This window comes from Dysidea avara, chromosome 1 (assembly GCF_963678975.1).
Source record: "Dysidea avara chromosome 1, odDysAvar1.4, whole genome shotgun sequence".
In the NCBI taxonomy this organism is placed as follows: Eukaryota; Metazoa; Porifera; class Demospongiae; order Dictyoceratida; family Dysideidae; genus Dysidea; species Dysidea avara.
Window position 1 is genome coordinate 44,319,862 of NC_089272.1, and position 144,179 is coordinate 44,464,040.

Below are 144,179 nucleotides of genomic sequence, written 5' to 3' on the forward strand. Positions count from 1 at the left end.
CACCATACCCTTACAACTGTCAACTTCAGATGATATTGTAAGTAAGCAACTGCATCTCTTTATTTGTTTGCTTAGGGGTCCTGTTTTTCTATAGTACATTTCTCAACAGGAGTATACATAAGTACAGGTATAGATCACATCACCAAAGCTTGATCACAGCTACAAATAGTAATGTATTGGACTGATTTGTAGATTGTGTATATAGGACACATATAAGGGGACTGGCCTAAAAGGTAACACACATGCGTACGTGTTCCCTCACTGCTGCTAACATACCAGTATCTAGCAATTGATCATGATGATAACTATTAAGGTCCTGTTATTGAATAAAATACAGTATTAGTGTTCTCACTCTTATTGCACTTTAAAAGTAATGGAAAGGGGTTAAGAGCCTTTCCAAGCTTCTGAGTTTGACTAATCATATCTCCTCATATTTTTTAACTGATCACTTTGAAATTGCAACAAGCAATAGTGGTATGCTAGCAGCATAAGGTGATGACATTTCAAGCTGGTACCTAATTTGCTAGTCAAGTTATAATTATGGGTTGTCAAGTACTTACAATTGGAAAGGCTATAACACCCCCTTTTAACAAATCTAGATTACCACACTATGAAGGTCACATAACAAGATATTATAATATGTGACTGTTCTATTAGAGTATCTTAACCGGATAAAACTTTCTGAATTGCAGAAAAGTAAAACACCAGTGTTCTATAATATACGGAGGGAAATGATAGACTTAAATTTGTGATCTGATCTTCCTTTTTTGTCATCTTCACTTATTATTTCAACTTCTTTGGACATTGCACAAAATTAAAGTTAATACATATGTTTGGAATATAGTACAGGTGGATTTATGTTTCAGTACAACAGCAGTGTAGAAGCATAACCCAAAAGCAACACTAAATTAACCAGTTACAGGGGTGTAGGGTGCAGCCCCCAAATGTAAGAAGAGACTATGAATTATTTTGATAAAACTCACTATTTTTATGCATGACGTTGTACATTAAATGTAATTTATTGTTCACAATAAATTTAAGTTAACATGCAGGGATCAGTGTCAAGGGATTTATTTCGCTACAGCTAGTATAAGTCACATGCGCTAAAATACCAGATCGCGCACTACAATAAACCGGTTACAAAAACCAGTCAAGCAGGTTTCCAGCCACGTTTTGCTCACCTGTCAATAGTGTGAAGAAACAGCAGCGGGATACTAGCAATACAATTATAGAAACAGCAGCAGAATACTGGGAATACACTTATCAGGATCCGAAACTCCCGGTTACTCGTCATGCCAAAACGAAGAAAAAGTGGTACTACCCAACCACCCACCAAGCGCCGTTCACCTCGCGCCTCAAACTCCAATACAGAACAAGCCTCACCAGAGCAAATAGCCTCGGGACGAAGTTCACCTGAGACCCAATCCCAGGCGTCAGGCACAACTCAGCAACAGACCGAGGAGCAAGCGGCGAACGGCAGGGGGTCGCAACGCCAGCAGACCGACGAAGAAGCAACGACCAGCACTGGGACGCAACAGCAGGCACCCCTCACGCAAATTGCGTCTAAGCTAGATGACATGATAAAACTCTTGACCACCTCACTCACAGCCATCAGGCCAGCAACCCACCAACCAATGTTTCAACCACCGCTCCTATGCCAATTGACACCACCCAACTTCAAGTGACGAGTCAGGGGAAGCACTATCTGTTGTCTCTGAACACCCACCTGTTCATTCCCCACCAGCGGCAAGAATCATGGCAACTGGTAACTCCCATAGGAGCACCTTTGACACATCACTCACTAGAACTCAGACCCCAGCAGTGTCATTACCACCAGTGACAGCAAAACTAAGGGAAAAGATAATTAGTGGTGAGTTCGTTGATTTTAATCTATTACTGCCCAAAGCCATGTTCTCGGGTAGCCAACCCCCAGAACCACAAAAATCATTTACTGTGCAGTTAACTTCTGGGAATGACGACTTTGTAGTTAGGCCCACACAAACTTCAAAAAAAGATTTCTTCATTCCAATCATGGATGGAGGCATGGAACATCAATTTAGCCATCATAGTTGACTATGCCCCTTCCCGTGCACCATCCCTGATTGCATACCAACGTATCATCACATCAGTTAGTAATCATCACCCACCCTCGGCTTGGCTAAATTATGATGTGCGGTTCCGCACCCTAGCAGCATCAGACCCCCTCCTGCGGTGGGATGTGCGTGAAAATGAATTGTGGCTGGAATTATTTTCAGGGACCTCTTCCTCAACTAAGTGGCCTTGTGGTTATTGCGGTGTAACAACTCATTACCCAGAAAATTGTCTTTTTCGTCCCCAACCTGTTTCAGCACCAAATAGAGACCAACACCCAACAACCAACCCTGTTATTAGCTTCCACGGAAGGGAGCACCCCAGTGAGGGCGGATCAAACAAACAGTCAAGCCGCCAACAGCCAAGGCGAACCTGTCACGCCTTCAATCGTTCAACCTGCCGACGTATCCCATGTAACTTCCTACACATCTGCGAAATATATGGTGCCAGCCACAGTGCACGGTCCTGCCCCAACAAGGGTGGCGCCGCTTATTAAACCAAAACCTTGGACTCCTTAACGACCATTTGTTCTCAAACGGGAATTAAGTAATCATCCCAACAAAGCTTTCGTTGAGCAGCTTATTAATGACCTATGCCATGGCTGTTCTATTGGCTACAAAGGACCTCAATTTTCTTATCATGCAAATAATTTAGTCTCCGCATATCAACAGCCCACTGTTATTGACGCCACCCTCAGAAAGGAGTGCCAGTTAGGACGAATTTTAGGACCTTTTCAAACTCCTCCCCTACCAAATTTTCGGACATCGGGACTGGGCTTAGCCCCTAAGCATGACGGTGGATGTAGAATAATTTATCATTTATCTGCACCACCATATATAAGCGTTAACCATTTTATTGATCCCGATGATTACTCCCTATCGTACTGTACTATAGATGATGCATACGATTTTATTAACCAGATGGGTCCCGGTACATTGCTAAGTAAAATAGACCTAAAGGACGTTTTCAGGCTTATCCCAGTACACCCATCCCAATGGAACCTTCTGGGAATATGCTGGAAAACACGCTTCTACATTGACACCTGTTTACCCTTTGAGTTGAAGTCTGCACCATATCTATTTAACCGTTTATCTGAGGCAATACATTGGATTCTGATGAATAACTATGGTGTCCATCACTTATTACATTATCTCGATGATTTTTTTAACTGCGGGCCCACCCCAGTCTCCGATTTGTAATCGTAATCTTAATTCCATGTTGCAACTCTGCGAACAGATTCAGGCCCCTATAAAACCTTCCAAGATTGAAGGTCCATCCACTTCCATTACTTTCCTTGGAATACATCTTGACACTGTAGCTATGGTAGCTAGCATCACACAAGAACGCAAGGATTCTTTACTAGCAGAGCTTAACCAGCTTTACTGGCGCCGTCGGTGCACTAAACGTGAACTTTTATCTTTAATAGGTAAACTCTCCTTTGCCTGTAAGGTCATTCCATCGGGTAGGATCTTCTTACGAAGGCTAATTGACATTAGCACAACTGTTGAAAAACTACACTATCACCTTCCTCTGTCTCAGGAGGCTAAACTAGATTTGAAGTGGTGGCTAGAAGTCTTTCCACAATGGTCAGGCAGGAGTTTAATACTTGAGTCTCACTGGACATCAAGCAGCACAATGGAACTATTCACAGATGCCTCTGGTAATGAGGGATGGGGTGCACACGGGGCAGGGAGATGGATCTCAGCCCATTGGTCCACACCACAAACCGCAATGAGTATTGCATGGAAAGAACTTTATGCCATTGTGTTGTCAGCCCATTCATGGGGCTCACTATGGCAGCGCAGAAAAATCGTGTTCACTGTGATAACCAGACTGTAGTTGACATATGGGAGTCTGGTACCAGCAAGTCTCCCGAGATCATGGCTCTGGTACGCATGCTGTTTTTCTGTGCTGCCCACAATAACTTTAATATGTGTGTCCAACACATACCTGGTGTTAATAATGTAATCGCGGATGCTCTTTCTCGTTTCCAGCAAGATCGCTTCAGGAAACTAGCTCCAAATGCCAATCTGCACCCAGACAACATCCCTGCTTGGCCTCAGCAAGCCTTCACTGCCGCCTCCTGCAGTGCAGATATAATGGTGTTGCTCAGTCACCCCGATGCACCTCAGTCAGGCTTGAATGCATATTTCTCATTCTGCTCCCGTTTTAATATTACGCCTACACCAGCTTCATCTCTCACCTTACAATATTTTTGTGTAGACAAAAGTCAATCAGTGTCATATAAAACAATAAAAGTGTACTTAGCCGCCATTCACCTACTGCATATTGAAACTGGCTTCCCTGACCCCACTACTGATGAATCATTACATTTAGTCTGTAGAGGCATTCGCCGTCAACAGAGTTGTGTGGAACGGGCAAGGCTGCCTATCACCATCAATTTGGTAAGAACACTGAAATCTCAGCTACGTTCCTCCCAAAAGTCACTTTTAGACCAACGTTTACTATGGGCAGCATTTACTTTGTCATTTTATGGTTTTCTAAGAGCTAGCGAATGTTTAAGTCTAACGTGGTCAGACATGCTTATCCATGATGATCATCTTACCATTACACTACGGCAATCAAAAACGGACCCCTTCAGGAGAGGGCAATCAATTCAGGTCTATGCCTCTTTGACAACCACCTGTCCAGTATAAGCTCTAAACAAGTACGCTAATTTGATCACTGCAAAGCAACCACACCACTTAGTATTCTGGGTGGGCACCTACTCACCCCTGTCCCATCTTCAGCTTACCGCTGAGGTGCGTCAGCTATTATCCTGCACTGGTATGAGCCCATCTGATTACGCATCACACAGCTTCAGGATTGGGGCAGCAACTACAGCAGCAGCAGTGGGGCTACCTCCATACTTGATAAAAACACTTGGAAGATGGAATAGCAATGCCTATATGTGCTACACTCGCTGCCCACAAAGTGTCATTGCCGCAACTTCACAACAACTATCAGCAGCTTCAGTACCAGTTAACAATACCTGGAACCCTGATTTACATTAGCACTAACTGGGATCAATGATGTACACTTGCACATACATAGTAACTCACATATCATGGTACAATAGATTTTATAGTAGAAACTCATTTAACATCATGTGTACAGAAACCTATTTCATGTATACACTTTATATTATGTATATTCAAATGCAGCAATGCTTTTCAAAGGTTGTAAAACGGAGTAAGTTTCTTCTTGACATGTCACTGCACTTCTGTTCACATCTGGCACAATGGGCAGCTGGGGAGAGGCACTGGGCCAGTGACTAAAAAACAAATAGATAACAAAATAAAGAAATGTCATTACGAAAATACACCAAACATCTCACAAAAAAATTAATTTGGCGGTAAATTGGGCGCTGAAGCTTGCAAATTCATTATTAAAATATAAAGTAGATAAACTCCATCTAGTACGTGTGTACTGATGTGTCCTTACCAGCACGTGTGTGTGCTGATATGTTCCTTCCTGGCACGTGTATGTGCTTATATGTCCCTTCCCAGCACGTGTGTGTGCTGATAAGTCCCTTCCTGGCACGTGTGTGTGCTGAGATTTCCCTTCCCAGCACGTGTGTGTGCTGATATTCCCTTCCTGGCACGTGTGTGTGCTGATATGTCCCTTGCCGGCACGTGTGTGCTGACATGTCCTACCCGGCACGTTTGTGTGCTAATATGTCCTATCCGGCACGTGTGTGTGCTGAGGTGTCCTGTTCGGCACGTGTGTGTGCTGATGTGTCCTTTTTTTCCGGCACGTGTGTGTGCTGATGTAATGTTTCCTACCCGGCACATGTGTGTGCTGTGTTCTTTCCGGCACGTGTGTGTGCTGATGTGTCCTACCTGGCACATGTGTGTGCTGATGTGTTAGATCCGTCAAAGTGCCCATATTGCCCTCCTCGGTTGGCCCATTGGTAACCCAAAAAAAACTTACATGCGGTATCTTCTGAGTCATGGTGTGGTGGTTGGGTGGTTGAGGCCTCACATAGTGAGGACACGATACGCAAGTGCATATAATCTGCAGGGAGAAGACCCAGATACAATATGTGATGTTGGTGTAGGGTTTGCTGTTTGTCTACAGGGTATAAGTGGAAGTATGCCATGTTAACATGATAGCAAATCTGTTATATTAGCATAACCACTGGGAAACAACTACCTTTGTAAACTGATAGAGTGGTAGGGTTACAGGCCTGAATCCACTCACAAAAATAGAATGACTTACCATATGTATAAGCAATCAAAACATTATTTTGGTTTCTTATTCTATGTGTATTGAGGATACATCTTGTGTATTACCTACATTATAATACATTGTAATGTCTGGTCTAGTTTATATACTTTCCCAATCAAAATGAACAACCCTACAACTCAACACTCATAAATTCTTTTTGAAGGATTAAGATACTCCAATAGACCAGTCTGAATATTCTAATAGAGCATTCACATAAATAATAGGATTTATTGAGATAAAAGGGCTCAAGTCCCTGAGAGACAAATGCAAATTTTGTTACTATAAAAACCATTGTGCTGTGCTGCTGCTATTACTCACTCGCTTTTGTGCTGCCAAACTATGTGGTGGGTTAGGTTCCTGCTGTGTTAACTGCTGAGATATGCACACTTCCCACCAAATGGTTGCAAAGTTATTAGATCATCTGAAATGTCACATAGGCACACAACACTGGTTTCGACCAATACAGTTACACTGTGTGGTCTGCTGAAACTGAATGTGAACTGTACTTGAGTGCTAAAGGAATACCAGAAAAACTACTGCCTTGTCCAGTAGGATTTTCATTACATAATCATTTACAGAGATGTCATTGTGATGCAGTGCTGGATTTGGATTGTGATTTTATTTCTGTCACCATTAAACTATTATTATAATAATACAGTTGGATATCAGCTGATACTGTCAATGGGCTCACACATGTATCATGTCTCCTCTCAATGTCCATTTAACTACTGTATACCCTACTCATCATACCTCAACCTGTCAACTCCTGAGTGCATCAAATAAAAATAATATGCCAGCATAATAGGCTGGAGCACTATGCCAGCATAATGCTAGCATATTAGGTGGATATTTCAAACTATGGAGTTTAATTCCATAAAAAATAGATTGATACTCCCTAATAGAGCAGGCAGTGGAAACTACAACTCAAGTACATAGCTCCTTACATCAATACTCTCTAATAGAACAGTCACTTTGTAGTGAAATACTCTAATAGAGTATTTACTGATCAAAATATTCCAAGATAATTGTAAGAAATGCTGCTAACCTGGGAGTATAATGTAAGCATAATGCAAACACTGAAGAACATAATGGATGAAAGTTTGGAAAATTCCTGAAAGCACTGTGGGCAAATTTTGTAGCATATTTGACTCAGGCCTGACATGCAGGCAGTGTCTGTGTTATGTGGACATCGTCAACAAAGTCTCATTACTGTGTTTGGTTCATCACAGTGTTAAAAGTATTCCAACATTTTTCTGGTTATCATAATACCAAGAGTTAATAATTAATAATAGTGGAGAATAGCACAATTATTAACTCTTGATAATACCTATAGCAATAGCAAGTATTGTGTTGGTTAATGATGTTGTTTGTGTTGCCAATGGAACTATTAATACATTCATTTTTAATGTGAACATTATCAACACAAATTATTCAACATAATTACCAAACTGCTATTCACCTATTTGTATAACACTTTCAGTTTTCAATTTCGATATAGGAATTGAAACTTTCGATAATATTATACATGACCAATAACATTACTCAAAGACATGTTTACAATTAGCATTTCAATTTTACCTTATACGATAGCTTTTACTCTAGTAAAGTACAGAGGCTTACAGCACAAAGAGGTTTACATGTTCTTGCCACACTCTTCTTATTGAGTTATACTAAAGTCTTATCAATGGTCTATCATGTCTTGTTCTTTTATACTCAAATTACTCATCTTCCCAGTAGACACACAGTTATTCTGGTCAGTAGACACAAGTGTTGAATTGTTTGGAGTGGAATTCACTATACTGTTTGTAATCTGTTTACTAATCCTGTTAACATTGATATTTTTCAATATTCTTCTATTCACAAGGTCATTGTTAAAAGATTTCAAGTCATAAATATATTTAAGCCACTACATGATGATCCATGTTTTGGTCCATACATGGATAGATACATTTACTGGACTGGATTGCAACTTTTGTTGAGAGGCACCTTCTTTAGTTTCTCAGCATTTGAAAACAATATTAGTCTTATCACTGGCACCATTGCAGGTGTTCTACTTTGGGTACAAGACATTCTATATATGTTCCCTTAAGAGCTTGTTCAATAATATACACCTTCCTACCTTGCTATTAGTGTATATGTATATTTGCATCATAATATATATAATGGATGTAAAGAAGCCAGTAGTGCTTTAGTGGAGTACCTTATCTTTGTGGTGCTTGTGTACTTTATTCTCTTCCTAGTACGATGCATAGTAACACACTACAAAAACTAAGGTCACTGCATGATCAATGAGAAAGTGTGGAAAATATGGAAGAAAAATTAAAGAATCATGTGTAAATCACATGAGTATGTATAGTGAAATCCCAGATGTTACATTTAATTACAAAGAATTCTGAGAACCTCATGTTACTGTGATTGGTTAGCCACATGATAGCTAGCTACTTTTATTGTGATTTGATTTCTATACTTCACAGTTTACAATTATATATGTTATTATTGTTTGGTTTCCCTGCTAGACCATTACATGTCTGTAGCTTAATACATGTCTATGAGTTTAAAGATATAATAGAGTAAAAATCAAGGGTGTAGGAAGCATGGGTGTCATGGGTGCTTGGGCATCAATAAATATTTCTAACCAGAATCAAAATCACTAAGGCAGTATCATCCTTCCTTTTCTAACTTGCCAGTGATTTCATCTGCCTTCAACCATAGTACATAGGCTTAAACAAAGGTGTGGTAAAAGTGCATTAAAATATTAGAATAAGATAGAGATACCCTAAAAGAGTAGTCATATCCTAATAAAAGAGTCAAGTGTAGCTTTATTGTAAGCAGTGATTAAACTATTAATATCCATATGTTAAACAAAGTTGATTCTACCCTTCAGTACTAATGTGACCAGAAATTATTTGGAGATGAAAATCAAGCTATCATTTTATTGGTAGGGCACCCATAAGTTAATTATCTTCCTACTCCCCTGAAAATGATTGCTTTGTTTATAAATGGATCAAAGATTTAATCCAGAGCAGGTTGGTCACGTGTCATCAGACATCTATTGATCTCAAAGTAAAGTTGAAACCATTCAACACCGACACCTCAGTATCAATGTAAAGTATTCTAACGTGCAAATTGACATTGATAAATTATGGTTCCCAGAGCCCTTATTTCAGCAGCCCAACATTTTGCATGACTTTTATAATCAAGAACAAATGCACATTATGCATACTTCTTATGAACGTGACAAAGGACTCAGGGGCGGATTTAGGGGCTGGCAAGGGGAGGGACACAAACAGGCTAAATTGTAGGTGGTTGGGGAGAGCAGATTCTCTTGAAGCAACAAAATACTCTTGAATTTTTGAAGCTTAGTATTTCAATCAAAACAAGTGTGGCTCCTTCACAAGATGGGAGGGTTGGGCATTTGCCTCAAATGCCTCATTCTGAATCCACCATTGGGACTTCATAATAACATCAGGCGCCATGTAATCATACATAGTAGTATGGCATAGGGCTATGACGTGTGACCAACCTCTTCTGGATTTAATCATAGATAATAATATAATTGTATTATCTATGATTTAATAGATACAACACAGGATATACAGTATGCACATATGCATGATTCCAAGAGATTTCCATCTTAGAAATCAAAGGGGATTTTCTTTAAACCTTTGAAACCCCCTCCCTATGTTGTTTAAATATGTTATCTCTACCAATATAAGCTAGGTAATTTTGTTAGTAGAAGCAGTATGGTAGTATCATACAGTATGGTGGATAAGAGATCATGAAGGTTTGGGCCAGAAATATCACCATAAAACCAGCCTCACAATACCTTCATGGCACTTTGGCAGTATCTGTTAGGTATAATCAAACCCGAAATTGTCTTCAGTATGACCTGAAACGCTTCAAAAAAGTTGCTATGAAATTTAAATTTTTTTTTATTTAGTGAAATTTTATACTGACTGATACCTTCAGACAAGCGTAACTCGATAATGGCTAGGGCTACAGACTTGATTTTATCACTGTTCGATGTCTTTTCAGCCAGATAAATCCCTTTTGGCATACTGCAGTATGAACAATGCATGCTTCATAGAGGTAATTACTTGTGTCCCATTTATCATTGCTGTCTGGTAGCAATTAAAATTCCAAAAACTATCCCAGATTTGTATGGTGTTGTCTACTAACATAGGTAGAGTGTACAGGTCAAAAGACTGTGACAGACTGGTACTGTATCTGAACCTGCCCAAACCTGACAAGTGGGGCATTTCTCAGATTAGTATCTTCTTACAACAGGTCTGCCACTGAATTAATACACATGTGTTCTATCATTAAATATGTCAACTGTTCTTATGCACTTGTATGGTTGAATGTGCAGTATACAGTAAGTCTTTGTACGTAGTACATACATACGTATGTAAAGTAGCAACAACTTGCACACAATCACTCAATAGTCAATTGTAATCAAACACACAAACATCATAATACATCATAATGTTATAACCACAATACAAAACCACAGTAAGCCATATATGGATACAAAAATGATTACTACAAATTAACATGCTAATGTCATTACACACTTTCCTCCTTGAAAAGTAAAACAGATGGAAAAGACAAGGCAGAGAGCACAAAGGCAGATTTCGGTCCTCAGTTTTCAGTATCTCCACATTGCTCCGCGGACTTCAGAATGCATCCACTTCAAGTTGTAACAGTTGAAGTTGTAACACTAGTGTGGGAATCTTTTTCATCTGGTGAATGAAGAGTGGTGGGCTCCATGATTGATCACTGCCATCACCCACCAAGGTCTCCAGCAAGGGACACAGGGAATTGACATGCACTACTTTTGTGGCACTACCTTTCTGAATGACTACAGTTAGAGGACTCTTGGGTTTGGTGGCTTTCCATGGGCCTGTCCAGGAAGGATCCAGTTTTGGTGCTGTCGGGTCTTGCAAGAGCACTTGCTGTCCTATTGAAGGTGTCATGTGTACCACAGTTGTAGGAACGTTGTTGATCATGTATTGATTTGACAATGTTTGCATCACCATCTCCCTTAACTCTAATAATTTGTTCTGAAGTGATACGCTATAAGCATAAGGGTAAAAATGGCAGTTCTGTTTAGAGTTGGAAGGTGAAGAACAGGAGGGTTATGGTTAGTACCAAAAAAGATCTTATAAGGTGACAGACCAGTTAAGGCATGTCTGCTAGTACAATAAAAGAAGAGTGCTAGTTACAGATGGTCTTCTCAATCATTCTCTTTGTCTACCAGTATTCTAAGTAGGGTGAGCAGGGATCTGTTCATTCTCTTTACAAGCCCATCACCCATAGGGTGATAAGGTGTGGTGTGAGACTTCTTTACTCTGAAAGCTATACACAAATCTCACAAGATTTCTCTTTCAAAGTTTCTCCCTTGGTCAGAGTGCAGCTTGCTTGGGGGCCCAACAATAGCAGAGACATTGTCCTTCAACAACTGTACTATTCTGCTTGCCTTCTGATCTGGCATGGGAAAGGTAAAGGACCATTTAGTAAAGTAGTCCTGAGCAATCAGAATGACTATACTGATTTCCATGTGAGGAGGGGGAACTTTGAATATGTCAACTGCGCATGCTACCATTTCTCATGGTCTAGTAGCTATGATTGGTTGTAAGGGTGTTGGTTTGGATGGTGAGGCCTTTACCCTATGGCAAGTGATTGCAGTAGCTACAGTACTGTGACACATCACCAGCCATACCCACCCAGCATGCAAATACCTTTAGACATGATAAGGCCTTCTCAGCTCCCTGATGGCCATAATGGACATATGCGATATCAAGAAATTGCTTGTGTAGTGATTTGGGAACTATATGATCAAATCTCTGGCTACTTCCATAGTTGGTGAGTGGACTCGTCTACAGAGCAAGGAGTCCTGAAGCACTAACTGTGGCCACAGTTGTCTGTAACGTTTGTGGGGAAATCTAGTCCAGATTCCAGAGTTTGAAGGAGGCCTAGATGATTCAAGATTGTCAACAATGTTGGGTCACTTCTTTAAGCTTCTGATATGTAGCTACCAAACATCTAGGGAGGGGTTGGCAGTAACCAGGGAGAGAGGTTGCCTTGACAAGGCGTCTGCCGTCTGGTTGCAATGTCCTGGACGGTGGACCACAGTGAAATCATACTCTTGAATTTCCAAAGCCCAATGCTCTAATCGCTGTGAGTGTGTGTTACTCTTTCGAGAAGATTCTAGCCATTCAAAGTTCTTATTGCCAGTCTCAAGGGTAAAGTGAGTTCCAATCAAATAATGACAAAATTTACAAATAGCCCACAGTATAGAGCTAAGCACTCTTTTTCAGTGATAGTATACTTCTGCTCAGGGATAGAAAGAGTGCGACTGGCAAATTCTATTATGGTGTTTCATCCAGTGGAAAGAACAACCCCCAAGCCCATGTCTGATGCATCAGTTGTCAGGATGAAGGAATCACCAGACGGGGGTATCCAAGTACTGATGGAGAAACCAAAGCTTGTCATAGTGCATCAAAGGTTGTCTGCTAGGCCTGTTCCCACATAAAAGGGGTCCGTGATCCAGTAAGTCATGTAAGAGTGAACTGCAACATCTGCGAACTGTGGTATGAGGCGACGATACAACTGAGTTAGCCAGACCAAGGAAGGAGCGCACCTCCTTAGCAGATGCTGTGATTGGCCAGTTGATTATTGCTTGAGTTTTATCTGATTCAGAACTGACTCTACTGGATGAGTACTTAAACCGAGATGGGATACAGAGCTATGGCCAAATGAACATTTTGACCCACGCAAGATAAAACCTGCTGCTTGAAGCCTACTAAGGACACATTGAAGGTCAACAATGTGGGACTGCATGCTATCATAAAAGACAATACAATCTTATCTACGCAGTCTTTGCAATCTTTCACAACTTTGTCTAGACCTTGTTCACATGGTTGGGTAGCTCCTGTCAGCCTATACGGCATCACTGTAAATTCCCACAGACCATATCCTGGTCAGGACAGAAGGCTGTTTTCTCAATAGAGGCTTCATTCATTGGAAATTGTCAAAAGGCACTCTTTTAGTTTGTTTTCAAAAACACCTTTTTTGGCAAGTTTCTGTTGACCTAGGAAATGGGTAAGCATCTTTCTTGCTAACTTTGTTGAGCTGTACAACATCAACACATATGCGAATTTCACCATTGTTCTTGGGAGCATATACGGCTAGGGCACATCATGGGCTGTTACTGGGTCTGATTATACTTTCACTTACCATATCCTTTAATTGCTTGTGGATGTGTTCCACAAAATGAAATGGAATTGGCCTTGGAGGTAGGCATGGCATCCCCTGTGCTTCTGACATGGTCTGTCGCCGTAGTATGTCTGAGATCTGATTTGAAAACTGAGGCATATTCCTGTAGAACAGAAGCAATGGCAGGATGGTAATTTGTTGGATATCTAAGGCCTCACTGATGTTGGAGGCATTGTTTGTGGAAGTTCATCATCCAGAACAACTATACATTAGTGTAAGTGCTGGAGCAGCGGAGTCCCTTGCTGTTGAAGGTGTCTGGTATAGAACACACCTGTCTGTGGTGATGCCATGCTTAGTTAAAAAATCACAGTCTAGTATGGTAGGGACTGATAGCTCCTTGACCACAACAAAGTTGTGGAGAACTCTGAGTACTCCTAGGTTTACTGTGGCTGCAATTGTATCTAGTGGAATCAATTGTCTGCCATCTACTGACAATTGATTCAGGATCCAGGATGGTTGCTGTGTGTATGCTGGCGGTCCATGCAGTGTTTTTATAGGTCTGTGTAGGCTCTGTAGGTTTAGCTGCTTTTTGTCTTTTATAAATTTAAATTGGGTTTTAAAAAAAATTGTCTGCCATCTGCATTAAGAAGTGTGGTGTGTGTAAGAGCCAAGTTGGTGTCTGGGATGTGGGAAGCATGTAGACTATGACTCAGCATGAAGCTCCAGAGTCTAATAATACATGTACAGAATTATCACATAATACACATGCAGTTTTAATAATGTTTGTATTAATTTTAGTGATAGTAGTCAAAGTTTCAAGCACTTACTAAGGTTTGGGAATGCTTCCAGCTTGGGGTATCAGAGCACCCCCTCTTCCGTTTCCCTGCTGAGTCCAGCATTGGTGAGCTATATGTCCTCTACCTCCACATTTAAAGCGTTCAATGTTTCTTGCTCTACATTTCCTGGAAATGCGTCCCAGTCGTCCACACTTGAAGCACTTGCTATTGGTTGGCGATCCATTGAAGATAAGACTGTCAGCTGTTGTCACTTGTAGCACCGCCTCCTCTAATTTGTTGAGTCTGTAATCACTGGTAGTAGTAGACTGGTCAACGAGCGTAAGGGATTCCTTCGTGGTATATTAGGGCAGCTCTGTTGCTTTGGTGATGGTAGACACGTATCCTTCTGCTGGCACTTGAGCAGTTTAAGCTGCAAGGACACTTTGTCTGGTAAGCTTCTTTCTGTCATATCGTCGAAACTATGTATAAAACTAAGTTATGATCTAGCATCTGTGCGATTCCTTGGTTGCCAGTCGCCATTGTCCCGGGTTTTGGCACCAATGTAAAGCAGCAGCAACTCACACACAAATCACTCAACAATCAGTTGTAATTAAACACACAAACAATCGATCATATAACCACAATCAAAACCGATGTAAGCCATTATATGGGTACAAAAACGATTACTACAAATTAACATGCTAATGATAGATATTTAGTATTATAATAGACCATAGAGTAGTGGTGGTAGTTATGAGACACTTAACTTCAAAGCATTGAAGTTACCTAAAACTGTAACCCTGGTATTTCACACTAATACTATGGAAAAGTGTACCCATAAACTACATTAACCTAAAAATTCAAAAAATTTCCTGCTTTGTGGTGGTCTGTATGATAATTTTTCTGGGACACTGTAGATGTATGTATTATGAGACATATGGGGGTATTATGAGACGCTGTGCTTGAAAGTTGACTAGTTCATATTTAATTACGGTAGATTTCATAAGTAAAGGGTAACAGGGACACTGTAGACAGTCGAAAAAGATTAGTTGACTTCATATGTCTACTTTAAATCTTTGTACTCTTAACTACATAGTGAGTGGTACAAAGAGAATCATCAACAGTATGCCAATATGATGTAGTAAATTTAAGGAGCTATATCATCCCATAATTAGCTTTGTGGTTGACTTCTAATCACTATCTGTGATGATCTGAATAGGTACTATTTCTTTACTCCTAAATCTGCAGGATTTAACTTGCTCAACTGGTTTTAAGCTATGCAACCCATATTACCCCCTGTCCCACAATACCAGCCTCTACTCTATGCATGGTCTAAAAACGCAACGGAATTATTTTACAAAAAAAAGTTGACGGTGAACGACTACCGGAGCGATTATTTTGAACTTGAAAACTAGACCAACGACGAATGATGTCTAAGCGACAATGCTGTGTTTGGGGTTGCCACAACAGGAAAGGAAGATGTGTGGAGGATATTGATGGAAATCGTCTTTGTGGATGCCCTCAGCTGCAGGTTGATGGTTGCCCCAAGCCCGAATAGACCATATGCATGGTCTAAAAACGCAACGGAATTATTTTACAAAAAAAAGTTGACGGTGAACGACTACCGGAGCGATTATTTTGAACTTGAAAACTAGACCAACGACGAATGATGTCTAAGCGACAATGCTGTGTTTGGGGTTGCTACAACAGGAAAGGAAGATGTGTGGAGGATATTGATGGAAATCGTCTTTGTGGATGCCCTCAGCTGCAGGTTGATGGTTGCCCCAAGCCCGAATTGGTGACACTCTACACCATTAGCAAAATGCCCCAGTCTATTAAACGCGCTGTTATACAAAGAATCAACCTTACTAGACAAGGTCCAGAACAGAGCAGATGGAAAGCTTCTTCAACCGCGGTGATCTGCAACGTGCATTATGAGGACTTCATGGGTCCTAGCAAGACAAACAAATTTTGTATTCCTGTGTATTTTAAGAAGCCCAGCACCACTCCAGCATCAAAGAAAGCTAGGATAGAGGAAGAAGATATGCAGGATACAACCAGTGGATATCAGGATGAAGATCTTGATGATTTGTCACTGCAAGATACTCAGCCAGAAACTATCCGTGTAAGCCTTGATATTTGTACAGCCTCAAGTACTTCTCAACTGGACTTGGATGCTGAGTTGTACCTTGAATCTACTGAATTTACTGATAGAACTGAAGATACTCAGTCAGATACTGTTCCCATACAATCACATTTGCATGGTCTTGATGCTGAAGACCCAGGTACAGCCTCCAGTAGTACTCAACTGGTTAATGCTGAGCTGTGCTGTGAACCTGCTATGATAGTAAGTGGTACACCTGTTTCACAACCACATGATCTTAGTTCACCTGATGTTGCAAGTATTGTCTCCAGGTGTGCTCAGGTAGAGCAAGAAAACAGTGAGCTACGTGCAGAGAACTTGGCATTGAAACAAAAAACTTGAGACTTTCAACAGCACTGTGCAGCGATTAAGTTTGAGCCTACTTACTGAAAGTAAACTACAAATGTACACTGGCCTTCCTCGGAAGGTATTTGAATGTCTTTTAGCGTGGATAATTCCTGCAGTAAGAAAAAGAGGAGCACGTGATGAACTAGATCCATCTCAAAAGTTGCTCTTGGTTATGATGAGGGTTCGTTACAACTTTCCGCAAAGTGATTTAGCTTTTCGCTTTAATATTGATCAAAGCACAGTATCCCGAATCCTAAATCAGTGGATACCAATGCTGAAAGTTCAGTTGAAACAACTTATTAGATGGCCACAAACAACTATTGGCCCAATTGATCCTCCCTACAATTTATTACCCAATGCTGTAGCCATTATTGATGGAACTGAAATTTTTATTGAAAGGCCAAGTAACTTAGCTACACAGAAATCTTCATACAGTGATTATAAAAGTCATACCACAGTAAAGTATTTAGTAGCTATAGACACTTTTACTGGAGTTTTTGTGTATGTTTCACCCGGATTTTCTGGAAACAGCAGTGATCGGTTTACTATAGAGCATAGTGGGATACTAGATCAATTGAAACCAGGCCAAAGAATCCTTGCTGACAAAGGATACAATGCACGGGATCTTTTTGCTCAGAAGAGATGTTTTTTGACCATTCCGAGTTTCTTAAGTGAAGGTCGCCTTACTGCACAGGAAGGTTTGAATTCTCAGACAATTGCCAGTGCACGGATTAGAGTGGAGAATGCCATCAAACGGTTAAAGGAGTACAAGGCTTTATCTGAAACATTAAGCAACAGAGTGAACAAGAAGATTGTGGATGATATGGTCCTTGTAGCTGGTGCACTATGTAACTTGAAACAAAAATTGATTAAGTAGCTATAATGTATACATATATATGTATTTTTTTTATTTTCTGGGTATTGTACAACAATAAGTGTAGTTGGTACTTTATAGCAGAACATTTATTGTAATTTACAAGTGACATAAAATAATTAGCTTACATTGAACTACACAACCCATCAATACTACATGTATACATAACCCATGCGTAATAACACACATAACCTTATATAAATTAATACTACATATTACATAACCTATCTAAAGCTTCAACACCTAGTGTAGAGAAGTAAAAATGAGAGAGTTTATCCTTCATATCTGTCCATAGTTCAACATCAAACATAATCCGCTCAATATGAATGTCTACGTCTGTCCATACCACAAAATCACAAAATTCTGCACCTGTGAGTGCAATCTGACCTGTCACTTGAAAGTAGTAATCATGCCGGCGATTGAGAGATATTTGGCCATTTTCGGTATTTCTAAACAAACAAAATGCAGGGTCCTTGCAAGCCACTTCAATAGAATTATTTCGGTGCTTATAGGGACACTTAACCTCTACCACTCCAAACTTTCCATTTGCAAGGGGAATGATTCCATCAGGAGATGTTGCCAGGTAAGGAAATTCTACACTCAGGTATACACCACATTCTTCAACCTGAGCACCACTCTGCTGAATGTATTGGTGTATAGCATTTGACTCGTGGTCACATCCCCACCGCAGTGCTGCTGTGTGGGGAATACCATAATCTCCTAACAGAGATTTAACCAGTGAAGGAGGATACAATCGTCGGAATGCTCTGTTGCAAACCCTACCAAAATTGCTAGACGTGATTCTCCACTGTCTTGCATCTAACCACAATGGATTATGTCTTTGACCAATGGTCATGACTTGGATTAACTCAACCTCTTCAGCGCCTCAACAAGATCATCGACATTAACATCTCGAATAGAAGCGATGTCAGATAACTTATCAAGTGGGTCGATTAATACAGGATTAGCACTAGGTGGAGGAACTGATTGCAAGGACCTTTCTTCTTCCTGCTTAAAATAATGCTGGACACCTGAGTCACATCCAGCACTCTCCAACTGTTGCAACAAGTCATCAACTTTTACAACAGGCCCAGTGAATGCAACATAGCCATCAACAGATGACTTTCCAAAATCTAAGTCTACTACAAAGGATGGCTTTCCACTTTGTGTAGGCCTAGACCAAGCACACCTCACACTTGTGCATGCTTGTGGAGTGATCTCGGTAAGTGTAATAAGTAGTGCAGCTATATGTACACAACTCTGTGTTTCCCCAGCAGGACACTTACAATTTCCAGCTACAGGTCTTCCATCCTGTAACTTTGTAAATAGAGAGTAGAATGGAGGGTTCTTCCGCATAGTAGGTCGACATTTAGCTTTTATGAAAGTAGTGTCATCAGCTTTTGCCATCTCCAAATCAAACAAGTGGCTACACTGACATAAACGAACACCAGTTTGAAAATTCTTGGTGTAGCCTCCCTTTTCCTTAAGATATGCGGTAACATTACCTTCCCTCACTAACGGAAAGTCGTCTCCTGTCCAACCATCAGCTGGCAGTTGCTCAAAGCTTGGTGGACTTGTATACGTGACACATTGAAATGCGGTAGCCTCGATTTCCTCTTCTAATCTATCTGTATAAACAACATCAGCAACTTTTTGAACCAGTTCAGCCTTGTTTCCAGTTAGGGGTATCCGCCTCTCTCGCAGAAAAGTCTTCAATTGATCAACAGTCCACGAACGATACAACTCTACACCTTCCGCCATTCAGCTCACTGACACCGTTCACCGTTGTGACGTAAAGAGGATCACGAGAGAATTAGAGATATACGGTACGCATATCGTCTATTGTGGTAAAGGTCACCCAACTAACACATGTGAATTTTGTATCTTTTAGCTACGTAGTGCATCAATGTATGGCTTTAATCAGGGGCGGATCCAGGAGCTGGCAAGGGGAGGGGTACAAACAGGCTAAGTTGTATAGGTGGTTGGTGAGAACCAGATTCTCCGCTTGTTAGTTCCTGCAATTTTAAGCAGAAAATAATCACCTCTTATAGCAGTGTCACACTGTTGATCTTTGCCATTTTGGCTTTTGCAGAATGCAGATGGTTGTGAAGTTTTAAAAACTGTTTAACGGCTCTGAATTCCTTAAACAATAGCAACGCGATAATTATTTTTGCTACTCCACTAAAAATTTTAGTGGCGCTTAGTACGCACGAAGGTGCTGGGTGACAATTTTGCAGCTAGTTTGACTTTGGTTAAGCTTGTTTCAGCTGAATTTGTAATAAAATGTGCATATTTTCATTGGTCTGACATAAAAGTTTAATATTTTAATTTTTAATCAAAAGTATGGCTGGCTCCTCCACAAGGTGGGGGGAATTTGCCCCAAATGCCCCATCCTGGATCTGCCATTGTTAATATGCACTACACCACCCTACAAGGCTACACCTGGTAGTAAAGTTGGACAAGATACTAGTTTCTGTGCATCTCTTAGGCCACATAAACTTAATTATTAGTTTCTCATCCTCCTGTACTCAAAATAGCAGTGTGGGAGGACGGATTTTTATTTTTATTATTTTTACTAACTAAATAGATGAATTAGCTAGCTAAAATGACTCAAAATGCAATTTTCTTAAACTGCACTAGCAAGGTACCTTGGGTACCAACTATAAAATGTACTACTTGGCATCCCTTAGCTGCCAGTGGTACAAAAAATCCTTGATGAGGTAAGAAAACGGTGGGATGAGAAACTAATAATTAAGTTTATGTGGCCTTAAATCCTTTTTTTTATTTATCAAGTATCTCTTTGCATGCTCTGTAGATAGACAGTTATTTTATTTGTTGATTTATTACCTCAGGTACTGACCTACAATGTGTTCTGTGATGCTAATCTGGAGTGGGTGTGGCTGGAAGATGTGCAGATTGTGGCTTCCGTGAACCCTAGCAGCATGTTGGGTTGTCACTCACTCAGCACTCGATTTACTTCTGTTGTTAGAATATGCTCCGTTGGGTGAGTACTCAAAATAATGTGCACTCATTCTTTACATAAAATAATATACATGCACACTGGATGCTGCTCTTTACTTAAAAATGTGTTGTAACTTAAACTTAATGACACAACTTACCATCCATATAGAACATGACACCCTATAGCACAGTATATAACTAGTGATAGTAATTTAGTTAGTGGTAGATTTAAGATTTTTTTTTGCTTTCTTCAACAGTTATTCAGACAGAGACCAATGCTTACCTCACACCGGTTCTTCATCATGACCTCAGGGCTCATCCCATAATGGGGCTCCACTGCTAGAGTACACTCCCTAGCTGGCTCCATGGTCTCTTTATATGAACAGGTATTGTACATGTGTGTATGTACTTCTGCAGTGATTGGAAGTCTTGTAGTCTAATACCCTATAATGACTTTCTTCAAGAGAGGTTCACAATTTTTGCAGATTCGCAGCTACATACAGTATATCCATAAAATTTCTTTTCATCCTCAAAATTTGCAACTGAAACAAAATGGCATTGTTTGAGTATTATAAATGCATAAAAGATTCTGAAAAAAAACAAAAAAAACTTATATTTGAAATTTTGGATGTTGGCAATACGGGAAGTAATTCCCCCTTAAAAAATCCTGCCATATGGTATTTCAGTGTTATACTACACTGACTGCAGTAATAAATACTCACTACCTACTGTATATGTACTCATATTACCTTATACCTATCCAAACAGATCAGAAGCACATTCACAACTGATGATCAGTCACATTACTTGTTCACTCCAAGAGACCTCACCGAGTAAGTGGTCATGCAGTGTACTGAGGTAGAAGTTCAGTTCAGAGTCTAGTACTAGTAGCAGTGAAGAAGTGTTGGAGGTGTGGAGCTATGAGACTAAGAGGTTGCTCTGGGACAGGCCAGTTGGTGAAAATGTTCAGAAAGTATTTGATGGTTTGTTAAGTTCCATTTTCATGTCAGAATTGAATATTGACTTTGGTGAGAAGAAACAGAAGATCCTGAAGAAACAGAGCCATTTACAGGTGTTAGTAGAATTTGCATCTACATAGGCGTAACTGAATTATATGTGTGTACAGTATATCTCTACATGAGTTCTTAATGCATGTCCATTGAGTTCTGAATAACTGCATGTACGGACTGTACAACTCTTACAGTAAATTTGTTTTCTGAATGCAAGGTGATATAGTTTGTCTGTTGTTCTATTGCAGGCTGGCTTAATTGTCCAAGCTCAATGAAGCCACTGTTCTGGTTGGTGAGCTTAAACTTAGAAATGGCCAATCGAACTTATAAATGTAAAGCTGCTGAACAGAGTACACTCAGTCTGTTAGCTCAGAAACAAACAGAAGCTGGTGAGGCCTTGAAGCTAGGAGATTATTGTTAGTACGCAAGTATGTACGTTTGACAATACTGTAACTCTCATGCAAAATAATATATGTTAATACTGACTCAGAGGTTGTGCTGAAAACAATGTATAAATATATACATACAGTATACGTTATACAACTTGCATGCATGTGCACTCCAGAATTTCACATTTCTGGATATAGTACATGCATATATTACCAAAGGCACAGTAAACAGGGTAGCCAACTTATGCTATCAGTAGTAGCGTGCTTGTACATACGTATACATACATATATACAGCATTTAGTCCAAATTACCATTATGCAGCAAGCCAGTGACAAAAGACTGAAGTTGTGAGAAAGTGAAGCAAAACAATCTGAAAAGAGAGCCAAACTAGAGAAGAAGAAGAAAGCTGTTGACAAAGAGCTATCCAAGGAAGCCAAATAGGCTGTTGGCAATCAGTATCAAGACAGAGACACTGTCTGAAATAAGAGCACTACCCGATATGATCAGGGATATCTTGGAGAGAAATGGGAACTTTTGATACTTCATGGGGGAACATGAGAAGGTATGGAGTGAAACATGAGAAGCACTTTTGTAACTAGACATTGGTGCACAGGCAAATGTAAATAATTACTTTCCTGGTAATGGGTTAATATTTAATCCTACGTACAGTAATTTTCTCTATAACCAACTGTATACAACCTTAATGTAGGTATACGCAGTGTTGGGAGTAACGCGTTACATAATTACATAAGTAACGCGTTACGTAATATTATTACTTTTGTGGTAACTAAATAACGAAATACGCTATAAAAACGGGCAATATAACTCAAGTTACTTACAAATGTAACGCGTTACGTAAGTAATATAGTTACTGTAACGAGTCTAATATTACGTAATATTATTACTACAAGTAACGAAGTTACTAATCTCGTTAGTTATCCTCTGAGTAACGCCTAGCCACAACGAAGTAATGAAGCCTACTAAATGAAGCTTATTCACCAGCTTCTTACTTGTAACCAAGATTTGCACATTGTCCAACAACGCAATCATGTCACGTGATAAAGTGGTAGTGTCACACGTGACAGCTTAAGGCTGTGGACACAAAGTAATATAATATGTAATATTATTATAGTTACTTTTATTTTATGATTAATATGTAACTGTAACTAAATAGTTCAGTTGCAAATAATATGTAATATGTAACTAGTTACGTTTACAAAGCAACACTGGGTATACGGCATGTATGCATGTATGCAATCTATACAATGATTCAAGAAGTGCATAAAACAGTGTATCATATCATAAGCCCTTGTAGCTCAGTGGTTAGAGCACTGGTCTAGTAAACCAGGGGTCAGGAGTTCAATTCTCTTCTGGGGCTTTATCTTTTGCTTTCATGGCTATATTCTACAACTAGCTTAATTCAAAACACCACATGTTAGTGTTATTGGCAGGGACGGCTTTAGGGGGCTCTGGGGTTTCCAGAGGCCCCCTCTGAAATAGCATGCACCCTTACGATTCGTCTGGGTGATAAAAAGTTACAAAGAGTTATACATACTGTATTATATTATGGCTTTTCTATTGGAAAAACTTTATGCCTTTGCCTTTGAAATCACCTTCACAGCATTCAAAACTATGTAGTGATTTTTTTTGGTCTTCAACTTACAGCTAGGTTGAAGTTGCAATTCCAGATAACCTGGCACATATGAATGACCATGCAAACATTGACCATTTTTGTACAGCTTCCATACAGATAGAAAGTTTTTTTTAAATGTCCCAGAACAGAATTGAACTCTTGACCCCAGGTTTACTAGACCAGTGTTCCAACCATTAAGCTGCAAGGGCTTATGTTTATTAGTAATGCACTTTTTGTATTGTTTTCCCTTTTTGTATCATTCAGTGAATCTGTGAAGTGTTACGTCACCATGTGAGATAAAATAAAACAAAAAAAAAAGATAATTAAAACAGCCCCAGAAGAGAATTGAACTCTTGACACCTGGTTTACAAGACCAGTGCTCTAACCACAGCTACAAGGGCTACTTGGTGTTGATAACTCAGTTTTCATTACTCATGAATGAAGACCATGGTATTTAACTTATCATTGAGACTGTGTATGCAATAGTAGATAACATTTTAAAAGACTATCAAGAAACTGCAGCAACAACTCTAGTAGAGTATTCATTGGGGTGTACTTATATCTTGAGGTTGCACTGTACAGTAATAACAATAGTGTACTTGTGCTAGAATTTACTTTTTACAACTGTATCAGTGTCATCATTTGTGTTAGTGTTGTGAAATCTAAAAGCTGTCTAAGAAAACTGAATCATGTTCTTGAAGGCTTAGACAAGGAAGTGTTAGAACTCAGAACAAAGTATGTACATGCAAAATGTGCTACAAATGTATATGTTATTCTTTCTCCTGCAGGTTTAAACAGCATGCTACAGAAGCAGCTAAACTCAAGTTAGATGTGGATAAGGGAAATGAGACAATTGGAATAGCTGAGAACATGATTGGTAAACTAGAAGGAGAGTACGAGGGATGGTCATCACAGGTAACTAGTGCGTAAACTTAAACAGTAACTGTGAAACCTAGTCTGATCACACATTGGGGCCCATCATTATTAAGATAGCTATATGGGCAGATCGCTACCTAATGCAGCAACCAACTTACTAAGTGATAATTATGTCATGTTGTCTATTGAATTTGATTCTTACTATAAATGTTGCACTTTTGACATGTTTAGACAGAACTCCATGCATACATACACAATTTATTTGCTGTATAGTATGAGGGTTTTTATGGACCAAACAATACATGTTTGCATACCTATTTCATACACGTAGCCACAAAGTCTGTTGTTCATGTGTGTTTTATTATTTTTACCAGCGTGAATTCTTTCTGCTATGCATCAGTTGTAGCTGTATGCACTTAGCTAGTACATCAGTATTGTATACATACATACATAGCTACACATGATATCTACATTCTCAGGTTAAAGATCTAAAGGAAAAGTTGGACCAGTTACCCAAGAGGACATTGCTAGCAGCAGGTTTTATCACTTACCTCAGTCAGGCCTCTGAGGGAGAGTGACGTAGCAAGTTGTCTGACTGGCCTTAATCTGGTAATCTAAGGTATAACCAGCTATTGGGGATGCATCAGTTTCACTGGCAAACTTTTTGGCATAATGGGTGGGTAAAAACAATGATCAAAATGCTGGCATAATAGGTACAATTTTTGTGATGTGGACATAAAAATTGCACTAAAGATTGAGATACTCTACTAGTCAGATGTAATAAAATCAACAATACATAGCTAATTGTTATGGGAAGAACAAGTGGCAAGTGAAAAGTGGTGATCAAGGTGTACCCTAATAGAACTGTCACACAATATTACTATACATGTTAAGAGCAAGTGCACATCAAGATACTCTAATAGAACAGTCACTTGAAGGTGAAATTGCAGTTTTGCACTTGGAAATGGTCAAGATTAATGCTGAGCAAAATTTATAATTCCTGAGCAAAATATGGGGCATAATAGTAAAACAATTGCTGGAAAGAAAATAGGTGGAAAAAAGCAAATTTAAATAGACTTGTCCCTATACCAGTTATGGTAAAGACTTCATGGTTACAAAATGTTGTATATACTATGTACCAGTAGTATGTACATGTGTACAGTATACTTACATACATACATACATGCATATATAAATGAGTGAGATGCATAGTTGCTCTAATACATATGGTACTATGTGCATAAAAACAGATTACCAGTCAATGTTACTACCCTTCATTTGTTACTGTTCTAAGGTACGTCTTGAGTACCGAGAGTGAACAGTTAGTGTGGAAAAGAGAGGGATTACCATCTAATGATCTCAGTGTGGAGAATACTCTAGTTATAAATACTACAAGTAAGCATGTGTGGTTGGACTGATATTATTTATGTACCACAATTCTGCATACAGTATATACATGCATTGTGTAGTATTAACAGGCTCTGTGTTAGACTCTGGGTTAGTATTCACTATTTTATGTACATAATGTTTTTGTAATAACACAGATGCAAATGAACAACGTACTGACGTACAGTGTGATTTAGAATTCAATTACTACAGATGTGTTAAGCTTTTGTGTACTTTGCATTTGTATAGACAATTGTGCATGTCCATTTCTCATTGATCCATAACAACAAGGTACTGAGTGGCTGAAAGTTCACTTGAAGGAACAAAGATTGGAAATGGTCAACCAGCAGGCGTGTATATGTGTACATAGTATGTATCTACATTCTTGTGTTTAACACTGTCACTCTATTAATCCATGTCTTGCAGTGTAATGTTCATACACACTCGTATGCATCTATACAGTAGGCTAAATAAACAAACACAATGGTACGTGTGTGTATATTTTGTTTATTCTGTAGGACTCCAACTTCACCATTTCACTGGAGTTAGCAGTCAGGTTTGGTAAGACGTTGATCATTCAAGAAGTGGGTGAAGTAAAGCCAATCCTTTATCCACTGTTGAGGAAGGATCTTGTTAGCCAAGATTATGAAATATTCCTTCTGCAAGTGTGCAATAACTGTTAGTTCTCAACAACACATTCAGACTGTACATGAATGCACTATCCAACTATGGGCTTGTGGTATATACACTATGATTACCTGTGTCAGCTCAAAGTTGGAATAAATCTGTGATGTCACAGCAAAATTTTACATGCACACTGATGTGTACACATTGAAACTCATGATTTGAACTACTTAGTTTTACTTACAGTCATAATAAAACCAAAAAACTAGCTCCAGAAGATAACTGAACTCTTGACCCCTAGTGTATGAGGACCAGTGTTCTAACCACTGAGCTACAAGGGCTGGCTTTGATCATTACCTTTCTAAGCAGATTGATAATCAGAATACAAGACAAAAGGTTGCATGCAATAAGTCTGAGGTTAGTGTATAATTAACTAGTATATAAATTATTTTAAGTACAGCACATACACTGTTAAAAATAGGGTGTAATCCAATCACCTTTGGGGGAGTTCTAACTGCTGTTTAAATTAAACTCCTTTGAAGGGAGTTGTAGTACTCCCTAGGGGTGCTCTAGGAGCAACTAAAAGGTGTTACAAGGGCATTGCAACACTCCCTAAGGGTGTTCTAGGAATAGCTATAAAGGTGTTCTAGTGCTCTCCATGGTGGCATTTTGTTGAAAAGAAATGTAGGCTTGCTACAGCATTCCAGTAACCTTCATGTTGATTTCAATTTATACTCAATGACTACCAACAACAAAGCACATTAACAGTATGTAATAATATATTTGCAACACCTTATACTTACCACATAGTTGTTTCCAAGTCACTCTTATAGAAGTTAGCAAACTGTACTTATAACCTAATTTTCAATAGAAGCATCCAATTGTGGGTTTCAATATACCTAGGTGTAGGCAAACACCCTTACAGTGGCTTAGCTATTATTGGGGAGTAAAATGACATTTGTGGTGTTCAACAACACCCCAAGTGCTACAATACTCCCCTAGGGTGTTGTAAATACCATGGGTGTACATGAACACCTTTACGATGGGTGTACCTGTAACACCTCGTTTTAACAGTGTAGAGTTCCAGAAATAAAAAGTAGTGAAACAAGATAATGTTATGTATGAATAATGGTATTGCAACATAAGTCTAAGGGAAAATCCCTACAATGGCACTATCTGTTCCAATGGGAATTATCCCACATAGCTATGTTAAATTGCTAGCTGAACTACATACTAGGACTATTTAATTGACAATTAAGTGATCTTTTTAATATGTAAATTTCATACGCCATAGCACTTTGCACAGTTTGCAGGATCATTGTATTGCAGTATTAGAGCAGCATAGTGCAAAATAATGGGCATTTTGTGCACTTTGTAATACAATTATGAAACTTTCAATTGGTGCCTTCCATGTATATATCTTGTATGGTATAATGGCCAAACCCTCCCACCCTCATCCAATTTTACATTCTACTAGAACATTCTAGAAGCCCTTAAAATGTGCACTCTATTAGAGTATTGCAATACCAGTAGTATTACCAAATATTGAAGTAAAGCATGTAACACAATACATTTATAAGTCTGTCTTCAATAATCATTATTGTGTCTGTATAGAAAAGAAGAAATGTGAGTAAAAACAAACCTCAAAGTCAGCCATAGGCTGGTTTTGAGGCCTTAGACAGTACAAAAAGAAGCAAAATCCACACATACAAAAAAAACAGACAAGCTGTAAAAAATGGTGCAGCCTTGAAAACTTGGGTGAAAAGTTGTGAAATCAAAGGTGGCAGCCAAGAAATGGCTGCAATGATGTTAATGCTAATAAATTTTAATAATGGCTGTGTGTATTGTTGAAATTTATTAGCATTAACATCATTGCAGTAATTTCTTGGCTGCCACCTTTGATTTCATAACTTTTTTCACTCAGGCGCTTTTTATGGCTACACAATTTTTTGTACAGCTTGGCTGTGTTTGTGTGGGTATACAGTATTTAATCATACAGCAATATTGTGAGGACCACATTGAAATGTTACATTTGTTTTTCATTTTTCACCAGAAGATATTGAATATTGCAAAAACAAAGTTGTGCTACAAAAGTTGTGCTGTATGGTATGTACAATATTGGTGTAGAAAATAGTAAAATCAGATATAAATTGAGAAAAATAACAACCCCAGAAGATATTTGAATGGTACTGTTAATTTCATTTCTATTTGAACAGTTTCGTCCATGATACAAGTTCCATGTTATGTGTGAGGTGAAGCTCAAACCTTTCTTCAGCTCAGATTTGTCACAGTGACTTCTTACGAGTGGTTGTGAACTTGTGATCAACCCGTAAAGTTTCCGGTGGTTTTTGCTTTTAAAACACTGCCACGGACGACTCACAGCACAGATGCAATATTCAAACAAACAGTAGTGCCCTTACCACTGAGTTACAAGGGCTGAAATTGTAATTCTTTGAATCACTGAATGGTTGTTTCAAAGAGTAAATTGAAAAATTATTAAGGTAAAAAATCTAAAACCCCAGAATAGAATTGAACTCTTGACTCCTGTTTTACTAGATCAGTACTCTAACGACTGAGCTGCATGGGATAAGTGTATATTATCTGAAGTTGACATGATCAAAAACAGTTACCATTTTTTAATATGCATCAGTACAAGTTTGATTCTAGCGAAGCCTTACAATATTAATAGGGCCACCTTCTGGACCAAAACTCACATCCTTAGTATTGAGGTGGTTCTATTTTCAAAACCATTTAGTATATATGGTTGCTGTGGAATGTAAAGTGCTCCTAATTAAGTATTTAATATATGGGGTGCAGCCCCCGAATGCTAAGAGAGACCTTGATAATTTAAAACTCAGCAAATAGTGAATCAGCTATATCTTGTATAACCCCTGCCAGTGGGAAACACCTACAGATGTATGTAGGCCTGATGTCAGCATAATAGGCTGGAGTGCTATGCCAACATAATGCTAGCATATTAAATTATGGAGCTTAATTCCATGATAATAGATAAATACTCCCTAATAGAGCAGTCAGACTGAAAACTGCAATAGCCTACATTGTATAAAGCTCCTTAGATCAATACTATCTAATAGAACAGTCACTTTGTAGTGAAATACTCTATATGATAGAGCATTTGTAACCATTACTGTTACACTGTGTGGTCTGATAAAATTGAACATGAACTGTACTTGAGTGCTAAAGGTCATTGACAAATACCAGAATATTTTGTGTTAAACTACTACCTTGTCCAGTAGGATTTTCATTACAGAATCATTTACAGAGCTGTCGTTGTGATCCAGTGTAAGTTGGATTATGATTTTATTTCTGTCACTACGTGTAGCTTAGATGACAGTACTATATTACGTCCTGTTAACAGTTGGATATCAGCTGATACTGTCAATGGCCCATACATGTACCATGTCTCCTCTCAATATCCATTTGACTACTGTTTACCCTACTCATCATACTTCACTCCTGACATCATATGATGCAGTGTCAGTTTAACAGATCTGGTGTGCTATGTGGACATTGTCAACAAGGTCTCAGTGCTGTGTTTGGCCATGGTTCATCACAGTATAAAAATGTGTTCCAACATCTTTCTGTTTATCATAATAATAATATACCTATAGCAATAGCAGGTATTGTGTTGGTAATAATGTTGTTTTGTTGAAACTCAGTTACCAATAGAACTATTATAACATTCAAAATTATTTTTATGTGAACATTATTAACACAAATTATTCAAAATTGTTACCAAATTGTTATTCACCCATTTGTATAGCACTTTCAATTTTCAATTTTGATTTACATTAGGAATTAAAACTTGCATGTTGTTTCTACAATAACATGTCCAGTTACTCAAAAACATATTTTACAATCAGCATTTCCATTTTACCTCATTATGATAGCATTAGCACTGATTGTACAGTCGTAAAATACAGTGGCTTTGAGCACGAAGAGGTTTACATGTTCTTGCCACACTCTTCTTAATGAGTTATACTAAAATTTTCAGTGGTATTTCATGTCTTGTTCTTTTATTGTCGAATTACTCATCTTCCTAGTATAGACACACACAGTTATTCTGGTCAGTAGATACAAGTGTTGAATTGTTTGCAGTGAAATTCACTATACTGTTTGTGATCTGTGTAATTCTGTTAGCTAACATTGATATTTTTCAATATTCTCCATCTATTCACAAGGTCATTGTTAAGATTTCAAAAGTTTAAGCCACTACTTGATGATCGACATTTTGGCAATAACAATGATAAATACATTTACTGGACTGGATTGCAACTTTTATTCAGAGGAATCTTTTTTAGTTTCTCAGCATTAAACAATATCAGTCTTATCAGTGGTACCATTGCACTAGGTGTTGGGTACAAGACATTTTATGTCCCATTAAGAGCTTGTTCAATAACATACAAGAGTCATTTCTAACTTGCTATTAGTGTATATACTTGCATCATATAATGGATGCAAAGAAGCCAACAGTGCTTATCCTTGTGGTATTCTTGTGTAGTTATTTTTCATTGCAAAAATTATACAAAATTTCTTACACAACAATTTTGCAGATAAAAAACTCTAATAGAGCAGTCATTCACATAAATCATACAACTTTTTGCTTGGAAATAAAGCAAATTACAGTAGTATAATGCACAATAACAACTGAGATCCCTGATCAATGAGAAAGTATGGAAAAATAGAAGCGAAATTGAAAAACCAAGTGTAAAGTACATGAGCAGTGAAATCCCAGATGTCACATTTAATTACAAAGAATTCCGAAAACCCCTTAGCTTGTTACTGTGATTGATTAGTCACATAATACTCTTACTGTGATTTGATTTCTGTAATTCACAGTTTTACACATCATAATGTTCAAATTATATCACATACATTACTATCATTTGGTTTCTTTGCTAGACCATTACAGGTATGTAGCTTAATTTAAAGAGTGTTAACTAGCTAATGGAGTAAATTAAAATTGATTGCTTTGTTTATAAACAAATCAAAAATGGCTTAAGAATATGAAGATTTAATTCAGAGGAGAATGGTAATGTATCAATAAATTATGGTTTCCAGAGCCCTTCTTTCAACACTGCATGATTTTTATAACCAAGAACAAACACTACATCATGTATACTTCTCATGAATGTGACAAAGGACTTCATAATAACAATGCTAATTTCAGGCACCATTGTGTAATCATATGTAGTAGTACATCATAGGGCTATGACGTGTGACCATTATGTCATTTCAGTGGGAAGCCAATTAAATATGTTACCTCCACCGATATAAGCTAGGTAATTTTGTTAGTAGAAGCAGTATCATACAGTACAATAATACTGTATATTAGGGATCATGAAGGTTTGGGCTTTTCTAGCTAAAAATATCACCCTAAAACCAGCCTCACAATACCTTCTTGGTGCCTTGGCAGTATTGGTTAGGTACAACCAAGCCCAAAAGTGCCTTTAGTATGACCTGAAACAATTCCAAAGTCACTACAAAATTTAATTTACTTGGTGATATTTTTTACTGACTGATTCCATTAGACAAGCGTAACTTGATAATGGCTAAGGCTACGGGCTTGATTATTTTCACTATTCGATGTTGCTTCAGCTGGACAGGTGTTTTGGCATGCCACTGTATATACATACAATGCATGCATTGTGGAGTTACCTGTGTCCAATTTATCTTTGTTGACAACCAAGGTGTCAATTCATAGTAGTGTTGCATGATGGCTTCCCTATGTTTGATGGGAATCATTCAAGTTTTCCATTGTAGCTGGATTTATTGCAGAGGTCCTTCCTTCTCTTCTTCATTTGTAATGCCGTGTAATGGGCTGAACTTAGCTGAAAACAAAGTGTAATTCCCACTTCGCTACAGTGTATTTTAGTAATTGATGGCTGGGGCACACGTTCAGATGAAAAACAATATGCCTGGTGCTATTCTTTCTGTTTTAATGTAGTATGCATGGGTTCACCTAATGTTACAAAAAAGTTGACAAACAAGTATAAGGAAAAAGAAGAATTTTAAGTTTGATTAGGATCATAGAAATAAAAAGTAGTGGTACAAGGGAGGCCACCTACACCTGAAGATATACTAGTGGACATTTAATCCCTAATTCAGTCATGCATGCATGGGTATACAGATGTAGAATGAAGTACGGATTAAATGTCCTTTAGTATATCTTCAGGAGTTAGAAGGTGACCTCCCTTGTTTCACTACTTTGTTTTTATATGATCCTTAATTGAACTTATAATTCGTATACTTGTTCATATAGGTTTCATGCAAGCTAGCCATATCAAATAATGAACATGGCTGGTTTATCATAATGTGTATGTGACCAGATTTGTCAAAAGGGGTCTTCCACACACATCCAATTCTATGTACTTGCATGACCATAACTCCGTACTCAAGAAAGATACAAACTTGAAATTTCTTCATCTATTAAGCCATGTTGGCACTCACTACTTTCCAAATTTCAAGGGGATAACATTGTCCAATCCGAAGTTATGAAATGCCACAGTTCATAAATTGGATGTGTGTGGAAGACCCCTTTTCATAAATCTAGTCACATATATTGGTTATGGTACTACAGGGGAGGATACACGGGGGCCTTGACCACCCCTCCAAAAATTTTTATATATACCAAGATCAAGATACTCTAATAGAGCAGTCACTCTAATAAAGCAGTCACAGTATTAGACTAGTGTGTAGTGCGCTATTTACGGACTTTTATGTACTTTACCAGTTATAAATGTGTAGTTGGTGAGGTGGGCAGCTATTGTCTATCAGCTGGCTGTGACCTTTTTTTTTGGTCTCATCTTACCAAACCAGAGACAATGTAGCGCCTCAAGCTCATTTTGACCCCCCTTTCCATAAGTCTGGATCCGCCCTGTGGTACTTTACTTACAAACACACCTGCATGTATAACTGTATAGAACGATCACCAGCAATAAATTGGGATTGACTGTGTCAGCTACAACAGACTTGGGTCATTTTACATACATACATGGTATTGATAACACAGAAAATGACATCACATATACTTGTATGGGTTTACTGAGACAGGAAGTTACCACATTCTATTGTGATAAGTATGGGAAAGTACTGAAAATAACCAACCATTAAAACTCAATGTGAATGGTGAATGCTGCTAATGTGAGGAGTAACATTGATCAACAACTGTTGGTACACATCAGGTACAAGTGTTAGGACATACAATGAAGGAGACAGACTTTGTGACTAATCAACTAACAAAATATTAATGATCTTGAAGAGTATCCCTTCAGCTGTGAGTTACTTACAGGCAATGTACCTTGCTGTTTTTCCAGGGTCCCTTAACCACCAGACAACCATTATAGTAGTGAATGTCAAGGTCTTAAGCAACTTGCCTTGCATTTATGTAGTGATTGTGAAATCTGAGCCTACGTACATACTAATCATGATTTGCATGCACATTACCCTAATATTTACACACATTTCCCTTGTGCAAATTTTCATGAATGGTACAAGTTTTACTTTAAAGAATTTCTCATGAACCAAAGCTCATTAACTACTAGTGACAACATGGTAGTATAATCTTATCTAGGTTAGATTTTGAAAAAATCACAAGGCATGATGAGGCATTAATACAAATTTACACCTTGATAAGATGCACTAAAATGTTACTAACCGGCTATGCACACGTACTCTGACTGCTATATTATAGTAGTTCAACTAAGCTCACAGAGTAGTCTGTACCTTATATTACACCTTACATAATAGAATCCAAACAACATCATGTTCTGGCCACTAGTCCAACATTTGAAAAATAATACTTCATGAACTGATTGGACAGTTTATAACTATCCTACAGTATCTTTATACAATATTTATTATGTAGTATGCACTGTTTAGTGCAATTAGCTAGCAGGTCATACAATACATTACTATAGTTTGGATTACACTGCAACAAAAAAATCAAATGATCAAATTACAATGTGTTACATGATTCAATAATAATAACAAATCTGATCTCTTCCTGATAAATCCACTTGCGACCAAAATCTCTTCACCTAGGGTAATATAAAGATACTCACTGATGATGATGACGTCATGAAAAGTATGCAACATACAAGAGAAAATGGGGGCCCAGACAAGCTTATTATATTAACCCTGTTTCACTGGTTAAACATTTGGGTAGTGCTAAAAGCCGGAACGGAATGGGACACATTCCAAGTTGAAAAATCGTTTTTCCAGATTGTACACTGTCTCCAACTGTCACATAGTAACTAGAATTGTACTACAGTTAATTTTCTTATACTTGTAAGCATGCTATAAATTGCTCGATCAAAGTTTCTAATTAATGCCCACTGCAAGAATGTGTTTTACAATCACCTATGCTGAAAAATGATCAATTAACCTGCTAACCTATTATTTTGTAAGCATTATAAACATATAATTCACAGCCACTAACATACACTGTGGTTAACCCTCGTAAATCATTGCCAATGCTGGCAGACTTCAGAAAACCACCCTCACTGTTACTAAAGGCTTGGACACAACTATAACATGAAAATACTACAGTAGTTCACCTTTTAGAATGATAAGGAAGTAACGCTACATTAGACTGGTAAGAACACAATGTGCCATGTGGTAGGTATTAAATAGAAACTTTGAACGCACGATTTCTAGCATGCCTATAAGTAGAAGGAAACTCACTGTAGCACAATTCTAGTCACTGTGTAGCAGTTGGAAACAATGCAAAATCTCTTTAAAACGATTTTTTCTACTAGGTGCATGCCCCAATTGGTTCTGTTCCAGCTTTTAGCACTACCCGCTGCATTCATTTAGTAGTCTAGCTATCATAGCCTGTAAAATTTAATTAATATAGTTATAAACACCATCCTTGATATAAACATCATGGCCTCTTTTGAATATGCTGATAGAACACGTGTGAAGTAGGAGTTAGTTTACATGCAGAGGAAGTTTGTTTAGCATTCAAATAGTGCTGTGAGCAGAGGAGAGTGCATAAATGAAGTCCATCACTCACAATCCTTATTAATGCCGTCAGCTTACTGTTACACAAGCTTATAGTCCTCGAATACATATCACTTTAGTACTAAAAGCCACCCTTGCATATATAGCAGATATATGTGTATATATATAAGGCTTTTAACCAGTGACACCATTTCACTATCACTGCAGCAGAACCTCAGCAATACAATGAAGTTTGTGTCAAGTGTGGAATTGTCTCACAAGTAATGTATGTTAGATTACTCTAATAGAACATTCAAAGAACAAAATCATTTGTTAAAGGAAGCTTGTATGATTGAGGTTCCACCACATTAAGGTGTACTTACTTGTATCCTTCTGGTTAGTAGTACATCAATCTTATGACGTCATTGTTGCACATATGGCACATGTAGTTGTCTGGATAATCATGAATTGTTGTCAGTAGTCTTTTGGTGTGAGATATATACCTATGATAAAAAGTAATACAGACATCATTACAACCAACGATACATATGGTATGTACCGCTCAAATGCAACACTGTCTCACGAGAATGTAAGTGATTAAAAAACTTACTAATTAAAAGGCGTGGCACCCATTTGACTTGCAAGTATTCATCCCAAAGAAACAGGATGAATATTCATGAGCAAAATGAGTGCCATGCCATATTAGCGAGTTTTTAATCACTTACACTTTCGCGAGACGGCATTGCATTTGAGCGGTACACACCATACATCTAAGTGTTGCAGTACAGTACACATTCATCATGCGTCGCATAACACTGGAGTACACATATAAACAAGAATTCCCTATTTTAATGCAATAATGCCAATCATGGAGTACACCTGATCACATCTGAATACGTACAAAGTCCCCTAGATATTCAGGAGAAAGACCTGCTATACAGCCACCAATGAAGCCACCAATGAAGCCACCAATGAAGCCAGGCATACTACACAAATATGTATATGGTGCACTTCATGGGCTGTAAATTGTTGAGGGACAAAAGTAGAAGTGCACATGTCAACAAAATTAATAGAGATGATGAATTTATTGGGGTTGAGCCAGGAGCTTATGAGTCGCCGAAGGAGCATGAAACTGAGTTCCATGACAATCCAATTACGTAATGGCATTTGAAATAATTTGCTTTATGTCACGTGCAACTGGTTGTGTAATTGACATGCACGATTCAACGTCTAACAATGGATGCTCCAGCTACACTAAGTTCACCACCTTCAAAGAAGAGAAGGGCCTTGAGGAAGACTCAGCAAACTTAACCATCGCCATGTGTCACTGCCAGCCACCTTCCTTGGCTTCTTCTATGGTGCCTTGGGGTCCCTTTGTTGTTTAACCGTGCATGCTTTAGTGCTAGTTCGTTCATTGTACATCTCCTTGTACACCATACAAAGCTCGAAACTCAAGTGGGAACACTACCATCACCTTGTAATGTCGTCACGCAATTCAGTGTACAGCTTCAAATAACGTTAGTACTTTCCCTATATAGACACTAATCGGCAATTGATTTTGGATTGTGATGACACCCGGCAGGCAGTGTAAGATTCAAGCTCCTTCGCTGCCTTCGGTGGCTCATAAGCTCCTGGTTGAGCCTATTACTTATACTGCAATTTCTAATTTTTTTTTGGATTTGATAGATCCTTGAAATATATAGGTACGTACACAAATTATTGACTAACTTGGAACAGTTTGCATCAAAACCCAATTCACTAATACTCCACAATAAGCTTATCCACTCCTAGCCTTATCTTGGTCCAGACCACTTTTCAGAACTCCATTCATGAAAGCCCAAAGATATGGAATATGTGATTGTTTGTGACCTTGAAATCATCCAGACTCAGTGAAGTGGGAATGGCCTGTATGAACAAGTACGTATGTTTACAACAGCTGAATGGCCAGTGGTGAATAAACATGAACATATCATTATCTTTACATATTTTGACCACAGCAAGATGAAATACTCGAATTTCATTGGCTACTTACAGGTATCTAAAACCTTTAGATCTCTTGTTCATGTCTCAATAGATCCCTGATACAAAACAAGGCAATTATGTGCCTGTAACATTGGCAATGCATGGGCGTTTAATTGGATAGTTGCTGTTACAAGGCTTGTTCTACTCATGAATGCAACGTTTCTCACGAATGCTACATTTCTCAAAGGTACAACAAGCAGCAGCAAATGTACATGAATGAGTTGTGGTCTAAATTAGTTAGACATCGAAACACAGGTTCTATGGAATTTAGAAACCCTCAGGCCTTGCCTTGTAGTAGTGCCCTCGCTTTGCTCGTGTGCCACAACACAGGGCCTTTTGGGTTTCTAAATTCCATAGAACCTGTGTTTTGATGTCTAACTATTATGTATACCGTGCAGCCAGAGATGGGGACATACAAGACTTCTGTTTAGTTCTGTGAGAAAACAGTAAGTATATGGGTGTAGTCAGTATGTTTTATAACATAAAATTCTCACATAGTTTATGTATAATATTTACAGGTTTGGGAACATAGTCAATACAAACTATGCAATACATACCATACACGCATACATGTCAAGAAATAGAAAATTGGAAACATGGTAAAAATCAAACTACTTGTTGTATTAAGATTCAACAATACTACACTGTTACTGTATGCATATATAGGGTATTGGGTCATGTCCACCACAACTGTTGAGCATGACTCTACAAACACTACCAATAAAATCGATCTCTGTAACCAACCCACTGTGGTACTTGTAAACTTGGGAGAGTGCAGGAGTGAATCTGATTAGCAACATTTTCTGGCTCTTATGCAACTTTTATCTAACACGACTACTATATGTGACCATTCCACACATTTTACATGCCAGCAAACAAAATGATGTAACACTTCACTCATTATACTGATTAACTTGCTCTTCATCGCAAAATACAGCCAGATTCTTTAGCTGCATGCGTGGAAAATTTCAGGCAATTATATGTAATGATAATAGTTAAGAAGCTTCAAATAGGGTAAAAGTTTGTGTGTTATGAAAATGTACACCTTATCGTAAATCCAGTCACATATTATTTAAGTCTTACACATACATTGCATGATGTAAGACATGTGTGAACTGCTGATATAATAATCATGACTGTTTGAACACACAGTTTGCTAATGTGGACATACCACTAACAAAGTAGGTAGTACCTGGACATATCATGTAAACATGTGAAGTGCAGAGTGCACTCATGTTCTGGCTCATGATAAAAATAATGTTAACAGAATACAAACAAACACGTGGTGTTACTGTCTGTGGTGTTACTGTCTGTGGTGTTACTGTCTGTGGTGTTACTGTTTGTGGTTGGAAGGCGAAGTTTGCTGTAAGGACAAATGAAATAGGAAACTCCAGAACAGAAGGATTGAGATAGATGGCTTTAAACAAGCTGATATAACACATTAAAGGTAGTTAAAAAACATGAAATTTTTATTACAGATGTATCGATTAGTCACCATTTAAAGTATGTATTACCTGTACTACACGCTACATACGTGCCTGTTGACTTTAGATAGAAATTCAAGGAGTATACTAGTATGACGGGTGTTCATACTGGGTGGAGGGTGAAGGTGGGCACCAGCTAGCCTTTAAAATTAAAGATCACAACTAAAAGCTATGGGCAAAATTATAGGGTTGCACCTGCTTTTTACTGGCTAAAATCAACACAGAAAAACTTTAGCGAACTAAACAAGTCTATCATCTACTCTTGTAACTGTTTATTGCCATCACCAAGGTCAGACGTTACCACTCCAACTTGACATAGCACCCAGAGGTAGTAGCTTTCAGAACCAACCTTGTATAGTTTAAGGGACGCTGAGGCTTAAAATCTGATACTGTAACTTCCTTGTTTGTGTTCTGTTAACATGTTATTATCATGAGCCAAAACATGTGTGGACTCTACACTTATGTATATCACAGGAATACACAAAATACCAATATAGTCACATACACTTTAAGTACATGTGTATGCATTGTATACACAATTCACAGTGGACTATACATGTGTGACTACATGACTGATGGACACCATTATGGTGTATGTGTATGCACACATATACCATAAAGACATTTTAATCCTTCAGAAAAGGTATGGATTAATACCTGCAATAAGCTTAAAGAACAGGTATATACACTTAAGCAAAAGGTAAAGATGCAGTGGGTGCTTACACTACAGTGCCTTTAATGGTTTTCATATAAAAGTGTTAGGGAATGGACTCTACAAACAAAGGAAACTTAACAGTTATGTATTTGCATTTACGTATTCACATGTTACTGTATGTGACTGTCTCAGCAAAAACCCGACTTGTTTGCACAATTCTCAACAATTTTTTATTATTTTCTCAGCATTATCTATAGTATCCAAGGAATGGATCACCAAAGTTTCAGCCCTTTGCAGTGAGTAGTTTTGGAATTATAGTGCTAGACAGTAGGAAGAGCATGAAAATCGATTTGTACAGTGACTATACTGAAGATAAACTACAGGCACTTACATTTGCAGCCATAACTTCCATTTATATTAGACTACAATGCTGAAATTTGGCTTAAAAGGTTCACCATGGACTAGCTAATTAACGAAGGTATAGTTTTAGCCCTGTAGTCACTTATGCATATGGGTGTGAAGTCAGGTTTTTGATTACATTTAGTGCATTGTAAACAAATACATGTGACATGCATACCGTTGGGGTTTTAGAAAGGAAATAACGATTTTCAAACTCTCCATGAGCAGGTGAATAAGATGGTGTCAGTTTTAATTGATTTGAGTCTTTCTTCTCTGGGTAATGGCCTGATATAAAATGTGCATATATTTTTCTTTGTAGCATGTGTAATTTTATAATTAAAAAAAAATTGTTTTAAAAAAAAATCAGAACACACACTTGTGCGAACAAGTCGGGTTTATGCTGAGACGGCCACATGTGTGACTTGTTGAGCAAGAACACGACATGGTTGCATTTTGTAAAATAATGATTAAAGTTTTAAGTAGTTGTGACTACTGTTGTGCACACAAAGTGTATACCACAAATAGAGCTACAATATTTAGTCATACCATATACAAAGGCCTGCCTTGCATTTTTAAGTTTAGGAATTACTATACTACAAACACTCTCATAGGAGTGAAGGGTGGGGTTGGGGTGGTGGGTGGGCAATATTATAATTAGCAAAACAAACACACAAACAAAAACAGGAAGGCAAGAAGCTGCAGAATACTGTATATCAGAAGCCACCATACTCAACTCCAATCCTCAAAAGAGTTGAGTAAACTAGCAAAGCTGTTAGATGCCTGGTTGAACTCGTTTATTCCACTAAGAAATGTTAGAGGGAAGAGTACCTTACTCCAATGAATAATATTATGTGGCACACCACAACCTTGAATTTCTTTGTCTAACCAAACTTTCTAATTACCAGATGGCTAATGTACTTATATTATGGACACTTTTGGACCAACCAAAATGTCCCTCCTAAGGGGTATATACGTATATACTGTAGAAACGCTCATTTTTGAGTATTCACAGTTACATTCAGGTTCCAATGCCATAATTCACACACATTTACACAGTGGTTTTATTGAATAGCTTTAACATTTCACTACTGGAGTCTCCTAGGTACAGTCAACAAGATGTGGTAAGTACCTATGACTACAATAGTAATCAAATAAACCCAGTGGGGCCTGCCCAAGCATTACTAGCAAGTATTTACTTGACTACATGCAACAACACAACACAGACTACAAGTCTTGGTTGGGGTTGGCAAAGTGCTATTCATGTGTGGTAATGAATGTACACTAGAGTTCACATAATTCTATTTATAGATTTTTGTAATCTTGCTGTTTACGATACATATGAGTGGATTTAAAAACTGCTGTTCAAGCTGCCGTAACCATTGTAATGTACGTATTTCTGGTGAGGCTTTTAATGGTGGACAGTTCTTCTATGATGATTTAACAGCTTCGGACAAATTTTCTAAGCTCTTTATGCTTGGTCTCTACTATATCTTAAAAACTTACACCGATTACTTCAATGACCTATTTAGTCTCACGCCACCCACCCCTATACCTAGAATAGGGTCTGGTGAAATTGTCCGGTAAGCTGCTCTTTGTTATCGATCCACGCTTAACAGTGAGCAGTGATGTAGCGATGTTAACGTCATGCAATTAAAATTCCAGCATTCAAATTTTTTGTACAGTTTCACCAGACACTATTCTTGGTATAGGGGCGGGCAGTGCGAGACTATGACCTATTATACTAGCAAATGGTTGTAGATTTCTGATTTATAAGGTCTAGCAACTTTCCATAGCCTCACAATAGCTATGTGTGGTGGTAGTTCCACAGGGGTAAGTTGCGCCATTCAAGAGCTGTTAAAGCTAGATTGACAAGCATATTGTTTTCCAGCAAAACACCATTTTTATGATACTAGAAGTTTCTAAAAAGCAAAAAAGGCAAATATACTTTGCTTGCTACAGCAATTTATGGTGCCATTAGTTAGCATTTGTGACAACCTCAGCAAATCCTGCATAGTTCACACTATTTGTCAAATTTCATTTTATTGCCTCAATATTTTCTAGTATCCAAGGAAGGAATGGGTTACCAAAGTTTCAGCCTATTATGTTATGTAGCTTAGAATTATGGTGCTAGACAGTAGGAAAACTACTGCAATTCTATTTGCCAACTTATTTAGACTTGTTTGTGCTGTGGTGTATGCTATTACCAAAATCATAATCAGAATTGGAAGTTCATGAGATTGAGATACTCTAATAGAACAGTCACCTAACTACTCTAATAGAACATTCAGCAGAAATGTGAAGGTTACTAGTACATATGTTGGTCAGTTACCACTGGATTGCCACTCCCAGTTCCCTTAAAACTCTACCCAGTCTAGAGTATAAAAAGGGACTTCATGCTGAGTTTCGCTATCTAAATTTGTTTGCAATAACTTTATCTGTTTGCATTTGCAATGCATATTTACTAGAGCACGAGTGCCCATATATAGATGTGTATGTATCTGTATCGGCTGCTTGTTTACACACGTTACCAATCTGATACCGATAAGCAAAAACAAGGCCGACATAACTGATAGCCAATCTGATTATCAGTACACCTCACCAACTCATGTAAACACACATGCCTTTTGGGATACAAAAATGCATTCTAATTCTCCATGAACATGGGGTTGAACAATGTGGTATATACAATAGGTTTTGTCAATTAGACACTTGCCTAACAGGATAATGGAGCAATTAAAACACACATAATTGAAGGGGCCAGCAGCAAAAGGCGACAAGTGCCATTTTGAAAATTCAGGTGACCACATAGTGGGCATTAAACAGAATTTTGGGACATAATTGAATTATTGTGATATTTGCTAAAAATTAATTTGAGACTGCCATGAACTTGTAAATTCTGTTGTTTATTTAGTGACAACATTATTCAACAAGTATTAAAATGGAAAATCTAAAATGGCCTTTTCCCACTGACCCCTTCGATTGTCTTCTACACATACTGCTGTTTTCTCATTGCATTTTTAGTAAGGTGTGCATGGTTTATTGCCGACATACCAACATGCATACCTCAATCATTTCAAGAATTCATTATCGGGATGAGTGTTTATTTTGGCCATGGTATTTTGACAGGTATTTACCAAGTATGCAGTCAATTTGTTAAAGTGGCAGTGTCTTACTTTTAATTGTAAGGGGTATGACTAAAACCTGGAATAGACTGGAAAGCGGATTCACAATGGACTGGGAGCAACTTGCCTTAAAATGTCTATTTATCATAATTATCCAAACAAAACAATATCAAACACAACAGTGGTAGTGAATAAACCTCTGAATGCTATCTTGAAGAATACTTGAGTTGATATTACAGCTACGTATTTAAAACTAGCCTTATTTTCCCGCTCAATTAAAAGCGCACTCTTAGCATTACAGCTACAGACAAACCAAGACACAAGCTGCTGAAGAGATGCTGTTACTTGGGAATTGCATTAAGGTTAATAGCTGTAATTAGTTTGACACCTGCTCTTCAGTTAGTCAGGTGACGGGTGGTGATGATCAGGACCCAAAATCAAACCACCTTGACGATCACTCAATTAAAAGCTCATGGTTCCAAACTTTGAAAATAAAATAATTATAGTACATACATTTGAGGGAGTTCCCAGCAAATATTATTTAACACACACAGGAAAACATGACTGGCTTCTGTAACTACTCTATGGGTCAGTGTTTATTCACTATGTTTACTTGTCTATTTCCTTGGATGAGTGGATTGGTCATAGTAATGACATTATGAACTACAACAGAATTAAACAATCTCACATGTTCATTAGTTGGGTTATGGTAAAGGAGAATATAGTTCATGGGAACATGGATAATTGAATTTAAGTTGTGGCTACATGTGAAATGATTTTACAAGGACCATTTAATTGTACCTATTAAGAAGATTTACGTATTGTGGTGGTACAATTGTTAAGTAATCTAATAGAACACTCAACTACTCTAATACAGCAATCACTATACATGAACATTCAGTATAATCACATAAGTATACCCTTACCATATCGACTATACAATGTCAATGACTTGTCTTCACATTATCACTGATTAGGCCAGATGATAAATCACTACAGGTATACGTATCTTCTTTGGATGACTGCAAACAATCACGTCTATATAAATGTGCATATATGCATTTGGTAAAATTTTAGCATAAACAGTAAAATGTACCCAGCTGACGTACGCATATACACACATGGTAAAATTTGATGAAGTACTCACACACTGTACCACATATGTACAAAACTAACAAAAGAAGATAATGGAGCCTTATGTATTTACCATGATACACAGCTTTGAACAAGGTTATAACAATTTGAATGAACCTAAAGTGGGATTGGTTTGTAAACTCTGTTTCAATATAATGTAATGTTTACAAGAATTTCAGTGAAGGTTGTTTCAAACATCCAGTGCTTTACTCAGCATAAGTTGCCTATTACCAAATGGTACCAATGATTGAACTTGACTCACAAAAATGGCTTTGATGACCTACTAAACTGTAGTAGCCATGAATATGCCATTAAAATGGTTTCTTTTCCTGCAGCAGTTTCTATTGACAAAACACTCCAGAGGCTCTAGTGGACATCGGCAATAATCAATCATACTGATAATATTTGACAAGCACTTATAATTCCTCACCACAACAACACACATATTATTTCCAGTATACAGTACAGCTTGAGGGCACCTTGATCCTCTCGGGACAACAGTACACAGAATACCGACATTAAACATGCGTATTTAGTAGCACAAACCAAGTCAAAGCATACCCCTGATAACCTGTAACGTTTGCACCAGCAAGGGGATACCCCATGGACTTACCCAGCATGACTGTCATTAAATATAAGTATCTAGTGCAAGTTATGTCAATACTGTATGTTGTATGTACATACACAATGAATACAGGTAGCTTGCTTACCTTGCTCCCAGTTCATAGTTTCCATGCTCGTGTGTACTATGTACCTCTTAAATTAATTCCTACTTGTACTTTGAAAATTTCAATGCTAGTATTTAAAGGAGCCTACCAAACACTTTCAACTAGCAAAGTGTTGAAGCTGAACAGAGATAAATGTTACCTTCTTTTTTCTGTACATGCTTCTAGCAAGCTGCCAAGGTACTGCTACATATTGTTGTAGCTACATACCTGCAACAAACTAACTTGAGGGCTATCCCGCTAGGGGCATAACTGGATTTCACACTTGATACAGGTTAAAGGATGTCTGGTTTGTAGAGGATACCTACACTAGAAACTTACGGTTGCCAGATCACCACCAATACTTTATGGCAAAGTCACTCATGTGTGGACATCAAGTTGCTCTCAATCTGTACCACAAACTATTCACAATAGAGCAGTCTTTGTTCTCCCTTGGTACCAAGTTGTAGTAATATCAAACTAGGGAATTACTCTATCTCTGAGGATTCTATTGGGTATCCAACTACTGAATAATAACCTGTGACAGAATTTTCATGGAGATTAATTCTGCTTCTCCACCAATTATACTGAAAGCCAATCAATTATTGTTGCAGACACTACAGTTTTGCTCATAGCTTGAAGCCTACTGGTCGAACAGTTGATTAGAATGTGCAAACTGTTCAATGATTGGTCATTGAGTGAAGTACTGTACCACTGTTTTTGTCAGTATTCGATAAAATCATAGACTCTGTAGTTATTATCAATATGCAGATCCCTACTACAGAGCATAATGGTTTTACTCATATCTTGCAGTATACTGGTGTGATCTAATTGGTACCCAGGGAGAGTCAAAGCTCATCTGTTAAAGCAGAAGTCTGTGTTGCTATAGTGAGAACTGTGGTGTTTGTGGTGAGGAATCAGAAAATAGAGTGGTGATTATTAAGGGCTACACACAAACTAGCTTGTTTATGGACTTAAAGTGACCTTTAACAATCAGCAAAACAACAACACTGGATATTGTATTTTACAGCTGTTTAATTGTAAGAGAAGGTTCAGTCAATTAGTCTAACCAATCACTATGGGGATGAAAAGAAGTAAACAAGACTATATTTATGACATCAGTTAGGTGTTTGTGCAAACTACTTGACCATATCAAGCATTATGGGCTATCTTATTCATTGTGGATTAGATCTGTCCCTTTGCCAAAACATGTGTTGTGCTTGGAGACAGGATAAGCACACTTATTAGTTTTGTGGCCTATGCTACAGCTATATACTACAGTATACTTATGGTTCACAAATAATACTATGCTAGTATAGCATGTCCATTTTTGTATGTACATACATATAAGAATTAAGTAGCATACATAACACCAAGAGTATATAATGGGGAGGGAGAGTGTCGAACTGTGCTACATGCTGTGAAAAATGATCCTGTAAAGTACTATGGCATCGTTCAAAAGACTTGGTAATTTGTGTTGATTAGTGACTAATTATAAGTGCAGCGGGCGTATACTTTGTATACGTGAATACTGAGTGGAAAAATGGTGTAGCTAATCAAAAAGTATGGCACATTGCACAGAGGAGCTTGCTGCACAAAGAGAAAGACACAAGCAGCTAACCTGGAAAGCAAACATCGAGGTTTCATCATGGTTGAATTTCGAGGTTTCATCATGGTTGAATTTCGAGGTTTAATCATGGTTGGTTTCATCATGGTTGAATTTCATTTGAGATTTCATCATGGTCACCATCCCCTGCCTGACAGTTCTACTAACAAAAGTGACATGTCTAGATGGAATGTCAGCCATTGCGATTCCATGCAGACCACTTGTCAAAACACTTTAAGGTGTTAAATCTGAGCAATCAACAGCAGGCAGGTCTACAAGTAAAAATGAAGGTATACGGGCTACTTTACGGGCTCATTTTTCGCAGCCTATAGCAGTTTGACACTCTCCCTTCCCATTATATACTCTTGGTAACACTTTAGCTATAAATAATCACTCTTGTATGAACACTGAACATGTGACTTATTTAACGCTGACGACTAAGACATGCATAACCTATAGACACCATTTTCATAAGGACTTTTTGAGGTATTTATTTCTCTGAAGTGATACCAAACCACATGCATACAGGTATCAACTTTCATGAAATGTGTTTTACACTACCCAAAGTTAAAAAGTGGACTCAAATAACCAGCTATATGGTATGTAATAAACATACAACTAAACTCACCTTATGTGTAAATGAATTGTTTACTTGGTAATCGGTGGTTTGCTGTTTGGCATCTTTCCATGTATCATGTCACCATGATTCAACCACGTCACTGCATATCACAGACCTGTAGAACACATAACACATGTAGGTTGTACATACATGTAGCTGTAGCAGCTTATTATTAATCTAGCACCACTAGAGGACTTTTGAACTTGTGAGTGAGAAATTCACAGACTTGAGAATGTTGTAATGCAGAAATTTAATGTACCATAGATGAACAGCTACTACACAGCACACATACCAGTAACTAAAGTAATGTGTGAGTGATTACATCTTTTCACACATCATTAAACTTATCACGATTACAGTTTAACACAGAGGAGATTGGTCACGCAATCTCAAAGAAATGAGATATACACCTTAAAAACATTCTAAAGTATAAACTGTATATCCATGCTATATGCATCCCTGAGCCCTTCTCAACACAACACATTGTGTTTCTGGCTAATAAACAGCCTCACATCTGGCGCAATGCTGAAATATGTAATCATATATACATCATAAGGTTACAACACATGATCAACCTCCTCTGAGTCATACATACACAATATGCAAATGTTTGTAAGGACACGAGAACAACTACCACTCTTATTTGCATTTTGGCACTAAAACAGCATAAGATACATGTATATACGTAGCAATTATTTGTATACAAATGGCATTAATGTAGTTTTGTGGGGCATGGTGCTCTCTAACACATAACTTTCTTTATTAATACCATGCTCTCACATTTAAAGTAGACAATTTAAGTTTTGTTGTACTGAAAGCTAAATGCTTTACTTCTGCTGAACACCATCACTAGGTAACTATGTAGCAACTGGGTAGAATGGACAATACTGTGCAGAAACTGAGTACAACCAGGAATCATACCTGGCCAAAACATGAACATGCACGCATGTGCGTGCACACATATATTACATACATGCATGCACACACATTACACACATAGCATGCACATTTCTGTCACCTACATGTACACATATACACACATACAATAAATAAGGAAATAATATGCATTCCAAAAGGGCTTGATAGCTGCTATTTCAAAAGTTCCATGTGATACACATCTTCATCCTTCAGTCAGTGCAATGTAGTGCACATGACTAATGTTCATGTAGTGTAGTGTGTATGTATTAATTTGCACACCCTACATGTTATAAAAGCTATATAAATGATACAGACACCATGACTACTATTGGATGTAGATGTCGTAGACCTCAGACTATGATGCTGGTGTGTATTTCTGAATAAAGTTGGTAGCAGACGAGATGGCACGCTGAAAAAGTACACACTAGGGTTGGGCGATATTGAGTTAGTGACATGCGATCATTGCACGAGTCATTTAATGCGATTATTGTAATATTGCATGTGAGAATTGAAACACAACCACATAGTTTGAAAACTCCATATGATTGCTCGTTTTCACTGACAATTGGTTTACAAACACAACTTCTTCACTAACAAATTAACCAATTGACATAGCAATAATATGCACAAACTGTATTAAATATGAGGTCTATAAGAGACACAAATTCGATGATAAATGCGATAATTATTACGAAATGTGATAAATATTGCCTATGTGATAATATTGTGAAGGCAAAATACATGCAATAATGGTATTGTGAGCACTTGCTTAGGCGATATTTGCGATTTATTGAAATATTGCCCAAACCTAGTACACACTTTGATATTTTAATGATCTATGGAATGCAAACTTTAGGGAAAATTTTTGTAGTTTTATTTAAACTCATGCGAATACTTTTTGAGTTAAAAGTGAAATTATAGATCAAAATCTTAGGATACTTTGGATACCATGCTAAAATAAAATTATGTCAGGTACATACACTGTATCACATTAAGTGCTTGTGGAGTTGAGAGAGAGGGGAAAATGTTTGAAAAAGTTTTACAAGTTAAGACTGTCACAAATTCTGTTTACGATACTCCTACTGTACCTATATATTAATATTCACTTCTTATCTATGTTCATACCAAAATCCAATCAAATAAAATATGTATACAGGCTAACATTTTATTTGGGGTCACGTGGATCTAACTGCATATCTATAACCTGGACTCTTTTCTTTTCTCATAAAATTTTCTTATTTGGATTACAACTTAGTTACACTATAGTGGGTCTGGAGTGTATGTGTCATCCAAGTCAACATAATTCTGACATTTGACCTGGTTCATTATAATAAATGCTTTGCACTGTAAATTTAGACTTTTGCGATTATGCTGGGTTTTTACAAATTTGGTCAGCATTTGGATTATAGTAGTGATTTTAATAACAACTTATAACTGCTGCAACCTGTAGATAAATGTTGTAAGGTTTACACTCAACCAACACAACGTTTGTGAAGATATATGGAGAACATGCTAGGGCAGCTATGACAGCATGTTAAAATGATTTAAAGTACATGTATTATATTAATCCACTTCATGGAAATGTTGTCAGACCAGATAAAACATAACATAATATTTACGTATGTGACTGGATCTGTGAAAACTGGTCTTATCGACCAAGACAGGAAGTTTGATTTTTTCACTTAAACACAAAGCTTGATGAATGCACTATCAAATTTCACTGTCACAGTTGACTAGAGTAAAGTGGTCTGCTTTTTAAAGCACAGTGGCAAGCCGTATGAGGTGGTCTGGGGTCTTGATGGAGCCCTGGCCAACCAGGAGATGGCTGTGTGTGGCTGTACAGCTCTGTGGTGTTGGACAATGACCTGTGCTGTAACTTTCCTTTCATTTTAGCCAGTTCTGAGCCCTGAATGGCCCATAACTTGGCCTAATTCATCCCAACAAGTTCCTTTTCAATTTTGAACACCATCTTGCCCGCCTTCCAGGGCCTCCGCCTCCCACCCTATTTGGAGCTCACCTGATACAGTCAACCTCGATTTAAAAACTATCTAAAATGGCAGGAAACTTAGCTGTTGACTACTTCTTCAGTGGATGATCTGGAAGGTAAGAAATTGTAAAACGTGTGAAAATTTGGTATGCCTAGCTACCACCATTGGCCAGCTACAATACTTTGAATAGTTAAAACTGACGTTTCTTGATACTTTTAAATGGGCGATAAGACCGGTTTTCCCAGAGACAGTCACATATTACTTTTAACTGTTACAAGCTATAAAAGTGAGTCTAGCCTGCAAAACACATGTACAAGATCCCACCCTACAACATGCTGCTCTGTGTATGCTCACCCACATAAACAAATTGTATTATGGTATCTGTACACTGGCCTCACAGGGTCTCTAGTGTTCTCCTGACTTCAGGATATAATAAATAAGAAATAGGGATTGCTGAAAAGGTTAACAAAACAAGTAGGAATTGCTGGAGTAAGGCTATGTCTGTTTAAAATTACCAGTTACTTATCACATAATGTGTGCTCGCTACTGCAAAAGTATTATCACATAACACATTGTAAGTTACCCCCAATCATTAGGTACAGAATAACACTATATGTATGTGAAATTATAGATACATAGCTTGGCATGTACATGTGAGGTCAATGTCTAACATGATTTTGTTTGCTAAAGCACTGAGGTCTTTTGGACATTTTACTGAAGAGTGTTAGACAGATACACATAACCTACATATGTACGCATGTATATCCAAAACTTACATATCTTTCTAGTGCAGTACACATCAACAACACTGCTCTGACTTTGTGGTAGACAAGGTGCATAAAGTTGTCAACAAGGAAGATGTCAAAGTAAATGAGACTAATATACGTATGTCTCTACCTAAGGATGACATCATACATCATAGAATAATATATAGTACTGTATCTACTATATTCATGTACCTGTATTGGATAGGGTTGGACAATATTGAACATTTCCCTCCATAGTTATTCCTGAGCTTACTATTAAAAATATCATAGTAGTGACACTGTGATATCAAAATTAACTATAGCAAGTACACTCAAGAATAATTTACACATATACTTTTGTATGTGTGAAAAACCAGCCTAACCTATGGAGATGCTGTGCAACTGATGCATGTAGCACTAACCAAAAGGTGGTGAATCATGAAAAGGCTTATATACCCATGAGAGGCCAGACTGTCTGTCCCACAAGCCACAGACACAGTAGCACTGCATCCAACTAGTATGCTACACGATTGCATGTATTCTAATGCATTATTTCATGTAGTCTAGTATATAAGTAGTCTCATCTGGCCAGACCCTGCCTTCTGTGAGGTGCTATTGATAGGATATTACAAGCACCTAGCTGTAAGAGGGTCTGGTTCAATTAACAAAGTTGTTCTAATACCCTGGGTGATAATTAAACACCTGGTCAGATTCTTAAAAATTTCACAGACCATGTCAATTGCAACTACGTACTAGGTGGGCGGATAATTAGTGCATGAGCCAGAATGAGAGAATCAAATCGAGATTGCCAGTGTAGGAACAACGAGAAGTGAATGTCTATTAGAACATGTATGCTATCTGAACTGACCCTCTCACAGCTATAGGCACATAATACCCAATTGATAAGCACTACACAGAAGGAGTAGGTCTGGCCACTCGAGACTAGTGCATGGATAAGGCTTGTTTGCTGGTACAAGTGGGCTGAATTACTGATTAATAAGTACATTATGGCATTGCTAACATGTGTACTGTAAGTGTGCAACTGCAACACGAAGCAGCTATGTTTCAGCTTTAACATCAATTGGAGTTTATAAACAAGCTAGTATATCATCTAACTCTAGTTTGATCAGATTTACAAAACGGATCCAAATCGCACATCAGGCAAAATCAATCCACTGAATAGCTACAGTACCAAACTATTGGTTTTAACTCTCAGAATCACCTAAAACTACACAAGGGTAGTGTTAAGAGTGTGGAAGCTTGGATGTCATTTTTGTTATAGTAGTTATCAGCTATTGTTAGCTGTAATATCGTCTTATTACTGTCATACTGGTAGCTATATCACCCTGGATGTGCTATCTCACTAGGGACTTGTGAGAAAGCTAATGTGTAGAAATCCCAGACTCAGTGGTAACTCCATCCTCTAGAAACATGCAGTCTACGTATTTGCCAAAGGAGCTACAACAACTGGGATCTAGAATTTAAGCTTAATTAATTAAATTGTTTATGAGTCATATACATACAACATAATCACATAAAGCCATATATGTGACAGGATTTAATACAAAACTAGCCCAATTTGGATTTCAGTAGTTTTTAAGCCATTACAACTTGCCAAGAATATTGTGAAGTTTACACCAGAGGAGCATCAATTTAATACCTCTCAGAGTATTCCCAGCACTAGTAGCTACCTGTAGGTTTTCCCATGGTATAAGATGAAATAATTGAGGGATGTAGTAGTATCATGATGAGTGCTCACATAGAGGTTGGGGGTGGTGGGGTGGGTACCAAATACATTACAAATGAACGGGAATCACAAATGAACTGCAGAGACAAAGTTAAAGGGCTGTGCTGGCTCCTTAATGGCTGATATGAAGCAGAATTAGCACAGAAAACATTCCAATTGTAATAAGCCATCCAAGCTTGCCCCACCACCCCGAGAAAAGATGGTGGCCACTTTAGCCAATGTTCATTAGTGTGTAACAAAATTCTGTGATGATTGCTATTATCGTTTATTAGGGGATTTAGAGGCACAGTTTCAAACAGGGATATGAGATAATTCACTTAAAAAACAAATCAAGGAAGAGAGAATCCTGACTTGATGCACACATAGGCCACGTCAACACTTGATGCTGACATGGCACAAAGCTTGGACTGGATCTGGGAAAACCAGTATTATCACCCATGACAGCATGCAGGTTTTATTTTTCACCATGAACACAATTTCTCTATCAAATTTCACTGTCAAAATCACACAGGCTTGAGTGGTCTGCTTTTGCAGGCTGCTTTCCCCCAAGCCCAGTACAAGCGGTCTGATAATGGAGCTCTGGCCAACTTTGGAATTATTGTACAGCTCTGTGGTATTGAATAAAGGCCTGTGCTATAAATTTCCTTTCATATAAGCTGATTTGACCCGAATTGCCCATAATTATTCCCTATGCATTCCTCTTTCATTTTGTAAGCAACTTCTTGCCCTCCCTTCCACTCCCCACCCACCACCCCTATTGGAGCTTGCTGATACAGTCAACCACAAGTTGAAAACTATTTAAAATGGTGGGAAACTTATGTAGCTATTGGCTATTTGTACAGTGGATGCTCTGGAAGGTAAGGAATTGATGTAAAACGAGTGAAAATTTGGTACACACAGCTTCAATCATTGGTGAGTTACAACACACTATTTACTTTAAAAACAGCATTTCTTTCTCAATGCTTTTAAATATGCCAATTTTCCCACAGATAGTCACAGTTATTGCTCTATATTAACTACCTATTGAGAGCATCACCACCACACTAACACCAGAGTCAACTGGATAACAGCTATTAATAACTAGTAGTCAGGGACTCAATACCAACACATTATGATACAGTGATACACATACACACTGATGTTGATGATGTGGATATAGGCCAGAGAGCACAGAGAAGAATGGTTAATAAATATACTAGCATAAAATACAATGAAGCTCCTGTAATGTGCATCGCAGAAAGCAGTACATGGTTGCATGGTTGGCAAGCTAATAAATACTTGATGGATGCATTACATACAATACCTTGGGTTGACTTAATTCTTAGTTGCTCTTAAGTCGCTCTTCTACTGTGTACAAGAACCTGTAGCAAGAAATGTGCTTCATTTCAGCATCTAGCTGCCCTTCATTTACCAACCAGGGGGGAAAACATATTGATTCTGTATATGAGATTATACAGAAACGAAGTCAAGATTTACAACAAAGCCAATAATTGCATTGGTCTCAACTCTTTGATCTGCAGTACATTTAAATTGCATGATCAATAACATTTTTGTAGTAACAGACTTTGAAAAATACAGAGCCAGATTAACTGTGCATCTCCAGTAATAATTTAAAAAAAGAGTCACATAATAATACACAGCCTCAACTTACTGTTGTTCTTTGGTTTGTATCTTCATTCAAGAAGGCTGTTCAAGCTTAGAAATGGCAGTGATAAATGTACATTTTACTACAATGTAAACAACACACATAACACATGTTTGCCTCATGGCACAGAAATGAAATAAAGGTATTACTACTCTCTGTGAAGAGGTAAATCCGATGGTACATATAGGTTTTATCAATTTATGTCTTTTTCACTGTTTACTGAAGCAATTAAAACATATGTACATTTATTACTGTAACACATGTTTTTATGCATTTCAATGCATTTCATTTCAACCCAGCAGGTATGTCACATATACTACTCAGACATGCTCACCTAATAGGTGAAATGACAAACCTACACCCCATCAGTTTATACAAAGGTATCTAAACATTGATTGTGCATTTAAAGCTTGGGCTATGGCACTTGTGAAATGTTATTTGTACGCTACATAATAGTTATACGGGCACAATGTGGAGTCTATGAAATTTATAAACCTGAAGGTCCGGGCTGTAGCGCACAAGCGAAGCAAGGGCGCTACTAAGGGCCTGAGGGTTTATAAATTCCACATTGTGCCCGTATAACTGCTTTAGACTCTATTTCACATTACACTCAGATTACTTACCTCATCCACGGCTGTTTCTGCTGTAGGCTCGGCAAAAGCAGCTGGTTTTCTTGCGATAATACTAGCGCCATGGCAACTATGCGTCCTCACATGACAAAATAATAGGGCTCATTAAAACGTAAACAATGCATAGTGATTGGATAAACCTAGATTTTGAGCATATGTTATATTGTGCCTGAGTATATTAGAAAACAAGGAGATTTATTACCCACCCAAAACAGCCTAAATAGAGTCTAAATGTACATATACAGCCTGTACACTGAATGGTTTCGTAATGAAGCTTGTGGGTTTAACTGGTGGTTTAGTGCAGTTTTCACAAGGTTTCAACAGTAACCACATTAGTAATGAGGCTTAATTATAATCATTACTGTGGTTGGCAAATGAATATAAATATGTTACGTAAGCACAGATCATCACAGCATTTAACAAGATTGCCTCATGTTCTTATTACAAGATTGAATACAAAAATGAACTAGTTGCTAGTTTTTCAAGGTACAACTGTCAAATTTGGATGGGCAAGCAGTAGTAAATAAGCTACAATTGTGCGAAACCAATTTTAAATACTTGTTCCACCCGGTAGCACTGAATTTTAAAGAAAACCCATTACAAATTTTTGTGTGACATGGGTAGAATTAACACGTGAACTAAAGACCTGATAGGAAAAGTAGCTTCTCACAATGGTAGATAATCAGGTAAACAGTGTCTGTCAGCAAACCAGCACCATTGTGCCAAGTGTGAAGGAAGTATTCGCTCTGAAGTGCTAAACTTGGAACTCGCGCTACACACATCTCAGAGAGCTCCTGTTTGTTGTAAAGGGTAGAGAACAAAATGTTTAATTGGTTTTTTTAGTACAAGGCGTTTTGTGGAAATAGCTTGCTAGTTTTAAGCCCTGCAAATTTCATGGTGAAGTCATATGAAAACTGTACTGAGCCATTTTAAGGATGCCTAAAGTAAGCTAAGGTGCTTGAGAACATTTAAACCATCTCATTATGTGGTAAAATGTGCTGTGTAGTAAAACAATGTCCACATTGCAACATGACCAGAGAAGCCTACTGTAGCTGCTGAACTATACAATACTAAGCCATATTATACTTTTTTTCCCTTTGGGCCTAACTAAACTAACACATCAGAGGCTATAATAAACTCAAACCCACAATGTTAGCAGCTTAATATAATATTATATCTCTGTGGTTTCCTTTGGTCTGACATGTCAAAGTGACCTATATGGAATTATGAGAACAACTGTGATCCCTTCCTTACAATTGTGACAGTGATGTTTTCTGCCTACAATCAAGAGGAAGTAGGCCTTATCGAACTTAATAGAGCTAGTGCTACGGCTATCGATCAATTAAATGGCATACTCCCCACTATGCAAAATGGTTCAGTGTACGTAGATTCTATACCCAGGCCTGAGCTGTTTATGCTGCTTGCAATAATTCTCATGATTGAGACGTTTTGTGCTCTAAAACCATACTGTCTAAAAATCTCACCCCTAATGGTGGTGATGACAATTTTGATCATCTGGATTGCTAAATGAAACTGTTTGTGAAAATTCATGTCTCTTGAAAACTTTTGTACATATAAGGCAAGCAATATTTTGCCAGTACACAACCTAATGTAGTTATAACACAGGCAATTAGAACCTTTTGAGTTTCAATGATAGCTAACAATGTGATTCACACCAGCAATAAATCCTGTTGGTGCTTTGGGTGTGGTAAACACATTACCACAAAAGCCACAAAGTACCATATATGTAAACACAATGATGCTTTAAAGCACCCTCCAGGTCACTAGCACAGGATGGCACAGGCACAGTGTACTTGTAATTGTATGATTGTATAACAAATAAAACAGGAATGGCTGTAATTACTGCTTCATCAGGTGATACATCAGGTACAGAATTACTAATCTGATAGTGATGCCATCATATACAATATCTATTATTAACTCTTAAACCTGCAGCTGTTTTATAAAATGCAAACACTGAAAATGCATAATCCAGTAAACTGGATCGCATGCATTCCTTGTAAACCTAAATTCTGTAACACAGAAACTGTTAAAGCTATATATCTAAAAACAACAAATACCATCTTAAATTTTGGTTTAAATGGTCCCATACTTCGTCGTATTCAAGAGCTTCCCACTTTAATTTGAAAGAACTAAAGAACAATCCCTCTGTCTTCCTTCTTCAGCAATTTAAGTTACCTTGATAACTGCTTGCAGCATAGACATGAGAAATTTAGTAGAAAATACCATCACACTGCTTTCTTGTAATTACACCATTACTGCATGAACATTAGTGTAAATAGCTGCTTGCCTTAATTGCTTTTTCACTTGGTGTATCACAAGACCTTTAATACTTGAAATCAGAGGAGGTTGGTCATGTGTCATCATCACCTCGTGATCTCATAGAAAGAGATTAACTAATTCAACCTTCATACCTCCTAATATTCTAAAAGACGTATTGTACATCTACAGTATACCAGAGCATCCTAGTACCCTTACAAACCTTCTCAGTACAATGTATATACACTGCTTTCCTAGCTGCTAAACAAGCCTTAACACCTAGAATAATGTTTGGTTGCAGATGCTGTCTGAGTGGGGTTGTTTTCATAACATTCCTTTCATAACTATACTGCTGTACTGTATCTGCCCAATTATCCACATATATAACTGAACTGTAGGTTAGAGTTAGAGTTAAAGCACCGCCGCATGTGTGCATGGAAAATACAGTATGAGGGTGTGTGTCGAGAGGCTAATACAGCACGAGGCAAAGCCGAGTGCTGTATTTCGCTCGAGACACCCCCCGAGTACTGTATTTTCGTACGCACAAGCAAGGTGGTGCTTTAAGTGCTATATTGTACTTCCTGGTCACGTCTGGCTTGGAGCAATTTCTCTAGTACTCAAACCACTGCGATTTTCGGTGATAAGGATATCAGTAAGTGTTCATATAGTCTATTTCTAGTCGTAGAACGAACTGATAGGATTAGTTTGGCTAGTTTTAGCAATTTACAATGTCACGCATGTGATCAATCGTGCTGTCTTAGTGGAGTCATGTTTAAAAAGCTTTGTGATCAGACAATCAGTGTTTATACAATCTATTACTAGCTACAGGATGAACTCGTAGGATTAATTTGGCTGGTTTTAGCAATTTACAGTGTGTTGTTTACGTAACATTCCTTAAATAAATTCTCTGTATAACTGTACTGTATTTGCACAAGTGTGCTGTATTCGCCCAATTAAGTGCATAACTGTACTGTATGACTCATACAGTACAGTTATGCAGTTGATTAGTACTGTATGGACAATATGATACATGGCATCGCTTTGATTCTCCCACGCAAAGCACAATATGAGCAGTTACAGAGCTTTAGAGTGAAGATCAAAGCGAAAAATAGTGCTATATTTGCCATACAGAACAGTTTACGTCACCACAGTACTATATGCACAATGACAGTGCTATATTGAGGTAGTTATAGCAGTGTGTGTGGGCTTGAGACAATTAGTTATGCGGCACCCAACCCTAAAATTGAGACAGCAAAGATGATTATCTGGAGAATAAAGCACCAGAGAGGCAGAGGAAAAAAGATCTTCAAGGTACATCCTTATCCAGAACGGAGTTGATTGTTTCACTGAAGGCTTGTTTGGTGAGTCTTAAATAGTTTCGGGCATGTTTCATTGTACCAGCTCAAAACTTAAAGCATTGCCGTGAGTGCTATACAAAAACTATATCACAAAAAGAGTGGGCGAGTGACAAATATAGCACAAGGCAAATAAATACATAAACTCATACAATAATAGTTTATGGACAATTTTGGCACTATGATCTTCCATGCTAAGTTCAATATAGTGGAACCTCTCTATGATGGACAATTTGGATTTCAGAATTTTTGGCCCTTTTTTGTAATATAGAGGTTTTCCTTTTTCAGGTGTAGTTATGTATGGAGTCAGACCTATTGGGCAAGTCCTTATTTAGGTTTTGTATACTGTACGGTATTATGTCTTTAATCCTTAGAGAGGTTCCACTGTTTAGGCTAGTTATTAGCTAATTATAACAGTTCATACACCATGTCTTACCTTCTCTCATTTTTTAAACTTCAGAGAGTGATCTATTGGATCTCTTCAGAAACAAAGGATCTAATGGAAATAAAGAACTCTTTTCAACATGCAATGCTTACGTATGTGCAATGCGACTATCACTACAGCGTTAGTATTCATGTTCAAGTACAATAAAGTGATGGATTAAGCATCAAAGCTTGCTAACGGATAATGCACTGTGCTTATGCAGGCATGCCTACTAGAGCTAGTTAAATTGATAACATGATTACATGCACCTACTGTATTATTTCATTTATTTATCTACATTTTGGGCAACATTGTTTAATGCATGATCCATGGACTGTTTAGCTAGCTATACCTACTTGTATCCCTCTTTCTTCTTTGCTCATCCCACATGCCTATTATCTACATTTAACTATGTATCAATAATTTGCTTTTAGCCTAAAGAGTGGACCTGGGCATGGGGACTGAGGATTTGGCACCAGGGGACCCAACTTTTTATATACTTTATCTTTATGCACTCAGTACTTTTGTAAGTCACAGTTGCTAGACTTGCATGGCCAGACCACTCTATCTGTTACAGTGCCTCACATGATGTCTACCTATCCATGCCTGAAATCATAAGCGCATACAGTGAAATAAGTCTGCATGAACTGATTAGCATAGGCCTCTCATTCTTTACACTAGCAACTGAGGTATTAATAAAGGGCCTTAAATTCTAACAAGTCCTTAACTTAATGCTCCGCGTGATGAACAAAGTGTGTTTATTGAACTGCATGGTGGTTTAACTTGCAGTGATTGCTTCACTGAAGTTACTGTATTGCCTTTGTAGCTACAAGTTTAAAAACTTTAGTATAGCTACACTGTAGGCAACATAACAGAGTAGTTTGCTCATCATGCAACATGAGTGGTGTTTCAGAGATGTTCATGGCCAAACCCTTACATATTTTTTTCATTGGCCACCTGTAATAGTGAGTGTTAACTGTAGCTAAAGAAGTTCGACACTGAAAATTCGGATAGTAAAATTCGGGTAGTAAGGCACACTGGGCCGGTTTTTCCAGAGTCACAGCCATAGCTATAACTTTGACTGGCAAGTAGCCAGTACTTCAGGACATTTTAAAAATTTTAATCGTACGGATTCATGTATTTAAAATTCGGTTACATATTTCTGAATTTCCAACAAAAAATTTCTATATTTCTAATAAAAAATTGCAAAATTTCCATAGTCGTCGACATTTCTGAAAGTGAAGGACCCTCGCAGTACTTCGGTGCTGTCATCACATATTAGTCACCGTTCTTAACATAACAGAAGTAACGGCTGCTTTACAGTTAGAGCCATGCATATGGCAAAAACTAGCTAGCATGCACTTCAGGGAAGCATGCCTCGAGGCATATAAAGCTCAGCATTGTCTGTAACTACTATATCGTGTCACAGTGGAAGGTGGTTTGCGCTGTCCCGTTAGCTCACGGATTACCGGAACTATTCTGCTGTACGTATCATAGTTATCAGTTGGTCACGGCGTAGCTACACCGGACCGGCGTCGCCATCTTTTCAAACCTTAGCTATATAGTGACTGCACTCGCATTACGACATGAATATACAAACATACCCTCCATTATCAATACTACGCCTTGCCGCACTATACCGACGGTAGCCAACCCAGCCACGATATCAACGCCAGCCATTTTCTATATTACATTAGCACAGCAGATGGCCTGATCTGATGATCACGCGGCGTACCAGAATTACTGTGCATGCCGGGTTGACGCGCGGTACTTGCCTGGAATGCAATTGGACTGTAAAGCACACAATCCACCAAAAAATGAGCATTTCCTACTAGCTATACCTCCAATTTCATTGTCTACTGTGAATACTGAGAACATATCGAATCACTTCTTGTCAACCTTGATACTACGAAAGCTTCAGGACCTGATCCTTCCTATGCATTGAAATATTGCGCTCACAAAATAGCTCCATGTGAATACTTGAAGTTATCTTTAAACAATCTTTGAACTTCCTATAGATTGGTTGATTGCAAACATAACTTAACCTCCTGTGTTCAAAAAAGGTGTACATAATGACCCCTCCAACTACAGGCCTATACCAGCATGGATGTAGATCTGGCCACTCATGCCAACCACAACTTGTTTCACTGGTCTATAGACAATCATCTCCAGGTTGATTAACTATTAGCTATTAGATTTTTCTAAGGCTTTTGATAGAGTGCCTCATAAAAGCCGAGACTCACGATCATGCAAAAACTTTCATCATATGGAATTGATAACTGTACACATCAGTGGATAGAAACATGGCTGACTCAGAGAACACAACAAGTAGTAATGGATGGTGAACATTCTCTACCTACATCTGTCTTGTTGGGTGTCTCACAGGGAATGGTTTTAGGACCATTGATGTTTCTTATTTATATTAACGACATTTCAGAACAAGTATTGTCTCCATTAATATGTCTCTTAATTTGCTGATGACTGTTTACTATACAGGGTAGCTAGTTGTTTGTATTGTTATCCAAACAACCTTGAAGAGTCAGAATATAGCATAAAATAATACTCATGAACATTGGTATAGTCGAGATTATTATTATGGAAATTTTTCACTGCGTGTATATAGCCTAAATATTTCAAGGAAGAAATTTTTTTGCTGAATGATATTGAGGTTTTGTGGGTTAAAAGCAAAAATTTTATATTTGAAATATTTAGACTTCCATATTTCATACATTTTGGGATTGCTTGTTTTTATTTTTAGCTACATTGCTCTACCTCGATAATTTTTTTATTACCCCTAAAAATAGTTATATATAGTAATATACAGTAGCTACCTATACCCAGGGGCGGATCTAGGATTTTTTTGAAAGGGGGGCTAACCTGGACAGGGACATAGGTAACTAGCCAGACATTAGAAGATACCAAGTTTGCTCACAAGGTACTAGTGGTAAGATTCAAATTAGCAATAATAATGCCCCTCCCTCCAGGAAAGTTTTGAAGTTAGGCCCTCTAAAGGTGGATCCGAGTGTTTTTAGCAGTTTTTCAGTGGAAAATGATGGAATTTCAGTTTATATCAACAAATGTTACTTTTCCATATGATTGCAATATGCATTGCGTAGCTAGCTATCATCTTTTCATTTGCGGGCTACCAAGCATTTAGATATAGTTAGCTATATACCTAATGCATCAGCTCCTCTTAGCTAATCCTTAGCAAAGTGCAACTATATTTGTGATTTTCTGAATTTGCTATTGTGATAGTCAACTAATTTACATCTGATCTATAGCTTAGTCTCGCGTGGCCAGACCGCTTTTTTCCGTGTATTGGGTGGGGAAAAAAGGGTCTGGTGCAACTCCAATAGCTGTTTACTTCTGAGCCGTCCCCAGACGCTGGGGACGCTAATTGAATAACACTGGTCACAAAGGAGGTGCCATGACGTCAGTAAAACAATGAAGTATTCCTACACTCCTGCTCCGGTTGTGAGTCTTGTTATACGATGAGGATGAACTTTCGAGATGCTATAAAAGAGACATCGGAGCAAATTAAGATTCGTTTAAAGGAGAAGCAGATCCCGAGTTTACTTACTTACGTCATCGACGCCTCCTTTGCGGCCAATGTTATTCAATTAGCGTCCCCAGTGTCTGGGGACGGCTCAGAAGTAAACAGCTAATGGAGTTGCACCAGACCCTTTTTTCCCCACCCAATACACGGAAAAAAGCGGTCTGGTCACGCGAGACTATCTATAGCTAGCTACAAATGCCAGCACCGGCCCATAACCCACAGCATGGGTTCATATCAAAAGCATAGATCCTTTACAGGATCTAACTCAGGTCAACTGATACAGATTTGCTAAATGGCTGAGTTGGTAGCTACATATTATATTGAAGCTGATAACTCCAACCAATTAAACCAACTAACACCTTTTGAATCACATAGCTAATTCATTTTAAAATATAAAAACTACATGTTAATCACTTCTTATAACCATAATGGAAAACACTGCTAATTATCTGAATAAAACAAAACCCACAATTAAAACTTTTGTAACTGGAGATGCAGCCCACAATAGAAACCTGTTTTTGGAAGAACTCTTGAGGAAAAGGAAGCTATACTCTCCTGGAAGAGTTGAACAATAGGTATAGTTACATAGACATTATTTGTGTTGGTAGTGATGCATTATTCCTGAAATAAGTCTGCTTTTGATACACATAGAAGATTATTATAGGGTTTTATTGACCAAGTACTAACCTAAAAAAGGAAAGGGGGCTATAGTCCCTCCCCCTAAATCCGCCCTTGATACCATGCAACACACAGTTGTAATCGGCTCGCTTATTGGGTGGGACAGTGTTCTAGATGTATACAAAGGAATGGAAAGCATGCAAGGTGTCTGTGATGTAAAAGCAGAAATTAAAAAAAGACAGTGGTTACTGAACCGACTTTCGGTTCAATAAGTCGGACTCGCTATTGAACCGACAGTAAAACTTAGACAAAAAACAGTCACTAAATGAAAAAAAAACAAAACCACAAAACTCAACCTGGGTTCTAACCCTGGACTATTGGAACTGTAGGGAGTGGGCTTACCACTGTGCTATCACTGCTAGCTACCCACTACCCCTACTTTTCTACCTTATAAATGCTACTCACGTAGTAGTCTCACTATATACATTATAATACAGTAAGAACGTAACCTAAAGGTGAAGAAGAAACCAAAGCTGAACCCAACGTTAATGCTACTTTTCATGTCCCCTAAAGTCGAATGCTCGGGGAAACTACTAGACGGGAAACCAAAAATCCTTTCAGTTCAGTAACCACTACCTAAAAAAAATATTGGTAAGACAAATTGATATACTGTACAGGGTATTTGCACTAAAGGAAGATAAAGCTGTTTAACAGTATCCTTTTGTTTATGCTTCATTATTAGAGTGTGTGACTCTTCTATCGACCTTTATACGAACATAGATTTCTTCAAAAGGATAAAATCTCTGAATTACAGAAACTTGCTTAAACGTACCATGGAAGACAATTGATGACATTATAAGTTTTTGTCCTGATCTTCACTTCTTCTGTGTTGTGTATTTCACAAATTAAAGTAAATACATAAATACAGCATGGTGTGGGTGGATTTACGTTTCAATTTAGAATATACAGACATGAATCCCTATGCATCCTGCCACAAGCAACCTCCACAGTTCTTGGATAAAAACTATCCCTGTATAGATTACATTTATCCAAGAGCTGTTAAGACTGGAATATGTAACAGAATCAAGAAACTTGGATGCTTTAACTTACTTACCTATCTAGTTAGCAAATTGCATTGTATATTATGATTGTACTATTTGGCCCTGCTAAGCTAACTGTCTAGTACATGATCTTAAGTCTGAATCCGCTAACGAGAATGGAATGATTTATCAGCAATCAAAACTTCTTTCTGCATTTAAGTGTACAGAGGATGCATGCATCTTGTATATTATCTACATACTGTGTCTGGTCTACATACGTATATTCTTTCCACAAAACCTACACCTCAAACACATTAATAGATATTTATATGAATGTTTTATTGGAGTACCTCAATCTTCCAAAAATTTATGGGGCTCGTGTCTCTAAGAAATGAATGAAAATTTTACTGTACTTTACTACATACTGTTACTTACTCACCCAGGAGTGCTAATTAGGTTTCTACTGTGAACTTAGAAATCTAAATTTCAAAAGGGGATTTCCTGAAACCTTAGAAAATTTCTCCCTACAACACTACAGTGGGAAGCTGAATTATTAATATTAAACAGTTGTCTCTACCAATAACTAGTTATAGTTTTGTTAGTATACAATCAGCATTCATAAACATTAATTTCAGTTTCATCAAGCTATACAGCCATATTAAATGATATGTACTTCAAACGTGACTGATATACCAAAAATTATATATATATATATATATAATGTGGTTATGGTACTTTACTTATAAACATTCCTGCATGTAACAGTACAGAATGATCACCAGCAATAAATTGGGACTGACTGCAGGTGTCACTAGACTTAGGTCCACTTGTACATACATAAATTATATGGTATTAATTATACTATATACACCAAGATTTCAGAGAAATGACATCACATGCAATTGTATGGATTTATAGAGAGACAGGAAGTTATCATGTTCTATGGGATGACATACAGTACGGGAGAGTACTAAAATCAATCAATTAACAAAAATCGATGGGTCAGTCCCTTAACTGCAAGATAACCACTATAATATTATGTTAGCGACTGATAAAATGTTCAGCAACTTGCCTCTTCATTTCGCAGCATTTATGTACAGTGGTATCTAAACTATAGCACATTTACTAATCTTGATTTATCACATATTCCCCTAATCTCTACACACATTTCAATGTGAACAGATTTATGGTAAATTTTACCTTAAAGAAGTTCTCATAACCCAAAATTCTAATGGCAACATGGTGGCCTTATCTACCCACCTATGGATTAGATTTTAAAGCAATGATAATTTACACCTTGTAGAAGTAATCAAATAGTAAATATTATCAAGATTCTCAGAATGTTACTAACTTGTATATGTCTTCTGACTTATATATTGGAGTAGACTAACTAGGGTCACAGAGGAAGGCGTAGTGTGGTTAAATAGGGGTCCCTACAATAGTAGGGGGACATTGTGCATCTATTTAGTATAAAATCAACCAAGCATCATGTTCTGGCGACTAGTCCAACATCCCAGAATAAAATTCGACAGATAATGCTTCAATGATGGTTTATAACTAAACCTATGTTAACCTCTTACAATTGTATTAAATATAACTATAATAAGTGCATTTAGCTACTGTACAAGGTCATACAATACAGATATACGTTACACAGTTTGTATTACACTGCAACAAATATCTAATGATTAAATCACAATGTGTTACATGATTCAACAACAACATATCTGATCTCTTCCCACTTGTGATCAAAATCTCTTCACCTAGGGTAGTATGAAGATACCCAATAAACTCAATATACTGTGTTTCACTGGTTAAAAGCTACAGCTTGAATAAAAGCTAGTAGTCTATCACAGCCTATAAAATTTAATATAGCCATAAGCACCACCCTCAATAAAATCATCATGGCCTCTTTTGAAAGAATACATGTGAGGTAGATACTAGGCAGGAAAATTGTGTTAAGCGCCTTCAAATGGTGCTGCTGAACAGAGTGCATAAAAGAAGTCTGTAATTTTGGAAAAATGATCTAAATTGCATATTAAAATCTTCGAGATAAACGGTTTGATGAATTCAAGTAAGCATAACTTACCAAGGATAGCAAGCACACGTATGAAATTTACACATCAATCTATTACTTTTCAGACAATTTTCAGTGCTTGTAGAGTTTCCCACCAAATAAGACAATCCGAGCAGTTGGATTAGTGGAGGAGGGGATCACAAAGGGGAGGAGGGTGGTGGGGTGGGCAATAGATAGACCTCAAAATTGAGGCAGATCACTATTGAAGTCCAGACACAAGAATGCTGGCTTCTTAGTGGTTGATATGCAACAAAATCAACAGAAACATTGTTTGGCCAACATTATAAGGCCATCCACCAGTAAACCATGCATTGATTCTTGTCAAGCCAGGTCCTTCATAAGGTCAAAAACTGCTACTCTCCACACTATGCAGAAAAGACGTCTGTTAAAACCAGCCTCGAGTAGTTTGAGTAATACTGAGGGTCAAAACTAGTAGTGAGATAGTGTAGCTATCCACTGGTGGCGTTAATTTGATTTTGCCTGATGCACGATTTGGAACAGTTTTATAAAATCTGGTCACATATATTCTCTACAATTGCTGTGGTTTTTAACCAGTAATACTGTTTCACTATCACTACAACAGAATCACAGCAATACAATGCTCTGTGGACCATCTGGTACACAGACAGTAGAGAAATTTATATAAATAATTCAAGTTTTGAATTGTCTCATAAAATTAGATTACTCTAATAGAACATTCAAAGGGCAAATCATTTTAGCATTTGTATGATTGAGGTTCCACCACATTAAAGCATACTTACTTGTATCCTCCTAGTTAGTAGCACATCAATCGTATGACTTCATTGTTGCACACATGGCAAATGTAGTTGTCTGACAATCCCTGATTACAGTACTGTCTGCAGTGTCTTTTGGTACAAGACATATACCTACGAAAAAACAATTCTAATACAGACATAATTCAGTTACAATGCACACTTGCTTCTCAAATAATTAAGCATGCATGGTTATGCAAAATAAATATTATTTCTGCATACATACATGAGTGCATTACATGCTAATTGTACGTGCACGTGAGTAAGTGAGTGAATGCATAGTGGATCTAGTGTAGTAGTGTGTTGTGTTGTGTGTGTGTATGTGTTGTGGGACGTGTGTGTGTGTGTGTGTGTGTGTGTGTGTGTGTGTGTGTGTGTGTGTGTGTGTGTGTGTGTGTGTGTGTGTGTGTGTGTGTGTGTGTGTGTACATGTACAGCATGTACATTTGCTTCAGTGTGCATTACAGTACACATTCAATCAAGCATCACTGGAGCACACATATAAACACAAATACTAAATTTTAATACAAACTAATACCAATCATGGAGTACACCCAATCACATCTAGAGAACGTCTGCATAGCATACATACAGAATCTTTTAGACATTCAGTAGTAAGAGCTGTTATATAACCACCAACAAAGACAAGCATATTACACAATATGTACGTATATGTCTATATGGCATACTTATGTGCCGGACATTGTTGAGGGACAAAAATTGAAGGACGCATGTCAATATTTAGAGATGACAAATTTGTACTAGTAATAGCATGGGTAGCAGTGAAATTTGGGATAAATATCACGAGTGTTGCATTGAAAATGGGTAAAATTTCACGAGGCAAAGCCAAGTGAAATTTCCATTTTCAATGCAACACTCGTGGTATTTATCCCAAATTTCATTGCTATACCCATGCTATTCCCAGTTAACACCATACTCACTGCATATGCATATATGCATTTTAGCGCTGCTATGTACGCAATTTTGCTATGTACTAAACACACATCAACACTAATTGACGCTACATTGTTAACATAAATTCTAGCCAATGAAATTGCAATTACAACTTTTTCACTGCTACCAGTGAAATATGGGATAAATTTCACTGCTACTATTGAGACTTTTGTATGGGCAGTGAAACAGGTATGGTATTAAGGCTATTACTTATACTGTGATTTCAATTTAGTTGATTTGATATACTGTAGTTCCTTGAAATATGTTGGTATGTACACAAATCATTGGCTGGCTTAGCATAATTCGTATCGAAACCCAATTTACTAAACTACACTAGTGGTTAGCTCAACTTATCTACTTGTAGCCTTATTTTCGTCCAGTCCACTTTTCAGAGCTCCATTTGTGCAAGCCCAAAGATATGGTAAACCGCTTGTGACCTTGAAACATTTAGACCCGGGGGGAATGGTCAAATATGAACAAGTGGGTTTACAACAGTTTACTGGCTACATGGTATCTGGAATGATGGTTTATTGGTTCCTATCTTTGATCATCTTTTTAATCACGTACATATTTCAGGACATACCAGGGTGATTACTTCTTAATACAATTTCAAAATGACACTACAGTTACAGAACATCACAAGTTAAACAATATAATATATACATAATGTACATGGATTGTGAGACACTTACAGTGGTGAATGAACATTGAGATATCATTATCTTTAGCAGCCAGTGATGGATATACAATTTTAGCACTGTGAGAAAACAGTAAGTACATGGGTGCAGTCAGTCATGTTTTATCACATAACATTACACAAATACTTTAGGTATAATTTTACAGATCTGGGATTTAGGCAACACATAACATTCATACGTACACGTCAAGAAATACAGAAACATGGTAAAGACCTAATTACCTGTTTACAGTACTACACTGTACTACTACTACTGTACATATACAGTATAGGGTATTGGGTCGTGTCCACCACAACTGTTATAATAAGCACAAAAACCAGTCACTGTAAGCAAGTGTTTTTTAATCCTGATCGTACTGTAAACTTGGGAGAGTTCAGGAGTGGATTTTAGCATCATTTTCAGGCTCCCATGAGAGTTTTGTCTGATACGACTATTATATTATTTAACACATTGATTGCATGGTGTAAGACATGTGTGGTCTGCTGATATAATAGTTATGACTGTTTGCTAATGTGGGCACAATATTAACAAAGTAGGCAGTTCCTGAACATATTATGTACACATGTGAAGTGTACAGAGTTCACACATGTTGTGACTCATGATAAAAATTTGTTAACAGAACACAAACAAGCATGTGATGCTACTGTATATGGGTGGAAGGGAACTTGGCAAATGAGACTGGGAAGCAAGGACAAATGTGACTGGAAAACTCCACAACAGAAGGCTTGAGATAGATGGCTTTAAAGAATCAAGTAATTGTAACTAGAGTAGTACTGATAATCGGATCAGTGATCGGTAACAGCTGATAAATTGGCTAGAATTGGTAATCAGTACGGTACCGCTCAAATGCAATGTCACACTTGCTTGAGTGAGTCGATTGCGAGCAACTGACAAGTCACTAATTAAAGGGGCGTGGCACTTGTTTTGCTCGCGAGTATCAACCATGCGAGATAGGGGATAAATACTCGTAAGCAAAACGAGTGCCACACCCTTTTAATTAGCAAATTTTCGATCGCTTGCAATTGACTCGCTCGACCGAGTGTGAAAACTATGTATGCTATCTAACTGTGTATAAACTTTCAATATACAACAAGGTAGTTACAAAAACATTTGAAGATTAATCACCTTTTAAAGTAAATACTACTAGCTACATACATGCCCGTTGATTTCCTACTGTACCACTTTAGATACAAATCTGAGGTATGGTAGTATGACAGGTGTTCATACTGGGTGGAGGTAAAGGTGGCAAGGAGGGAACCAGCTAGGCTTTAAAAGAAAGGATGATACCTAAAGCCTAGGAGCAAAAGTTTAGGGCTGTACTTGCTCCTTACTGACTAATATCAATACAAAAGAAGTTTAGCGAACTGTACAAGACCATCCACTCTTGTACCACTGTTTACTGTCAGTTAGGCCTGCGTCAAATATGCCGGCATAATTTAAAGCATAATAGGCATAATTACTATGCAGACGTAATGCTAGAATAGTATACTAGAATGAATTGTAATTTTATGTACATCGTCTGTTTGTTTAAAGATGGTGCAACGCATGTCAGCTGAAACCACTGCAAATACTGTAAGTAATGTCAATAACCATGGTGGCACGGAAGTGTCAGTGAGTTCTAGTGATGAAAGTGAGGATAACCAGGATAGTGACAATGACAATGATCAGATATAAGTACGTGTTTACTGAAACTCAGAGCTTAACAAAAAAAAAGTTAACGGAAGTGGCTTTTCTACAGGTTTCCCTTATTCTAGTTGGAGCTTACAAGATGTATTATCAACTTCGTTGTCAACAGAAAACCCAATGCTTGTAAGGAATCCTTTAAGTATTGAGAGCTCCCCAAAAATCTGATCTTGCCAGAAGTGTAAAGTTTCCAGTATTAAAATGTAGAAAAACTCATGGAATAGTATCCAAAGAAGGTAACTGTTTAGCAGCGTGTCAGCATAATCATGTCAAGTGTGTAAAGCACAAGGAGAAAAAGATAAAGCTTTCTGTAAAGGAAAACAAGAGAAGATTTTACAAATGCATTGCAGAAACACAATGAGGTATTTCATTTAGTTGGTGAAACTTTGCCAAAAAGCAGCAAGTTTTTTGTGGCAAAGTTGTATGAGCATTTCTAAAAGCTGGAGTAGCATTAATAAGATTGAGTACTTTATAAATATTCTAGAAGAGAATAGGTATTGATTTACTGACTGAAAAATTTGTTTGAATTGGTTCCCTTTATTCACAAACACAATTGCAGCAGACAATCAAGAATAAAAAGATTTCTTTGATTTTTGATTGTACCAGTCGACTTGGTGAAGCTCTAGCCATTGTGAAGCTCTTGCCATTGTGAAGCTCTAGCCATTGTGAAGCTCTAGCCATTGTGAAGCTCTAGCCATAATGATTGTGAAGCTCTAGCCATTGTGAAGCTCTAGCCATTGTGAAGCTCTAGCCATAATGATTGTGAAGCTCTAGCCATTGTGGTACGGTACACTACAGATGACTGAAAGATAGAACAAAAGTTAATTTGGCTGCAAGTGCTTGCAAAAAGTTTGTGTGGTGAAGAGTTGGCTAGAGAACTTACATGTTGTGTCTGTCACCTACAGTGTAGCCATTGATCAACTGCTTGTTAGCTGTTAAAACACTTAAAATTGTTTACCCTTAACTGATTGTTTTTCTCACACCATTGATCATGTTGATGAACATTTTGTAACACCAAATCTATCACATTTTATGACTGGATGGATCAACCATTTTTTCTCATAGCCCTAAAACAAAGGAAAGAATAAACTGACAGGTCAGTGGATAGTTACAGTGCTACACATTGGAGTAGGTAGGAATTGATGGACCAATTGCTTGTTCAATTTGGAAATGTAGAGGGATTTTTAAACAGTAAAAACTTAGGGTCATCACACATAGGATCAAGGCCACTAGCCATTTTTACAGATGCACAGAAAACAAGTTTACCTTGAAGTTGAATTGGCTATAGACTATGGAAAGCCTTCTGTCACTGCAACCTACTCTCTAGAAGGTGATGGACCACTGATTATAAGCAACTATGATATTGTTGAAACTATTAAGTCTGCTATTCGTACTTCAGATACTCCTAATGTACGTGGTGTTATCAGAAGGCTGTCACTAAAGTTGAATTGTCAGAAAACTTATTTGACTATGCCAGAAGGTGTGTGCGGTAGTGGAATAGACTACTTTGAAAAGCAGCTTTCAACCAATCTTAAGTACTCCTTAGCTACATTTAAAGCGGCTAGATTGTTTTCTCCTCAGAAACTATAATTTATATCATACAACCACAAGTAGATGTTATTAACACACTTCAATGCTTAATGTGCTTCAAACATTCTTATCTTCAAAGATGAATTACCATTGTACCTAAAGATACCGTATTTCAGAGAACATTTCCTGTACAGAATGGTGAAAACTCAATGAAAACAGTTTACCATGCTGGTCTACTGCAGCAAAAAAGATTTTGTTAGTACAGTTTCAGCAGAGAGAACATTTTCTGTTTTGAATAACTCGTTTCCCCTCCAGCTGCAGTCTTTTCTTTAAGTTTGTGGCATGTGCACTAGCATAATGAGAGAATAATGGGAATGACACTAAAGCATACTGGGGAAGAAATTTTGGGAAATTCCCAAAAGCATTTAGGGCAAACTTTTGAGCATATTTGACTTAGGCCTACTGTCATTGCCAAGGCCAGACATTACCACTCCAACTCGACGTAATACCCAAAGATAGTAGCTCTCTGAACTATTCCTGTGTAGTGTAAGGGATGCTAAGGCTACAAATCTGATATTGTAGCTTGCTTGTTTGTGTTCTGTTGACATGTTTTTATCATGAGCTAGAACATGTGTGCACTCTACACTTATGTATATCACAGGAAAACACATTACCTTTATGGTCACAAACACATTTAGGGATAAGTATGTACATAATGCACTGTGGACCACACACCTGTGACTGACTGATTGACACTATTATGGTGTATGCATACGTACACATATACCAAAACGACATTTCAATCCTTCACAAAAGGTATGGATTAATACTTACAATAAGCTCAAAAGAACAGGTACACTTAAGCAAAGGTAAAGATCCAGTGGGTGCTTATGTTAGTATCACTACAGTATTTTTAATGGTTTTCATATAAAGGGAATGGACTTCACAAAGGAAACTTATGAGTTATGTATCTGCATATATTCACAGCTACCTTGTTGAGCATAATGGTTAAAGTCACCATTGGCCAGTGTGGTGTACACAAAGCATACACCACAAATAGAGCTACAATATTTAGGCATACTGTAAACAAAGGCTTGCCTTACACTTTTAGAAAAGAAATTACTATACTGTACTACATGTATAACTACACAACAACTCACACAGGAATGAAGGGTGGGATGGTGGGCGGGCAATAGTATTAATTAGCAAAACAAACAAACAAACAAAACTAGAACAGGAAGGCAAGAAGCCACAGAATACTGTATATCAGAAGCCATCATACTTGATTTTTAAGTCTCACAAGAGTTGGGTAAACCTACAATATACCAGAACCTCTGTTGGAACTGTAAACAGTCATGTCTGTAAAATCTACACAATTGCCAGAGGCAATCATACAAACTGAGGCTGAAAAGCAGCCAGAGAGATGACGGGAAATGAAATCCTGCAGAAATAGGAGTGCATGATGTAGCTACTGTACAGTAGTAAAAGATGCTGTTATCCTAGCAATGCAGACTAGTCAGGTTTGACTCAGCAAGTCTCACATACTGTAGTTCTATTTGTATGATTGATACCACACTACATGGGAACACAATTTTGAACTAAATGAAAAGTTTATACAGTGTAAGGAGAATGGAGGCATAAAAAATACTGTGTTAAATGTTTTCTTGCGTGTGTGTGTGTCTTGGACTTTATTGTGTAGTGCTTTCTTATGTGCCATACAGGTCTGTATGTGCCATACAGGCCTGTATGGCATTCAGTCCTAAGTGTCTTGGCAGAGGTACTACTTAAATAGTGGGTACAGGGATCAATATGCTTTATACTAAAGTGTAGCTACAATAAGAAATAAAACATGACAGACACGTATAAATAAGCTGAGAAAGTACTTTCTATATGTTCTTAGTAGAAAACATTGTTACTGCCAATAACTATACAAGTAAAAGTAAATTGTTCGGCAATTAGTAAGTAAGTAAATTACTATACAACATTAGTACAAGCTGCTAGATGCCTGGTTATTAAACATAGCACAGTATAAACTAGTTTATTTCTCAAAGAAATGTTAGAGGAAAGAGTACTTTACTGTAATGAATAACATTAAACATAGGTAGAGTGGCACACCACAACCTTGAATTTCTTTATCTAAACCAAACATTCTAATTACCAGATGGCTAATGTACTTATATTATAGACACTTTTGGACCAACCAAAAAGTTCTTTGAGGTGTCCAGGTCAGTTTAGTGACCAAGGGATACTTTAGAGTTTCACAAGTGTTATTATTTTTGAGTATAACACTCCAATGTCATAATACATAGTGGTTTCATTTGAATAGGATTACTGGAGTCTCCTAGGTGCAGTCAACAACATTTGGTAAGTACCTATAATAATCAAATAAACCCAATGGGGCCAGACATGCTGCCCAAGCACTAGCAAGCATTTACAGGATCACAGATACTGCAAACACAGACATACCTGAACAAACAACACAGACAACAACAAGTCTTGGTCAGCAAACTCATGTACAGCAGATTTTGATAAATGTGTATAGTTCTGTGATGATTCTTCAGCAAATTTTTTTTTGTACTTTTCAATTGTGACATGCGCATGTCTATTAAAACAGCAAGATCACAAAAATTCACTGTATTCCTCATGTCAATTTTTTTACATGCCCTCATATCTCAAAGAGGTAGCTAGCACATTTCATAACAGGTGCACTAGAAGAGACATAACAGCCTGAGTTGCCTAATAGTGATTGGAAAGTAAATGCATGGTGTCCTTTGATCTCTGGAAAATAAAAAAATCTAAGAGGCCTGCTAGCAGGTCATGAAAATAGTTAGACATCACTCAGACACTGCACACACTCATTGTATACAAAATGTACATACAAACTGGATTGTGGGTTTCAATGTTGTGATTATACACTCTAAGCCTCATGTTCTATAGTGTAAGTTGGTAAAACAAGGATCTTTGTAAAATCTCTTGGCAAATTTCCTAGTGTGCTTGGTAATCCATACATTTATTTAAATATTTTACGCAATGACCAATTAGCAAATAGTTGCAGTAAACTGATCTGTAAATTTTTGAAGCTGCAGGATAACTGCGTATGTGTGAAGGCAGTTCCACAGAGATAAGTTTGATACTCATGATTGTTTTCACGAAATGTGCTATTCACCACATTTCTCTTGAGTAATCCTACTGACATTTGCATCTCTGTTCAAATCATGTGGAGTTGTGTGTGGCCATGTAGCGTCGTGCGTAGCAGTTTAGTTTGATGCAAAAACTTAACCCCTTGAGGTAATACAATCATGCTCATAGCCAACATGATAATTATGTGTTTTGAACACTACTATTAACATCAGTATAATTATTCCCACTTACTGTATGATATGTATGAATGCTGAACTAGGGCATGAAATTGCGATTGAGTACAGAGGTTGGAGATTCTGTGCAAGTGGTTACAGTAATAGGCCCACTAAAAGAGCAAGAAGATTTAAAAGTTTTTCAGGGTGCATTTCAAAAAGTTTTTTTTTACTAAAGACATAAATATAATGGGAAAAATATGCAAGAAAATATTAGCAAAATGCATTTAAACTTGCAGCATTTTCTTCCACAAATAATTCCCACTACACAGTAATAAAATACTACCTAAATCTGATTCAGTATTGAGAGTACACGAGATTGAGATACTCTAATAGAGCAGTCAGTCAACTACTCTAATAGAACATTCAAATGGCTTGATGTATTTCATGGATTGGACTCACGGACTGAGCTGGAAACAGCTTCTTAACAATCCAGGAATTATCTATCTCTTGTAATACTGAAGATACCATCATCGAGCTTAAAACTGCTGGTACTGCTCTTCCTTACAAGTCACAAAGGTAGCGTGTGCACTAAATTATTAGAATTAAAAAATGCACGACAGTAGTCGAGCTATATAGCTTTGTAGGGTGGCATGACTATTCCTACATGGTCTAGTCATAATTATAGTGAATACACACCTGCACTATTTGCTATTGAGTAGGCGGGTGACATGAGACTATGTAGTTATCCAACTACCAGCTCATCACTAGCTAAAGCCTAAACATTACTGCTAATTACATAAATATTGGAGCAACAAAGGAATATATCTGTGGTACAACAATAGCCTCTATCGCTACTAGTATGCACAAATACACACGAGATTACATGTTTTGTAAACTTCTAATAAATTAGTGCACGTGTGACCTTAGTGACTTGTAAGGAAGAGCAGTATCAGCAGTTGTAGCTTGATAATGGTGTGTCCAGCATTACAAGAGATAGATAATGTCTGGATTAATGTTAAGAATTTCAAGCTCTGTCCGTGAGTCCAGTCCGCAAAATACATTAGGCCGATTCGAACTGCTATGCAATTCATCTGCATTAAAAGACATACCCACGCATAATCAAGTGCATGGGTCTATTACAAAGGTCTCTATTTATTAATGCATTTACACCATACCTGCACAGTATCTTTAATGACGGTCATGCCATATAAGAATACTTCATACATGAAAAGATTTACCAAATGTCCTCAGATTCATAATTGCCCTTTGGACTACGCAACAAAGTAAAGGCATTACAACTCTCCGAGAACAGCTTACAAGGTGGTATATATATATACAGTAGGTTTTCATTAGAGACTTAAGAGCGATGGAACTATTTTTTTTAGCAGGCATTGCTGTTTTTTTTTTGTTTTTTTTTTCAGTGTGTGTACATGCAGTTAATTGCACATGCATACCACAATCATTTCAGGAATTTATTATATCCACCTGGTTGTTTATCCATTGAAAAATCCTAACAATGTAGATTTGTGGGTAAGTCTAATAGTGTAGACTAAGAATGCAGAGTTTTTTTTTGTCAAATACCAGTTTGCAGAAACATGTAAAGAAGTGAGGAATGTATAACGCCATAAACTTCCCAAATTATGAAAGACGCATGGGAGGTACAGCATACATTAAGCTCGAGTCAACCACATCAAATCCCTTTAACTGTACCACCACGTGACACATTTTCCCAACAAGGACATGACCTGTAAGAGAAATTGATAGTTGAGAGCACTGGAATGACAGTTCAAGAACTACCCCACATCCTAGAGTGTGAGGACATACAAGATTAATATAAATACAAAGAGAAGATCTCTAATCCTCAGAAAAAGCAAATTTGTTGTTTGTCAGTTACTCATGATCATTGCCAACATACCTCTCAACTGTCACGCCTCCAGTGTGATTCTCATGACTTGAGGTGCAATCTCACGCTCTCACACCCAAGGTATTGAATCTCACTCCTACAAGCAATGTAGCTTAATAACTTCCACAAAAACGTTTAGTATCAGAACCAAAAAGTTTGGATATTTATGTAGTAGTACATGGTTTGTGTCACGTGATCATTCTCACGTGATTCCTGTTATTTAAACGAGGAAATGGTGCTGGATCAGAGCACTGGATTAAGACATGGCTGGGGACAACAGAGTTAGATGTAGAACAGACTGCCTGGCACCTACAAGTGTTATTTTAGTTACATTTTGTGCTGGGCCATGTGTCATAAAATGATCACATGATGCCATGGATACACTGCAAGATGAGAACAGAAAACAAGCTACTACATGTGCCTGAACACTAAAAGATAGTAAGGATAAAAGTGCACTACCAGAATTCAATGGATACGTCAGTGTGTTCAACTAATTCTAGTGTGTGGCACAGCAGATGGTGGTAGAATGTATGTACAGATACAAATTATAGCAACTAAGCCTACATAAACAGGTGGATAGATAGAAGGCATAGGAGCACAACTACAACTACTGTACACATTATCAGCCTATGGGCACATTTTATGTATGCTGTGTTTGTCCTCTCCCATCAGGTTGCACGGGATGGATGGCAGAACTTTGTTGATCTCACTCCTGGCAAAGGCTACAAGTTGAGAGCTCTGTGCCAGCCGTTTATGTCATTAAAGAGGTTTTCAGTGACAAATGAAGACGTACCAGGTGTAGAGTGTGACAATAGTATTGGTTATTTTGAAAGGTACCACTAGAAGAAGCAATGGCTGGTGAATGGTAAAGATGTGACTTTGATGTACTGTATCAAACATACAAAGAAGGAGCTGAAGTTATTTGTAATGTGAAGGGTGAGATGAAGGGAGAGTTGATAAGCATGCAAGATGATGTTGGTGTGAATAAACCTCAGATGAGGGATGATGAGATAGAAACAACTGTTAAGTAAAACATAGTGACACTACTCCCCAACTATATTTACAGACCAATATGATTAATAGTGATACTTTTGACCCCATGTGTCCTTGTGATGTTTCCGTAGTATGCTTGCAGATGTAAGAAGAAAAAATTAGAGCAATTGCATTGTACAAAGAAGTTGATGGATGATGGTGTGTTATCATAAGATGTTCATCTTGTTACAGAGTTGCATTCTTCATTTTTGGCAGCTACATCCAACATGACCCAAAAATCTGCATAATGCATTATGAGGCTGACATTAACCATGATGATCTTCATTTTGTTTTGGATTTCACTGGATGGCTTAGAACAATATGAAGATTAGAAAGTTTGATGGACCTAGTTAGCTTCTACCTGAAAAGTAAGTTTTTTTTTTTTGGCTACAATACCAGCTGCATTAAATAACTGCAACATCCTCCACACTGTTGACATTTGAAGCAACACCCTTGTATGTAAACCCCAATACACCATTTTGTCACATAATCCCCTAAGCTTTATGATTATACTTATAATTACAAAATCAAAGTTGTACTAGCTTTATCATACAGCACAGTAGTAGCGTATTAGGGATCATGCACTTTCTCACAAAAAAATTAAACAGAAACCAGCCCCACAATATATTCATGGTGCTTTGGCAGTATTGGTTAGGTAGAATTAAAGCTCAAAAGCTTAGAGCAGCCAAAAATGTTTCTGATAAGTTGCTACAGAATAAAAAAATCCTGTCCGATGCCTTCAATGATGGCTACAGCTATGGGCTTAGCCGTTGGGCTTCAACAACGGCAAAGGCTAAGGTGATAGGCATCAGCTTATAGTGTTAATTTTACTAGTTATTTGGTATTGCATTATTGGCATAGAACACCAACAGCAATCTGATTTTTAAAGACCAAGTTGATGCTGTGCTACTTCTAAAGACCAGGCATGCCCACAGCTGGCCCTCTGATTTTAAAATGTCAGCATGTATAGGTACTATGTTAATGTTCATGTTGACATGCTCAAGTACAATATTCGCCAATAAATTTATTATCCCAGGCTTGAACAGGGATATAACTACAGCTTATTCATCACCATAAAGTAATATTATTGGTAACATGTTTACCCCCAGCTCTGAATATGGGTTAATAAGCATACAAACACCTTCCAGGAAACTACCAGTTTACCCCTAGCTCTAAGACAGGTGCCAGCATAGAAACACATACGCATGTATTGTACATACTGTACTTGACATAAAACTGTTAAAACACTATACCTCATCATAATGATCATAATGCCACTGTATGATGGTGACAGCTAAATTGTCTCTTCACATTATCACCGAAGGAGTCAGGTGTGAATAACTGTATCTTCTCTGGATGACTGCAACTACATGGATTCATTTGGTAAAGGATTAGCAAAAAGTCAGATAGTGATATGCATGTGCATGACAGAATTTGTCAGTGGAATTACTGTATTTATCCAGATCAAGACATGCAAATACAATTTTCTTCAGAAAAACTGGGTGCATACCCTGTAACTTAACTTTGAACAACTTGTGAGATCTACCGTAAATCGGGTTATTTTCGTGTATGAAAATATTCACGAGTTAAAATTTCATGTAAATAAATTTTCATGGGTGCCTGGACCCACGAAAATATTTTTACATGAAAGTTTCGTCATGCTGAAATTATAACAATTGTGTATTACTGATTGATAGACTGTTCACTATTTCACCGTTCTTTATTTACAGGCACAGCAAGGAACAACACCTACAGCGAGCAAGCCCATGAAATGCTAACAAGTTGATCACATGATCGGTCACGTACAGCAGTATGTCCAAAGCCTACGCTTGAAATCAACTGTTGTGTACGTGGATATCATGTATAACATCGACTATGTACTGCTACAGTTGGTAAAAATCTTACCTGCACACAAAAACCTACAAATGAGAGACCAACAAATGAGAGTGAAAGATTTGCAGTAGCTAGCCATTATAAAAGACAGAAGTATTGCTCTCTCATGTTTGTTCGCTGTGAAAAAAATTCAATGTTTGTTTATATTCGCTTGTTAAATTTTCGTGGATGTAGCTAACCTTGAAAATTTATTACCATCGAAAATAACCCAATTTACGGTATAGCTGGTTGTAAACTAGAATTATGCAAAAGGCAATGCCATCTTTTGTACAAACTGCAACAACAAAAATTGAACCTCTAAAATAGGACACCCTGATATGTGGACACCCTAATAATCAGGACACCTGTCCATGGTCCCATTTGTACTAGATTATACCCTACTCTTAAATGAGGACACCTCTATAACCAGGACACCCTAATAATCAGGACACTTGTCCATGCTCCTATTTGCATTAGGGTACACACATTTAGACCCTGAAATCAGGACACCTATGTACATATCTAACAAGGGCACTCATGATCCTAAGGTATCATTCCACTGTATCGAAAAATTTCTTTATGTATATCTGAAAGACAGTTAGATTCTTCCTTTATACATTAAATCTAGCCAGTCTCAAAACAATAATACAAGCTGTGGCCACAAGGACAAACAGACACACTAACCCTACTATACATAAAAAAAAAGATTTGATTATCACTATGGGGATGAAAGCCTAAGCCTAAAAAAGCAAACTATTAGCAACAACAAAAAGTTTGTATGTATTCTGCAGATGGTCCACTACAGACTATATCATAGGGGGGTGAACAAGATATGTCCAGCTTGCAAAATGGTGTCTGGATATTGAATAACATCACAGCTATAGGAAAACATACATACGTTCTTTGCTAAGTGTTGTATAGTTTGTTTGAAAACTCTACATGTTGCCATATCTGTACCTTGGGGAGGTCGACTATCCTACATATGTACCTTAATCTACATGCCTGTAGGAGATGTACATGGGTGTAAACAACATGTAAATGTTGCATATAATAACACATGCACTGGATCACAGAATCATCTGTATGTGTATGTTCATAACATACTAGTCACACCATTCCTCTATTAGAATCACTGACTATATATATGTAAGTAGCGACATGATACAGTTGACATTGGTAGTTACATGAGCACAAGCAGAGAGCGAAGCAAAGCCTCAGCAATCCTGTTAGTTGTTACATTACTACTATAGGGTACCACTACACCACATAAGTTCTAGAAGTCTATATAGTGCACGTAAATACTTCAGGTAACTAGCAGCATAGATAATGTATGTCACATGGATTGGAAACACCCGTCATGGGCTATCCTGGCCTCAATAGGTGGAAGATTTCGCTGTTCTTGTAACCAGCAAATTAGTGTTTGTTGTTTACAGCTGGGTTACTTGCCACCTACACTAATTGGAGGCTGGACTGGGTAGGGCCACTGGAGAGTAGTAAACAACAGCATAAGAAAATTCAGGTTCAAAGGTGAAATATGGTGTTTTGAAACGGTTGTGCAAATTTCCTGAAGAAACAGAAAGTGTAGCATTGTTTCTTTGCTGCTGTTTACACCACTTGTAGCAGGTACAGTGTAGTAGGCTAGCTAGATATTCATTGCTTCGCTGTATATTTCCACTGCTTCGATAAAACGTCAAAAAACAGGCACTACTTTGTGCTATTGTTTAGCTCAAGCTGAGCAGTACTGTAGCATAAAATTTATTTCAATGTATCACACATTTCTTTGGTTGAGTAAATGCGGTGATGAGAAGTTGGCTAATAGCACTGCTGCTGAATTATTAGCTGGTGCGTACCTGCCATTGTCACCTGTCCCAAACAATATTTCTCCCAGTCAGTGCGCTCTTGTTCAGTACACAACGCAACACAATAAACAATGTAAAAGGAATGTCCACGCCTTCAAACTGGCCTTCAAACAAGCGAGAGAAAGCCAAACAGTCACTCAACAAATTTCCCAATGTATTGGCGCACCGTAACTAGGATAGGACAATAATTTAATGGGCGTTTCCAATCCATTAGGAACGCATACATTATCTATGCTAGCAGGAAGTTATACCAAGCTTCACACACACCTCATCCACTATACAAAACATGTACAATAGGGTATTTGCTTCACCAATTACACATATATTAATACAGCTGGGTGGATTGGATCATTGCAAGTAACAGCCCAAAGCAGTGTTTGGGTGCAGCTGGGTATTGAACTCTCAATATTCCAGGAAAACCCCAATATACAGTGAAGTGGTAATAAACTGATTGTAAACATGATAATATAAGATGAGTAGTTTAAGGAATTCAGACCACTGTTACAGTCGGTAATACTATATGGTATGTAGATGCCTGTCGCCACAACAGTAAGTTGAGGGTAGGCGAATCATGTTTAGCTACTGTAGCTATGGTCATATAGCACCTCAAATTACAGCCAGACATTGCACAATTTACAAACACGTCTTAGTAGTTATCCAAGTAAATGTCAGTTTAATCCAAAATGCCAGAAATAACTGTATGTAATTACTCTTGTCTTCAGCTCCATACATAGCTGGTTTTAGTGCTAGAATTGCAATATTTTTGTATTATAATAATTTTGCATAATACTATATCCACAATACAGTTACGTGTGTCAACACTCTTGGATTTGCCAAATACAATTGTGGCAGGGTATCTTTTAAAATCAGGCACTGCACACAGTGGAATAAGCAAGGGTTTTAGCTAACCAAATAGAAACTATTTAATTACAAAGTGCTTTCTAAAAATGAAATTTGATAAATTCAGAGTCAAAATCTTACAGAGAAGGCTATTGGTATGTAAACCATGAACACACAACAACCATGTGTAGATCGATATAAAAAAGCACATAGTTTGCACGTACATGTAGGTGAACAAAAAATCCAACTTTGAACAATTCAAGTACAACTAACAGGGTGGGTTACTTATGGACTAAGTTTTCTATGTCCAGTACACTACAATGACAAATAAACATTAACGTGACATATAATATAAACTTGCCAGTTTTGGAGTGTAAAAACATAATTTATGAGTATAGACACAGTCATGGGTTCTTGTGCAACAGTTAATACATAAGTACTGTAGGTGTACTGTAAGTGTACTGTATATAATATTATTTACCAACTGAAGTTCAATGTATTACTTATTTAGTGTCTGCGTATGCATACTGAGCTCTGTGATAGTCAACATATTGAGAAATTCAAGCAAACACACAGGTCTGCAGTGTATGTCTCTGAAAGCATATGGATGGCTCACTGTTAGTTGGCGGATAGGGTGGATAGGTTTGGAAACATGGCATTTAAAACCTCAATGACAACTATAGTACATTAATGATATATACTGTACATTAACCATAGTCCTATAGAGACCACCCAATATCCTACCAAACAGGTAGCACAGAAATTGTACATAGCCTCAATAGTAGTAGCACTGGTAAAGTTCAGCCCTAACATGCCCCAATAATTTGAAGAGATATTATTAAAAGTACAGTCACAGCATGGGTGCAATTGGCTTATAAAAAACAACAACAGATGCAACAGAGATGGTACCTGAAGCCTTAGCCACCCAAGCACATAATGTAGTGTAACAATAGGGGCTAATCTATTCTTGCAGACTGTACTCATGGACTGGCCATGGGCTGTTAAGGTGCTATCTGGCTGTAATGCTGAAGACACCACTATGCTTTTTCATATGTTGCACATACATGTGCACTAACGTATTAGAATATTTTGTCAAAAACATGTAGCAGTAGTGGCAAAGACTTTTTGTTATACCATATTGTAGGTAAAGTAATGTTTAAGTCTCTATAGTTCTTGTTTACTAGGTTATAGGTAATCCTAAGGCTGCAACACATGTGCTGGCCACTGTAAAGCTCTAATAATAATAATAATAATAATATTTGCCATTTTATCCTCTTCTTCAGCATGTGGCACTGAGGGGGCTTTAGTGATGGCCAATAAGTAGGCAGAATTCTTGCATACGCAGGCACCCATTCAACAGTACATGTACTCTCTGCATAACATAATATAATACTACTATTACATAGCATAATAAAATTAGAAACCTGTTGACTTCTGTACCTACCCATATAAACAGATTGATATTTGGAAGTTCTGGAAGACAGTGTCTAGGAAATTAGTCTAGATATAAACCTTTCTACAAAATAGTCAGAGAACCACCACTGACATACAGTAGATAATTTGAAAGCTGATACCTGATACACCAGCTACAGAACTACTCTGATATCAACACTTATACATGACACTGCCTCTGTCAAGTAAAGATGGAGCCATCGTTGGCATTTCGAGTGTCTATAAAGTACAAGTAACAGCTATTATGGACACAAGTTTGGATGTATCAGTCCTTGGCCTTTGGTAATATGTATAGACAGATTTCCAATTGAATATAGCCATTATACAATTGGAGCAGCTCTACACATAATATTTAATATTGCGAAGGATCTAAATATATATAGTATATTGTAAGATTGTAGTTGCTGACATTATGAATCCTCTCATGCCAGGGGTAATGGCATGGGCACAGGTAACAAGGTAGGGGGAAGACGTTACAAAGGGGGGATAGTCTGCCTGTTGAAAACACATAGAACCCAGATCAAGATTGCTCTTTTACAGTGAATCAAGTGATCAAGACATCTACAAAAGTGTTGATCAAGCACAGGTCTTTGAAAGCTAACCTTTAGTAGCACGAGGATTTTACTAGTAGATGATCAAGAATCAAGGTCAAGGTTTTGTTAAAGGTGAAATTAAGTGATCAAAACAAAAACGTGTCAATCAAAATTCTTGATCCTGGTGTATAACTGGTGGTGTGGAAGTGACTACTTATAGACCATAGACTTATAGTTTATATATCTATGTGTAGACCATGGCCAGGTAGCTACTCTGTGTTTGCATTCTTTCGATTGGGCTCTGTTGAGTCAATTGCGTACTGTGGTTGGGAATTTGCAGATGACAGAACTTATTGATCCTAGTGAGGGGTCACTAATGCCCACGCAAACTGTTAACTTGTGTACGAGAATCCCAATATTTAAGTATTTCTGTATTATTTCAATATTTCATGGATTTACAATTGGATGTACTAGAGTCCCAAGATGTTGGCTACCCCTTGGATTCTAGTCATTGATCCAATAACACAAAAAACATTTAGCATGCATCATGAGTCTGCCACAATGTAGAGGTTGAACCTAATCTACATCCACTAAATGGCGAAACTTTTCCACTGCTAACACCCAGGATGGTGCACGGCTAGACATATCCATGAATGGTTTCTGGGGTGGCTGTTATGAAAAATGCTACACAGATATAAGAGTCTTCAACCCACTTCCCCCTTCAAACAGTGGATCCAGCATTCAATCCTGCTACAGGAAACACGAGGCTATTAAGAAAAGGGCTTATGAGTCACGCATCTGTGAAGTGGAGCACAGTACTTTTATCCCATTAGTGTTCTCTGCAACCGGAGGTATGGGTCATGAGGCCACGATATTTTACAAGAGATTGGCTAGCCTGCTGTCCGAAAAATGGAAGGAGTGTTACGCTTCAGTGTTGGGATGGGTTAGGTGTCGCTTATCGTTTGATCAGCTATACAATGTATCAGAGGGGCCTGGTCTTCTCAAGGCCATTACATCAAGTGTGCTCCAGTGGACTTGATCCAATCAGAAACTCAATTATTAATCTAATGTTGTAATCTGTTTGCTCTGTAGAGTAGGTGCTGGTCAGATGGTATTCTGAGTCATCATTGTCAATCTTCTTGATTGTCTGTGTACACATATGGTGACACATCGACTAGTTAATAACTAAATTAGAAACTCACACAGGCACTTTATTGTAGGATAATATTCCTGTAGTTGCACACTTTGTATTACATGCGTGTGCAATCATTATTGAGTTCATACATGGCGCTCCGAGCAGGGTCAGAATCCTAACCTTAACGATCGTTTTTTGTCTGATCGACTGTCCTCAAGGTTCCCTAGTGCCGGCAAGAGGCACCCAGAAAGGTTACGGAATTATTGTTCACGTTGTGTTTTTTGTCGCCATTTTATCCCCTACCAGACACTATGCCATTCACCTTCCACCAAGGAGACCTTCCCAAGCTGGACCTGTCAGTGGACCGTGGGACCAACTTCGCAGCATGGATGACACAATGGGAGTCTTACTGCAGCCTGTCCGGCCTGGCCAATGAAAACGCACAAAAACAGGTACAAGCCCTTATGCTATGCTTCTCTCGTGACACCCTGTCGATCGTACATAACCTTGGGTTAACCGAGGAAGAAAATGGAAATGTCGCATCCATAATTCGCGCCGTTAAACGCTACGTAGATGGCCACGTCAATGAAACGGTTGAACAAAGACACTTCCGTAAATGCACACAACTAGTGGGCGAGTCGTTTGATGACTTTCTCGTGTCCCTTTGCGAACTCGTAAAGACGTGCAACTTCTGTTCAGATGCCTGCACTAGCAAAAACATTCGCGACCAGATCATTGATGGGCTGCTAGATGCAGATACCACCGAAGACCTTTTACAAGAAGCTGACCTTACCTTAGCTAAGGCAGTCAGCAAATGTCAAGCACAGGAAGCTGCCAAAAAACAGCGTGCTCACCTACACAACTACAACCCTGAAGTAGCTGCACTCCGCAAGCCACAAGACCAGCACCCTCGTCCTCCAACATCCACATGTCAAGGCTGTGGTGCTCCAACCCACCCAGCCGGCCGGACCTAGTGCCCAGCTTACAATCAAACCTGCTTTAACTGCCAAAAAGTTGGCCATTTTGCAAAGGTTTGCCGAAGCAAGGCTAGGCACCATGGTCCCTTTACCGCCCCAGCCACCACGCCTCACCCCAGAAGACTATCTAACATTCGCCACGTGGCTTCCTCTGATCCAGCTCCATTAATCACAGTTAACATCACTTCTGCAAATGGTTCTTATTACTGTAAAGCTCTCCCTGATTCTGGTGCTGATATCTCAGCAGCTGGGAAAGAGATACTCGTTCACCTCAATGAACACATCAACACCCTTGCACCTTCTAATGTGATCCCCAGAGCAGTAAATGGAGCCAAGATGTTCCCATTAGGAAAGCTTCCAGTCAAATTCCGCCTTGGACAATCGGAACACCTTGAAGATGCATACATTTACCCAGACATCCAGGGTACCCTCCTCTCTTGGACGGCATGCAAGGCCCTCCAATTATTACCACCTTGCTATCCTAACCCCATAACATATCCAAAAGTACATGAAATGACTCTGCCACCAACCCCCTCCATCCCCACAGCACCCCTCACAGCTGATCACGTCACATTAGAATACCCTACTGTCTTTGATGGACAAATCAGGAGCATGGAAGGCGAGCAGTTCCACATTTCCTTAACCGACGATGTAAAGCCTTTTTGTATCAACACACCACGGTCCATTCCATTTGCTTACCACAACAAACTTCAAGCGGAATTAGACCTTCTACAATCGCAGCACATCATAGCACCAGTCACCACTGCCACAGAATGGTGTGCTCCCATAGTAGTGACCCCCAAGAAGGACACGGACAGAATCCAAATGTGTGTGGACCTCTCACACCTCAATCATTACGTCCGCAGAGAACGATACCAATCAGATACCCCTGCACAGGCAATTGCTGACATTGCAGCCGCCAACGCGAAATTCTTCACCGTATTAGATGCCATGAAAGGCTACCATCAGTGACCAAGATAGCCAAATCCTCACCACCTTCATCACACCCTTTGGCAGGTTTAAGTACCTCCGTGCTCCATATGGCGTCTCCTCTATATCAGAACACTATGATCGTCGGATGGCCGAGGCTTTCTCGGGACTCACAGGTTTTCGCCGTGTCGTTGACGACATTATCATCTACGATAGTGACGAACATCAACATGCTACCCACGTTAGGCAATTTCTCCAACGCTGTGCAGACAAGCACATAGCCCTAAACCCAACGAAGTGCAAATTCAATCAGCGTGAAGTAACCTTTGCAGGATTCACCCTGTCAGCACAAGGCTACCAAGTTGACTGTTCCATCACAGATGCCATCTCTCAGTTTCCTACCCCTACTAACCGAACAGATTTGCAGTCATTCTTTGGCTTAGTCAATCAGCTGTCATCAAGCACACAAGCTGTAGCCTCACTACTCACACCACTCCGCCCACTCCTCAGCACCAAGAACGACTTCCTATGGTCACCTGATCATCAACAAGCCATCGAAGTAGTCAAAGATGCCCTCACAACTGCACCAGTCCTATCCTATTTTGATGCTAACAAGCCAACTTGTCTGTCAACTGATGCCAGCCGCCATGGCCTTGGCTTCATACTACAACAAAACAATGCAGGCACTTGGAATCTCATCCAGGCAGGGTCAAGATTCCTCACTGACACTGAATCAAGGTATGCCATCGTGGAACTAGAAATGCTGGCTGTATGTTGGGCCGTCTCCAAATGCAAACTATTTGTAACAGGCCTACAGCACTTCACCATCATCACAGATCACAACCCCCTGATTCCGATCCTGAACAGCCACCGTCTAGACGAAATCGAAAATCCCCGACTTCAATAACTCAAAACACGGCTGATGGCGCACAACTTCACTGCACAGTGGCTCAAGGGCTCTAAGAATGATGCCCCTGATGCTTTATCACGGCACCCGGTGCACGACCCTCAGACAAGCGAAATGCTGGCTGAATTAGACATACATGATAATCCTGAAATGTCCTTTACAGAAATCAGAGCAATCATCAACACACACCCTGAAAGCTTACGCTTGCAAAAGCTACGCGAAGAAGCCGAACGAGATGAGGAATACCAGCTATTACGAAACTTTATAGTCAACGGGTTCCCAAAGACCCATAAATAGTTACCAGAGCCCTGCAAAAGATTTTGGAATGTTCACCAACACTTAACCCTAGACGATGACCTGATTGTATATGGGTGCAGACTCCTCATACCCTCCACTATGCGTAACCAAGTCCTTGCCAATCTTCACGAAGCCCACCAAGGAGCACTACGAACCAAACAACGTGCTAGACTAACCATATATTGGCCAGGGCTGGACAATGACATCGAAAACATCACACTTGCCTGTCAACAGTGCCAAGATCACCTTCCATCAAACTCTAAAGAACCCATCATTCAAAAACCAAGACCCACCCAACCATTCCAGGAACTCGCCGTGGACCTCTGCTCATATGCTGGCCATGATTATCTAATTATGGTAGACCGCTACACTGACTGGCCTGCTATCATCTCCATGCCACATAACACCACCACACCCCAAATCACTGCAGCTCTCAGGCAAGCATTTTGTAGGACTGCCATACCAGACATTCTCTGGTCCGATGGTGGACCCCAATTTACTTCTGCCAAATTCAATCAGTTTGCACAACAATGGGGCTTTTTTCATAAGACATCATCCCCGTACCACCCACAGAGCAATGGCAAAATTGAATCCACAGTTAAATCGATGAAAAAAATTATTTACACCTCATGGAATGGTCGCTTCTTAGACGATGACAAATTTTGCCGTGCCCTACTTCAATACAGGAACACACCCTCTCGAAAAGATGGTGTGTCGCCAGCCCAAAAGCTTTTTGGACATCCTACCCAAGACACCCTTCCTGCTCATCGTCGCTCTTTCTCCCAAGAGTGGCAATGGAGAGCTGAAGAGACTGAGCAACAAGCTGAAACCATACAGAGATCTGCTGCAACCTACTACAATGCACATGCTCAACCCCTCACTGAGATTGAGATTGGAACTAATGTCGCCATCCAAAACCCCCGCACCAAACTGTGGGATATCTATGGCATCATCACAGCCATTTCACCAAACTGAAGATATTACGTCAAATCCTCCAGTGGCCGAGTGTTGGTTAGAAACTGTCGATTCTTACGCCGAAGAGTCCCCCTTTCTATACCACTACCGTCAGGTACCACAACGCTAGATCCTCACACAGACCCACTTCCTCCACCACCCCGCCACTCTACACGGGTCAAGTATCCAACCAAGCGTCTCATTGAAGACCCCACATGGAACTGACGTGATACTTATTGACTGTAGTTATTGACTGTAGCTAACCTAAATAAACATTTGTGATTTTTGTATGTACAACCTCCCAAATACTTGGTGGGAGGTATAGGATAATATTCCTGTTGTTGCACACTTTGTATCACGTGCGTGTGTAATCATTATTGAGTTCATACATTTATCACGTGATTAGATGTGCATGCATAAATTCTAGTATTGTAATTAACACCTCGACAGTTTGAATGCAGCTTGTATTTTGTCTTGGAGCTAACTTTCTAGTTACTTGGACAGTTACTAATATCAGTGGTATGTGTTAGGCAAAGTTCTATAGTGTTGCGAGCCAATTTCTTCAGGGTCTGGTTAACATTAGGTTAGCACTTTGTAAGTTGTGTATTAAAACTTCGCACTTTGTATTAACAACTTCTGTGGCAATTAATTGATGATTTCACGCTTGCCTTGGTCATGCTATCAGCGTATCTGCTGTAACATCACAAAACGCAGCAGACCTACCGAACGGTAAAAGACTGTTGATACCTCGTCGTGTGAGACACCAAACCACAACCATTGTTTGACCAGACCCTTAACAAAAGGGAGTGCCCGCAAGACTATGCATTAATTAAAGTGCAAACAGGCAAACGACATTCTAATTAATGATCACTTGCTTATTTTTTTAGGTATAATAGTTGAAGGAAAACGAAAATTATGGACTGAAATGAGCATGGAAGCTGCCACAAAAGAAGTACAGAACAGTAACATGACTATTAGGGAGGCTTCAAAACTTTATAATGTACCGTTTGAAACATTAAAAAGACGTGTCCATGGCACTGTAGTTCCTCGATGCAAGCCAGGTCCACCCACAGTATTAACTGAGGAAGAGGAGGAACATTTAGCATCTTACTTAATAAAAGTGGCACAGATGGGATTTGGTTTAAGTCATTAATTAAACAGCGATGTGCCTTGCATTTAAGATTGTTGATGCCACCCAACGAAAACATCCAGTTAAAGATCAAAAGGCAGGCCATGAGTGGTTTGACAGCTTCGGTCACCAAAATCCTAAGTTATCTATACGTTCACCTTTGCCTTTATCTTACTGTAGAGCGCATTGTGTAAACATGGATACCATCAATGACTTTTTTGGAATTAAAGCTTGGTGCTATATATGGGCGGTTGAATCTCATATGCAAACCCATGCAGATTTATAACTGTGACGAAACTGGAATCACTGTGGTCCACAAGCCAGGTAAAGTAGTGGCTGAGATGGACGCCACAAAGTTTATGCAGTTACGTCAGCTGAAAGGGGGAAAACACATACTATATTGACATGTGTTTCTGCATCTGGCTTTAATTGTATTGCCACCTATGATGATATTCCTCCATAAACAACCACCTCCACCTAATTTTCGTGAAGGTGCTGTTGCACAAACCCTTTTTTTGCAGTAGTTGTAATGGTTGGATAAAATATGATCTTTTCTTGCAGTGGTTTAAGTTCTTCTTGGCAAGCATTCTACCAACTTGGCCGGTGTTACTCATCATGGACAGACATGGAACTCACATGTCCATTGAGCTAATTGAGTCAGCATAATCCAGTGGTGTTCATCTTCTGTGCCTGCTGTCACACACTACTCACATTCTCCAACCCCTGGATGTGGGCATCTTCAAGTCATTTAAAAGCTATTTTTCAAAGAGTTGCAGCAAATATCTTTCTGCTCACCCTGGGAAGAGTGATCACCAGTGATAAACTAGCGTCTTTTGTTGCAGACGCCTGGTCACTCTCTCTAACACCTTTAAACATCATGTCTGGATTCAAAAAACCCCCAGAATTTACCCCATAAATCCCAGTGAGGTGACAGATAGACAAATTGCCCCCTCGAGACCATTCAAGCAATCGCTATCAGAGAGCAGTCAAGATGGTTCAACTTCCAATAGTGGGACAAAAAATTCTCTGTTTACGCCAGACCAAGTTGAACTCTATAAGAAGCGTTATGAAGAGGGATACAATTTAGATGATCCAAACTGTACAGCATGGTTAAAAATTAACCACCCCACTGAAGTGTGTAGCAACACCGTGCAGTCATCATCTTCATTAGTCTCTTGTAAGCAATCAGAAGAAAGTAAAGACTCTGGTAAGCCAGGAAACATGAAATTGTCCTGCGATGATGCTCTATCTGAGATTCTTGTTTTGCCATGCCCTGAACCAAGAAACAACAGCAAACACAAGGTAGCTATAAATGCTAAAGCTATCTGTATTACTGATGGCACCATTCTGGAAGATTTGAAGAGAAAACAGGTTGAAAAGGCTGGAGCTAAGAAAGAAAAAGAAGCAAAGAGAATTGAGAGAGAATGTAACAAGAAACTCAAACAATTAGAGAGGGAACGTAAGAAGGCAGTCAGAGAGAAGAATCAATTGAAAAAAAGCGTGCTGTGACTAGACATAGGTCAAGGAGGAACAATACTCAAGAGAAAGGAATTGATGATATCATGCTCGAGTGATGAAGATGGTGAGTCTTGTCAAGGAGGTACTGGAGAAGACATTAATTCAGATTCTCAATACAGTACCACATGCCCAAAGTGTGGCAATAGGTATGGTGATAGCTCAGAGAAATGGAACTGTTGTGATGGGTGTGACATACGGTTCAACAAGAAGTGTACAAGTATAAAGAGAAGAGTGCCAAGGTGTTTTATTGTGAAAGATGTGCTATATAGATGTTGACTCCTAATACATACCATGACTCATAATAGCATCTGTTAGTACCAATATGGTTTGTTACAGTAGAACTTGTATATCCATTTGTTCATGAAGAAAAGTTTATGACATTATGTACTTACACTGAACTATTATTGAAAAAAAAAGAGAGAGCTGAATTTGCATATTCAATTGGAAATTACATGCAAAAATGTTTCTGTAGCTCATAACTGCCTCACGTACTCTACATTGTGTTTGTGCTGTTATTACAATTTTTGTTTCTGTGAAAACAAGTTGATGTTGTGCTACTTCTAAAAACCAGGCACCATGCAGCTAGCTAACTCATCTGGAATTAACCATAGACCGTATATACTACTATGAACTAACCAACTATGTATTACTAGGGTAGTTTTGGGTTGTGCAATAATATTATTAGCTAATTCTCATATTTCGTAATTCATGAAATATTCATAATTCGTTCAATTATGTTGCTATGCACTGCTAAGGAAGCGTTTGTTAAACAAACCGCTTTTACCAACATAGTACGCACAAAACTATCTTCTAAATTGTTTTATAGTGTGACTAACGTGTTTTTCCCACAAATTCTCGACAAAGCCTCAAAGCTGCTCTTCATTTTCGTTCGTGTATGTAAGGGATACGCCCCCTTTCAACTCGAAGCGATAGGCTATTCCTGGTAGTGTACGAGGCCTGCACCGTTGTTTTTCAGTTGCTAAATGCCTGAAAACCTCAAGGGGAAGGTAGTCTGAGGAAAGTCACCACACCCGTATTTCAGTCCGCCGAAAAGAAACCACCTCAGAGCAAAGTTCACCTGTGCAGAAGTTTAATACAGACTTCATTTCACTTTTGCTTTTACCGTTATTAAACGATTTTGCTCACGTGGGTGCGTACGGACAAACAGATAGGTAGATAGGTACACACACACTTTTACGAAAACAATTTCAGTAAACCAGGCGCACGCCCACAGCCGGCCTTTGGCCGGCTGTGGGCTTGCGCCTGGCTTAAAAAATCCCGAGTCCTCGGGCGGTAGTCTCGCATGGCCAGACTGCTTTTTTCCGTGTTTTGGGTGGGGAAAAAAGGGTCTGGTGCGACTCCAATAGCTGTTTACTTCTGAGCTGTCCCCAGACTCTGGGGACGCTAATTGAATAACATTGGCCGCAAAGGAGGCACCATGATGTCAGTAAAACAATGAAATATTTGTACACTCCTGCTCCGGTTGTGAGTCTTGTTACATGAAGAGGATGAACTTTCTAGACGCTATAAAAGAGACATCGGAGCAAATTAAGATTCGTTTAAAGGATAAACAGATCAAAGCCATCTCGAGTTTACTTACTGACATCATCGGCGCCTCCTTTGTGGCTAATGTTATTCAATTAGTGCCCTCAGAGTCTGGGGACGGCTCAGAAGTAAACAGCTATTGGAGTAGTCTCATGCCCAGACCCCACCCACTGCGTTGAATAAGGTCTGGTGACATTCGCAGGAGTTTTGGGCCCTACGCCATTTTTCTTTTCTGACCAATCGGATGCCTTGATTCAGGTACAACACGATTTGATAGGCTGGAACTAGGAAAATGGCCGACAATAGCTATGGATACAAATGTGTAAACAATATGGCGGTGGGCCCAAAAACATAGCGTAAGTCACCAGACCCTACTCAACACAGTGGGTGGGGTCTGGGCACGAGACTACTATTGGAGTTATACCAGACCCTTTTTCCCCACCCAATACACGGAAAAAAGCGGTCTGGCCACGCGAGACTACTCGGGCGGGCGATATATCGGCCAGGCACGGCACTTACGTAGACATGGCAAGCGGAATGTATGAATCTATTATTGTAGCAGACATTGTTTTTATGTGTGTACCCCGATACATAGACAATATACCTACTATCAGTATCTATTCCCGATACACACGTGTACTAATGTCGGGGTATCCGTCTCTTCCACAGCTACATCCATAACAAAGGCAAAGTACTAGCTCTTACACAACTTTTCAAAGTAATTAAATGCCAGTAGCCATAACTCCACGTGCAATCAGTACACCATTCACTACACGAATACACTAACATACCGTTCATCGATACTGCTCTCACGCCATGGTACTCACCCCTCGTGCTCGTACGTGACAATGCAGGGAGTTCGTTGAAATGACCGCCATGCCGGGGGGTACGACACCGACTAAAAACCCTTCTGAATCCCACAAAATTTAGGATAGGATTCCGGATTCCAAGCCAAAATCTGAATTCCACATATCGATTACGTGGTTAACTGAATACTGTGGTTGCAGGTTCTCATTCCTCATCTCATTGACTTGAGGATGAGTCACAAACTGCCTGGTTCTGTACAATCATTAATAGCTATGATTTTATTAGCACTCAAACAATCAATTGCAATAATATATATGCTAGGATTAAAATCTGGCAAATAATATACAGTATGAATAAATGTTAGCTAGCTAAATTGCTTCTTGCTGCACTGATCACAGCACCACTGCATGCTCTTCAGTATAGTCCACACAAAACCATATGCTGCATTCATCACAGCATACCATCTTTTGACCCATCATCTGGCATTCGGAATATGCAATGACTTTCAAACACTTCCGTGTTCAAAATCCTGGACCTACATTTGTGAAGCCAGGAGGAAGAGAATTCTCTTACTTTTCCAGTCTCTAAAATTTCCACCGTAGTTCTTTCCGAAACACAGTAATACGAGTTTTTGTCATGTGTTAAACAAGTTAAGGTGGCAGTGGCAAAGTCCACAGTCTGCAGTACCAAACTGCTTCCCAACATCCATAACATTCACCGAAAGACTGTCCTTAGCTGTGTTTAACAGCTGTGCAATAATTTGTAGGCCATTGCCTACAACTGAAGTATAGGCATAATTGTACAAATAAATCGTGGAGGCAACAGGCTCAAGATTGGCTGGGCTGGGGTTATTCGCCGGCCTCGAGTGAGGATTGTATGATCTTGGCCGGGTTATTCCGGGCTAGCTCTAGCTATGGCTCGAGGACTGGGGCTCACTCGGGGACTAGCTACTTCGAGCTATTACACCCGGGCGATCATACTCTACCGGCTCCCTCACTTCACTTGCTCGCTTGTATTAAATACACTGGCGGACACTGACTCTGGTTCTCCCACTGAAGGATCCGTAGCAGCACTCGTATCAAAGCGACACGATTTTCAGAGCAACTAAACGCATTGAGTACGACACATAGCTTATTAGGAAAGTCCGAATGCAAGTATATATTCGGGCAAGATCGAGCCGGATAAAGCAAGCCAAGTGTTTGAGGCGCGCGTTATTGTAGTAGTATTCAAAAGTATCCTAAATTAAACCGACGCATGCGCAATTGCGAAACACTGATTATAAATGCTGATGTGACGATGCTTTCTGGAACATACTACTGGTAAAAGCCCACCGAAGAAGTGGTAGGTACAGCTGTACGTAAAGTAGATACAGTCATGTCACAGCAGTGCAGTGCAGTGAAATTACCTAATAATGCGTTCCGGTCACGTAGTCCGCGTTGTACAGTGCTGAGGCAGCCATCATGATAATTCGATGTCCATTACTCACACGTGTACAGTAGAGGTGTACGTGCTGCATGCTCAGTTGAACAGCCTAGATTATGAGCTGTACCGCCTGTACTCCGCTGAGCGGCGTCTGATTTGATTCCTGGATGGAAAACGTAGTCATTGTGATAACTCTACCGTCACAGCCATCTCTTAACACTACGTTCATTGAGCAGAAATTGCATTAAGCTTGTGATATTTTTGTGTGTGGCTAATGTAGGAGCAGATTTTTGCAAGTTTGTGCTTGTTTGTATGAAAACATAATTTTTTTTGTTAGCAGTGTTTGGCTTATTTATTAGCTTTCCAGCATGATCATAAATGTGTAAATCACAGTCAATTGGTGTGCATGCTGAAGGCATGCCAGCAACTGGAAATTATGCGACTTAATGGTCAGTAGTGTCTCAGTAGCAATGGCACTGCGTTGCTTCAGTTCACATTCAGGCACACTTGTAGCTACAGTGTAAAAGGTTTATTAGACTAGCACTGGGACTTGTTCACTCAGTTGTTCTATTGTGACATGTGACAAATATTTGCATATACGTGCACATAATATGTATCTTGTATGTGACTCATCATGTTTTAGAATAACCTGTTCTATTATTAACTACAGCAGAATACAACCCAAAAGCAGAAAGATAATTTTGATCAGTAATTGGTATGTACCAGTAGTCTAAGACTGTATGTGTTAAAACTATCATGTTTGTAGCGTAAGTGACCTATTATTGAACAAGGTTTGTACTTTACTTTATAAATATCTCCAGGAAAGTAGTATCAGCATCGAATTTTCACCAGGAGGCAATGCCTTCCTTGTAGTACATCTCATGTTATACTCTACTTACTGTCTGTGTCATGAATGGATTTCTGCATACTGTAATTTACCAATTATCAAACACCAGCACCTACATAGTATGGAGCGCCTGTTAATTTTCGTTGATCAATTATCTAACGTTTTGCACTTTTCTACTCCAGTGACCTTAGTGCAATCTACTGTATACATTCTTCATTATTATATCAATGTGTTAACTGAAGCACCGTGATATCTATCACTGTCTTATCATCCTTTACAGCAATCCCTTCTATACAGTCTTCATGGATATATCTTTACTCAGGAAAGCAATAAACAGTTGGTTAATTCTCCTGCCAATACCACACTCAAGTTGTAGTTCCATTTTTGTGGTCTTTGTGATGAGTATCAAGACTGCTGTAATGTCCACACAAACTCTAAAGGATGTAAAGCTCATTAAAAATAGGCTACAATATTGGAGTTCTCCATATACACTTTACGAATATGCGAAATAATATTGTAAACTTCTGAATTTGTTACGGGATTTTATGTTCAATAGTAGGTCACTTACTCTAACAATATTGCTATTGATATCACATTTACTGTGAGGCCAGTCATTCTAAAGTAGCTAAGTAACTTTGTGTTGTGATGTTTCTCATGATAATGTTAGTGACAAGTTTAAGTTTGTCAAGGAAATTGGTTACATTGCTACCCTATGCATAGTTTCAAGTTCTCAATATTACCAAGAGTATATAATGGGGAGGGAGAGTATCGAACTATGCTATACGCTGTGGAAAATGAGCCCATAAAGTCCTATGGCATCGTTCAAACGACTCGGTGATTGTGTTGATTGGTGACTAATTATAAGTGCAGTGGGTGCACTTTGTACATGCGACTGCTGAGTGAAAGAACGGTGTAGTCGAGAAAAGTATGGCACATTATGTAGAGGAACTTGCCTAACCTGGAAAACAAACGTCGAGGTTTCATCATGGTGGAGCGAGGTCGAAATTTCGATATTTCATCATGGTAGAGATTTCATCATGGTTGCCATCCCATGCCTCGCCTTGACAGTTCTATTAGTTAAATTCTATTAGTTAAAGTGGCACGTCTAGATGGAATTTCAGCCATTGCGATTCCATACGGACCACCCGTTAAAACATTCAAGGTGTTAAATCTGAGCAATCAACAGCGGTCAGGTTTACGAGAAGAAACGAAGGTATGTGGGTTACTTTACAGGCTCATTTGTAACAGCATATAGTGTAGTTCGATACTCTCCCTCCCCATTATATACTCATGATATTACTCAACTGTTTATTTATGTATACTAGATGAATAAAAAGTTGAAAATTTTAAGAAGGAGAATAGGGATCGCTGAAAAAAGCCATGAAACAAGAAGGGATTGCTGGGGTGGTAATGCAAACTACAAATCCCTATTTTGACTCTGTCATAAATTTAGTTACATGCTTCGTCATTTTGAAATGAGTCAAAATAAGGATTTGTGGTTTACATCACCACCCCAGCGATCCCTTCTTGTTTCATGGCTTTTTTCAGCTATTCCTATTCTCCCTCTTAAATTTTCAATTCTGCATAGTAATGCCATCATCATTTCAGTATACACATAAAGTAATCAAATTGCAATGTCCATACAGACTAAGAGTCTCCTAATATGAGCTAGAATTTACACTACTAGTGCCTTTAATCAGCGCAAGGATTGTTGTTATACAGTTGACTGCATTATTAGAGCATTTACTTGACTGCTCTATTAGAATAATTATCTTGGTAACCCGCCCACGTATAATAATCACAAAGTGAAAAAACCACCTTGCAACAAAGTTTTCAGCACAGATGAAGCTTCCTGGCCTATACTGAGGACAGATTCTATTAGCAACAAACAGTGCACACCAGAAAAACTAACTCTGAGCACAATCTTGTATGGCGTCTAGTGTGTAATGGCATTTTGCAAGAAGAAACGGCTCAGCTTGGGCTGTTTCCATCCGAAAAAGAAATGAAAAATAGGCCATGGACATGCACAATGATCCGTTCAGCAAGCCTTGATACTTTGTATCCCAGTGTGAACTTCGCTATGCAATAATACTAATAACATGAACAAAATGGCAAATTTCAGTATTGTCTGAAATACACTTACTGTTTCCTTTTCACTTGATACATACTAGTGGACCTATACTCATTGCAAAGAACCACCAGAGGGTTGTTTTGAGTTGAAGGATACTTTTCATGGTGGTTTTTAGGTGTGCGTTCTATTAGGATTTTTGCAAAAAACATGGATGATCCCTATTATGAACCCACTATCATGGTTCATGATAAACTACATACAATGGTACCATGATTATGGAACATAATAATTTTATCACACCGTACGTCAGTGTTATGTGTATAATATATGTAGTTGTAATTGTTAACGTTCACATGCATGTATATAATATATATGTATCAGTAATAATTATCGCTGAAGATTAGTTATGTCTGGATGTTGATAATTAATATTGTATTCCAAGAATATTATTTAGTTACAGTTCTTGGAAATAGATATGCATGTTAAACATCATGTGTTTTGTGTTAGCACCAAATGGACAGCTATATGCGAATGTTAAGATCTGAAGTACATTGTTTGTGTAAGCTGAACATGCTTGTAATCCTTACCACTACATGTAGCTGGACTGTACGGCTCTTGCTGTACTGTAGCTTAGTAGCTTAACCTGTTATGCTTTTAAAATTGCTTATTTTTCTTTTGAACAATGCACCAAAATTTCCCCTATTATACCCCAAATGCCCCAAATTATGCCCAGTGGTGCCCTATTAAGCCCTAAATATGCTATTAGAAACTTGTATCTTGACTAGAGCTGGGCGATATGCCAATATCGATATCGATGGTATTAAGAACTGACAGTATTAAATTTATTACTGGCGGTATTATCGAACCATCACGTGCATCATGCATTTCCATCACATGCACAAGCATAATGGCGTCTGACAATGAAGAAGACGGAGTTGATACCACTGAAAGAGATGAAGCGGAGACCGATAGTGATGTTCTACTCGTTTCAAAAAGGAAAGCCAAAGCATTTGTGTGGAAGTATTTCAACTTTGAAATGATTTAAAATCATATTACCTCCAAACTGACTACTTTGCCATGGACCACACTGGGACAAACATTGCTGAGGCTCTTGAGGAGACCATACAGCAGTGGGACCTTGAAGCAGAGAAGCTGGTAGAAATCACTACTGATAGTGGTTCCAACATCAAGCTGGCATGTGACCTGCTTAATTGGAATAGGTTGAGTTGTTTTGGTCACAACTTAAATCTAGCTGTGGGAAAGGGATTAAATGATGCAAGGGTACATACAACGTACCCTCAGGGTTGTTAGAAGTGCTGTAGCTGTATTTTAGAAGTTGGAAAAAGCAGAGAGACTTGGTTGTTGCACAAGAACAAAGGGGGCTAGAAATTCACAAGCTGAAGGTTGACATAGTGATACGATGGGGCTCTGCATATGACATGGTTGAAAGAATGTTGGAGCAAATTGATGCTGTGAGAAATGTTCTTAGTGAAGACAGAGCCTCTTCACATTTATCACCCTCATGGCAAGATCAAGATGTTTTGTGGTCTATTGCTGCTGCTGTAAAGGGATTGAAAACCATTATGGATGCACTTGCTGCTGAAAAGTGTGTTACAGTTTCTGTAGTGAAGCCATTGTTGAGTCATTTAGCAGAGGAAGTGCTTGTGGCAGAAGATGATAACACTGACCTGACAAAGGAAATGGAAAAAAGGATAAAGGATGATTTAGAAGCAAGACATGATGATCCAGAATTCAGCTTTCTTCTAGAACTTTCTTTGTTTCTAGATCCTAGATTTAAGTCAGAAATAGAGCAGAAACTTTAGAAAAGGTAGAGAAACAAATGAGAGAATTGACTGACAGTTCAGTGGATGATTTGTGACACTTACCTTCAAGTTCACAGTGTGGTAGTTCAGGAATGGCAGTTCCACCATCTAAGAAAGCAAAAGGACTAAGCAAGGTTCTTGGTCGCTGCCTGGGCAATAGTCAGTCGGTTTAGCTAACCCCTCACCAGTGAGTAAAGGAAGAGTTGGATCAGTATTTAAGTCATCTACAGCTAGATGTTGAAGCGTCTTCTCTTGACTGGTGGAAAATTGAAGCTGTTAGATACCCAAATGTGGCAAAGCTAGCACGTAAATATCTGTGTTTGTGTGCGACAAGTGTAGCCGCTGAGCATGTGTTCAGCTGTGGAGGCTACATTGTTTCTGACAGAAGGACATGTCTGAAACTAGAAAGAGTTGATAACGTGGTATTTTTGGCTCTAAACTAGTGCTGAAACGAATACTAATTTTTACCATTCGAATAGTTGTGAACAAATCGACCGAATATTCGATTATTCTTTAAGCTTATACTCTATTCAATAAGTACCGAAACCTTTTGTTATGGAGCAAGGTAAAGCCTAAGAGCCATTTTTATCTTTTCTAAAATGGAATTTTTACAGCATAGATACATCACTTCATTTACAATCTTAAGTTTCAAGGTTGGCTTTTCCATCTGAATACAGTGTACAAAGTGCTAACGATTATTCGAATATTGTGGTAACGAATCAAATAGTGTCATACCAACCGAATAGTCAAATAGCCAAATAATCGTTTCAGCACTACTCTAAACATGAAAAACTAGTGTTGTCTCAGTTGTACCACTTATGCAGTTATCTGATTGTCATGATGGTTTGTAAACTTTGAAACTTGTACCATGTCAGACATTGTATGTAACCTATAGAAGTTATCTTGATGGTTTGTAAACTTGCATTACTACAACTTGTAATATGTCAGAAATGTAACCTATAGAAGAGAAAATAACAAGTAATATTGACATAAAATTATACAACAGTAATATTGCAACACGATATCGGGATATTTAGTAATATCATCAAAAAACACAATATGATATATCACCTTGAAAATTTTGGATATTGCCCAGCTCTAATCTTGACTGCTTTATTCGAGTATCCAATACATTTTGTGAATGTTCTATTAGGTGACCAGTGGTGAATCCAGGGGGGAGGGGGAAAACAAGCATGTGGCTCCCCCCCTCCCTAACAAAAATGAACATGCAAGATCGAGATAATAGAGCAGTCAGTAAAACACTCTAATAGAACAGTCATCACACAAAAAAACTTCAGAATCCTCCATAGTTGCAACTGAGTATGAAAACTAGCATCTGCAGCACTATCCCAATGTCCATGCATGAGAACACTTAGCCTGCTAAAAATATTTTGCAAATGAAATGCACATGGTCTTGTGTGTGCCATTCTTTAGGCTCATATATAGCTACTAGCTAGCTGAACTACTCATGACTGTCACTTATCTCTATACTGGTTCCCCACAGATCCCATGATCCATATATGTACTACTCTGGTGCACCCCCCTTTCCAAACCCTGGATTCTCCCCCTGGTGACTGTTCTATTAGAGTACTTTTCCCTTCACAACTAGCTAGCAGTAAATTATGTTTGCTTGCTTTTGTTAGCCTATAACAATTTGCATATCATGCAAATTGATATCTAATGTGCAAGATTTGTACCTAGTATGCTGGCATCACTTGTACAGGCCCACCACTCATTTTATAGCAATTAATCCAATACATAGTTTTATATTTTATAGGAATATATTGCTTGGCTTGTAATTTATATATAACAGTCTAGAAGCAGTAGATTGGAGCTTCTACAAATTTGTTGGTGAGAGAGAGGTTAATCAGTTAGAGGTATTCAAAATCACCATCACAGTGGTACTAATAACACTGCAAGGTTTTTGATATGAAATGCAGTAATAATGTGTAGTGTGTTCATGTTGTGCAGTATATTTGGCATGCGCATTGCGCATTTTGATTAAAATTCTTGAAAATTGTCCTATTATGCTAGCATATAATTCTTGATGCTTTTGATAGCCTATTATGCTCACATTTATGCCCCCCGGCATAATTGGTGCAAGCCTACTTATAGAAAAACAGTTGTATGATACATATCTACATGTTCACTCACTTGCACAGACTACCTACGTGATGGCTCTAAGAAACATCAGTAGAAATTAAAGTAAAGCTACTAACAGTAGACTCCATTATGCAGTAGCCCAGGCCCACATTTAAGGTTACGGAATAGTTTAAAATACGTGGGCGGAACAAAATACAAAACCTGCTTTAAACTAAGCAAGGATAAATAATTCAACAACTGTGTTGTGTTAGCAATACAACTGATTGTGCTTGTTTGTTTTTACTGTAGAACACACCGCCAAAAACTAGACTAACACATTACTGAATCCTTATAATTTCAACACAAGTGACTAAACAACTAAAATATCTAGGTCCTGTGGAAGCGATTTTTTAAGTTACTGGTTGTATAGACGTTTTATTGAACTTTCAGTAGTTTTTCGAGTGAAACAAGCTCATGAAGGCTTGTATCTGAGTCACTGGGAAGAAACACGATAAAAATGTTTCCACAGGACCTAATAAATTTAATATACAATATCATTATGCCCCAGAAATTCCAATAGAGTCTACAGCTGTTGCTGTATTTGGTGGCGGAAAAAACATGGTAGTGACAGCTGGAGCTGAGCAATGTAAGGGCTAGCTTATTTGTGTTACTACAACAAATTGTAGTGTTCCACCTGCCTCAAACTACACTGTAGCTACATAAAAACATTAAATATGAAGGGCTTCACCTTCATTTAAAACTTTTCACGCTGCTAGACTGGTTTTATGGGCTTCTCAAAAAGTATTGATAGGCATTCAAAATTTTGAATGATTGCCCATGACTATACCGTAACCTTAAGACCAAATATTTATTTTTCAAATGTGCTACTATAGAAACACCCTGGCTTACAATTGAGAGAGCCAATTAATCGAATGTAGCTTTTATATGAAGGATACAGTATGTTATAGTACCTTAGGTGTAAACAGAGTACTTTCCTTCTCTAAAAGTGAAGCATCAAGCATGAATTCTAATGTCAACAAATGACAGGTTGTTTATTAAAGGCTAGGCTTACTGTAAGTATAAAAAAAGTATTTAATTGTATTGTTAGAGTACATGCAGCAAATAGATTGACCAATCACTTAGGATCAATGTCTCATTAAATTTAATATTTAAGGTATTCACTTTGATATGTGACTATATAGTTAATGTGTATACATATTAATTGTGACCCAGTCTCTGACAAAACCAGTGTTAGCTATTATAAAGCCAAAACATGGGAATTCAAAATTATGTGTTATCAAACTTGGATATTTGTAAAGACTGGTTTTGTCAAACTGGGTCTCAATTTCACTTTCACACAATAAAGTAATAAATGGTCAATTACTTTCATTGTTGTGTAATGACATTAAAGGTTCACTGAAATGGAAAATGTACTTCCTATTTTATTGTATGAATGTGTTGTTTATAACATGCAGTGTACAAAAACATCATTTTAATGATTTTATTATAATAATTATACCAAGATATTATTAACCCACAAAGTGCAATTACACCATGAATAATTAAATCTGTGGCATGATTGGGAAACTCAAGGGTTCTTTTACATGTGTTACAATGGTAGAGTGGCAGCTCATGCAATATCATTGATCAGCAGTAATAATTCAGTCGAATCTTCCTCCATGTATTCATCAGCAGAAGTGCAGAAGAGTTGTACTTGTCTGTCATCCAAAGTATCGCCATGTTGCTTTGAATGGGTGTACAATTCTGATAAGGAGCCTGGGCTTCTACTAGTGCGAGTTCTAGCCTAGTCACTAAAATGGTATTCTGAAGTTAGCCACGTGGGGAATACTAACTGGTACATTAATAAGGACTACAGTTTGTGTATATCATAGTAGGGATGGCAAAGGTGTGGGCGTGGCCTGTGATATAACCCAAAAACCTGCCTCGATTTTTCCTCACAACAACATGACAGTATTGGTTGGGTAAAATTAAGCCCAAAAGTGTCTTCAGATCAACCCAAAACGTTTCAAGTTGCTACAGAGTTTTCTTTTTTTTAAATTGTTCTACGGAATTTTCTACTGCCTGCCTGATGCCTTCAGTCAAGCATGGCAGAAAACTAGCTACAGCTACAGCCCTAATTCTTTCACAGAAACTTTTCTAGTTTGCTTAAGAAACAAACCTTTAGTATATTGATAAACATACCATGAGTGTACTACAGTGGAACCTCGATTATCCGAACACCGATTAACCAAACTCTCGATTATCCGAACACCAAAACGACTGCTCAATTAGGATATTTTGTCAAAAAGTGTATGCTTTATTAGAGTAGTTGAGCAAAGCTCAGTATATAAATGTATGGATGTTCGATCTTACGTACTTTCGATTATCCAAACACCCTTTCCCCCCAATTAGTTTGGATAATCGAGGTTCCACTGTATTGTGTTACCTTTTATCCTTCTTTACCATAGCCATCAGTCAAGGTTCTCCGCTGATAGTGTTAATAGACTACAGTATGGCTTCCATTTACAGGTGTACATTGCATCAAACTATTTGAATACATGTGGCATTGAACCAAACTATTTGAACACATGTGGCTCTGTCGTTTTTGAAGTTGACAGTTGATACCGTATAGTAAAAAAAGTTTGGCGGTAAAAAAGTTTGACCCATTACAATGGAAGAACCTCAGTTATCCGAACTCCTTGGGACCAGGGGTGGTCCAAAGTCTGAAAAGTCCGTATCTCTGAAACTGTGTATAAATAACCTTAAAATAGCATGAAAAAAATATTTTTAAATATCTGTATTTTCAAATACCCTAATAGAACAGTCACTACTCTAATAGAGCAGTCATTTCCGTAGTTCGGTTAACCAAGAATCCGGATAAGTGGGTCCCGGATAACTGAGGTTCCACTGTACTGCAAAATTGACAAAAAGAACTTTGGCGAATGGCACTTCACCTGAAATAATTTTATAATCTATGATAGAATGTAGCTACCACGTACTGTATAGTGCAAGGGATTAAACAAATCGCCAATTAAGGGGTGTGGCAGCTGTTTTAATTGCAAGTCTTTAGCCCTCATGGTAAGGGATGAAGACTCGCGATGGAAATGGTTGCCACACCCCTTAATTGGCAGGTCTTAATCGCTTGCACGTAGCGATATTGCATTAGAGTAGTAGCTACATAGTTATCATACAACTGGCAAAGTTGATTGTGTTTCTAAATATCGAGCTAAACATATTTCTTTGCTGTACCAACACTGTTTAGTTTATACATGAATCCAACTTACTACAGTTTAGCAATTTATAGCTATAGTGGTTAGTGATGTGCGATATGTGATACAGGTATATATCGATCTATTATTATCGTGATAAAATTTTCTAAATCGTGATATGATATAGAATCTTTATATCATGATACAAGCCTAGGTATAGATTTTAGCTAAAATGTACCCAAGATGTCCTTGTAGTTTATACTTTTTTTGATAAAAGAGCTTGCAATGTTGCATGCTAGTCATGTACCATGTTGTATTGTACTTCTAGTACATCACTGCTACAAGTGTCATCAGTGTAAACACACAAACTGAGTGATGAGTTGTATATCGTGATATATTGTGTGCTATAATCATCATAAGAAAATATCCTATATCGCACACCACTATAGTGGTACACATGTGTTATGCTAGTTGATTACTTGCATAATATATGGTACTGTGATTAACTCTATAGTGACTAATTTCCAGGATATTTAGTAGTCATGAACTAGAAAAAAACAGTTCACAAAAAAGTATAAGAAAACATCAGGAATTTTAAATTGGAATAGGGACAGTGTATTGTGCTGCAATAAAAATTACTGAAACAAGCTGGATCAGAGTAGTACGTAATGTCCAAATAAAACAATATGAAGTGAATATCCCTACTGTGCCACACTCAAAATGCACAGTAGAGATATTCACTTTTATTGTTTTATTTGGACATTATGTACTACTCCGATCCAGCTTGTTTCAGTACTTTTTATTGCAATACTGTATACTCACTGTCCCTACTCTAATTTAAAATTCCTAATTTTTCTTATATTTGTAAATAATATAAGTAACTAGAAAAGTTATGCCTTGCCATAATATACAGAACACTTGATTTTTGCACTCACTGTACCATAGGTGCACAAGTGGCCATTGTAAAGTAGTATCCATGCACAGAAAATCAATCTGTTGTACAAACTTGACCTGACAATTTCCAGTTTGGAAGATTCTGGCTCTGCTGTCATATTGGCAGGCCAAAGGTAGTGGTGCTTCTGGTACGGTAAATTGGGCATGTGTGACAATTGTATTGTTTTGGCCATTAATTATGCTGCACACCCTAATAATGCATAATTTCAATCCATTATTTACAGTATATATCTTCACATGGTTTACTATATGTTGGTGGCACTGGCACAATTTTAGGTGTGTATTCTCCCTGTTTTACCTTTGGATAATAAAATTTTTGCCAGACTTTATTACAGCTTGCTCCGTTGCGAAGTTCTCTTTGGAAGTGCATTATAATCCAAGGCCGAAGGAGACGGTCTGGTTGGTCAGGCCTGAGCCGGACCAATAATCTGGAGTTGAACCAACTAGCTGACCAGCTCGAACTACATTACTCTCATGCAATCTTTGGACAATCACATTTACATGTAGCTACGTACATTTTACAGATGTTATTGAAAATGCATGACACGAGTAGTTACCTAGTTTCTCAGCCTAACTAAAGCACAGAACTACACGTATAGTACCTCCAATTACCTTACAGTACAGCATAGCATTCGTATCGTTCGTACAGAAATGATTGTGGGTTCTACGTACAGTATCACGTGTGCTGACAGTTGGCATTTATCACGTGTAAGGCAGGTGCCTTCTTTGATTCTAAACCAGCACACTTATATCACAATTCAATCTTCTTAAAATAATCATTAGCATTCCTTGGCTTGTCTCTCTTGGCTTCTTTTACTGGGCGAAGGGCTGGCAGTGACAAACCCGGCAGATGACTCATTCCGGGGCAAGAAGCTGTACACCCATACATTACATGGTGGCCATCTGGATGAAATGTTGAGTAGAAATCACTCCTCTTCAACTACCCACTCATCCTGTCGAGATACTGAACAAACTCTCAGCCTCACCCACATCGCGCCATTTTCGAATACTGATTGGTCTCGTGACTGTCCACCAGTATATTTACGTGATGATCCGTTCACTTCATACAAACCAGTATAGTAGTATACTGTATTTTTGTAGCTGTGTAGCTTTTTATTGTAGTTGTGTGAATTCACTGTGTAGTAATTATATCCTAGCTAAAGGGGGCCATGCTGCATGGGTTCCCTGTGAAATTTGGGGGGAAAGTTGCAATTTGCTAGCTAGTTTTACTTTAAAATTTAGCATCAATTTTAAATTTTAGGGCATTTTCAAGCCTTTAAATTGCAAAAATTCTAATTGCTAGCTATAACTAAATGAACCATCAGCAAGTTTCATGATGCTGTGTCCCCTGTATGTCAGGTCTACAATTATACATAGTATAGAAAGTCTGAAGAACAACAGATAGGCTTGAGCATATTTATATAGCTAGCTAGCAGTGAAATATCACTAAAATTGCATATCTGAGTGTCTAATTTTCAAAGATTTCCTGTGGGGGCATGCCTCCAGACCCCCTAGAATGCTCATGCTTTGCACTTCGCAGAGTGTGCTTCGCACACTGTGCAATAGCCCCTCTCTCATTGGCATGTATATAGTAGCAATTTCAACATTATAGTCAATGGCCTGACCAACTCTATTTTCCCTCCTCCGGCCCTGTAATCTACAGTACATTAAATAGTAAGTTTAAATATAATAATAATAATAATTTATTGAAGTGCTTTTACCTGCAAAACGATATACCACACTGTGGTAGGTTTCTGAGATACTGGTCTGGTTATGGGGTGATAGCTTCCATATACCTTCCATCAACCTGTTTTTGTTAATAATAATCCCAACACTGTAGACTAATGCAAATGGAAGTTATAGCTGTGAATGTACAGTAAGCGCCTGTAGTTTATTTTCAGTATAGTTGCTGTACAAGTTGATTTCCTTGCTCTTCCTATATACTGTCTAGTGCTATAATTCCAAAACTGCTCACCACAATAGGCTGAAATCATTCCTTGGACACTAGAGATAATGCTGAGAAAATAACAAGAAATTTGAAAGTTGTATGAACTAGGCAAGTTTTTTTGCTGAGACGGTCACATATGTATGTTTGAAAGATTTGTTGAATCACTACAATTTCAACACTGTGTATGGGAGGATACTATAAACAGCAGTCCTTTATTAGGTTTATGTTGGGTATTTTATCACCATTTCCAATACAGCAATCGTGGTATTTATTCCAAATTTCACTGCTACCCATGCTATTCCAAGTTAATACCATACTCGTTGCATACACTTTACTTGTACATTAGGTTCATTGACTATACATGCATACTAGTCCAGCTAGTATAATACGATTAATATAATACATTGTCCACATAAGATTCACTCAGAGTTTTTATCTCCAATCTTAGCCCTCTTCCAAGGTAAACACATTGCTGGATTGTTGGTAATATGTACTGTGCAATTTGTAAAATTGTATAAGGGAAGTGATGTGGATTGCACTGAGCAAAATTCAGTATTTGCTTGCTAAGCTTCTGACAGTCACTCCTTGTGTTGTAGCTCAAAGTATGACTAATCTGTTGATGATCCTCCATGTCAATGTCAGTAATCTCTCAATGACTGCTCACTTTTGTGACCACTGATTGAAGCAATTTTATCATTACTGAAACCTGCCTTTTGTAATTTGTGAACCATTGTTTTCCTTACGCTATGATTGGTGTAGCGTTTGTTACTGTTTGAAAGTCCACTCTATTTAGCCATGTCCTTCATAAAGCTATTAATTTTATTTATTCCCATTCTCTTCTGTGAATACCAGACATCGGCTTGTCCTTGAAAATCCTGCAATGCTGTAAGATACAAAGGGCCAGATGACTTAAGTGGTTCCGGCCGCTTATTCAGTAGCTTTTGAAATATCTTAACTGGACACCTATCTCCTCCGATAGCAAACATACGCTGAGGTACACATCTTTCCTGTTTTACTAACCCTCCTTGTCTTGTTTTTGTGGGACCTTCCACCCAATCAGCATACAGAGCTTCTCCAGAACTTGGGTTATATATTAATTTTAGGTCTTCAATTTTTATTTGGTGACGCTCTTGATAGCAGCCTCGTGTTCTGAAATTTTGGCTCAATAAAAGAACATAGTATAATTTAAGTTTTGAGGTGTACTGCTTCCAAGAATACCATTATTCCACATAGTTTGTTCATCTTCAGTAGTTACAAAATCTGCCTTCCTTTTTCGCTTTCCTTTGCCACTTTCGCGTAATGCAATAGCTTTTCCATTGAGTACCTCCCTGGCACTAGCAAATTCTGGTGCTGTAAGAATGTTGTAACTGTATCCAGTACCTTTTATATATCTGTGCATTGCTGAAAGCATTGTTCTTAAGGTGTCGGGCTCGTATTCTTCTCCCTTTTCATTATGAATTTCAGCAAAATACTGCTGTAAAACAACGTTCAAATTCAGCGCAGAAATATTTGGCAAATCTACAGATACACACTTTTCCTTCTTCCACTTTTCAAACCTCTTTACCCATGTGGCTGTAGACTTTATGGTGTTTCCATTCTTGTTTTTCTCGAGTAGACCTTGTATCTCCTTTCCGTTGTTAAAGCGAACACACTGGAGCTCGAGCTGGAGCTTGCATCGAGTTCAGGTGCCGTAAGTTCTTCTGAGAATGTATCAGTACCTATAATGTCACTGTCATTAAAAAACCGCAATATTTCGTCAGAAAAGAAATCTTCTGAAATATTAAAAGCCATTGAACTAGCATTGCTAATGTAATGGATTCAGGTGCTAAACACTAATTACGTAATACTGTTACATAAATTATAGCCAATGAAATCGCAATTACAACTTTTCATTGCTACCAGTGAAATACAGGATAAATTTCACTGCTACCATTGAGACTTTTGTATGGGCTGTGAAACAGGTATGGTATTAACATATGATACTATACATACACTAATAAAAATATTACCTTTATGTGTCATTGTAAGAGCTGTACATTACTAGCATGTTAGCATATTGCTTTGCCTCTATAGCTATACAAAATAATAATCAGATTATTGAAGTTATTTGAACATGACACAACGTATTCCAGGAATCTCTTTTGAGGCTTCTCACAAAGAGGAGTACATAGTATTTTGTGTTGCACAACAAGTAACTAGACACTATTAATTTGTTACTCACATTTTGTGGGAAATGTACATGTGATCACCAAGTGTATGTTGATAGCACAGCTCATGTACAGTAGGTAATCAGAAACTCCATGCTATATATATATTCAGTTTGCTCCTTCCAAACAAAACTATACAACTTCTAAACTGTCACTAGCAAGCAATTGTTTCATTATATACCAATCAATGAACACCAGCCTCAAATATTGGGATTATCTATCATAGTGACTCATTGGTATATCAAGTCTAAGTATACAGTACAGCTGAAGGGTAACGTCGCATGTACACGCACGACGCGCGTGAGGTGTGCTCGAGTGACCCACGTGGATGCAGCAAGGCTACAGTAATGCTCCATGATAGCTAACTTTACTCGAGAGCGTCACACAAGACGAGATAACAGGTCTCACCTATGGTGTTTGGAGGCAGCGCTGGCTCAGTTCCGCCAGCTCAGTTCCGCCAGCTGTGAAGTCTCCTATTACAATGCCTGTGTTGTAGCTACTGAATACTTGGTCACTTAGCCACTGACTTGACCTGTCACAGACTACAGTCAGTACTGTAGCTAGCAGTAGCTACCGTAGACCTCGCCGTAGACCTAGGGTCGCCAAGTAATGCCACAGAACCCCAGTTAGTGCATTTTTCAAATGATTTCTAGATAGTTAAAAGGAATGGTCAACCAAAGTTTCAACTCTAGGAGCCAAGAAATTTCAAAGTTACAGCGCTACAAAATGGTAACAGCAAAAATCGATTTGTACAATGACAATAAACTACAGGCGCTTAATAAAACGAACATAACATACCACTGCATACGGATGCAGTCCTCTACCAAGATGCAACTTATACCATCGAATTCTCCATGAACAAGCAAATCCATTGCTGGGTAAGTTTTGTCTTCCAGGCCTTTTCTACGACCAGGGGGGACCAGCGAAGGCGAACGAACGTGAGAAAAAACGATAGTGAACTGCTCGTCCAACACAAGGCAGACTAACACTGATGCAATTTGGATCGGTTTTGTAAATCTGGTCACATATGTATGGTACTGTAGGTAAACTCCATTCATCTACTGTAGTGTTTACTCTTTTTACTGTGTGCTCTACAAACATAATTATATTGTGTATATAAAAGGGCATAATTTTGTGACAGGATTAAAGCATCTCAAATTAGATAGATTCTGTGCAACGGTGGATTCATTATACTATAAGTAAGGTTTTTAGCCTTTTAATGTTTTTGTTTTTTTTTAATTTTGTACTGGACCGCCAGTAGTTACTGATGCGTCCAGGGGGACCAGCCCCAAGAAAAATCAAATGCACACGTACATTATGATTAGCTAACTACCTTTAGTGGGTCCCCCATCATACAGTACTATATTAGGGATCATGGACATTTGGGCTTTCTTGCCCTAAAATATCACCCAAAAACCAGTCTCACTTTTCCTTCATGACAGCTTAATTAATTAACAGGCGTAGCCAAGCCCAGAAATGTCTTCAGACACACCCCCAAACCCTTCCAACAAGTTTCAATGAAATTTTAATTTTTTTGTTGAATTTTCTACTGCCTGACTGCCAGACTGAACTGATGCCTCCAGCCAAGCATAACTCAACAATGGATGGATAAGGCTATGGGCTTGATTTTTTCACTCTTTGATGTCAATTCATCTGGAGACATGCCTTTTTTGCCAACTACAGAATATACAATACATGCATCATGGACTTACCTCTGTCCTCCTTTGTGTCTAAGTTCTTTCACTGACGATGCAAGGTGTCAATTTGCAATAGTACAATATATAGGCACCAGCCTATTATGCTTTTAATTTTGCCTATTATGCTATGCTGCAGTGCTCAAAAATTTTGCCAAAAGTTCCAATGTTTTGTTACTTTCTATGGATAATGATAAACTTTAACTTATGAACAACTGGTTAAATGTAAAAAGTACTAGTTGTGATTAAGAATTTGGCTGCATTGTAAACTATAATAACAGTTGTGCCAGATAACTACTTAATGCCATATCAGTGACATCGACTGTTTTATTATTGTAAGTCAACCTTTTTCTGTGGCATGCATTTTTGCTTAAAGTACATATATGACATTATTCTGCCTATTATACTAGCATTATGCTCAATGCTTTCAGGCACCTGTTATGCTCAAAATTATGCCAGCATAATAGACTGGTGCCTAACAATATAGCTTCCTATGGCAAGTTTACGTTTATCACCTGCATTTTCTGTAATGACTGAATTGATTGTAGAGACGTTTCTCGTACTGTTCTTTATTTGTAACACTACGTAACAGGTGGAATATAGCTGAAAGCAACGTGAAATACCACTTCACTTCTCAGTAATGGATTGTTGTGGCTCACATTCAGATGCAAAATTAATTTTGTGGCAGGCATAGTACCATTCTTTCTTTTGATGTGGTATGCATGGGTTCAGTTTGTTATAAAAATGTAAATAGCACAAAAATTTAGGGATTTCAAGTTGGATTAGTGATCAAACAAAAGAAGCAGTGAAACAGGGAAAAAAATAATGAAGCAAGAGAGATTGTCTATACTTGCAGTTATACAGTTATACTAATGCACAATTAATCCCTAATTCAGTCATTGTTGTAGACTGAATTAAATGCCCATTAGTATATCTGCAGGTATAGACAACCTATCTTGGTTCACAACTTTTTAGCTATTCCTTTGTTTTTATTTGATTCCTAATCCAACTTATAATTTCTAACTCTTCTTTCTAGTTGGATATATCAAGATACACAGTAGTGTGTCGTGCAGCCAAGAAAGCTGGTGCACCACACTGTGAGTATATTGACAGGAAGAAAGAAAACACCTTTTTCACACGTGCATAGCTCCATGGCCCCTTCTCCAAAGTAAACCATTTTTGTATTACAGCTGTATACCAGGTAGGGTAGACCACACCGCAGATTTGACTAAATTCGCAAAATGCATTTGTGAGATATGGGCCTTCAAAGTTTCATTTTAATTTCTTTTTTTTCTTATGCCGTACAAGGGTTATGAGGGCTTCAATTTATTTTTGCACGCTTTGCTAAAATTGCTATAACATGTAAATATGTAATTTGATTGCCTTGATCTTTGGCACAAATGAAGAACGTATAAAAGTGAATTAGCATTACATATCACGTTTGCTGTGAATCTTATGCGTATCCAAGGAGTTATGAGCATTTATTCACATAAAAAGATACAAAAGCTTCTGTCATGGCTACAGGGTAAACCGAGTATGGGAATTACTTGAAAATTGGTGTGTACATAGGCTGATCATTGTAGCAGTGCCTGAATAGTAACAGAGTTACTGCTACAAAGTTATAAAGCAAAAACCCAATCAAGTGTAAATTTGCATGATCGAGATACTCTAATAGAGGAGTCACAGTGGGGTAAAAAGATTCACAAAATTGTCAAAAAAATTACCAGATGCTAGAGCTCAAACCAGGGACCTCCATACCTGATACCCGCATCCTTAACCAACGAAACGCAGCTATCTTGGCTGATCTCCACTTAATTTAACGAAAATTCTAGTTTAAATCTGCCTATGGATAAAGATTTGTAATTTCATATTCTATGTATGTTCTGTTAGAAGTGCTCAGAAAATGTGCACTCTATTAGAGTATTGCAATAATATTACCAAATATTGAAGTAAATCATGCAATACAATACATTTATAAGTTTGCCTTCAATAATCATTGTGTCTGTATAGAAAAGAAGAAATGTGAGTAAACACAAACCCCAAAGTCAGCCATAGGCTGGTTTTGGGGCCTTTTAAAGTAAAATAAGAAGTGAAATTCACACAAAAACAGCCAAACTGTGAAAAATGGTGTGGCCTTAAAAAGCCTGGGTGACAAAAGTTGTGAAATCAAAGGTGACAGCCAAGAAATGGCTGCAGTGATGTTAATGCTAATAAATTGTAATAATGGCTGTGTACTTTGTTAAAATTTATTAGCATTTATCATTGTGGATAGTGTTTAATGGAAATTATTCTATTGTTCATAGTAAACTTCATGATGTGTATTGTACGTATGTATTTATACCTATGCACTAATTCTTGCAGAGACTCCATGAAACCTGAACTACTTCTCATCAGTTTCTATATTGCTGAAGTATTAACAGGTACCATACGTGACCACTTTTAAACACATTGCTGAATTTCAATATGCAAAATTATTCACATGAAACAATGACAGTGGGACGTTTGGGCCAAATGCTCTCCTATCCTCAGAACTACAATAACTTTTGGTTTATTAGAATGTGCAAAGTGGCTTTTAAACATACAAGCTTCTATATCTACTGTATGTCATTTACTCTATCATTATAGATGCAGGATATATATGTAGAGAGGGAGGAGTGAGAAAGGCATTTTATCTATAATCCCTACCTCAATTGACAACAAAACCATCTACATTTCCGGTAACCCTAACTTTACTAATAAGTGTAGCACTTGGCCAGATTCTGGGTGGCCTCACTGGCCTGCAAATCAAGTCATGGAATTTTTTCACCTCTTTTTATGTATGCATTTTTCCTGCATTACTTTAGTCAGTAATTTTCACTTAGGCCCCTAGGCTAGCAGTAAAACTGATAAAAGTGATAATAATTAAGAATGGATTCCATGTGCACTGTACTCTGCAGGTTCTCTAATAGAACAGTCATTGCATTATAATGTGTTTGAATTTGGGTATCAAATTACTAAGCAAGAGCTTTAGGATAAGCACCAGCATTTATGATATATCTATAAAGGCCACTTAATTTCATGGTCATATGCCATTGGTACATATAACCAAATAATCTAGTGGCTTTCCATACGTATTTTCCATCTAGATGTGTCCTTTCCCTTGTCAGCTTCTGGATTCACTCCTATTTACACTACAGGGCATGAAATTATGTTTTGGAAATAATCTGACAAATCCTGCTATTTGGTCGGACATACTCAATAGTACTGTATAAAAAATTCTAAAAGTATTTAGACATTAGCAAAAATGGTTGGAAAATGGCAGATGTATGACCATAATTTCAGGCTCTGACGCAAAAAAACTCTTACACATATATGCTGCACATCAATTATTAGTCTAAATTGTGCTGTGTTTGTCTTATTCCTTCTTGAATACTCTTTGCGTAAACTTTATAATTCATTTCTGATTGTCACCCTATTTTACCTTATAAATGCTCTTACATGATCTGTCAAATGACAGATCAACATGCAACATGGTCAGTCATTGGTACATAATAGTATGTAGTTTACATTCACATTGGCTTTTAAAAGCTTATTTTGATAGGTCATAATGTCAGACCATGGTCAGTCATTGTTGCTTTTGGGTTGGAAAATGATAGGTGACAGGCTGTTATTTTGAGCTCTGTGCTATCATTTGTGCAGTGTTATTGCTACACAAAATTGTCAAATGCACAGAACTTGATCCATACAAGTGTAGTTGGTAGCTACTATTGTAGAATTATTTATATGGTATAGATATTTAAAGCAAAGCATACAAGCACTCTACATAATTTATACTTATACATTTATGTACTAGTTTAATACTTCAACCTGTTTTGGTACTGTAGCTATCACTATCACTAATGGTCCACAAGACACAACAGTGTGTATCAATCAAGTGGTAAATTGTACATGTGGATTTACTGGAGGTGATCCTAACTTTGTGGTACCAATTTGGAGAATAATCAAGAGAAGAAATGGTGTAGTTGTCAGTAATGAGGCTATCAATGGAAGAGATATCATTGACACTACTGATGGACTGGAGTGGATACCTGACCTACTTAATGGAAACAATAGCGTATTAAGAGTTGGTCCAGTGAATAGGACTGATAACCAGTCATCATATCAGTGTATCTTTGCACCAGTGAAAGGAGAAAATTCAATTGAGAGCTCTATAGGAACTCTGACAGCTATAGGTAAGATAAACAATCATGATGAAGACACAGACATGTGTCTTTCTATTCATAGTCCAGGAATACAGCTTTTGTTCTACATTGTATATATAGGAGCACAAATAGTTGTATTGGTACAATTATACATCTCCACTCGCTCAGTCATGTCCATGCAATGAATGCGTAAAAATTGATATTGATTATGTGCAGTATACCATTGTGATTGATCAGATTTACCGTGGTGGACTGCTACATATACTGCAGTTGTATGTATGCTTTAAAGATTTTACCCAGCCATCATCATAGTGTGTGCTTATAACGTAACAGCAGAGACACAAGCTAAATAATACACTTAGTGTCACTTATATAGCAGCTATAAAATTAGTGACAGATCAAGACACACGGTAGTGTGTCATGCGGCCAAGAAAGCCGGTGACCATACCGTGAGTATATTAACAGGAAGAAAGGAAACAACTTTTTCATGTGTGCATAGCTCCATGGCCCCTTCTCCAAAGCACAGCATTTTTGCATTATAGCTGTCCCCCAGGTAGGGTACACCACACAGCAAATTTGATTAAATTCGCAACAGCCATTTGCGAGATATGGGCGTTCAAATTGCGTTTAAATTTCTTCGTTTTTTTTCTTCTTATGCCATACGGGGGGCTACGGGGGCTTTGATTTCTTTTTGCACACTTTGCAAAAATTGCTATAAAATGCTAACATGTAACTCGATTGTCTCAATCTTGGGCACAAATGACGTACCAAGTTTGTTGTGAATCTGAGGAATATTCAAGGAGTTATGAGCATTTATTCACGTAAAAAAGATCAAACTTCTGTCACTGCTACAGGGTAAACCGAGTATAGAAATAACTTGAAAATTGGTGTGTAGATAGGCTGATCATCGTAGCAGTGCCTTTTGATAGTTTGAATAGCAATAGAGTTACAGTGACAAAGTTATAAAGCAAAACCCAAGCAAGTGTAAAATCGCAGGTTTGAGATACTCTAATAGAGCAGTCACTGCAGGGTAAAAAAGGTGTGCAAAAAATGTCAGAAAAAAAACAAACTTACCAGAGTTCGAGCTAGGGACCTTCATACCTACTACCTGCATTCTTAACCACTGAACCACTGCTACCTTCGCTGATCACCTCACTTAATTTCTGCTTTATAAATGAAATTTCTAGTTGAAATCTGCTTATAATCAAATGTTTGTAATTTCATAGATCTACCAATAGAAGTACTAGATTGTTCTAGAACATTCTTTGTATGTTTTATTAGAAGTCCTCAAAAAATGTACACTCTATTAAAGTATCACAATAATATTATCATATTGAATTAAATCATGCAATGAAATACATTTATAAGTCTGTCTTCAATAATCATCATTGTATCTACAGAGAAAAGAAGAAATGTGAGTAAAAACAAACCTCAAAGTCAGCTATAGGCTGGTTTTGGGGCCTTATATAGTACAAAAATAAGTGAAATCCACACAAAAACAGCCAAGCCACTATTACATTTATTAGCATTAACATCGTTGTAGCCATTTCTTGGCCGCCACATTTGATTTCACAACTTTTTCACCCAAGCTTTTTAAGGCCGCACCATTTTTTCATAGCTTGGCTATTTTTGTGTGGATAGATATTATGTGTAGATTATTACACAATAACATGCCTATTAAATACTTTGTGCATAACTGCATAAGTGCAAAGCTAATTTTAAAGTATCATTGATCAGTAATTGTAACTATGAACGGTAGAAGAACACGTAGAAGGAGCAACAACAAAAAGTACAAAATTAAGTATAATCTAGTGCAATTTAGAGGAATTGAGAATAGAATAATGAAGAAAATTAAAGCTAGATTAATTCCTGCAAGCAGACATCCACCTTCAATTATGCTGGCATAATTTTGAGCATAATACTGTAGATACCTGAGGCACCAAGCATAATGTGTTAGCATAATACTTATGCCATACCGTAAGTCCTTTGTTGTAGTAGAACAGTTTACTCTAACAGAACAACCATTCGTCAATTCTACATATTTCACAAACAGCTCAAAGAATTGTGTAAAAATCCACATGTAATATTAAATAGTTACTTACCTTTGTCCATTTTAAAGTCCATATTTATTAGAGAAACATGGGAATTGAGATAATCAAAATATTGAGCATACAGTAATTTAGCACTACAACATAGCATAGTAGGTGAAATTAAAAGCATAATAGGCTAGTGCACGCCTAAAATGCATTAATTGACTTTACTATAACTAACTCAGGTGTGAGGGATTTTGTATGGGCTTCATGCATGCAGGGATGATGTAAGATGTATTTTCCAATGCAACATGTTTCGATAACCAAATATTCAGATTATATAAGAGTGGTTGCATTACGTAAATTGTTTTAGCTATATAGGGCAACACTGATATCTTGAATCTCATCATTTACATGTAATGTACTGTATACACATGACAGAGCCACCATCACTCACCAACCTCACAGTGAATAATATTGGTACCACCTTCATCACTATATCATGGAACTGTACATCAGTTGGTAGAGTGACTTACACTATAACTGGTGATGTGATGTTGTCATTTACCACAACTGGTACTCAGTACACTATTAATGGACTAAAAAATGATACATCATATAGGATCAGTGTTGTCCCTAGTGTGGGAATGTGTCAGGGAGAAGGAGAAGAAATGACAGTGAATACAGCCGGAGTGCTACCTAGCCTACCCATAGGTAAGCTATAATTTGTAGGTTAATATTCTGTTACTTTCTGATCCAACAAATATTCCGTGTTTAGTTTAAGTATGTAGCTATCATACATTCATACTGTGATGCACTACAGTTACACGTTACTCACAGAAAAACGTAATGTGTAACATATTACTTGTTACTTTGAGGGCTGTATCTAGTAATATATTACATACTACATTTATTTGTTAAGTAAGCCTAATGTTCTAAATACAAGCTACCAGCCTATAAGACACGGATTTCTTTGGTGTAATTCAGCCACAAAAACATGCTTTGTTGTAAGTAGTGTCTTGGCCCCAAAGGCACTCCTCATGAACTATCAAACAGTACTGTAGTACTGATTAAGTAAGGATCCCCCCAAAAATGATGTGTGCTGCCTAAAATGCAGTCTTCAAAAATTATCCTAGAGACATCTTACGCCACAAAAATCACCTTAACAGAATAATATTAGTCCATCTAACATGAAATACAGCATTAAAAACAAGAAAACACTGGTGACCAGATAGAGATTTTTTTTTAATTGCCAAATCTTGAAATTTGGTCTGCCCGCCTCACTCACTACCTGACCACAGTCACAAGTTTAGAGGCCAAGCGAAGCAGTGCACAGCCACCATTTTACTCCACAATAACAAACTCACCAGTGGGGTGTGCCTTTTGGGGTTCCAACTAGTGTAGGCCCTTTGCGCCTTGGTGTTTCTTATATCTTTAATGTGGCGTCTATCATGCTGCTGAAAGAAAGTGTTGATACAGAAAATCAACAATTGGGATCCCATTCACTACTAATAGCAATAGAGTATAGAGACCACACCTCTTAACAATCTAGCTATTTACTTAACAGTAAACATGATGACCTTACCCATTATTGGTTTAGCTAGCTGCAAACCCCTTGTTTGACTTAATACAACAGTCACTCTAATACAACAGTCAGGTATTAACAGTCACAAGTTACACTGTAACTAGCTGTGCTACAACAAAAAACTAAACAAACTAGTATTGTTAATTAAAAAATGAAGTAGAGATCCATGCATAAAAGTTGTGAAACAAGAGATGAATGATGATATTATTACAGCATAGCTCAGTGGGAATGTCCCTACTTTGGCAAATTGGCTATAATTTTATTCAATGGACTTTCCCACTGAGCTATACTGTAATACCATCATTCATCTCTTGTTACACTAATTTTTATTGCATAGATCTCTACTTCATTTTTAAATGAGCATTTTTTTAAAATACTAGCAAGAGTTCATAATATATATATTTAGGATTATGTACTCTTGATACTAGTTATTTGGACACAAGCACAATAATTGAGAAACCACAGTTTGTAGTATTCAGTAAGTTTTAACTAGAACTACAGGATATGTGTATGAAGAAATGTGACCGGATCTGCAAAAACCTGACACAATAGCACATTTTTCAAATTCCTTGTTTTATTAAATATTTATAATCTACTTAGCCAAATGTACCCTCTGGCAAAGTTTCAGCTTTCAGAGTTGCAGCTCTACAAAGTAGCAACAACAGAAAAATCAATTTGTACAGCAAGTATAGGGAAAATAAATTACAGGTGCTTACTAAAATGGTTGTAACATACAAACAGATTGATGTACTGGGCTAAACTTTTCACCATCATGTTCGCCATGGATACGAAAATCATGTGCTGGGTAAGTTTGTCCTTTTACCACTGTATACAGAGGTGAAATTTGTGAAGAAAAATTGATTACATACAATCGCTTCAACATGACGTAAACAAATGCTTATAACTTGCATATCCTTGGGTCATTGCAAAAATTTTCCAACTCTTCTTGAGAAGGTAAATAAGATGATATCCAGATTTTTATTGTTAGTCCCTTCACTAAGAAAGAGGTATTCAAGCAATTTAAAGATTTTTTCAACAATATGCAAATATTTTACCCATTGTTTTCCATGCTTTATACTGTAAATTTAGGCTTGCACTATAGAGTGTCAAGTTTTTGCAGATCCGGTCACAAATCATTTCACAGTGCTCAAGGAAATCCACAGTATATGTTATGGTTATGGTATATTATAGCTATCATTGTAATTGTCTATAGGAAAACTGATCTTATTACCTATTAAAAAAATAAAAAGTATTGAGAAATACTGGTTACTTAGTAGTGCTGTGAACCTGCAGAGTTTACTAAACCAGTTATTTGAAAGTGAATACCGTTTAGGGCAAAATTTTTGAGGGACGAAATTTTGGCAAAATTATGTAAAATCTGATTTTTGCATTTTTTTAATTCATGAAAGTCTAGAAAACAGATATGGTAAGGTAATAGCTACTGTATGTGTACAAACCTGAAACATTTCACAATTATATGTTCACAAAGCTATCATTACCTGCAAAATTCGTGAAAGTTTTGTCCCTCGAAAATTTCTGGCTATATGGTAATTGGTTATTGTCTGATGATAAATTATAGACACAATGGTACTAGGTGCACCATAAGTGCCTCAAGGTGCTTATGGGGTCATGATGGTACTCAGCATGCCTGCTGGAAGCCTTAGGATGGTACCAATGTGATCCTGCTTTACAATAACAGTTGTTACAATCACATGATTATTTACACATGCTTTGAGGTTATGTTATGGGACTTGTCAGCAGGGGTAATTTATGGTTTACCAGGTGGGTGGGTAAAGCTGGTTTAAGGCTTCTTATTGACTTGACTTAGACAATACCGGTTTATAACTGGTTTTCCATACCAGTTCACAACACTAGTACTTACAGTAGTACGTTGTAGAAAAGTAATGCCAATCCTTTTAGTGATGAGTGTGATCATTAATGGAATTAACATTATTGCAGCCATTTCTTGGTCACCAACTTTGATTTTGCATCTTTTCCACCCTGGCTCTTTTGAGGCCACACCTTTTTTTGTAGCTTGGCTGTTTTGGTATAAATATAGTATATGTGGTAGCAAAGAAACTATTTCTATAGTATTTCTAGCTGTTAGCTGTTACTTGGTAGGCTTTCAATAACCAGGTTAGCATTCACAAATGAGCAAAAAGGTATGAAGTTTCAAAATTCAAAAAAGGTCAAATTTTGTGTGTGAAAGAATGCCTTTGTGCAAATCCAGTCACTTTTTATGTTACATGCTAGTAATATGCTTTTAGAGTTGCAATAGAAAAATAAGAAAATACATCTAATTTGTGCTATTATAGGAACTATGGAAATAATTTAAAAAGTTTTTATAATGATTGGAGAAATGTATCAGACAATAATTGCGTGTTAAAAGTGCATTCCATGGATCTTTATATATATATATATCTGTAACTATGTGTGTATATAGTAGTTACATGGTTGCCTTTAATCCACTGTAGATCCTGAAGCTATTCCCACAACACCAGTTTCAACAATACTACTTATGAATGATGAGAGTACACAAGATTCTAACACAACCATCATAATTATAATTGTGATACTTGTTGCAGTATTTACTCTGGCAGTGATAGTAGTGATTATTGTAGCAGTGATATATTGGAAACACAAGCAAACCCAGCTTTGTAAAAATTTAACAAACCGTGGTAAGCGTATGTAAAGTGAGTTGTCGCTTCATGAGTTGTCACTTTATTTAATATTTATTTATTCTATGGTTACAAAGAAGACAGGAGTGTCTCACAAAATTCAAGTATATAGGGGTCATGGAAATAAAAAGTAATGGAACAAGATAAGTCACCTGCAGCTATATAGTGGACATTTAATCCATACTTCAATCATATAGTAAAACCATGACTGAAGTAGGGATTAGATTTTTATTATGCAGCTATAGGTATAAGTGACTTACCTTGTTTCTCTACTTTCACTAGATATACCGGTAAACAAAGTTTGCATCTGATTGTGCACTTTGACTATTAATTACTTAAAGTGAAATGGCCATTCCACTTCTTCTTCAGCTATGTTCAATTCATTTCACAGCACAATAAAATTAATGAACAATAATGACAAATGCCCCTGTAACCAATCCAATCACTCCAGAAATTATGGAAGGTTTCCGTTAAAATGTGATAGTCAGCGCAAGTGGAAGCCATAACACTAACCTAACATCTATGTGGTATTGGAGGACCCAAAGGAGGACTTCATGATGCATCTATTGTAGCTACTGCAGTAGGTAAAATCAGACCTAAGTGGTGGCAAACAGTGATCAGAATAAATCAAGCCTATAGCGTTACCCATAGTCAAGTTATGCTTAGCTGAAGGCATCAAGTAGTTAGTCAGGCAGAGGCTTTCAGTTAGTAGTAGAAAATCCAGTTAAATAGAAAGTAGTTAACCTATCCATGTACTGATTTTCAGCTTCTTCCCATAAGTGTTTACCCTGTAGGCGTGGCAATATTGTGACAGGATTTTGGAAATTGCACAATAGAAGTTTTGAGATAAGCAGTTTTAAGGAATTCAAGTCAGCATAACTTGCCAAGGATAGCAAGCACACATATAAATTTACACAAGAGATGCATCAATCTATTACCTTTCAGACCACTTCCTGTACTTGTAGCTGCTTGTAGAGTTTTTCGCTACAAAAGATAGAGAATCTGAGCAGTTGTATGAGTGAAGTAGTACAGGGGCATAGCTAGCCAGAAGGTGATGGAGGAGCAGACATGCTCCCACGAAATGCTCAAAATCATTCATGATTGCAAGAAGGCTAATGACCCAATGGTGTGGGCTAGCCAACATACAGTGTTATATTATTACAGCTTACATAACTAGCTACACAACTATTTCAGTACTGATTGCTCATCACTCATCAATGGAGGTACGTATATTCGTCAAGTATCATCGCACGTTCCACAACTGTACTCTAACAAATTGATCCACCACAATCTGGTAGAGCTATAATTATTGTGAATATTCTAGTGTAAATACAATGTATCACAGTTACTTTACGTTAGCCACAGCCTGTGCTGCACTGACGTTCACTCACTTCAACCGGCGAAATTCAAATGCCACATATTGCATCAAATCCCACCTGTCTTGCTAGCAGAACTTGTAAGCTTGTGACTGATCTGCTTGACTGATTGACAAAGTAAAAAGTTTGTCACTGCACTGGGGCTGTACAAAGATCCAGTGTGATCAACTTGAGAAAATAAACTTGGTACATATGACTTTATCACCTTGTAGGCAGTAGGTTCGTAGCGTCATCTGGTCTTCTTTGTCACTTGTGAGTTGTGACTCTTGTGAGGTCACTTCAAGTGGGTCCGGGTCGAGCAGGTCACTCTTTTTAGGTTCAAACATGCTATATCACATGAGTAATCTAGGCTAATTATAGAAGTGTGTTTCTAATATTTTTGTTCAATGAATTCACGAACGGTTGTGTGCGTATTCACTAGCGACCCCTGGTGATACTGCATAGTAGCGCACATAATTTATAGTAATTTACATGTCAGATTAATACTGGTAAGCTTGTGATGAAGGTTAAAAAACACACTTAGTGATGGGGGGAGGGAAAGGGGGCAAATCCCCCCACCCCCCACCCTTTCCCCTCTTGGCCATGCCTTTGAAATAGTATCATGAGTGCTCACAAAGGCAAGGAGGGTGGGGTGGGAAAGAGATAGGCTTCAAAATGGAGGCAGACCACAATTGAAGTCCAGACATGAGATTACAGGGCTGCGCTGGCTTCTTAGTGGCTGATATGCAACAAAATCATCAGATAAAATGTTTGGCCAACATTATCAAGCTATCCATCAGTAAACCACTGATTCTTGCAAGGCTAGGCCCTTCACAAGGCTAGAAACCTCTCCACACCACCCAGAAAAGACATCTGTTAAAACCAGCCTCGAGTAGTTTGAGTAGTACTGAGGGTCAAAACTAGTAGTACGATAGTGTAGCTATCCACTGGTCATGTTAGTTCATGTGCGATTCGGATTGGTTTTGTAAAATCTGGTCACATATTGGTGTTATTTTTTGTGAATAATTGCTCTTGACTGTTTAATGTATTCCAGCCAATCTTGGTACTAAGATGTACCCTTTCTGTGTGCCAAATTTTAAGGTAATTGGATAACTCGTTTGTATTTTATGGCAGCTTTTTGTAAGTGTGTAAAAAGATGAAGAAAAATGAAGAAATTAAGCTTATTTTTGAAGTTCATATCTCAAGAATTCTTGAAGCGATTTTTCTCAAATTTGGCATGTGGACTACTGATGGAGGTGGGTATTTTCACTGCAAAAAAACTCTCATGTTTCATAAAGGCAACTTGGAGTTACTAATACATGAAAATTGTGTTTTCTTTCTTCCTGTCTATATACTCATGATGTGGCGTGCCAGCTTCTTGGGCCGCACGACACATTACCACATGTCTTGATTTGAAGAGAAATTGATACTCAAACTAGTAATCATTATGCAACACCTTCACACCATTTAAGGTCACATAACCAAATTTCCAAATTAGAAACTGGAAATGCTCATTAAATTTTGCATGGATTGCTTTTACTAAATTTGTCTATATTCAATCAGAGAATATTCAGTACAATCTGATTGTTGTATTGCAAGTATTGTGATACTGCTGTACTCTTTAAATTTTCTATCTTAAATAGTGACAAACTAATCAGCCAGTCAATTATGCAGGAATGTTCTAAAAAGGTGATATTAATGCATCCTCGGTACAAAAAACACACACATGTCATGATATGCTCACTACTATTGGCACTTATAAAGGCTTGATTTACAATTAATATATAGCTGCTATTTTTATTTATGATTTGAATATTACATTCTATCATATGTTATTGTAGTGGAATCTGTTGATGGTTCAGAAGAGGATGAAAGGTAAAGTCAGTGTGTTTGTTAGTATTTTGCCTATTAACATGTATTTGCATTTTGTGTGGATATTTAGATACAGAGAAGGACAAAAACAAAATGATTCTGAATATGCAGTAAGGGGTTTAAATTTATTAAAGTATGGTGTATGAAGAAAATTGCATATGTATTGGAATAAAGTTTTAGCAAATGAATTGTACACTAGGTTAGGCAAGGAAATATACTGTACAGTAGTAAGCATTAGTATTCAGTTGATTGAAATCATAGTGTGCTAAAAGTACTGAAATGAGGAACTGTGTAGATCAATCTACACATGTAATTTTGGCTATGTGATTTATTATTCACAGCTTGTCAAAGTGTAGCATATAATTTGCATGAGAAAATGAGGTCAGGGCATTAAGTACTGGCAGACAAGTAGACTTTTTGCTTTATTTTCAGTTGTATTATTTATACATACACATACTGTATTATGCCATTTCACAGCCTTACACGTAGAAAACTGATTCATTCACTTTGAGGTGTGGTCTGAAATAGAATAACATTTGCCGATTGTTAGTTTTCACAATTTAAATCTTTCAACCACCAAACTAGACCAAGTGTAGTATTACACTACAGAATGTATATACACTGTAATACAGTTACAATTTATATAGTGTGTAAGGAGTATACAGTTTATATGTATTTCATTGTTTAGTATGCTAGAACTGGACCTAGAGAAGTGAACTTTCTTTCTAACTGACCATGGTGAGTGCACCATTAATTACTTAAAGTAATGTAGCTGTATACACAGTACAGTATGTATAAAACTAGATACAGTATGCAAAAAGTGTACCTTTTTGGACTTTATTACACAACAATCAAACACTTTTATTATAACTATTATCTACTAATATTACTCTGCAACAGAGGTTGAGTCATCTAGGTCACATTTTCTTTGGGTCAACTGGGTCCAAATCAGATTATAAAATATGCATTGGGTCACATACAGTACATTGACTATAGTGTCCTTTTTATGGTAATGATAGAAGCATAAACTCGCATCACTAGACGTGAGTATATTAGAAGAAAGAAAGTAGAGCTTGGGAATGAAGCCAGCCTGTGTTACCATTTGGTATACATACGTATCATGATCCTTTACTCATGCAATATAGATATGTTATTCTCCAGAAATTCTACATCTAATGATACCAAATGATTTATCTTGTGGTCATTTATTTAGTTTCAACAAATGGGTTATAAAGCTAAACCTACTTTTCGGACACTACTATTTGGTTCAATGTTACAACAAAGCATTTAATATTATTGCTTGAGTAAAAGATCATTATAATTATGTACATAACATTGAACCAATTAATAGTGGCCAAAATGTAGATTTAATGCATGCTTTATAGTCCAGTTGTCGAGGTAAATGAATGACCACACCTGGAAATAAATGATACCAAGATAAATTAGATGGAGAATGAAATATCCGAAATCCTCTTTAGGAAAAAAGTTATGGATGTTTGAAGTTTTGTACTAATAATTGCATTATTTGAGCAAATTGAGTTCACTTTTGTCAAAATAATGCTCCTTTAGGGAAATGTAACTATAACAGTTATGTGAACTAATTAATACACCTAGTAATTATTGACCTTCTGTGTGGTTATTGGGATGCGTATTTTCAATTATTTGATTGTGTAACTGATAATACAGTAATTCCTTTTCTATCATGGAACAAGAGAAATCTTTGGAACTATATTGAGGCACAGAGAGACTTAGCAAGTGCTTTGTCATCAGTTAGGATAATGTACAAGAGATGATTCACTCTTAGATATGGTCAACATGATCAAAGACTGCAACGCCGCTATGTCAGGTCTAGCTTCATTACTCTATTAGCTCTTTACTCTAGTTTATTGTGGCATTTTGGGTGGACATTTTGTATTCAAATTGGTCAAGCTTTGTGAAGCGTATATCATTTGAAATATTATTTCTTTTACTAATTAATTTGAATTGATCTGGTAAACACGTGTTTACTCAACCTTAATTGAAAATTAAGCACAAATAATTAAATATTTCAACCCATGCAACTTTTGATCACTCTCTCAAAGCAAAGTATTAAGCCCCAAAGCTGGCCATATATCCTGGTTGCCAGTGACTCACAAACACTATAACTGAAGTGATATAGTCTTACCAAGCTGTACAAAGAGTGTGACCACACCCTATTTCAAAGCTTTTGGGCTAAGCGATATTGTTTTAGTGATATAATTGCAATATTTTGAAAGTATAAATATCGTGATATTTTGTTATTAACTATCGCCTGTATATTATTATCATTAAAAATCCATTTGTTATGCAGTACAAGGTTGTAAGTCATAACCTGGTTACCCCTGCAGAGAGATGTGAACACCATAACATAACCTCAAAACATGTGTTACAATAACTGTTACTGTAAACAAGGATGATAGTGGCTAGTTTGGTACTACTTTTAAAGACTTCCTGCAGGAGTACTGAGCAATACACTATGTAGCACCAGCTATGATTAACTTATTTGTAAGTATCGTAAACTATTCAGTATCGTGAATAGTGGCTTTAGTATCGATCATGATATAAAAATGCTCAGCCCTAGGCACACTATTGCTGTATGGATGCATAAACACAAAGTAGAATTTCAGGGGAAGTCTGGGGGTGCAATCCCAGGATTTCTTGAAAACAGTTTAAAATTTATGCTAAAAACATGGTAAATGCTAAAAATAACAATACTGCAACTTTCCCCCAAGGTTTTTCAAAACTTATTTTTCAGCAGTGGCATGGCCTTCCCTTAGAATCATCTATGGATGACAGTACAGCTCTAGCTATATAATGATCTGCTAACACATGACATATGTGTATGATGGGAAATAATTCAGAAATACAAAGCAGATTATAACAGTTGGCCATAGGACATTTATGACCTAATTTTAGAAAACCGTCGATATCCGCACAATTTTCAAAATGCATTTTATTTGTTCTTTGTTTTCTACAAGGACAGAGGAATGGACTAGCTAAGTTTCAGCTTCATAAGTTAAGCAGTGTTGGAAATACAGCACTAGACCGCCTGTCGAGCAAATACCGTATATGACTGTATTAAAGCTGGGCTCAAATACATGCAGGGGCTCAAATATATGCCGGGTACAGCTAGGGGACTTTCATAATAAACTCCGGGGCTCATTTAAATGCCGGGGTGCTAATGATATGCACTGAAAGGAGTTCTAAACTCGTGTCAGCTGCTAACTATACAGTGATGTCTCGTCACCAGTCTTATGATGTCTTGTCTTGTTCGACTATGCCTTCTCTTCTGATGATGGCCATAGCGTATTTATTATGGTCATTGTCATCTTTCCGCCCAACTTCCAATGTTTCACCCGACTTCCAATGTTTCACCCAGCAGAGGAGTCCAAATGGGCTTATGTACATGATGGGCTATGGATTTTGTATTTCGTAGGTACTTGTACTAGCACCTGTCATTCTCAACGGGTGGCTAGTAAGAAATAAACGCCCGGGTCCAAATTAACGCCGGTCTCGTTTAAACGCCGGGTCAAAAATGATTTATAGGAAATAAACGCCCGGGCTTCTATACGCTCATATACGGTAAATTGATATGTACAGAAGCTATTGAGAAAAGAATCTACAGGCGCTTACATAAACCATCATAACTTACTGATACAACGGTGTACGGAATTGAATCTTGGCTCATTGTGTTTGCCATGAATTTGTGCATTCACCAAGATATAAGTGTTTCCCCAGGCATGCTTCTGCGTTTGAGAAGGAAAGCAAATTCACTGAAAAACAATCGTCGGTAAATTCTTTCGTCACTGCAACGTAAACAAAGGGGTTGTGTCTAGTTACTGGAACCACATAAGGGCTAGCCTAAGCAGTGCTTGAAATAATGGTCAAAACTCTGACATTTTCCGACCAAACTTGGCTTTGACTGCTCTATTACAGTAGCTGACTGTTCTATTAGAGTATATCGATCTTTTGTAGTGGGAAGTGGTCAGTGGCCATCCTTGTCCAATTTAGGGCTATGTAGTTGGTCAGTAAATGTGACCAAATTTTGGAAAACCGTCGATATACACACAATAGTACTTTTGTAAAAAAATGCAAGCTCCAGAAAAAAAATTATGCAAGTTATTATCGCCTCACTAGTGGGCGAATTAAGCCTCCAATGGATAAATCCTGGGCATCATCGTGTTCGCCTGTTCATAGGGAGTACAAACATCTTTGTTTCATCTCCATATGTGAAAGGATTTCAAAGATACAGACGTTGTTTTGGAATGAATTTTAAGTATGTTTGAATGAAAATATGTGTCTGTACTGATGTATACTCAATTGCAGACAAGGAATTAAGGCTGTAGCAGTCGTCACTACTAAGTCATTGAATATAGTTTACTTAATGCATTTTGTACACTTGGTTTAGTGACAAAAGGCCCAGCAAATGATTGCTGTTTCTAGGCTAGTGCAATGTGTGGACATAATTATATAGAAGCTTGAATTAGATAACAAGCTGAGCATTGCCAGACTGTCAACCCCATAATAGATTACAGTGCTAGTATCTCAATCGATATTATGCAGTGTTGGAATTTAATCTATTTCTGTTGAAATGTGTACCATGGAAATAAAATTTTTGAAGATGAAAATCAGATAGCACTACGTATTCATTGAAACATGTCACTGAATATAAATTCTAGAGTGTGTACCAATCTATGCATTGCTGAGTCAAAAGAACAGATTTCATAACTATAAAACATTGTTTGCCAAAAGTTCATAACTTTACTAAGCAAGTAATAATATTTGGAGGTTGATAGTGATATTCGACAGTGATCAGGATTGGAGACATGGGTACAATGATATCTAATGCATGTCCCCTTATGAAGCTGTACATGGGCATGAAGTTAATGTGGTATGTGTAGCAGTTAATGCTCATGTTTTGGGAGTAGAATATGGCAGACTTGAACATACACAAACGTAATACATGTACCTTTAAGCCCTTGTACAGCATCATAATAGGACAAGCATGTACAGCTACCATTGTGAAAAATATGGTATCTTATTGATAAAACTGGAGGTGAAGTGATAACATCACATCCTTGTTCTCCATGCCTGGAGTGGTCATGACACAACATCTACAGCATATGGAAAGGGGATACCAGTTTGTTAGTAAAAAGAATCCAGTTTGAAAGAATCAAAGAAATATACATGCCAAATATCACTCTTGATTAGTGAATGTGATGCTGTGTTGATACAACAGCAGAGCAGGTGGCAAAAAATTTTTAGCCATCAAATGTTATGGTTAGCATGAAAGTATTGGCACATTGAGATATTTAAAGTAACTTGCAGGTTGCTCAAAAATACTTACTAAGTTGTGCCATGCTTTAAGGTGTTGTACTCCCACCAGTAATAACAGGTATGAGCACAGCCACGTACAAACAGCTCTTTGAAGATATAAATTTAAATTATTAGTGGAATCGACTTTGTTTTGTTTACATAGCATTTTGAAGTAGGTAAGGTGAAGGTTATAGTGTTTAAAAACCATCATTTTTGAAGCTGGACAATTGATGTGTTCCTTAGTAATTGTTTACATCAAAATTTATAACAACTAGAAGCTGAAGAGGATTTTAGAGGATTTTGGATATGTTATTCTCCAGAAAATTCTGCATCTAACGATCCCAAATTTATCTTGGTACCACTTACAGTATTTCTGGGCATCATCCTTCAACAGCCGTACTATTAGCTAATTCTGGTCTGACCTGTATTACTCTCTGGGTCAGTGGGTCACACAGGTCAGTGATGCTGAAAACCTTAATCTGCCGTAATGCTGAGTCTGACTTCTGTGCTGTGGTTTTTTAAACCCACGAGTGGCAATCTGTTGTCCTTAGGCTTTTGTATTGTTGGAATGGTTGGTACAAACACACTGCCAAACAGCATTAGGTGGCTGAGTTGGGGTTGTTATAAGTGCTTTTAGTAGAGATAGAGATACGATTGTTATTTACTATATTTGCACTAGGCTGCAAAGTCTTTCAAAAAACTTTTGGTGCCAATATTTAAAATACAATAAAATCCAGTGTAAGGGTACATTTGTGGCGAGAATTTGGTGGGCACATACACAGCTGGCAAGCTACGCATGTATGATCAATTGAATATACTATAATGCCATAAAGCAGCTGGTTGTGACTGGAAGTAAATTGACCGATCGTGTTCCACCTGGCTTTGCACATGTTCTATATATGTGACCGGATCTGCAAAAACCTGACACAATAGTGCTTTTTTTCAAATTCCCGTTTACTACATATTTATAATCTACTTAGCCAAGTGTACCCTCTGGCAAAGTTTCAGCCTCACAATTATGCCAATAACTTTCGGAGTTACAGCCCTACAAAGTAACAACAACAGAAAAATCGATTTGAACAGTAAGTGTAAGGAATATCAATTACAGGCGCTTACTAAAACGGTTGTAACTTAAGAACGTATTGACATACTGAGCTGAAATTTTCACCATCATGTTTGCCATGAATAGGGAAATCGATTACTAGGTACGTTTGTGTCCTTTTATCGCCTCTTCACTGCATACAAAGGTGAAATCTGTGTAAAAAATTGATCGCGTATTGATGCTTTGACGTGATGTAAACAAATGCTTATAACTTCCATATCCTTGGGTCTACTGCAACAAAAGAAAGATTTTCCAACTCCTCTTGAGTAGGCAAATAGGCTGATATCCAGGTTTTTATTGTTAGTCCCTTCCTCCACTACGAAAGAGGTGTTAAAAAAAATTACGGATTTTTTTCAATAATATACAAAAAATTTCACCCACTGTATTGCTTTATACTGTAAATTTAGGCTTGTGCTATTGTGTCAGGTTTTTGTAGGTCCGGTCAGATATGTGTTTTTATGTCATGTCATAATAATTGAATAGGTTCATAACATGGTCTGTCAAAAGGAATGTGATAATGTATCTGGCTGTGGTCAACTTATTTACTGTTTTATTGGAATCAAAGGGAAATACTGCACAATTGGGCAAATACAGTACACTGCAGTTTGAAGTGTGCAGCCAGGTGTGCAGTATGAGAATAAAAGTACACTTTCACTTTGATCTTTTCACCCAATAAGTTTTTACAATGTTTATGGTTTCAAGGGAGTAGCTAACATTCAGTCTTGATGACTTAGCTAGTCTATATACCTAATCTATGACAGCTATAGTCCATCAATTACCAGGCTTTTAATGCAGGTTCTGGTGGGATAGTTAGTGCAACATTCTTGACTGCTCTATTAGAGTATTTTAATGCAGGTGATTGCTCTATTAAAATGTTTTGATGGTATAATCATGCTATCTATACTCTGTGTATGTTGCTTACTTTTCCTGCAGTGTGGAGTCAAGTATAAAATGTGATTAACATAATGATTAACATAACTTGCTGTAATTTTTGCTTTAACTCACGCATGCATTTTTAGCATTTTGTAAACCGTTTTTTTGTACAAAAGTTTTTTTTTTTAATTGACAACTTAATGTACTGTACCGTGTATTATTGTACAGTGTATTCTGCTGACAGATTCAACAATATTGAATTGTGTATTAGTGAGTAGTCACAAGCTTGTAAATGATGGTTCAATAATAGTGTTGTTCCAGTTGTGGACAATTCTTTAGTTTAGTTATATTTAGTTAATATTAGTCTAGTGACTATGTTTTTGCAGCAAGTTTTAGTTAGTAAGAGTTATTGGACTAAATGTCAAAGAATGTTGAGCTTTACCAGTTATTGATAGTCTTCATGCAGAAGATTTAATTACGTTATTAAGTCTGTTTTGTAATAAAATTATAATTTAATTTTAGTCTTCATACTAAAATTCACGTTTAGTTCAGTCATTGTACTATGTAAGAGACATTGACATTTTAGTTATACTTTAGTTGACTAAAAATGGTACCGTATAGTAAAAAACTTCAGCGGTAAAAAAGTGTGACGAAACCCCTCTGAAAAAATAGGCGGAAAAAAGTTTGGCGCCGATTGAAATACTGAATATTCGCCAAAGTTTTTACTCGACGGTACGTAAGGATAATGACAAGGTGTCAACCTCGGTGTCAACTCATCAGTTAAGTAGTGTAGTAAGTGTATAGGTAGCTAGCGTTGTTTTTGTAGCAGTACTTTTGTAGCAATTGATCTAAAGACGTGCTTCGCTATCTCATGCGATTCCGAGCACGAGGCGATGAACTAGCTGATGTGTGAACGGGAAGCCAGTTGGAAATGCTATCCCAAGTAGTGGCTGGAGTGTTTACAACTGTGGGATACACTGATTTTGAAAATCTCCAAAGTCAGCTCAATCTTTATTGCGTGACGTGGTGGTACGAGCTGACCTTCATCTCAAGTTCTAGTTACTCAATGTGCTCGTGTGATCATCTAAAATAATTGGCGAAAAAAAACTTTGGCGAATTGAACTCTATTCACCAAAGTTTTTTGCTGCAAAAGTTTTTTACTATATGGTATACTAAAAGTACTTTTAGTTTTAGTAGTCTGACTAGAACAACAAATGGAACTATATAGAGTATGGATGATAAAGCTAAAACATCCCAAGCACCAAAAGACTGCTGGGCAGCATATTACACTATTAAGAATGAAATCACTTCTGATATAAAAACTCTCATATAAACTAACAGGACAGACTATTTGATAATGAAGGCCATGCGTTAAAAAACTTTGGAAGTATGTAAAAAATTTTACAAAGAGACTGTAACCCACTAAAAGTAATGGGAAACTCTTGGTTGATGGTGCTGAAAAGACTGATACACTAAAAATCCAAAAAAATGCCATTTTATTCAGTGACTAGAGGATCAAACCTTACTACCAGCTGACTTGGAACCTCACATCTCCATGTCAAATATTTCCTTACTATTGATGGCATAGTCACTTACTGCAAAGCTTGGATGTTAACAAATCCCCTGGCCTAATGGAATCACATGTACAGCGGTTGTTCTTAAAACGTGTGCACTAAAGATTGCGGAAATACTACAATATATACAAGTAATTTTTACACAATCAATAACTACAAACTTCCTGATGACTGGCCCTTAGCAAATTTAGTTCCTATCTTTATAAAAGGGGTAAGGTCCTTTCCTAGCAACTACAGACCAATTACATTGACCTCTATTTGTTGTAAGCTAATGGAGCATGTTTTGTACACTTTAATAATGAATCACTTTACTCAACACTGAATCCCGAGATGGTTTTAGACAAGGACATTCATGTGAAATGCAGCTAATTAAGGATGTGCACTTGACCAATGAAAATAGGCAGAGCTTATTATGCTTGACTTCCGAAAAGTGTTCCTCATCAAAGACTACTATGTAAACTAAAGAAATATGGTATTGGTGGTCAGGTGCTTGAGTGGATATCACTCTGGTTAACAAACAGAATACAACGTGTTACTGTTGATGGTACTGCATCTAAGTGATTAAGTCCGGAGTTCCCCAGGGCATTGTATTGGCTTTCTTATCTACTTGGTGTTTCTTCAACATTGAGATTATTTGCATGACTATTTTGTGTGTGATTGATTCCAAAAGAGATACCAAGATACAAGACATTAATCTAATTACTGAATAGTGCGAACACTGGAAAATGAGATTGAACATAGATAAATACAGATCCTTTAGTCCACTTCTTACAAGCAATCTTATTGATAGTCAGACCCTGAAAAGTGTAAACCAATTTAACATCCTTACTTAGGAGTGATGCTTGACAAAAACAATGACCTTTATTGCACATAACAACACTGTCTAAAGCATCTAAAGTACTTAACTGAAACCTTTCAAACAACTAAAGAAGCTGCAGCTGCCTTTGTTGTAGTCTTAGAGTATTCCAGCACTGTAGCTATGGGACCTCTATCAAACAGTTTACGTTACCAAAGATTCAAAGGCTGGTACTAAATAACTACTGTAATTTACTTTTTTTTGCAAAATAATTTTCGTATGCAAAACGTGTTTGAAAATTTCTAACATGATAATTTTTACATAAGATTGAACTACTCTAATAGAGCAGTCATTCATGTAAATCATGCATAAATATTAAATTTTTACACACAAAAAAAATATCATGAAAATTGAATGATAGATGCAGCAGTGTAACATCAATGCTCCAATAATTGCAATGGTCCACTTGGAAGAGAGACACAAGAAAGCTAAACTATCCCTGCTCTACAAAGCTAACAATAACCTTATTGCACTTCAAGTACTACCATACTAGCTACCAGACATGTCCTAATTAAACAATCAATCCTCTTTTCCACATCCGTTGACCAGAACATCTTCATATGTGACTGAATTTGACAAAACAAGGCTTCCACACACATCCACTTTTATGAGTTCAAATCACCATAACTCAATGTAGGAGGATGACATTAGTTTCAAATTTTGACCTGGAATTGTACAATGCTATGGAAGAATTGAGTGAAAATTTAGGTCAACGACTTACTAAGTAGTCAAGTCACAGTTGGTTAAAGTCAGAAAATTGGATGCGTGTGGAAGCCTTTTTTTTGTCAAATTCAGTCACATATACAGGGCTGTAGTCAGACTTTTATCTGGGTAGTTTCTTTTAGAAGAAAAGTGGACCTTTTATATGGCATAATGCAGATTACATTATGGTGTGTGCACCCAGCATGCTGAAACTAGGGGGTCTGGGAGCATGCCCCCCAGGAAATTTTTTTGAAAATTGATACTAAAAGGTATTTAGTGGCATTTCAGTCAATAAATAACAATTGTTTAGGTAAGCTCAAGACCATGCAGCTGTATGGAAAATACCTCTACTGCTACTGTACTTATATTCGACTGAATTTGGAAAATCACCCATACGGGCATGCATGAAATAATTAGAATTTCATGTTAGTGAGTTACTATTAAGAGGATGGTACGTACAGTTTAAAAAATATTTCAAGAATTTTCTTGTAATTTAAGGCATTAAGAATGGCTTACAATCATTAACAAGTAGATTTACACAGTAAATCGTGTTATTTGATCATTAAATATTTTAGGTGTCAAATGCACCCATATGGTTGATTTTCCAAAGTTCCGTCACTTATACTGTCTGCACATGCATGTGTCTAAATAATATACAGTATTGGAATGTCACAGTGAATAAAAATGGGCAAGATTGAGCACTCTGTCATGATCAACAGGGGCAGTGGAGCAGAACAAAGAGTGTCTTAAACAATGAAATTTGCATATTGCATGGAGTTGAACATGGATGCTATTTGTGGGCTCTGCATGGAGGGGCTTGTACACCGAAATGTTTACGGTATTTTTGATGAAAGCTCAAGTTTAGACCACCTCAATATGTTTTCGTAAATAAATTAAGTAGTTATGTACAGCTTTTAAAAGAAAATGTAATTGTGAATGTTTTATTAGAGTGGTTGACTGCTCTATTAGAGTATCTTGATTTTGCATTGCATTAAATACAAGCACTGAATGAGCTACTCGGAGCACTTAATTTAACTTCTTATTAACGGTGTAGCTAATGGACTTTTGCTACTGAAAATTTGGACTTGTATATATATACTAAAATTGTGGACCTTTTTGGTAAAATTGTAAACCTATTTGCTAAAATTGTGGACTTTTTACTGAAATTGTGGACCTTTTTTCCAAGAGGGCGATTCTTCAGAACCCCCAATCCCCCTGGCTACAGGCTTGATATATGAACAGTTTCTACCCCAAAACAAGTAAGAAATAGAACACATTACCATCAAGCACAGCAGCATCCAATTCATTAACTAGATTTCGATCTAGCATAGTCAATTATTAAATAATTAATGCAATTGTAAATTATAATCTAATCCAAAACAGCCAAGCTGTAAAAAAAGTGTGCGGCCCTCAGAAAGGCTATGGTGAAAGAAGATGTGAAATCCAAGGTGGCGGCCAAGAAATGGCTGTGATGGTAGGTTAATGGTAAAAATTTTAATAAAGACAATTCAGGTGAATTTTTGTGCCGCTTCACAAAATTTACCTAAATTGTCATTATTAAAATTTTTACCATTAACCTACCATCACAGCGATTTCTTGGCCGCCACCTTGGATTTCACATCTTCTTTCACCATAGCCTTTCTGAGGGCCGCACACTTTTTTTACAGCTTGGCTGTTTTGGATTAGATTTCATTTCTTTTTGTATTTGTATACCAGCTTTGGGACTTTTTTAACCTACGTTTTTTTCTTTACTACAGGAAGAAGAAAAGATGAAGTAGATGTACTTTAAATATTTTATCAGTAAATGTACAAATTATATATACTGTATAATACATATTTGACCGCATTTGCGAAAAGGGGTCTTCCACACACATCCAATTTGCCAACTTTGACAATTGATAACTTCAGATTGGAAAGAGCTATTGCCTTGATATTTGGGCAGTAGTGCGCACCACTATAGCTGAATACATGGTGAAATTTTCAGGTTAATATGTTACTTGAACACTGAGGTATGGTCTCCAACGTTTACGGAATTGGATGTGTGTGGAAGACCCCTTTTCGCAAATCCGGTCACATATATTGATTACAGAAATCTCCATGGTGGTTTCTTTGTAACTGAACACTCTACAAGGTGACTTCTTCTAATTGCTCTCTCTACAGGGTGAATTGTTTGTAGCTGAACGATCTACAATGTAACTTCTTCTAGCTGATCTCTCTACAGGGTGATGTGTTTGTAGCTGAATTTTGTATAGGTGATTTGTTTGCAGCTGAGCTCTTTACAGAATGGTTTCTTTGTAGCTGAACTCTCTAAAAGGTAACTTCTTCTAACTGATCTTTCTACAGGGCAATTTGTTTCTGGCAGAATTTTCTACAGGGTGATTTCTTTGCAGCTGAACTCTCTACATGGTGGTTTCTTTGTAGCTGAACTCTCTACAAGGTAATTTCTTCTAGCTGATCTCTCTACAGGGAGATTTGTTCGTAGTTGAATTCTGTACAGGTGATTTGTTTGCAGCTGAGCTCTTTACAAAATGGTTTCTTTGTAGCTGAACTTTCTCCAAGGTAACTTCTTCTAACTGATCTTTCTACAGGGTGATTTGTTTGTAACTGAACTATCTACAAGGTAATTTCTTCTTGCTGATCTCTCTACAGGGTGATTTGTTTGTAGCTGAATTCTGTACAAGTGATTTGTTTGCAGCTGAGCTCTTTACAGAATGGTTTCTTTGTAGCTGAACTCTCTACAGGTGATTTGTTTGCAGCTGAACTCTCTAAATGGTGATTTCTTTGTAGCTGAACTCTCTACAATGTGACTTCTTCTAGCTGAACTGTCTACAAGGTGACTTGTTTCTAGCTGATCTCTCTACAGGGTGACTTGTTTCTAGCTGAACTCTCTACAGGTGATTTGTTTGTAGCTGAACTCTCTACATGGTGGTTTCATTGTAGCTGAACTCTCTACAAGGTAACTTCTTCTAGCTGATCTTTTTACACTGCATATTTGTTTGTAGCTGAGTTCTCTACAGGGTGATTTGTTTGCAGCTGAACTCTCTACATGGGAGTTTCATTGTAGCTGAACTCTCTACAATGTGACTTCTTCTAGCTGAACTCTCTACAGGTGATTTGTTTGCAGCTGAACTCTCTACATGGTGGTTTCTTTGTAGCTGAACTCTCTACAAGGTAACTTCTTCTAGCTGATCTTTCTACAGGGTGATTTGTTTGTAGCTGAATTCTCTACAGGGTGATTTATTTGCAGCTTAACTCTCTACAAGGTGACTTCTTCTAGCTGAACTCTCTACAGAGTGATTGATTTTTTTTGCAGCTGAACTCTCTACATGGTGGTTTCTTTGTAACTTAACTCTCTACAGGGTGATTTGTTTGTAGCTGAACTCTCTACAGGGTGATCTGTTCATAGCTGAACTCCCTATAAGGTAACTTCTTCTAGCTAATCTTTCTACAGGGCGATTTGTTTGTAGCTGAGTTCTCTACAGGGTGATTTGTTTGCAGCTGAACTCTACATGGTAGTTTCTTTGTAGCTCTACAATTTGACTTCTTCTAGCTGAACTCTCTACAAGGTGACTTGTTTCTAGCTGATCTCTCTACAGGGTGACTTGTTTCTAGCTGAACTCTCTACAGGTGATTTGTTTGCAGCTGAACTCTCTACATGGTTTATTTCTTTGTAACTGAACTCCCTGCAAGGTGACTTCTTCTAGCTGATCTCTCTACAGGGAGATTTGTTTGTAGCTTAACTCTCTACAGGCCGATTTGTTTGTAGCTGAACTCTCTACATGATGGTTTCTTTGCAGCTGAACTCTCTACAAGGTGATTTCTTCTATAGCTGATCTTTCTACAGGGTGATTTGTTTGTAGTTGAACTCTCTACATGATAGATTCTTTGTAGCTGAACTCTCTACAAGGTGATTTCTTCTATAGCTGATCTTTCTACAGGGTGATTTGTTTGTACCTGAACTATCTACATGATGGTTTCTTTGTAGCTGAACTCTCTACAAGGTAACTTCTTCTAGCTGATCTCTCTACAGGACAATTTGTTTGTACCTGAACTCTCACATGATTGTTTCTTTGAAGCTGAACTCTCTACAAGGTGATTTCTTCTAGCTGATCTTTCTACAGGGTGATTTGTTTGTAGCAGAACTCTCTACAAGGAAACTTCTTCTAGCTGATCTCTCTACAGGGAGATTTGTTTGTAGCTGAACTCTCTATACATGATTTGTTTGCAGCTGAATTCTCTACATGATGGTTTCTTTGTAGCTGAACTCTCTACAAGGTAACTTCTTCTAGCTGATCTCTTTACAGGGTGAATTGTTTGTAGCTGAATGATCTACAAGGTAACTTCTTCTTACTTATCTCTCTACAGGGTGATTTGTTTGTAGCTGAACTTTCTACAAGGAAACCTCTTTTAACTGAGCTCTGTACAGGGTGAATTGTTTGTAGCTGAACTATCTACAAGGTAACTTCTTCTAGCTGATCTCTCTACAGGATGATTTGTTTGTAGCTGAACTATCTACAAGGTAACTTCTTCTAGCTGATCTCTCTAAAGGGTGATTTGTTTGTAGCTGAATTCTGTATAGGTGATTTGTTTGCAGCTGAGCTCTTTACAGAATGGTTTCTTTGTAGCTGAACTCTCTACAAGGTAACTTCTTCTAGCTGATGTATCTACAGGGTCACTAGTTTGTAGCTGAATTCTCTACATGGTGGTTTCTTTGTAACTGAACTATCTACAAGGTGACATCTTCTAGCTGATCTTTCAACAGGGTGATTTGTTTGTAACTGAACTCTCTACAAGAAAACTTCTTCTAACTGATGTCTGAACAGGGTGAATTGTTTGTAGCTGAACTCTCTACAGGGTGATTTGTTTGTAGCTGATCTCTATACAGGTTACTTATTTCTAACTGATCTCTTGAATTCTGTTCAGGGTGACTGCTCTATTAGGATGACTGCTCTATTAGAGTATCTCGATCTCGCACTTGCTACACCAAGTTGGATTTCGTGTTATAACTCCGTGGCTTTAAGTCTGATTCTTCTACACCATTGAAGAGCCTTTCTAAGATGATAACTCCATCTGTACAGCGATTTTCAAAGCATTACTCCAAGTGGTTTATCTGGTAGGCGTGGCAAGCATAATAATAATAATAATAAAATTAAAAAATTAAAAATTAGCTAATCTCGATTGCGTAATTGTTACACACTGTTGATTTTTTCGCTGTATCTTCCTGGTTTTTAGCTCGATTTCTTTCAAACCACAAAAGGTTTGAGGTTCAATAGTTAACCTATTCACCCACCGATTTTCAGCTTCTTCCCATACGCGGTTTACCCTTTAGGCGTGACAACATATTGGTGTTATTTTTCGTGCATAATCGCTCATAACTCTTTGCCTGTTTATGGTATTCCAGCCAAAGTTGGTACCGAGATGCGCCTTTATACCCCCCTTCTGTGTGCCAAATTTCAAGGCAATCGGATAACGCGTTCGCGTTTTATAGCAGTTTTTTTAAGTGTGCGAAAAGAGGAAGAAAAATAAGAAGAAGAAAAAAAACGAAGAAACTAAGCCAATTTTTGAATTCGCATATCTCAGGAATGCCTGAAGCGATTTCGCTCAAATTTGGAATGTGGAGTGCTGAAGGTGGAGGGAATCTACACAGCAAAATTTGTCTTGTTTCATCAAGGCAGCACAGAGCTACGGAGGTGCGAAAATTGCGTTTTCTTTCTTCCTGTCAATATACTCACGGGGTTGCGCGCCGGCTTCTTGGGCCGCACGACACACTACCGTGTGTCTTGATAATATCCTTCTTTTTTTTTCCTGGGTGTATCTGATCAAGCAGTGCTATCTATATGATAAATACATAAATAAGACTAACTATTATCTAAGAAACTAAGCTACTGTTCCTCTCATTGTATATTATAAGATCCCAGCAGCAAAGACATTGAAGAATTAGAATATGAAAACATTTTTAGAGTTGATATGAGATATGATGCAAAAAAAAAATTGCCTCCATATTGGTTTCTATTACGTAAATTGCTCTAACACCTACTGTACAACTGTAGCATAAATGTTTCGGGGGGGTTGGGGGCATTTTCAATGTTGTAACAAAAATTTTGCAGATTTGCAAACATTAATTATATATGATATTTCAAGGATAGCATTTTTACTGGTGACCACTAAACCTCGAACTAAACAAAAATCCCCACTCAACTAATTTAGGATGTACAGTATTCAATGCTTTTAAGAGACCAGATTTGCAAAACGGGTCTCTCTCTCTTACACACACATCTAATTTATTAACTTTTCAGATTAGAAAAAGCTACTGATTTTAAATTTGGTCAGTAGCAAGTGTCAGCATAGTAGCTTAATAAATGGAGAAATTTTCAGGTTTATAAGTTTATTGAACACGATGTTACGATCTTTCCACTACGTTATATGATCTTTCAAGTTTATAGAATTAGATGTGTGTGGAAGACCCCTTTTCACAAATCTGGTTGCATATTTGTGACTGGATTTGCAAAACCACACACACATATACTGTAATTTACTAATTTTGACAATCCATAACTGCTTCAGACTAGAAAAAGCTAATCCCTTGAAATTTGGTCAACATACCGCTGTAGCTTAATGGATGGAGAAAATTTCAAGTTTATTATGTTACATGAAGTTTAACCAGTTAAACTAGGATAATGTTACATTCAAGCATGCGTGAGTATGTTGACATGCGCAATATACTTTCCTAATTATTGTCTACACTTCTCATGTGTGCACTCTCCTCTCCAGTCATGGTGGAGCTTTTGAGGTTAGCCACTTATGTGTTACAAGAAAACGAGCATGTAGAGGTGTTAGAACATGTGGTGTAATGAATTTTGTGGCA

General features: G+C 37.8%; 3 protein-coding genes, 2 long non-coding RNA genes and 1 other non-coding gene across 20 annotated transcripts; 4 read left to right on the forward strand and 2 right to left on the reverse strand.

Moving 5' to 3' along the window:
* Positions 1–14,312: 14,312 nt before the first annotated feature.
* On the forward strand, positions 14,313–26,955 carry LOC136250572 (cytoplasmic dynein 2 heavy chain 1-like). Its single transcript, XM_066042786.1, has 10 exons — positions 14,313–14,765; positions 20,533–20,684; positions 20,899–21,713; positions 21,900–22,079; positions 22,363–22,603; positions 24,326–24,409; positions 24,463–24,589; positions 25,030–25,226; positions 25,845–25,945; positions 26,455–26,955. The coding sequence occupies exons 5-8, from the start codon at positions 22,566–22,568 to the stop codon at positions 25,126–25,128; spliced, it is 348 nt and encodes a 115-aa protein (XP_065898858.1). The 5' UTR covers positions 14,313–14,765; positions 20,533–20,684; positions 20,899–21,713; positions 21,900–22,079; positions 22,363–22,565; the 3' UTR covers positions 25,129–25,226; positions 25,845–25,945; positions 26,455–26,955.
* On the forward strand, positions 16,862–17,683 carry LOC136246935 (uncharacterized). The gene has a single exon (XM_066038541.1). The coding sequence runs from the start codon at positions 16,862–16,864 to the stop codon at positions 17,681–17,683; it is 822 nt and encodes a 273-aa protein (XP_065894613.1).
* On the reverse strand, positions 17,889–18,536 carry LOC136246944 (uncharacterized). The gene has a single exon (XM_066038551.1). It carries the CDS (start codon positions 18,534–18,536, stop codon positions 17,889–17,891), a length of 648 nt encoding a protein of 215 aa, XP_065894623.1.
* Positions 23,347–23,419, forward strand: Trnat-agu (transfer RNA threonine (anticodon AGU)). The gene has a single exon. It is a non-coding gene; the product is annotated as a tRNA-Thr (tRNA).
* A 3,291-nt stretch (positions 26,956–30,246) lies between the features above and the next one.
* On the reverse strand, positions 30,247–95,032 carry LOC136265488 (uncharacterized). Of its 13 annotated transcripts, XR_010705553.1 has the most exons (15): positions 94,900–95,032; positions 79,414–79,526; positions 68,711–68,775; positions 67,054–67,179; positions 59,014–59,073; positions 54,320–54,395; positions 53,972–54,029; positions 51,135–51,194; positions 50,952–51,072; positions 47,279–47,384; positions 44,133–44,244; positions 37,253–37,429; positions 35,908–36,027; positions 30,459–34,620; positions 30,247–30,399 (listed from the first exon to the last, which is right to left on the reverse strand). It is a non-coding gene; the product is annotated as an uncharacterized lncRNA (long non-coding RNA). The 13 variants fall into 13 exon arrangements; XR_010705576.1 differs by lacking the exon at positions 30,247–30,399 and having other exon boundaries at positions 34,344–34,620; positions 50,952–50,992; XR_010705581.1 differs by lacking the exons at positions 30,247–30,399; positions 53,972–54,029 and having other exon boundaries at positions 34,344–34,620; positions 50,952–50,992.
* A 1,169-nt stretch (positions 95,033–96,201) lies between these two features.
* LOC136250577 (uncharacterized) lies at positions 96,202–117,181 on the forward strand. 3 transcript variants are annotated; one of them, XR_010698583.1, is made up of 4 exons: positions 96,202–96,256; positions 97,008–97,052; positions 115,534–115,592; positions 117,036–117,181. It is a non-coding gene; the product is annotated as an uncharacterized lncRNA (long non-coding RNA). The 3 variants fall into 3 exon arrangements; XR_010698585.1 differs by having other exon boundaries at positions 96,232–96,256; positions 97,011–97,052; XR_010698584.1 differs by having other exon boundaries at positions 96,236–96,260.
* The last annotated feature ends 26,998 nt before the right edge of the window (positions 117,182–144,179 follow it).

Excerpts from the sequence above, each read along its gene's own strand:
- LOC136246935 (XM_066038541.1), top strand. The coding sequence starts at position 16,862 with ATGTACACTGGCCTTCCTCGGAAGGTATTTGAATGTCTTTTAGCGTGG.
- LOC136246944 (XM_066038551.1), bottom strand. The coding sequence starts at position 18,536 with ATGACCATTGGTCAAAGACATAATCCATTGTGGTTAGATGCAAGACAG.
- LOC136250572 (XM_066042786.1), top strand. The coding sequence starts at position 22,566 with ATGGGAACTTTTGATACTTCATGGGGGAACATGAGAAG. Across the intron at positions 24,410-24,462 it reads GTGTTAGAACTCAGAACAAA|GTTTAAACAGCATGCTACAG; the intron begins GTATGTACATGC and ends TTTCTCCTGCAG. Across the intron at positions 24,590-25,029 it reads ACGAGGGATGGTCATCACAG|GTTAAAGATCTAAAGGAAAA; the intron begins GTAACTAGTGCG and ends CTACATTCTCAG.